Genomic DNA, 129,153 nt, shown 5'->3' on the forward strand with positions numbered 1-129,153 from the left:
AGAAATAAGAATAAATAAATCTTAACACAGACAGAAAAAGTTATTCTGCAGGAACACATGTTGTCATGATGATATGAGACCAAGGTGAAAATATGTGCCAAGCCGTTGCAGCAGGTAATCAGTGTAACAGAGGCCAGAACGTCCTGTCTTTTGATATTCTACTTTCATTGCACACGCCTTTTGTCTGTAAAATCCGTTCGTCTTTTAAACCTTTTTTCATGGTCAAATAATTTCTAACTCCTTCAGAACTGAATTCAGCACTTTTTACTGGTTGCGAAGCTCTTGTTTTAAATCAGTGGAGGTTCACCATAAACCTTAAAGATATGAAATTGCGTGTAATTCCACACGTAATACATGCACACACGCACACACACCTGTCTTCATTTGTTTATAACTCATTTCAACCATGATCAAAGCAAGTTTGGACGACTGCACGCATGCAGCTCACTGCCATAAGAGTCCTCCTCTTCCCTCTTCCTGTAAAAGAGCAATCATTTCTTCATTAGTCTTTTATTTGTTTCTAACTGTTCCACTTCAGGGGTAACACACACAGTTTATTTGGGTACTCTTAATTACAAAAGGGAGATCATGTGCCCTCCTCACCAAAATGAATGTCTCCCTCAACCTCCCAAAGGGCAACATGGCTAAGAGTTGGACTGTATCTGATTGCATTTTCCAGGATTGATGACGTTATTGAAATACTGACCAGACTGACTTAGACCTTATCTCACTTGTATAGGGCTGAGAAGTACTTAACCTATGTCTTTCACCCTGGAGGTAAGAGGGATTAAGAGGAGAAATACCTTTATTTCCTATTTGTTAGTTTTTTAGATTTTCTTTCGAGGGAGAAGCCCAAGGGCTGTGAGCTCAGTCACAATAAATTACATTGCAGTGCTGTTACCCTCTCCAGATAGCCATTCAGGAGGTATAGCTACCTTCAGGAGCTTTTCATTTTTCCTGCTGTTATTAAACACAGTGATAGAATCGGATTCCCCCAGTTGATTCAGAAATGCCAGGTCGACAATAGGAAAAGAAATGCGGTTCACTGTTTGCACTTTTCTGCCATCCTGAACATCAGATCAGTGACAACGAACACAGTACACACTAAAGACACAATAAACCCCAGTGCATACATACACACAGGAGCAGTGGTTAGCACTGTTGTTTCACAGCAGGAAGCTTCTCCAGATTCTCCAAATTCCACCCAAAATTCAAAATTGTGCATGTTTGGTTTACTGGTAAGCTTATATGTTTGTCCCGCTTTCTTGCTTTGTCTCATTTAACTAATTTGTCTCTCATCTCCTCTTTCATCAGTCATTCTACCAGTAACCTGGAAATCATTGATTGCAAAATATTTTGCAGGATGTCTAAAATTAACCAAAATAAGAGTGGATCAAGGAGAGAGGAAGCTTGACAGAGAAGTTATAACTACAAACATACTTTTTGTAGAAGTCTTTTCAGTTACTTTAAAGCCTGAGTGTGGCACATTATTTCCGCATTGTGGAAAAGTGAAAATATATACTTAGTCACAAACAGATTTAGTGCTCATCCAACAGAAATGACTGAATATTTAGGTGGGCGTCAACAAAGTGTGGTTGATGATGCATCTGTGTTGTGTGTCATATTTGGCTGATATCTGTTTAAAAAGACGTCACCAGTTAAAGGACGTCTCATAACATTAAATACCTGTTATCTTGCGTCCTTTCTCCTTGTATCTGTCCTCACCTCCTTTACTAGTATCTCTGGTGGAACGGGCTAAGACGCAAGGAGAGGAATCCAGGGAAGATGTGAGAGTGTGGGATCGGGGAAATGGCATAAGGAGTATGTGTTAGCCTTGTGATGAACTTACAAGTTGTTTGTTCCTTAGAGGCACAGATGAAAGACTCGTGATTTGGGTGTGAATTGTGGGCTGAGGACCCAAATACTGGCTCACAGGAGGATACAGGAGGGAAGTTAATATAGTTAAATAAAGTTAAATAAAACTTTATTCAGTGCTTGAATAATCTTAACAGAGGGCACAGTCAGGGGAAGTAGTTCAGAAATTCAAAGAATAAACTGTGAAAGGCATGAAACAGGTTGGATTAAAGAGCACCAAAGGCAAAGGAAGAAGGACAACAAACTGGCAAATAACAAAGAAACCCTCTAAGTATTCATACTGTGATTATTAAATGCAAACTATGCAAACAGATGAGGAAAATGGCAACTGAGACCTGATGTACATGAGGAACGGGAAATAAAAGCAACAGAATGCACAATGCTCTGTAAAATTAAACAGGAATGAATCTAATAAAGATGCAGAAAGAAAATAAAACAAAAAAAGGACAGGGTTATTACTAAAACAAAGAAACAGGCAACACACTACATGACAGGAAGAAATGATGCAAACTGGCAACATTTCATGTCAGTACAAGGAACAATTATAAAGTGGAAAGAAAACCAGAAAAGCAGCTTGATTTTTTAAAAGCTTATAAGGTTCCTCCTGTTCGTATGTACTTATTGTTTTAAAGGGTTAAAGCTTTTGACAACTCTTGGAATCTTTTTCATTTCTTTCTTTCTGACTTTGTAACTTATAAGAGATGAAATAAACAGGTAATTTAAGATTTAGTTAGATATCCTTGTTTGCTGTGCTACTCAGAGTTAAGCTGTTTTCACACATGAATTTAAAAAAGTGTTCAGCTGTTTACACACACCAGGAGATTTTGCACGTGAGAGGTGTTCTCACTGCTGGCAATGCTCGAGACAGGTGACAGCATTTCCTTCACACAATCGAGAGTGCTACACAAAGCAATGAACTTATCCGTTCCGAAAACAGCCTTTTGTCTGGACATGAACCCTGCATTAGATGTACTCATGGCACTGATGAAAGAGTGGAATTCATATCATTTGCAAATATTGCTTGCTATTTTCTCAACAGAAACATTTGAAGGGTGGTTTTCCCTAAAATGTGTTCAGCCAGTGTTGAATAATATCACATTAGTATCCTGCATCAGATAAACTGGTGACTGCACAATGCATGTAAACACCTAAAGCAATTTCCTGGACAAGTACGATTTTTGATTTTCATCCAAAATGTTGAGGTAGAAGCTAAAAGACCTTAAATCTCATGCACAATTGATTAGATGCATCAAACTCAGTGTACATTAATTCAGTTTACAGCCATTAAAAGAAAAAGAATGCTTGGGCTTGCAAATGTTAAACTATGACTGTCAACAGCATGATGTATGATATCTTATTATATTCCCTTCATTATGATTAATAACATAGGAAGGTATCCTCCATTCTTGTTGAGATGGAAAATGTAATTAGCTGCCTTGGCTGCTGTGGCAGCCAGGCCTCCTCTTGCCTGCTTGCTTTCCCAAGATAAAACACCCAGTTTACTGCAGGAGACTCCACATCTACTGCATGAAAATATGGAGCCACTTATATATCATATATTTTTTCATAATATCTATTCATGTTATAAAAAGTTCAAATCTAAATGTCTATATTAAAATTAAATTCCAAGATATAATCATCACTTCAGGCTAACAAGACAGTACTTGCGGCACAAAAAATCAGCAATTTTTGTAATGCACTATGAAATTGGCTTGTAATGAAGTAAAAAAAAAAAAAGAAAGACACATAAAATAAAGAAGGCAGACTGTTGGTGGGAATGGAGGAGCTGGTGTAAATGAGTAATGGCAGAGAGCAATGGGGGACAGGGTTATTATTTCTGTTAATGCACCTGCAATGAGCATGAGACTGCTTGTGTTGAACATCAATTAAGGCGATAATATTCTTTCAAAGACCAAAGTTGTTCTCTCCTGGACTCACACAGCAGAGACTCCTTACTTCAGTAATGAGATGATGTTTCATGCTGGATTTGAATCACATAGCATTAGCTTTTGGTCAGCTTGATTAACGTGATATCAGATTTCATTCATTTTTTACTTCATAAAATCTGGAAGAAGAGTGAAGGTGAAAAGAAACGTCTTACCTTGAATCTTAAAGAAGTAGGCATAACCGGCATCACCTCACCAATTCAGCAAGTCATCCGATCACAGTACTAATTGGTTGTTGGGACATTTTTGGAAGAATGGCATGTCCACCCATTTGCTTGTGGACAGAAGTCTCCCCACATAGCAAAAAATCTTTGGCCCAAATGTGGCCCACATCCTCATTTTTCTTCTGATCCACATTTGGCGTTGACTCACAATGATGACTTAGGGTGAGCATGACTACCTAAACTTAGCCAGATGTCCACCAGATGTGGCTCAAATCTACATTTTACATGTGGCCCACATTTGTCGTTGACTTATGGTGTTGACTGAGGGTGAGTGTGGCTGCCTAAACTCAGTCAGTCCCCTAGATGTGGTCCAAATCTAGCTAGCTAGCTCGGTTTGCACGGTGCATATTTAACCTATGTTATCTGTGATATCTAATGGGATGCAAAATTAGCTTCTAGCTTTTAGGAAGCATTTTATACATTCTCCATAATGCCATAAATGATAATCTTTGTGATGCAGCTAAGCCAAGTTCCAAGCTATGTTTACCCAGTATCTCACAGTTCGGTATAGTCAGTGTTCTACACTGGCAGCTTCAAGCAGAATTTTGAATAACTGGCAAATCAACCTCCTACATTTCCATATGTGTTGACATAAACTTGGCCACAAAAGCTTATAAGGAAACCCGATAATTCATTGACCTTTATCACACTCTGAACCCCTTTGTGCAAAAGATAGTTGGTTTGAGAGTCGTTCTGTACAATGTTTTCAACAGCTGTACTTCTTACTATTCTTTATTAATAGCTACATGGTTACGGTTTAAACATTTTGCATTCATGCATCATGAGCCTATCCCAAGGACCACCGGGCAAGAACAGCGTGCACCCAGAGAGGTTGCCAGTTCATCCCAGTAGCTGTGACTCATGAGAAAGCCTTATTCTTTTGATATGGGAGTTTGTTGAAGCCAGAGTTATTTCGGAGACAACAACTGGTAACCCTTGATGGTATTGCAATTTATGCTGACATTCAGCACAATTTGTGGTAATCATGAGTGATTGCTTTTTTTGAGAGAATTTATATATTTACAAGAAAATTTCATTTACTTTTGTTATTTTTTTCTCCCTAAATGGACACTGTTTGGGACTCAGAAGTGATACTTTATCATGACATTACAGACAGAAAGAAAGACAGATATTCAGTGAACTCAGAAATATAAAAGCCAAAATATGAGATTATTCTCTAGCATTTAAGGTCATTATGTGCCTTTGTATTTTTAAGATGGCCTCAATCATTTAGGACAGAGATGTTGCATGTTGCCTGAGTTGCATGTTTAAACATGATGAATACAAATAGTTAATGTCATAACTTAGAAAAAAGCAAATGAAACTTACCCTTAGAATTAAAGTTATTTTTATTTTTGGTAAAATAATCACAATTTTAAAAAGCAGTGATACTTTTCTTTAGCATGACAAACCTAAACTGAGTGGCCAAGTGCTTCGGCAGGTTCCACAACTTCCACAAACTTCTGATAAGATACAGTCTCTAAAAAATGTGCTCCACCAAACGGTAGAGCAGTTAAAAATGAAGAATTTTTATTCAAGGAACAATACCCATCTGTGTCCTTTGTTCGACCTGAAGAACAGAGACTGCCTTGTAACCTGAAGGTCACAGATTTTATCTAATGAAATATTCTTTCTGTATCACACACAAAAATTTTAAACACTTGAACCAACACTGACATTTTACTTACAGGTGATCACTTTGCACTCAAAAACAACACAAGAAAAATATCTGTAGTTCCAGAGTCAAAACATGTTTGGGAGTAATTTCAGATGTCTGACTTAGCATCCATTCAGTGCACACTTGTTTTTCAATGTAGTCTTCTTCTCATCTTGAATGGGAAAAAAAAATGCATGCAAGTTGTTTAGGGACCAATTACATCGATACAGAAAACTGTGAGTGTCAAGGTGAGAAGATTCTCCTGAAACTGATTAAATTCTGTGACAAACTTCTGCTTCCTGTTCTGTTTCCCAATATACATGTGCATAGCAACTGTAGTTAAATTTAAGGGTTGAATGCTTCTGTCCATAAAAGCCAAAGGTAATACTCCTCATACCTGGAAGAAATTCTTTCAAACAAAATACTTTATTTTAAGTCTGCTTTAAGCCATTTTTATACGCATTTTAGACGCATGTTTAAAAGGGGTTTTCTTAAACATGGTGACACCCAATAAAACAAGGTCATTAAACCCCTCAAGTATTAGTGGGTTTATTCCTCAGTGATTTGGACACTATAATATATTCAGCACCAGTCCAGAAACTACCAATAATTCTTGGGGACAAGCCTGAAACAATGACTAAATGAATGGATGGCATTAGACGCTATCCTTGCAGACCTGTTGGAATTGAGCTACTATAGGCTCATACATGATGTGATATGCTTAAACAGCCCTGTGGCACCGTACCTGCACCTTTATGCACTTTCTCTGCACTGATTTGTACACCGATATTCATCAATATGACCAAGCTATGGCGTCCAGGAGGGCGACAGTCGCATTTTAAATAGAATGTATTTCGGTCCCAGTCTCTTGCGGCCATAGTTAGCTGCTCCATCCACCTCCCCTTCTTCCTCCTTATGAGGACTTTCTGGCTTCTTAAAGCAAACACTTGAGAATGACATCTGCTATGGTGTGGAAATGCATACGTTTCCCTTCTGCCTCCTATTGGGGTGGTACTTTACAGGTTTCAGTTGGGAGGATTGTTGACACTAAAAAACCCTGTGAGACTCATGTGTGTGCATGAATGGATCATATTTTTGTGACTGTTTCATGTTTTGCAGTGAGAGTGCGTTTGGACTATCGGTAAGTTTAAGTTAAACGTGACTGACTCAAAAACAAATCCGAAACGCTGACCTTTCAGACGTCCCTGCTGACACAGATTCAGATTGCATCCAAAAATAAACGTGCTGCATCAACAAAGCACAGAATAAAAATAAAATGTGACACAACAGCAGTTAGAAACTGAAAACATTCTACAGTGTGAACATAACTGCAGTTAACACCTTCATGGCTCTACAATTACATTTGGCAATGTTGGCCCAGGTTCAACTCCCATCAGCCCCCTCTGCACCACCTCGCCTTCTCAGCCTTCCTACAGCTTCAATAAAGAAAATATAGTGTTCATGTGCGTGGACTGGCCAACTTTCCTATTAAAAGAGAAGGAAGAAAAACAGCAATCGACTAACAGCAACTTGAGATGGCGGGCTCTCATCCATCACTCCGCATGTGCACGGATGCCATATGAAAACACAAACAAGCAATCAATTGTTTTGTGCACAGCTTGGGGCCTCCTAATAGAGCACATTTATCTGATGCCGTGGTGGTAGCCCCAGCAATACTTTAATTTGTGAGACATTATGTTGAGTTAATGCCTACCAGGTTGCCATTCAACCGAGGGGACTTGGCACATTTGGCGGCAGTGTAAAATCCAGCATCATGCTGTAATGTACTGGGACACCGTGATTTAAATGATCTCACCCGCTGTATTTTTAATGGCTTGTGAAATTTATGTGGGAATATTTTCAGAGGAATATTGCTTTGTATCATGGCGTAATTAGAGAGCAAAAAAAAAGTGCTGCACTGTACGGTAGCATCCACAAGGTGACTGGCTGTGTTTGGCCTTCGACCACCCCTAGGAGTGGATGAAGTGAGTCTAATAGAGAGGTGGGGGTGGGGATGTAGATGTAAAGAGGTGGAGGGAAGCCAGGCACTCTAATAATGATGTGCCCTCGGGCCTGATGTGCCATCTTTCTTTCTCTCTGCTAGTGTAGTAAACAAACACGCACACACACACACACACACAACACGATACAGCTAATTCTTCCTCAAACCTGCCAATTTTAATGCCAATAAAGAGTTCATTGATGTAAGTCTGTTGCAAATGAATTTAACCTTTTAAACCTATTTAATTTCTGGACAATACAGAAGGATTAACACACAAGGTTTTTATTTATCTTTTTTTTAAAATAGAAGAATAAAACAACTTATACAACCAAAAGCATCTTTTTTTTTTTTAGAATTTGTGTTCCTAAAGTTGAGTCTTTTCTTCTTTTCTTCAAACTGTTGGATGTTTTATAGTTAACCAAAGCTGTAACCATGAATTCAAACCCCTCCTAACCCACTTCTGCTGTGCTGGAAAAACAAACACATGTAATTTCTGTAACTCCACCTCAGACTGGTTAATAAAATTCCTGTTTGTTGTTTTCATATGTGTCTTTCAAGACTTCAACCTGGAAATGTTGCTTTTTATTTTCATCATAATCTCATTAAATCACCAGGCTCTCCCTCAGACAATGTTTTTTGTTGTTGTTGTTCCCAGTCATCTTGTTCTTGTGATGATCTAATGATCCTTTCTATGAAATGTCTGTAAAGAAATCTAAAAGCTTATACTGAGAAAGATAGACAGCATTTAACTTACTTGGACTTTAAGCACAACGATAAGTATTATATGCAAATTGAAAAGTTGATTTTCCAGACATATATTTAGAATTTTATGCTTGTGGGAAAACACATAAAACATAATTAGAAAGGAACATGTTACATCCTTCCTGGGTATAGCAATATAATTTTATAAATACTTTTTTTATTTATCTGTTTATTTTTGTTTCTATCTCAGCTCATTTCATCATTTATATTGACTTTTATTTAGAGGCAGATGTCACTCTCTCCTCTCCCTCCGTTCCTCCTCTTTCCTCCTCCCTTTCCAGAATCGCCGGGGGCTACTCTCCTGCCCGCAGCCCGGGGAAAGGGAGGCTGAGCTCGGCTTGACAGGCGGCTGGTGGCCCTTCAATGCGGCGGAGGAAATTAAATTACCGCTCCTGTTGCCCGCTTTGTAAACAAGACAAAAGCCAATGATACGGCCAATTACACTTAAATACGACGCATGTGTACAGCAGGCTCTCAGTGCAGGAGCAGGGTTGTCGAGGAGGATGAGCAAACAGTTGAGACAGTTTTACTGTAGAAATTCGTCACAGTTTGGGGCCCAGATGTTAAGATTATTTAAATGTCGACCTTTAATGCTGGCAATTAACAAAAGAGGTGGGTACATTTTCTGTTAAAACGACGTTTTAAAAACTACAACAAGGTGACAAATAACATCGAATATTCAATCTGCATAAAATTCAATCAAATAAAACACAAACATGGGGAAAGAAGAAAAGGTAAACCATAATTAGTCATTAAAAAGACAACAGAATGTTCATTTGCGCCATCAAAGCAGGAAATAGTCGGATGCAAAACTGAACTTCTTCCTGGTTATGCTGCAACAGTTCTGGATGAAATCGGTGCTGTAGTGATTGACTCCTGTAGACAGAAATACATTCATGTAAATTTCATAAAAACGTTGCTTGCTAATTGTTTAAAGAGCGTTGATTTAGAAAAAAAAACATAACATTATTGCAGAAATCATGAACCATTCGGTAAATACAATTCAAAGCAAACAACAACAATAATAATAATGGTAAGAAGAAGAAGAAGAAGAAAAGATTCAAGTCCATTGTTTTCGGTTTAAATGAATAAAATCACCTAAAGAAAGTGATTAGTTTGAAAAGGAAACTCATAATCTTCCACAGCCTCCCAATCTCACAATAAAGCTGCGATGAAAATGGCGATCAGAGTAAATAAAATAGATGGTCTTTATCAAAGTAAATTAGATTCACGTAAATAGTTCACCGGAGGGGCAGAGCAGTTTCTGTAATTCACTTTAAGGCTCACCAACTTACTCAATAAAGCCCCGGCTCGGAATCTAACTGATGTCTAATCGATAGGTTTATCTGAGGCAAACAGCTGAGAAGAGAAAAATGAATCGGTTTGCATTTAAAGGAAACGGGGGAAAGATGGAGTCCAGAAATATGACTTTTAGTAATGAAATGACGGTCTTTATTTCACCTCCTGATGTCAATTTTCTTTTTTTAAATTGAAACTTAGTGAGAAAGTAAATGATGAAAAACGGTTCGAGTAGTAATAATAATTCTGATTATAATAATAGTAAATTACCTTCTACAGAGGCCTGTGAAGCTCAGTGCACATGACATCCCTCCTTCCTTCCAGTCCTAATTCTGCATTTCAGCGCTTTCTCGTCTTTTTTTCTCTGTTTTTCTCCCCCCACATCCTCCCCTCCTCCTCTCCTCTCCGTTCAGTTTCGAGTCGTCTGATACGGGCAAGAGGCGCCAGGTTTTCCCCTGAGGGAGGGGAAGAGTCAAGGACTGAACCCTCCAAATGCAGAATAATGTAATTCTACACTCTCAATAAAAAGGGTTCCGCTGCACACGATGGTTCTTTATGGGTTTTATAATTTGTTGCAGGACACTGGCGGCTCTACACTCTGCAGACTGGTGATTCTTCCTGAATCATTGCACCCTGTTTATTGTACACTGAAAACAAAAGAGACTCCGCAGGCTGCTTGAATTATGGTTCCAGTGCAGAAAACTCACCGTTAAGAAGTAATGCCCGAAAAATTTCTTAGCCTATAGTCACCCCTTTTTTGTCTTTACAGTTTTAGACATCAACAGAAATAATACTGAATACACTTTTTTACTTGAGCATAGCTTTTAAAAAAATGGGAATAAGGTCATCTCGAAGTATGAAAAAGGCAGGCCTGTGGGATCACATCCAGGAGCAATTAGCAGCACATTATCATGGTATTGTGAGAAAAGAAATGCAAAATGAGTAGTGGTGGCATTAATTATTACATCATTTAGGATGCTATTATTACACTGTGTGACCAGGCGGCTGAAGTTAACTGGGTCAATGTGAAACCAGAATACAATGGACAGTTTCATAAGTAAAGAAATTTCTCCTGAAAAGTGGTTAATGTGGTCAGGATCTGACACAGTGACACAAAATGTAAAGACTGAGCAGTTTGCTTGGCTCTGAAGTTGGGAGATTGGCACAATAAGATACATTAACTGCATCCTTACAACTACGCATCATACAACTTGTATTTTTATGCAATGAAGTCTAGGCATTTTTGAAAACTCTTCACCTTTCTGTATTTCTAATTTATTGGATTTGTGATGGAGTTGGCCGAACAGGTGATTAAGTTTTAGACAGCTATCACTGATGAATAAAGTGCCACTTCATGCCTTCTGAAGTTCGCTTTTTGACTCTTGAGTAATGACAACCTGTTCTGATCCTTTCTCCTGACTCTGGTCAGTGTGCATGTCATTTAACATCATAAAGTCATAGGTGCATGAGTTTTTGGGCCTCTCTGCTCCATCGAGGTTGGAAATGTTTTTCCAAACAAGCCTTTGGACATTTGAGGCATCTGTTTTGTTGTTTTTAATTTATAGAATAAAAAGTTATGTCCACATACAGTCGTCCATTTTAGCTGTTTCTTTTTGTTTTTCACTCCCTGACCATGTGATCTAAATGTCAATAAAGTGATTGTTGGTTCCTGCTGCAGAGTGATGACAACAGTGAAGGATTTGACTCAGGAACCCCATTGCTTCACTGGAACTATATATAATAACTACTGAACACCCGAGAATGATGAGGAAACTCTTTAAGATGCACTGAATCTGAATCACCCAGTGGCCATCAGAGACATTTTATCCTGAACAGACTAAGTGTGAAGACTCTTTAAGAAACAGAGCCTCTGTTGGAACAAACGAAAGTGTGGAATTGATCATAGTCCGAAAAGCTTAAACTCTCAATTAGTAAAAACATTAGTAAATAAAGAGCAATTTTTAAAAGAGAAATTTCTTTATTTTCAGGAATCCAAACTTAGTTATAAATGACAAAACATTTCCAGAACCAAGTAATTTATCAGCTGTTGGACTGTCACCCTAATAAAGTTTACAGAACATAACTTCATTTATTTATAAGTGAATATATTACGTGACAAAGTGATGGCGTTGTTTTTAAAGGTTTTATGTGCTGTTGTGAATGCATTAAAGAAATAGAGAATAAATTGCAATGAACAGCAAAACAAGCATTTCAGATAACCATTGTGTTCCAAATCTTGGTGTCAAAGAGGAAACTTTGACTTTACAAATGAACAAACTCCCTTTTTTAACCACTATACCCTGTTTTTTCTGGGTGTGTCTGCTCTGAAATTCAACCTAACAGCAGCAGAGAACCGTACAGGGCCGGGGAGAGGAGGCTGACAGGCTTCGTCACATTAATCTCTGACATCCTTGACTGCAGAGGCAGCCCCCCCCCTTCTTAGGCCTGGGATCATTTCAGCTGTCAATTTAAATGAGTCAGTTATCAGACAACTTAGGAAGTAGACATCCATTATCGGACACTCCTACTATCTGGTATAGCTTTTGTTAGGTTTTTTAACTGCTATGATATGATCTTTGGGATCCTCTGAATGCAACTTCAAATTGTGTGCTTGATTCATATTCTAAATGGTGTTAAATTCTATTTCCTTATCCTGGTGGGATTTTGGCTTTAAATTGAAGAGCTCAAACCAAATCCATCAATAAATGGTTCCTGAACTATCGGTGAATAATTCTAAGAAGATAATTCTCTGACATGAAAGCTACATCAAGACTAACATAAGTCATACTAATGGACTTAAAATAGCACCTTATTTCTATCTAAGCCATTTCTGCCCTCATTATTTTCCTTATAGAAGCATCTTGAAGAACGAATTGTGGAAAAGGCACCAATAAAAATGAGACTTCACACATATAATGACACAAAAGAAAAGCTAACAATGATAACAGCAGCAGCTACAACAGTATCAAGCTCAATCAGATTGAAAGGATTAGAACTTCATGTTCTACACTGCTGTGCAGTTTATAGAGGGATTAATGGGCTATGTTGTTTGAGTATCCTCACATGTTACAGAAAATGACAAAAATACAGAACTTCTCAGTTTTTTTCTTTGATTCTTTCCCGTTACATTCTGTTCTGTTATAACAGTCATATTTTCCATCTGTGTATCTGTTTTCTTTATGATATGATTGAAACACAAGAACGGTGCTATATAAATATAGAAACCAATCTAGATTGATATGCCTGTTCAAATGTCTTTTTACTTTAATGCTCTAAACTAATAAAGAGAGACTGATTGACTTTTGCTTTCAAAAGCATTGAGCCGCTGCCGTCTGTGTCCAATCTGATTCTGATGGCACTGTGCATACTGAGAGCACAACTGAAGGCCACATAGAAATGAATAATACTGATAGTAGCAGTGTAATATATTTGGGTAGGCCCAGGAGGAGGTCTATACAGTCATTTTCAGTAGAAAACGATGAACCCCTCCCGATACCAGAGCCAAGCTTCTATTGGTTCGTACACGCGTAACTTCGCCCTTGTGCTTCTTATATTCCCCGTTCATTTTAATTTGGTGTGCAGCCCCCCCACCCCAAATGAAAGCTAAATCGGCCGGTAGGTCACTAATATATCGGGGAGGCAACTGTGACAAATTCCTTTTGTCTCCGCTTTGCTGGTACTTTATTACCCAGGCGAGCAGCATCGCCTGGAGATAACGATTCATCACGCACAGCCGGCAACCATAGACAACGCCTTTGGGCAAAGTCAGCGAGGGGCTCTCTTATTGAGAGCGTGCGTGTGAGTGTGTCAGTGCATGGGTGTGCGCGTGAGGCGAGGGAGGCTATACCTTCAATGGTTATGGGACTTTATTGCATTAGTAAAATTGCTGATTGCAATCCTGCACAACATCACGTTGCGTTTGCATTTAAAACCTATAGACAAACTGGCCTGTTTCATATCTCTTTATAACTGCAAACAGTGATCAATCAGGGGCCCTTATTAAAAAATACTATAATGTACCCCCCCTATGGATTATTAAATGAACTTTTAATGATCATTTAGGGGTAACTGGGTCGGTCATTGCAGCAGCTGAACGGACGATATATAAGAGGAGAAAAAAATATACTTTTATAGGCATTTAGAGCAAGGGAGCTTAGGCAATTCATACAGTGTGTCATTATGGTGAGGCAGTGATTGCTGTTGCAGTTTATGCAGGCATGTGTACCTAAGTGGTGTATAACGTATATAACGTATATTTAGTCTGTATATGCTGCTAAATTATTTTTGGGGTTCCTGCTCGGTCAAAGGAAAGAAAATCATTCAAACACAAATAAGAGTTTGAAATTAATTCCACTCAAAACAGCAGATCAATGTAATTCAATCAAATATGTTCACATAACAACAAGTTACACAATCCATCATTAAGAGTCCCAAACTGCACATTAGAAATGAGATAACTTTTATAAACCCCTTTGATTCCCCGGTGCTTCATTCCAACAGCAGACTCGGGAGCTAATCACGACAAACAGCCTGAACTGTTGAGAATAATGAAAAGAGACACTTGGTGTCTTGTTGAGTAAGATCGGGTTGTCAGGCTCAATAAAGACATCTTAGATATTGCTCCTGATGATCAGAGGTGTACAGTTTTACAACTCTGTTCAACATGCAAGCATTTATAACCATATGATACTCATTTAAGATTTTCCCTGTAGAACTGGAATTTAAGGATTTTTCGATTCGTATTTTAAATTGTTTCCAAAAAGACCCTTCAAGAAAATTCAGTGTGCAGTGATTTTGATTAATTTCTCAAATTTGGAATACTTTGTTATTTTAGAACGGGCTATGTATAATAGTGATAATACGCCTTCACATAAGTGATATATAACACTCCAAAGAGAACCGAGAATGGGGTTCCTATGCCATAAGCTTGACCTTCACTTCGACTGTGCAAATTTATTGGTTCTCTGATATATATATATAAATATATATATAAAGGTTGAGAATCCTTTGTTTTAAAATCGTGACAGGTTTACACTCCAAATGAACACGTAAGTCTGAAAGGTTTCCCACCATAAGGCTGGCAACAGTGTGAAATTATATATTTATTTAGTGACACACTTTCAGTCAGTTTCATTGTATGCCTTTTCATAGCCAAGTGTAACAGCAGCGGTGCCGTGTACAAACCGTTGATTGTTTTGCATGGAGAGTTATGGACAAAAAAAACTACAGATGAATAAAAATAGATCAAACTCGTTGCAGTTGACTTGCGGACAGGGAGAGATGTGTTACCCCAAAGAGGCCTTCCAACATTATTTTCCGCCTTCCTGCCCATAGATCCTCCCGGTTTTGCATAAACGGCCAATTACCTTGTCAGTAAGCTGATCTGAGGCTCAGTGCATCCTCTCGTCCCTATTCATTTCACCGTAACGCGCAAATATAAACAGGCCTAATAGCAGCTCCACTCGCGCTGTTCTCGTCCCCGCGCCGTTATTGATATGGCCTTGAATTCTCACAATTGATTTTTATGCTTCCCTCTAGCCACCTTGTGCAGTTGAGAGATATCTTTATTCGCACGGAAAGTGAAATAAGTGCGTAATAAAACGGTGATATATTAAATTCGTTTTTCCCCGTGTCGCGCTTTTATTATAAGCCATTTTTCATTTTTATTGAATTGAGACCTGGCGATCCACGTCGTCGCTTCGGGCGAAGAAAGGTTAAATAATTTGTGCAAATCAGCAGCTCCGCTTTTCACATCTGGCTTCGTGAGTCCAGCTGTTATTTATTTGTTTAATTTTCTATCTATCTATCTATCTATCTATCTATCTATCTATCTATCTATCTATCTATCTATCTATCTATCTATCTATCTATCTATCTATCTATCTATCTATCTATCTATCTATCTATCTATCTATCTATCTATCTATCTATCTATCTATCTATCTATCTATCTATCTATCTATCTATCTATCTATCTATCTATCTAATACGTTGTCTTGCACGCGCAGACTAAATCTGGCTCACCACTGGGTTTACATTTCATTACTTTGTGATAATGTACGCTGAAATGGGCCTATCAGTGCCTTTTAACCAGGCCTGTACTCTGCACACTTCCCGTCAATATCGGCGGATTTATGGCTTCATTGTCCGTCAAAGCGCAACAGATCATTGTTTCAGCCCGCCTCACACGCATCAATCTGCTCACTGTTTGTTGTATCCTGCCTTTGAACATCACCAGGCTCATTCATGTTTTTGCCATTTTGTCTCATCCTCGACGAGAGTTCACTGACCTGAATGTGGATGGTCAACTCTTTGGGTCTATAGTGGAATAAACTGTTTAATTCAACATACACAAGCACAGAAACGTCTCATGCTTAATTGTTTTCACGATGGTTCTCACCTGCCGTTACGTTCTGTCTGTATCAAATCTGGCCCGACAGCAGATGCTCTCTCGGATGTTCAAACCCAGGAGTTAAAGAAGGTTCCCCGGAGCCTTCAGCTTTGGACAATAAGACAAAACTACAAAAATGAACAGGTAATTAACTATAAAGAGTTAAAAGCGAAACAATATGGATAGCTACACAAAATCAAACGCAGTTTGATCTGTTTTTGGTTATTCTTGAAGATACAACTTTATGAAAAGATCTTTTTTTATTACCGCTTTGATAAAATCTGTTAAAGAAAACACAACCTGTGTCATTTTGAAACTACATAACATATATGAAATCTGAATTTGAAAAATGACATGTTCTACATCAAACATTCTTTACGACTTGACATTTCTGCAGAATCTGTATGTCGTAGGGGAACTGAAAGGCTGTTGAACGCCACTTGACTGTGGCCCGGGCCTTAATAAAATGCCCCAAACCTCCACTTTAATACAAGAAAAGCTGCAGAAATATAGAACGCTGCGGCCTCTTTAAGACATCCGAGCAAAACAACTGTCCTAGCTTGGAGGAGGGAGGAGGGGGAGGGAGAGGGAGAGAGTGAGAGACGGGAGGGAGGTGTTTGGCTGGAGGACCGAATGGCAGCTTTTACGCAGAGGGCTGTCTCACCTGCTGAAACGCACTTCACCATTCAGCACAACAGAGCCCTCTTTCGCGCTCACCTCCAATTAATATCCACGCCTGCGAGGTCAGCGTTTCCTTCTCGCTTCCTCGGGTTTGTTCCGTTTTTCTCCTTCTTCGTTTTGATACGACGAGCTTGGTTATCTTGCCATGTCCCCAGCGTATGGATTGTCTCTGCCAGAGTAGGCGAACAAAGCGCATCAAGTCTCTCCAGAGAGCTGCCTTCTCTCGAAATCACGGATTTTTGTCTGTAAGTAGGCTTCTCAGGATAACCATTTGGCATCGCCGGCTGCTTTTCTTGTTGATAGACTGTCTTGTGACTAATTCACTGGGATAGGACGCTTTATTAAAGATGGATAGGCTACGCTTTTTGTTAGCCCGGCGGATAGGCATTTAATTTAGGAAACATCCGATCCCACGGCTGGACAAAAATAATGGCACGGTTTTGGATAGTGCTGGACACGTTATTAGTTTCCTGGGAGTAGACTGTCGATGCTTGAAAGCAACAAAACAGCCCCTTACTGCAGCATACAAACAAACATTTGATTTCCTTTCACGTAAATCACTATATGACGAAAATACACCTCTACACTTTTAAGATCTAGTGAAACATCTTCGAAAAAAATGGAGCACACTGGGATCGAGGAGGTGAACCAGACGCACCAGCAGCAGCATGAACCCATCAGCTTCGGAATCGACCAGATCCTTAACAGCTCGGACCAGTCCAGTGGTTGCATGCTGCCTAACCGGACCGGCGACCCGGATTACGCGTTGGCCTCCAATGTCTATAGCAACGGCTACAACAGCGTCTACAACCCGGCCTGCTCCATGGCGGCAGCGGCGGGGTTGGCCGGCTCCTATAATGTCAACATGAACATGAACGTTAGCATGAACATGAACGTTAATGTGAACTCTGGAGGCGCAGGCGGTGTGATTCGGGTGCCGGCGCACAGACCCCTGCCACCGCCACCACCGCCTGGGGCTGCTGCGCCTCACCCTCCCCCTTCCACACATCCGCCGGGTATTGGACCCGGCATCCCCTCGGTGCCCGGGATGGGGATGGGAAATGCAGCAAACTTCACCTTTCCGTGGATGGAGAGCAGTAGGAGGTTTGCCAAGGACAGACTAACAGGTAAAACAGACCTGAAGTTTAATGTTTCCCATTGCTTTATAGCAGAGTTAGAGTTGGTGCACGCATCTCTGAGCAATCCTCTGTGCTTTCACGTGCATTTCCCACCACACTGCATTCAGATGAAAATAGATCACATATGGCATTTTTTGTTGTGTGGATAAATTGTAAAATTCGTGTACATAACTGGTTCTGTACGGTGACGAGTGCATGCCGAGCGGGGCCCAACAGATCAACAAAATGGAGCTGATGTTTTAATCTAGATTGTAATTCATAACGAATCATAGATGCGCACACAGAGTTGCTTTTATTATGCTGGAAGGGCAGCCTGATGAACGAGTAGAGAAATTGACACAGACATGCTGATGAATCAGTATTGGACCATCACTCTCCATTTACAGCATATGACGGATAACAACGTTTCCCGGTTTTTCATGAGGATGAATGACTTTTTTTTCCTTCTATGAACCAATTGAGAAAGCAGGAAGACGAGTCATAGTAATACCATATGAGAGGTAAAATTCTATATAAGTAAGGCTATCATAATAATAATTACTATTATTATTATTTTATTATGCTGTTTTTAAATAGTCTGGCATTGCTAAATCAAATTGATCCAATTAATCTGTATAATTAAATCTGTGAATGAAAGACTTCAGCCTTATTCCCTCCAATTTGTAGACGAGAAAATCTTTTTTATTCTAAATATAGTTTATATTGATTTGCTTGAATTAGGGCTGGCATTTGAAATTTTATGGCGCATAAATACGACAGATAATAAATATTTATTTCCTTTCTTATAAAAAATAGAGAAATTAAACGTTTTTCCGTCTGAAAAGCAATAAAACAATGTTACGTTTCTTTTTCTTTTTTTTCCCTTTCCTTTTTCTTTTCTTATTCTCTATATTTCTCATTATCGCACCCAGTTTATTTCTCAGTTAGTGACCTGCACACAGCCCCATGCTCTCAGTCCTCAAAGCATTATTTGCTTTCTGGTTCGAGACTTTTGTTTTAATTTTTTAATTTCGTGTCATAAAAGATATAAACAATGAGAAAAATAACCGAGTTCTTTGAGTTGTTTGTTTATTATTATTATTATTGGATAAAACGCGTTGCAGCTTATTTTGATTTTTAGTTGGGGTGGTTTCATTAGTATTTTTCTCATGACGTCATCGCAAGCCAGATGAAAATGAAGAGCATCAAGGAATTGCACGCGCTTACCCCTCCTTTCAAGGCATTAAATATTCATATTTCAGTTCTTTCAATCAGATTAATTATTAAAAACTGGGGGACGATATGTCATCTGCAAAAAGATACGGTGTAAATAGGCTTATCAATTTTACTCATAGTCACCGAGGGCCCCTCGTTTAATTTCTCTCAGCTTTGTGTCGCTGTAATTATTTCGCAGCCTATTTCTTTGCTCTGTATTGATCAGCTAAAGATCTGCAACAACAGCAGCGACATGACGGCCAAACGCACATGCTCTGTCTCTCTTTCACACACACAATCCAGATTTAGCCTGCTATGTTTCCTATAGAGGGCCGTAAATCAAGCAGACTATCATCTATCCTCATGGCAGAGCAGCAATTTGAATGTTTCTCCCAGTTTCTTGTTTTTCTCCTCGCCTTCCAAGATGAAACCGGAGGAGGGAAACACGGTCCAGTGCAGCTTTAAGCAGTTAAACATGCTGCCAAAGGCTTCCAGATATTCCGTTCATGGGAGTTTTGCTTAGGGATGTAAAAAGAAACCAGTTAAACGGAACAATTGCTTCTCGTTTTTCACGTTATATGGCAGAAATTGACGACCATACATCATGGTAGCCAACGCAGACTCAGACAGCGGCTAAAGATAGGTTTAGTCTGTTACTGGCTTCAGTTATTCATCTGCAAAAATCTGACTCGTATAGCCTCCATCTGGTTGGTGCAAAGGGGTAAAATAAATAATTTAGCTCTTCTTAGTATTGTTTTATCCCACATTTCACCACAGTGTATATATGTTTCCATCATCATCATTAATATTACAACTTCTGGCCAGGTTATTAATTGTAGCACATTATTTTGGATTTCTTTCCTGCACTAAAAAATGTGGCTTCTTTTTACGTGACTTTACGATTTACTTTCAGTTTAATTCCGTTTTTATTATCTTTATCTTGAGAGGTTTTTTAATCGTGTTTACGGCTTGTTTTAATAGCATAAGAAATATGATCAGACGAAAGCATCTCAGCTGCAGCTGTTGTGCAAATGCAAGCTTTTAAGCTGTTTAATAACCAGCCGTAAACAATATAAAGCTTACAAAGGTTTTAAAAAAGTCCCCAGCATCACACGAGATGCAAAGTCAAATGTGAACTGAATTTATTAGTAGATACGAGTGATAACACACCTAATCCAATTAATAAACCAACCCTGTGATCAACTATACCACCACCAACACGACAAAATGCTGCTGATAATAACACTAATGCTGATTATAATTATACAGTAACACTAATGACAGAAGATAATGCAGGTCGTTCGTACATTTAGACAATAAACAGGCTCATAATACAGCATGAACAGCTCTATAATCCACCTAACACCAATAAAAAACATAATTAAACTCCTTTTCCCTCCAGTAAATCTGTCTTGGTCTCACTGACAGAAAGGCAGAAAAATGTGCTTGAACTCGTCGCTGCCCTTCTGTTTCTCGATGTGGCAGAAAACAGAGTATTTCCTTTTGTCCCGTATAGTGTAATAAATAGCAATGTATGTTCACGTTATATTTCAATATCCCCTTTAGAATCCTTCACGGGTATATTTATTAGATTGCTACAAAGGTAATATCCGCTGTGGGGAAGGGAGGCGCTGTCACCGAGAAGTGTTATTAAGTATAAGTGGTTTTATTATGGGAAATATATTCTCAACGGTGGCATTTTATCTTTCGATAATGCTTATGCTAAATTGCGTTACCCAGGCAGCAGATTTAGTATTTTCAGCCGTTTCCTTTTTCATTTTGACGAAGGAGAAGTAAAGGCCTGCTTATTTTTGTTGTGTTTTTTTCCCTCTTGCATTTCCGTGTCATGGGAAGATTTAGTTTTTTTTTGTCTATAAATAAATGAACTGAAGTGTGAACAGGGTGTACCCGAGATGTGTGACTGTTCACAGATTTCACACAGGCTCTTCACAGTCTGTTTAAACGTTGCTCATGAAAGCAGTAAATGATTACAAAATAACTACAGACAGTTGATGTCATGTCTGATGATTAAATGTAAGGGAAAGTTTATCAGTAACTGTTTTCATCTCGAACTGTTTTCTTTAATTTTCTTTTCTAGCCACACCTTACTGGCATTATTTTTTATGTATGAGTTTTTACAACAACATCATTACCCTTTCAGTGCAGTGTCTTTATCATCCAGCCCCTCCGCATCCTTCTGAACATTGTTTATGACAAGGCAATTATCAAAGAAACAAAATGAAAAATAAGAAGAATATCATGATTCATACAGGCAACAAATGAATTTTGTAGCAGCTGTAACATATTTCCATTTCTGGCTGAGAAGGTTTTAATTGTTTGAATTTCCTTTGACCTGTTTCATCTACAGTGTACAGTTCACACTCTCAGCAGTTATTACAGGCCTTGAAAAGATATCACTGGAAGAGTTAATTTATAAAGTACATTTTTACTTTTTTCAATAGATTTTTTTTGTTGTCTTTTTGATGGGATCAGTAATATATCCATTTATCTATCTTAGTCTCTCAGGTTTTACACCTCATGTCAAACTTATGCTGCATCCATAGAACCAATGTATTGTATATCTATCAGCATTTTGGGCTCTGTAAGGCAATACTCTGCTGCAGTTGGCATCTCCAAAAGATCCTGCTGCATGTTGGGTTGCCTCTGAACGTGCCTGTATGTGCCTGGCCCATTAGTTAGCCCACAGATGGCCCGAAATAGCCATCTAATGCAGTATTATTTAGCCAGACCTGCTGCTGGGAGCAACAACAGGCCTGCATGCTCTCCCCCTGTGACCCGTAGGGCTCCACGTTGATTTAGGCAATGATACGACCGCCCAAAAATGACCATTCAGTTGTTACAGAGGCATCGTGGAATGATCATCGTTAGAAGCTGCTGGAGTTATGAAGTACAATAAGTTCACTATGAGTCAGTATTAAAGGCCAAAGAGGTGTTACAGTCCACCTATAGTAATATTCTAGAGATAACACAGGGTTTTGTCATTATAAAGTCACAACTAAATACCACAGATGCCTGTCTAAGTCTCAAAAGGAAAATAAGAGGGCTACAATTACCATTTTATTATTATTGAGCATCTAAGCAACGCATTACATGAAGTTGTATTATAGTGTTAGATGAATATTACCTTAGGAGATTAGCATTAAGAGAAGATAAAACAGAGAGGTCATGGCTACAATAAATCCACAGTAAAAAGCCAATAAACTTAGCAGGTTTTCATGTCCGACATTAAATCTGTGTTGCTAATTTACACAAAGCTGATGTAAACTTTCTGTGACCTACTGTAACAGCACAATCTAGCTACTTATCTTTACTTTACAAATCATCTGCTCGTGTGCGCTTCAATTTGCCACTCGTGTTCAAGACCATCAGGGGACACTGGCAAGCTCCCTGGAAATGTCTGCCGAGCACATAATAGCTTCATGTTCCATTTTCCATCCAAATTGCCAACGCGTGAGTAGCAAATGAATTTTCAGGTCGCTGAAACTCTGAGAGCAGCAGCAGCGGCAGCACGTAACCCCGAGGGTACATCCATGCAGATGTTTTCATATTTATTTCGGCTCCTGGTGATTTTTCTGACAAAACAAAAACAGATAAACACCCTGTAAGACAGCAGGCAAAACAGCTTGCTGGAGAGGAATAACACAAAGATACAGAGGAACACATTTTTTAAGCTCTTGATCTCCATTCAGCTTCTAAATAAGAGCGTGGCTGGGGGAGTGGATCCATGGCCAACGATCTCATTACATTTATTGATCTTCTGTTTACCCATTGCTGACAAAATAGACAGAATTCATAGATATTTTATGATGCAGAGGATAAGTTGTTATTAATACCCAGCTCGTGAAAGTGAACCACCAGGACCTGAGGCACAGAAAGAAGGAACACCCTTAACATTCACTCATGCTGTGACAATGTGTAATTTATAATTTATAAAAGGCACAAAAACAAAGGAAATGAAAAGGCAAAGCCCCAATGGCATTATTTTCCTGTTTTTGTTTTATAATGAATGCATACTTATTGCACATTAGTCTTCCATTTGATCTAGATTGCCATTGAAAACGAGAAACATCTTCTTCAGATACTTTATACATAATATGGAGATTTACAGCTTAATCAGATGAGAAAAACCTCAATAATATATATATATATATGAGTATTTATCATAAAGTATTTACAATAACAACGATAACAGAATGTGTAGAATATGTTGTCAGTACTGCTGAAATTATGTTTACGTTCAAGAAGTCATGTAAGAACACTGCTGAAGCTTCAATGTCTAAATCTACAGTATTTTGTGCTAATACTTTATATATTTTGAAATTATTTCTGTAACGGGAGGATAATATCCTCCGAAGTCTCTGAACTGTATTGCAGTAGTATTTTAACGGATGGCTCTGAGTTAAACCCAACCAGTTTGTGCCTGATTTATCTATGAAACCCTGCTGGTTGTCACTTATTTTCTCTGAATGGCAGATATCTCATTTTCTAACAAAACATCCCCAAACACAAACTTAAGAGCTAGCAGTAAATGACATTAAAGTAGACTCTGTTCATCATTTAGGCCTCCTTCATATGATTAGCTGCTATGCGTTGGTGCCCGCCCGCCCGGCGGCAGCTGCTGCTGTGCTCCAGATGTGGGACCTCACTGTGTCTCCCTTTCCTTTAGGGGAGCAGGCAGAGGAGAGCCGAGCCGGGGAGGCCCCAGGGGGGCCGGAGGCCACTGGGTCCCTCTGTCCCCTCCCCAAGGGAGACATCAGCAGGGTCCCTGTCTGGAGCACTGTGGAGACATTAGCCAAATGCTATTACCCTGAGTTTGCTCACCTGCGAGACGGCAGTGGCCTTCTTGCAGACTATCCTTTTCCAAAGGGGGCTTGCCCAGGTGAGTCACCCCCCAAAACTGTATCCAAGCAATTTTTGTCACAATTGATTTTTAAGAGCCTCTTTCATGGCTTTAATATATAATGTAAAAAAGCAAAATGTTGAATCTCCAGTCTTTATATCATTTTTTAATACTATGTGCGGCTAATTTACATCAGCTCCAAGCAAATTATTACTTTGAATTATTTCTTAAGTTGATGTGCATATACTTTTTATTCCTCTCTCATGTAAAAAAAAGTATGTTGTTTTTAATGTAAAGACTGGAAATTGAAACTGTGTTTGCAACTGAGTCTCCAAACAAAGTCTTAAGAGATATGAGTTCACACCTCAGAAATAATGACGTCATTACAGTTAGAAATAGAAATAATATGTATGTTTATGAAGAGAAGAAAGTGAAATAAGTCCACTTTCTTTCCTTTGTCAGCTGCCCTCTCGCCCTTCTCCGTGACCCGTCGTATTGGCCACCCTTACCAGAACCGGACGCCACCCAAAAGAAAAAAGCCTCGCACCTCCTTCAGCCGGGTGCAGATCTGCGAACTGGAGAAACGATTTCACCGGCAGAAGTACCTGGCGTCGGCTGAGCGTGCCACTTTGGCAAAGGCCCTAAAGATGACGGATGCACAAGTTAAGACCTGGTTTCAGAACAGGCGGACAAAATGGCGGTAAGACTGCTGCAGGGTGCTCATTCACTTTGAGTGTGATTTGGTGCAGCACAGTGTTTCTCTCTTCCACATGACATACCCAACTTCTCCCATATGATCTCTTAATGCAAAAAAAAAAAGAAAAAAGACTGATGGTTTTTTCAGAGGCTATTTGGCTTTATGAGGACAGAATGCTCACTCAGTAGCAACGCTTTCTTGAGCAAAACTAACAACTCTGAATTTGTCTCTGTTTTACACTTGCTTCCAAAATGCTTATCCACGTCTTCCTTCAAATACGAGTAAAACTACCCACAGCATTCAAGAAGTTGTACAACACAACACCTATTTTGCTTAGCTTAGCTGCCGGTCGAGGCCAGTTCACTTGACCAAGCACAATTACTCCTGAGCCTCCTGAAAGGCTTTTTAGAAACCTGCTGTCCAAAGCAATACTGAAACACTCACAGGAGAAAATGACTGCCAAGTCCATATAGAGAATACACACACACACACACACACACACACACACACACACACTTCATTCTAACTGTTGTTTATAGCCATTTTGAAGTAAATGAGTAGGAAATCAAATTATGATGCCCTGCCCATTGTTAAAGGAGCAGGACACATATTTCAAAAGTATATTACAAACAACTAAATTACCGTAAGTCATTATCTTAAGGGGTTTTATGTTTAAATGACCTTAATGCTTTTTAGAATGAGTTTCATATTAGTTTCACATGGCAAACAGTTAAAAGCTATGCTTTTGTTTGCATTTTTGAATAACTTTATAGCCTTATTTATTTCAGATTAACATGTAAGAATTTGGTTTGGTCATCAAACACAAAAAAATGTGCTTTTCATTTAAAAAATCCCATCAATGACACCAAACAATACTAGTTTCCACCACAAAATTTCAATACAAATGAATTAAAATGTTAATCTGCTTCTAATAAAACTATTTGCTGACTGAACGGCACGTCACGAGTAACAGGGGAATTGGTTTAACTCGCTTTCTGATTTCCTACTTTTGCTGAGATTTATGCCGTCCCCGTGCAGTGTGCACCTGATAGCATGAGCATGAGGGATGTCTTTGCGTGACGACTACGCTAGTAACAAGAGGATGATCAAATCAACAGCCAGGGAATCAGATTATGATAATGCTGTTAACAATAATGTGTGGCTAATGGATGGAGGTTAGTGTGCATGAAAGAGTGTTTTAGAGGTGTGTTCCTGCTTGTGATTCCTGCCTGCCATTTTGATCCTGCTGCTGATTTTAATGAATTTGTTACAGGTTGTTTTATTTGTAACACCAAGATTGCTATTAAAAGTCAACTAAATTTCTCATGGTGCATTATTTTTTAACAGTGATAGAAGCTTTTCAGAACATTTCTTTACAAAAATTAGCACACATGGAGCAGAGACTACTTATTTACTACTTATGGAAACATATGTGACAAGAATTTGTCTATATGTTGTGTTTATCTCAGAAATATAGATGCTGCATAAAGTCAACGTTTCACACACATCTAAGTATGAATGTGAGTGCAATCTGGAAATGACGAGGACTTAAATACCCACGCCAGTATACACATACAGTGTTTTCCATTAGATACCTTCTTCCATTATGGGCGTACAGGACAGACAGGATGTGCGCTGTTATTGCTCTGAAAAGAAAAGAAAAACAGATGTAACGTTTCACCTTTAGGCAGGAGGTGCTCTGCATATCCTCCCTCTCCGTCTGCTGCGTTCCCTCACCGTCACCTGTCACTCATCGTGATTGGCCATCTCCTAGCCTGAAGCTAAAAGTCTGTGGCACAGGTGTTGAATAAACATTCAGGCATATCAACCATTTGGCAAAAGAGCAGGTTTTAATTGGAAACATTTGGAAACCTACAGAAAAGGCTCTTCTTGATATTACCCACTTTTTCATTTCTTCATGTTTTAACTGTCTTGCTCATGGGCTCCTTTGTCATTATTGACAACAATAATCAGAAACTAGGGAAAACGACAAAGACAATCTAATTTCTGACCAGTGTGATTGTTTTTTCTTGTTGAGTTTTTTATTTAAAGCAACATAAAGGCCCATTGCGGCTTTACTGTACTTCTGCAGGCAGTTCATTATTTTGAAATTCGACCTTTTTCTCAGTGGTTCAGTTTTCTCTGACATACAAATACGGCATGTATTTGTATTTTTTTTATCATTTTTTATCTTTAAGGCCTGAACATATTGATTAATCCTGTAAGTGGTGAGAAACTGTCTAATTTTCTTTCTACTTTTTTTTTCTTTTAGAAGTAAATCTAAATGATATTTTTTCAGTTCAGAACATCAGGTAAACATTGCTTAACGCCATTAAAAAATTCTAGTTGTCCTTAAATCCATCTCCTTTTGTTCTCGTTTTGTGTCATTTTTCATGCAGAAGACAGACTGCAGAGGAGAGAGAGGCCGAGAGGCAGCAGGCCAACCGGCTGATGCTGCAGCTTCAGCAGGAAGCTTTCCAGAAGACGTTGAGCCAGCCACTGCAGCCGGACCCCCTCTGCCTGCATAACTCCTCCCTCTACGCCCTGCAGAACCTGCAACCGTGGGCAGAAGACAATAAGGTGACCTCCGTCACCTCCGTGGCATCTGTAGTGTGAGCATGTGTGTGTGAACGTCTGTCTAGAAGAGTCAGGGAGGGAGGGAAAAGAACGTCAGTGTGAATGGACAAAAGAGAGAGGAATTTCCTCCATTTCTTCTAAAGTCTATTTCTCACATATCTGACATCGAAAAAACTGGGATATCATAGTAAAGAATGATGCTTGCTTCGAAGAAAAAAAAGATTGAATGGACACTGTGTTTCCTCACTCATTGATCGTTACCAGCAACATGGTGGGGGAGCGTGTGTAGACAGAGACAGCTATCTGTTACTGCCAAGACCAACAAAACACTATAGGTGGACTACACAGCACAGGGGCCGGACTAACAGAGCTGTTTGTCAAAATTAAGCAAGCCTACAAGTGTTATCTTAAATATCTAACGTCTGTTAAGTCATATCCTGCCTTACACCAAGTTTCCGCTTTCCCTTCAGCTGTCGGTCTAAAAGAGAAGAAGGCACATATCCCAAAGTGCCAGGAAACAAATGGACACCTCTGTACATGCCCAACTATCAAGACTGTCCCCCCCTTTGCCTCTGGATCCCTCACAAGGCGGCAGAGACTCTCTGCCAGTAAAGGCAAATAAAAGACCTCCTGTTTTTCGCTTTTGACTTTGTACAATGTAGTAAATGCATGTTTCAACCCTTTTCTGTGTGCACTTGGAAGTACCATTGAAATCAGCTGCTCTCGAGGTGGATCTCCTCCCCAACTGCAGTGTTCAAGTGGTAATGGATTGGTCCTGATCATGGATTCCTCTTTATGTTATATTCAAAAGTGTTTTATATTAAATGATATTGTGACTTTTTGAAAAGATAACCAAGCTCTCTCTTTTTCTTGCCTCGTTTTATTTTGCTGGGTTCATACATTCATTGCCTGTTTTTTAAATCTTTTTTTTCATTTGTCACTGTTATGAAAACAATGCAATAATACTTTATGATTCTGGGGAGTAGTTAACATCTTGGGATTTGGCTCTGATTACACATTAAAGTTTCAAACCACCCAAAGGTAAAATGCCACAGAACTATATCAGAAGGACAGTGCAATACCTTTCTTATCCATAAAAACTGATGACTACAGCTCCCATGTGTGAATGAGAAGCAGGTTGTTGCCAAAAAAAACAGTGAGTAACGCCCAACATGAGTAAATAAAGGTATGAAAACCGGAGCCAGCACAAACCGAAATGAGAGGATGTGCAAACAGCATAAGTTGCACATCTGTCAGGCTAATGCATGAGTTGCTGCAACCTTTTTTTCTTGATGGTTTTGTGCTATTTCATCAGGTTTCAGAGTAAAACTTTAATTGAAAATGTGTTTAGTGGCTGGAGCCAGAAACTAAAAAACACATCATACAATGTTAGCACTGCGTCTTTCCTCCAGATGACTGATCATTTGTTTCCTAACGCCAGAGTTTACGTACCATTGCAGCAGGGCTCAAACTGTCACATACTGATTTTTTCATTTATTGAATTTACTCTTGCGTGTTATTATCATGACATCCTTTGCTGCATTAGATTTTCACTCGTTCTAAACAAGCATCTGTAGTTTGATTTGCTGAAAGTTTCCCAGTATTTTAGGCCTTGCTCTCAGTCAGCTGTCACCTACAGGAAAACTCACATATGATAAATATGCTTGTTTTAGCTTAATGTCTCTTAAAAGTATGTTTTGAGCTCGGTCAACCTCGAGTTTTAAAAATATGAGCAATGCTGATGTAGATCTGAGCTAAGAATACACATGAGCTTTAACAAGAACAGCATTCTTCTTTAACAACAAACCTTCCTCTTAGCTCCCATACCCTTTTTGGCTCTCATTGTTGTCTATGAGAATTGTGGCCACCTAGACACCAGACAGTCGTAAACATTTGCTATCGCCTTTTCCAGTCTATCATGCAAGTGCTTATCATCCAAGTCATAACAAAAACGACCTATCAAGAGGCACAGTAAACATATCATTCAGGTTCCCTGCTTGTAAATGAGGCGTCGTCACCACAAACGTCACAGGAAACGGGCCTCGCTGCACCTTACCTCTTCTCTTTGACAAGGAATCGCTCATTTTCATTGAACTGTAAACATAACGTTGGCCTCCTGTTATTCTTGGCTCTGCCTGCTGCTGACAAATACCTATCACTGAAAGGAATTTCGCAAAGTTGAGGGTAAACATATTCATGTTTATGTTTGGATATGACTGGCATCTGCCTTCTTGAGCCTCCAAATCTTTGCACAGAGCAGTTTGATGCATTGGTTCAAAACAGCTGTCTGCAACTGCAGCCACCCCCAACCACCCTCTGCTTTCTGTACGACATAGTGCCAATGTTAGTCAGTTTTTAGGGCGTCTCGCCTGGTTGGGATCCTGTCAATAACAGGCAGCTCTCCAGGTGACGCCTCCTCAACCCTCATTTCCTCTGCTCCCTCCTGCTTTCATCTCTCTGTCTCACAGGGCTTGAAGACGTGACTTGGCCCATTTTTGAAAAATTCCTTCTTTTACTGTTTTCAGAGCCATGCATTGTGTTTTACTACAGGTGCTTAAAGATGTTTTTCACCTCTCTTGTCATGGTGCTTTTTTTCTCACCCTCTCTTCATTGCCACCAAAGAGCCCTGTCCTTATCCAATAAAATGTCACCACACAAGATGAACAAGCACACAAGACTCTATATCATGCACCTTGTTTTGAACGGAGACACCAAAAAACTATTCATAATACATTATGCTGCGCATATTCTCATTAGTTGTTTCCTTTCTTGAAAAAAGTAGTAAATATCTAAGTTATCATAACGCAGCTGTTGATGTTTTTGTGGGTTCAGCACTGAGAGCAAGCAAAGACTGAAATATGTCCTTTAGTTTCGAATGAAATGGTCACTTTGCAGCATTAAACAGCAGATAACAGAAATCGTTATGTTAATAATTTCCTACTAATTTTCTAACACAACTGATGATAAACGTTAGCATCAGAAATGAATATCTTCTCTTGAATTTTTCCGTGTGTTTAGATTATAGATAAGTATCTGGTTCTGTAGAAGAAATAATTTACAAACCTAAACATTACTCAAAACATTTTTCTTACTCACGTTATCAATCTACAGTTCTAAGAAACAGTTTTAGGCTTTGACAGCTGCTAGATTTTAGAAGAAAGCAAACACTATGACAGTGCCAAGATGTTAGCTAACTGCTAATGTGTTGACATGTGAGGCTTTGTTGACAAAAGCGTTCATCGTTCTTGACTCTGAAGTCCTGCTACGGTCCGTTAGTTTGAGTTATTTGCAAAATAAGAAGTGCATATTGAAGAAAGGTTTTACTGAAGACTGACATTAATGTTGTACTTAATAGCACTACATATCTCTCTATATATACAGTACCTCTATGTAAATTGACAAAAACAGTCCTGCAATCTGTACAGTTTTTTGTTGATACGTTTCCAAGCATTACAAATCTATCAAGGGTTTTTTGATGTTCTTGAACTGCGCACAAATGGATGGAATCAAACCTAAACACACTGAATCTACTTTAAACCCTAAAAGAAAGCTTAAACCAGTAGTTGTTTGTTGGCCTTTTTTTTGATCACCAGAATCAGTAATAAGTCAGAACAACAGCAATGAAAGATTTAATGGTTTAATACAACTTACATTTGTTATTTTCTCCTAAGTTCTTTTTATTGTTCTTGTTGTTCACCATTGTTGTAGTTTCAGAGGATAACTGGTTTGACTGAACAGTTTTTTTTCCAAAATGCTCCGAACATTCGGGAGCAGCCGTGTGAGTGTTGTTATTGATAGTCTAGCTAGGACATGTCAGTATAATGCGGTCATCTTAGGAGTGCCTTAATTTTTTTTCTCTTATAATGCAATAACTTTTCCCACATTAAACAACCTAAAAAAACAACATAACCCAATACACATGCACGCACGCACGCACACACACAATGTTTATTAATTCTTATCAATATTTTTTATACATTTACATTACATGTTTTCCCAAAAAGGTAAACTTACACTATACAAGTGTGGAGAACAAGGCTACTTTCCTGTGATTAGCACTGGGTATGAGATGGTTTGATAAGAACATTTTCATACAACTGTTTACTGCTCTTGCAAGAAAGTCTATGAACAACAAATAATTTCCAGCTGAGTCAAGTGAAGAGTGAAGAAGTCTCTCAGCAAGCTGACAGCTTGACATGGATATCAGAACTAATTCAACCGGTTTGCATGACATGCAGTCACAAATGTCTTTCTGACACTATAATGTACACACTCGCATTGTGAAAACAGTTATATGGTTGTTTGAACACTTAAGTGCATGCAGGGACAAAAGCAAGCATTCACCTATACACTTATATATGGGGTAAAAAACCCCGATGGAAGGAAATAATTATAGTATAGATTTTACCAGGGTGATAAATCCAAAGTTTCTTTAACTATATATCTATCTATTCTGAGTCAATATGTTCTATCACGATTTTTGTTTACAGATAGCTGCCCACAATCTACATAACGACAGTTCCATCTAGTGGTCATCAAGTAGAACAGTCTCATTTGTCCCGCCTTTCCCTAAATCCAATTGGTGTAAATCAAGTGTCAGGCTCATGACGTACTGCCTCCCTAATGGCTAGTATCTGTGTTAGTCAAACTAGTCTCCGGAAGTGTAACTCACCACCACAAAGATGGAGGACGATGATATCTCTGATTTTAGCAGACCTCAAATGTACTTGTTTGGTGAGCTGGATTGTTCAGACAAACATTAAATTAATGGGTCACACAATCAGTTTTTATTATCACGCAAATATAGCTATTAAACAATTTTAGAGTCAGAGAATTAGCTAAACAGCGGGCTAGCCTGTTTCCCCAACGCGCGCCAATTCAGCTCTTTTGTTAGCTAGCCTTGCAAGGCTTGCAGATACACCCCCGTATCTGAAACAGTTTTCTGCATTTGTTTGTGTTGTCTCAGAGCAAGTAGAAGCGCAAGGTTGGTTACACGTTTTGTTCTCACGCAGGTTGTACCTTGAAATCGGATAAACGGGAGTTCAGAGTTGACATAGACGACGACGATGCAGAGCAACAGCTGTCACTCAAAGCAGTAAGAGACTCGTTTTCTCTTAATTTAGGAATGTATGTTGAATAATTCCTGCAGAATAATGTTACTGTTAAGCCACCTTCAAACTTTATGATCAGAAGAGTTGCACATATGAGGGTGCCCTTTGTTTGCATGTTTAAAACGTTGGCTGTGTGGTTGGAATTCTGCTTTAGTTTAGCTTGAGTTCATAACCGGGACATACTTTAATGACGCTTAAGACAGCAGGTGGCTACAACATTACGTCACCTGCCTAATATTGGGTAGGTTCCCTTTCTTCCGCCAATAACAGCCCTGGCCCTTTAAGGCACGGAGTCCAGTGAACATTTGAAAGAATGTAATGGTATCTGGCACCAAGCCTTCAGTAGCAGAGCTTCCAAGATGTGATGTGATGTGAAGCCTCCATAGATCATACAGCTCATCCCACAGATGCTCAACTGGACTGAGACCAGAGGCCTCTCCTATGAAGCAAGCTCAACATATCCACATATCCTCTGTTTATCTGGCCTTGCTAATAGAGCTCTCTTAACAACGGAGCTCTCACTAAACTGTACGACAATACTGGTTGTCAACTCAGTAAGTTCAGTTAGGTTAGTCAACTTTTGGTTTGTGCTCTTTATGTAAAATGGGTGGAGTTGGCAGCACGTGGAAAGTCACAGTCACATAGCAGGCTGAAAAGCAACACAGTAGCTGTAGCCAAAGCAGGAAGGAAAGCTGGAAAAAGAGTAAAAGAATGCCGGCTATGTGAATGCATAAATTATTATGCCTATCAAAATCACTGCTATGTTCTTGAAGCATGAGTAGATCTGGTGGTTCGGGTTGTGTACTGCAGGTGTGTTTATAACAGGTGCGAGAAAGTGTTATTCTGTCAGATGCAGCCCGTGGCTGCTTTTAATGCTCTTTGCACCAAATAAAATGAATAAACAATTTTTTTTAAAAAGCGGTCAGAGAAATGATGCACACCAGTCAGCGGGATTGTTGTAAATTGTAAGTCCATTTTCCTTCATCCCGGCTCTAAAATGCTAAATGAAAAAGGTTGTAGTTGTCTAGTGATTTAATTTAGTTTTTAACCATTTAATAAGATGAATGTGGATAAGAAAATGTTCACATATGATGCAATTTGGTGAGTATTAAGACACTTTGCTAATAAGTTGCTGGAGAAAATAGCAAAGAAATCTCTTATAGTTCAGTGAATTTATTAAATAAAGATAAATAATGTTAATTCCAAATCTTTAGGAGCAGGCTTTAGAGTGATCACTCCCTGTTTTTGGCTGCAAGAACATTCCCTTCTGCGGAGATATATCACGAAGAGCCTATCAGTGAAAGTCAAATGGTGTAGTCTGGCCTTGACTTTGGGCTTAGTTGGAAAGAGACACCCTCACTGTTCACACATTGATGTCGTCTTTTACCTTTTCTTTTTCCAAGAGAAGTAATTGTTTGGTAGGTGGTGCTTTTATTTGTGTAGAAAGGTTTCCAACATAGGCTGTAATTGTGAGAAGGGAATCAGCTTAAAACTAAAAACCCAGAGTTGAAGCTGAAATGACCTCATAGGACACTGGTCCTGCTTTGTAGTATAGGCCCCTGGAGAATCTGGAAGCTAAGTCAACGCTTCAAACTTTCACTCGCACTAATTTTTGCAGTGTGACGGGGTGCTTAATCCTGCTGAAAAGGGCTACTGCCATCAGGGAATGCCGTTTCCATGACAGGATATAATTGGTTAATAAAAATGTTTAGGTAGGTGATACGTGTCAAAGTAACATCCAGAAGAACAGCAGCACTCAAGGTTCTCCAGCAGAGCATTGCCCAAAGCATCGCACTGTCCCTGCTGGTTTTCCTTCTGGTGCTTCTTGGTGCTTCTTGGTGCTATGTCTTCCCCAGGTAAGCACGCCCACAGGCCTCACCTTCCATATGATATAAAAGAAGATGTGATTCATCAGAATTGCAGAATTCTTGAATTGCTCTGTGTAAAGTTCTGAGCTCATGTGTCCATTAAGGCAGGGTTCTTCAGCCCTGGTCCTCGGGACCCACCGCCCTGCATGTTTTCGATGGTTCCCTCCTCCACCACACCTGATTGAAATGATCAGTTCGTCATCAATCTCTGCAGTGGCCTGATAAGGACAGTGGGTCCGAGGACCAGGGTTGAAGAACCCTGCATTAAGGGGCTGTTGGCGCTGTACATTGATTGTCATTGAAACTCTGTCCAGTCAGCAGCTGTACATCCCCATCACACATCAACTTCAGGGACAGTATCTCACTCACAGCCAGGCGCCATTGTAATGTTTTTCAGCGTCACTGGTCGTAATGTTGTGGCACGCTTGCTAAAATATTGTCGGCATGGAAGTTCTTCACTGCCAGTTAAAAAGAAAGAGAGAGTGAAATTTGTTGTGGTGTTTTGGTTCATTAATGAATAAGATAAGTTAATCTGTAGCGATCCATTACAACAGAGCATCTTTTCCCCCAGAGGTGCTCTACGCCTGCTTCACGGATACAAACATCCTACTTTTAGTTTACTTTTAGGAACAACACTTGCAAACTCTCATCAGTGCAAACTCTCCTCCAAACTCAAAAGTCAAAGTTGCCTGAATCTGTAACCATGTGTAATGTGAGTGTACAGGGGCTATATATACAGTGCAGCATTGAAAAGTGCACCAGCCTCTGCCAATGCTCATGTTGAAGTCAAAGTTATTTCAGTACATTTTGCTGGTTGATCTCAAACAAACTTACTAACAGCTGTGCTGCTGTTCCAGGTGTGTCTGGGAGCTGAGGCTGAGGACAAATTCCACATGGTGGAAGTCGAAGGGCTTACTTATGGTGCGAAGACCGCCAAAGTGCCGCTTGTTGCCCTGAAACCATCTGTCTTGCCCTCTGTGAGTCCACACCAACATTGATAGTATTTAAGTGGCTGAAATTCTATTATTTCACACTTTTTGTGACTTTGAACTCATGCAGTTTGATTGGTATATTAATAATTGTGAGATAGAAGCATTCACATTGTAATTGTTTTGTCATCTAGATGAATTTAGGTGGGTTTGAGATAACTCCTCCAGTTACCTTTCGTCTCCTTTCTGGCTCTGGACCAGTTCACATCAGCGGTCAACATTTTGTTAGTGAGTATTAAGACTCAGATGACAGTTTACTACATCTTTGAAAGAAGTTCTCACCCACTGAAAACCATGTTATTGAAAAGTAAAGAGTCAGTGGCACCGACTTTATTTTCGCAACCATCACATTTCTGTATGCTTCCCTCTGTAGTAATAGTGGAAGGGGAAAATCTTTTGGTTTGATTAAAATTTGAACTCTATATTACGGTAAATATCTGAATTAAGCATTACTCTGCATTGTAGGCGTGAAAGACTCGGACGATGAAGAAGAGGAACACAATACGTCGCCTGTGAAGCGGCCTGCAAACCTGTCGGCAGGGAACAAGCCTCCATTGGTAGTTTGTTTGCTAAAGAGCTACTTATAAGTCTGCAGGAACATTATCCCAAAGAAAGAAAAGCTCAGGCTGAGGTTCAGTTGTAAAGTTAGTGAAATACTGACGTGCATGAATTTTACATTTTCTTTATTTAGTTGTTGAAGGTAGCCAAAGGAAAGAATGTGTGCAAGTTTCTCAGCAGCACCAAAAGTACAAATAAAGTGATTTCAGTTAACACATTGATGCAAATTATTAGAATGAAAAGGATGTTTTACATAAGCAACTAAACAAAATGCCCAAAGTGATGGTGTTTCTAACCAAATATTCATTTTCCCTGCAGAAAAGACTAAAGATGGAGTCGGATGATGAGGAAGACGATGATGACGAAGACGAGGATGACGATGATGAGTACGGTGTTCTTTATTTACAATAAAAACAAAGACAGATTTCGGATTTTTGTAAAACTCTGACCTGTTGGTTCAGTTTCCTCTCTATGAACCGTAACTGACAGCACACAACATGCTTCTTTCAAATCCTAGTTTGAAGTGAAAGTCGAACAGTGAGATCACATTAAAACATTTCATATAAATAACTTGCACCAGATTCAAGGGTTGCAAGGGTGTAAATGAAATCCAGCTGAAAGGGAAGTGTAGCATATCCCCTTTGATAGATCAGGTCATGGGTCTGTGACATATCAATGCCACTATTCCATCAAATAAACCGATTGCATGTTTTACTTGATTATGTACAGTGTAATGTGTCTTAGAAGAGGCTCTGCTGTAAATGGAGATGTTTGATTAATCTGTTAATTTACTGAGATCTAACACATGTCCACAGAGTATGTGGGGAAATGCTTTTAAAGCTCACCTGCACAGTCAGATTGTCCGTTTTTTCCAATATAACTCGTCCAATGAGGACCTCCCGTTGGTGCTGTCAACACAGTTTAACTTTTTATTGCCTCATCATAGTTTATGCATCAATTCGACGCGTGCCAGTAAATCTTTTTATCCTGTAAAAAGATAAATAACACTTTTTTTCTGTGTATAGATGGAAATGAGGGTAAATTCTCAGGTTATCTAACTTTTATTTATTTATTTTTTACTGTACCTTGTAGTGACGATGACAGCGATGAAGATGATGTAAAGCCTCAGAAGAATGTGGGAAAAGTGCTCAAAAAAGTAAGCCTGATCTGTTTTTCCTCCTTTGTCCGTAGCTACTATGTACAACAGAATTTAAGCAAACATGGATGATGGATTTGATCATTTCAAACCATCGAGTGTGCACCGATTAGGGTAGACACGGTTACGTTAAGCTTGCTGAAATGTAGTTTATACGATACTTCAGGATGCTGTGAAAAGTGTGAACAATAAAATAACGCAATGTTTTGGATGAAAACATTTAAGAAATTAGAATTACCTTTTAGATCATGACCATCATGCCCTCCTATTTAAGGTTAGAGGGACCTTTCGGCTTGATACTGGCACACAGTTTGAAAGCCAGTATTCATGATGGCACAAGGAGTGTAAAAGATGAGCTGTTGTGAGTAACTGGTTCACACCGACGAGGGCGCCACAAATACTGAAGCATATATGCAAGTTTTGGTGCAATATATGCAGCCATCGAGTCAGTCTTTTTCAGAGTCTTTGTAGCCTGCAGTTCGGCCCTCTTACCCACTTAAAACAGTCGGTGCATTGTGAAAGTAGAACTATGACAAACTTTCAAAATAAAATTTCAGATTTTCACCACCAATTGTAATCACCTTGAGATTTGATTCTGAAAAAAACTACTGCATTAGCTTAATGTGCTGTTTTCTTTACTCGTTTTGGCTCGTGGAGGCAGGAGAAAGACTGCTATTTGAACTTGAATGGAGCCAGATAAGATAAAAGTTTTAATCCTTTTTCAGTTAAACTTTAACATTATCATAGTAGCACATTTATGGAAAACCCGTCAATGCAGTTATTTCTTTATTTATCTTGGAGTCCAGAACAACCAGTGATGAGCTTTAAGAGTTTTTATGTCAAAGTGTTCCAGAGGACAACCTGTTGTTTGTCGGTAAAACAGAATCTAAGTTGGTTTTCTTTTATCTCGAGGTTTTTTTTTAAGTGACATTTGCATGATTAGTCTATTTCACAAAGTCTTTTTGGCTTGTTTGTTCCATCACCACTTTTCTAGCCAAACAAAATGTCTTTGCAGTTCAATAAGTGAAGTCTATTTGTTTGGAGTGTTTCCAGTCCTGTCTTGTCCACTAGATGTCAGAGTAGTCAGTGGCTTTCCCTCAGTTATTTTATTGTAGAAGGAATTTCTCAGTGTTGCTGCCGTCTCCCCACTCCCATCTTGTTTCTACCACATCATTTAGAAATCTGCAGACTGTACGCAATGCAAGCATTTCATTTCAACAAGCCCTACCCATTCCTGCACCCACTGACCGTCCACTTCTTTGTATGAGACGTTTTCATCCTGTTTGCTCGTGTACCCACCTGTTTTCTGAGAGTAAAATACAGGGTTTGTGTGGTGTAATGATCGGATTTCTCCTCTGTAATCTGCTTGAATTCTCACCGTCTCACCAACAGGACCAAGTTATGCTCCACACACATGCACACTTTAAAGGTACACCCTGTACACTTGTACATCTAAAAGTGTAAGTCTGTATGCACATTTGCATACACACAGATGGTATGGAAACATTAAGAGTTGATTGCTCTCGTGCATTAGGGGAGAAACGCACATGACTCGCAGTTACACACTCTCTCCTTAGTTATGGGAAACATCTTCAACCATTTTTCTGAAGCACTGCATATCTTTGTCCCTCTGTCATCCCACTGTTAATATGATTGCTCCTTTTTATCGTTTCTCATGCCATTTCAGCTTTGCACCTGGCTTTTGCCTTTGAACACTTGTTTTGCGTGTTACCACAATCGCTTACAAGTGTGTGGGTACATGTGTGTAGCTGCCTCATTTTTACGTCTGTGTCTGTTTGTGATTTTTTTTATTTTTTTTTAAAGCACGCTATCCAAGTGCAAACTGTGCCAGGCAAGAGATCAAAGCAGGGCAGATGCGCATACCTGCGACGTGAGTGCCGATTCTTCCCTCAGGGTCAGATGACAGCTGAGCATTTCTGTCACCTGTTGATTTATTTTGTTGTCTTCTCAACCAAATCCTCATGCACCCCACACCCCCTTCCCTGCATGATCTTAATCCTTTAGCCCCATAACTACCCTGTCCCATTCTTTAATAATGAAAGCACAAAGCTCTAGAAAGTAGGGCTGGGAGCAATTATTCTTTTGACTCCTAATTCAGCTGTGTTTTAGGATAAATGGTGTTTTTCTTTTGTTGTCAAACCTCAGTACTGTACAGAGTTTGGATCACAATGCGTCCAAAGCATGGAGTATCAGATGTGGCATCAAACACTTGTTCAGATTAATTAGATCTTTTATCAGATTTTTGTTTAACATGAAATCAGGATGTGAACGTTACAGGTGGACCCAGGTGGACCCAGGTGGTCTCTTCTCTTGGGTAGTGACATGTGATCAAACATCTAATTCAAATTCACTGATGGGCTCAGCGATATTTTGCTGAAAATTTGCCTATTTTTTTTCAGCTTTATGTGTGTAACAGTCACATCTATGGAAATAATATTCATTTAAATAAAAAAAAAAGATTTGCTTGTCGAAGTTTCAGTTGCAGGTTGACTCGACTGCTTTGACAAGTAAACCTAATGTCATTACTTGAAAAGGTTATCATACATTTGGCAACAAAGGAGCCTCGCAACGGTGGGGGTCACACTGAGACCAAAACGCCAGTTTAAAGAAAAGTGAGTCAAATTGTGTTCAAGATGAGTTGTTTGGTAGAAATAAGACACTGACTCCATGATTAATCAGAAGTGTTAGGAGCCCTGGGGTGGTAGGTAATGGGTTGTGCAGGCGACCCATGTACAGAGGCTACAGTCCTCGGTGCAGTCAGCTGTAGTCGGTTCGAGTCCCGCATTGGACGGCCTTTACTGCGTGTCATTCCCCTCTCTCTGCACCCTGTTTCCTGTCTCTCCCAAAAAAAAAATTAAAAAAGAAAAGGAAATGTTAGGAGCCCAAACTTGAAGGTCGCAGAGACAATTCTGTCATTATGTTGGGTTTATTTTCGGATTCGCAGGGGTCATCAATTAGGACCATTCAAAGGTCCCTGGGGAGACTTCCTGTGGTATAAATGCAGCTGTAGTTGACTACAACTAAAGCCGATGAACTGCTTCGCCTCGTGTACAGCATGGAGACTGCAAGCAGTCATTCTGCTGACTTTCCCTGTAGTCTACTGTAAGAACAAGTTGATCCTTCCATGCAACTTTAAAATCTGAACCTTCAAAATGAACCACACGTTATAACCACATGTTGGTACTCCTCTTAATAAATACAAACTGATGGATCTGAATTACATTTTTATTCAGTGCAAATATAAAATGTGACTTTCTTCAGAATTAAACAAGCTCTACTCATAAAGTTCTTTACCAGGACTTAAGTTTTACTGTAGATTGCAGGCAAAGCTGGTTCTGTAAAGGTTGTTACAGAAACATTTGTTCTCTTTCGACCGAATAGCTTTAATCATTTATACTGAGCTATAAAAGTAGCCACAGATTTGGTGATTCTCTTTCCCCTGAGTTGGAATGTTGAATGAATTTTTGGCCTTGAAGTTGCGGATGTTGCTAAAGTTTCACATCAGTTTTTGTGAGGCAGATTTTACACATTCACTGCTTCTCAGTTAGGTCTTATTCTCTCTAAAACTCATAAAATCCAAGGTGAGCTCTTTCCAAACAAGCTTGCTGCTGTAGTAAGTAGAACTTTGAGTCTACGTCACATTTCTTCCTCTTTGGTGTTTTACAGCAGGTGAAAAATGAATGTTGTTGTTCCACTGAGGGGGAAAGTGATCAGGTAATAGTCATGTACTTTAATTTAGGTTACAAATTCTCCATTATGTTCCATCGCTGCACTGATGCGGAGTCGTACGCATAGCTGTGCATCATAGAATCAAGACATTTACGCACCTCAAATGGATGCGCTTATGTGCTTGGATGATCCGAATAAGCAGTGCCTGAGTGTGTGGCAGAGATTTTTATTCTTCTGAGCTTTTCCGTCAGAATGTCAGTTGCACTGTAGTACATTACAGAAAACCACAATGACTGTGCTGGTCACATGTCTTGTCTTTGTGGTGTTCTTCATCTTCTGCTAGACGCAAAATGATTCAGGAGATTGATTAAAGACTACTATGATAACCACAGTAAAAGGGACAAGCCTGTTTTTCAAAAGTCCAGGTTTGCTCTGAATTTAAAATACATCACGTTCCGTGCCCTCAGGTGCAACTATGACTTTGTGTCTCTGCTTGATTAAGTGTTGCCCCGTCATGAAACAATGACCTTCTGATTTAAAGAAGAAAAAAACAGAACACAAGCTTTGAATCCTAACTCTTAACTTCCTGTAATTTGTGTTAGTCATTGCTGAAAAGGATTGCTTGTGTTATTGTGTTGTAGTAATTGTGTCGACACAGGCAATTATGCTTCTAGTCCATTTTTAGTTGAATACCTTTGATTGCAAGAAAAGGGTTGGTGCTCAGGAAATGCTGGCACTTGCCTGGGCTATTACAAAGTAATTACACAGGCGACTGAAAGCAACGTAAACCTGACATGAAGGCCTCCAGAGTGGAGAACAATGACAGGTTATTGGGTTACTAAGCAGCTGATCGTTGAGAAATTACCCAGCCTGTCTTGTGTTTCCTTTACAATTTTAGAAGCCACTGCTGCTCAGGAAAAGTTCTGTTTTTAGTGCAGACTGCAGATGGTTGAACTTTTCTGCTCCCGCTACTCTTTTAGAGCAATGTTGTTTTTTATTTTGGAATCTATAGGCTTTTGTTTTCGTGTGATTTTAAGATACAGTGAGATGTAGTATGTGGCACACATGTTTTTGTGATCTTGAAGTCACGGGAGAAAATGAAGTCTTATGTGCTGTTGCACGTCAGTTGTACATTTTGTCAGTCAGTACTTTCATATTGGGGATTTCAAAACCCCAAAAAGAGTTTGAATTTCCCAATCAGGAAAAGAAAGAAAGCTATAACAAACACGTAGCGTGTGTTGATTATATGGATGGTTGAATACTGGTAACGAGCAAGCCATGAGCACTTTTCGCCCAAGTGTCGATAAATACAGCCACAACAAGCAACTTTATACTGTTTTTACACCAAAAATAATTAGCTTAAACTGGTTTATCAAACATGGGGACAATCCCCAAAAACAGGCCTTTTGCTAGTTGTAGTGTTTAACTTCAGAGTAACAATGAACAGAGAGTTGGAGTTACATCCAGTAACTAGCACAACCTCCCAGTGAACAAGCTTATAACTAGAACAACTTAAATGGATTAAGCATGCAGGCTGTTGGGGGCCACGGCCTCTGACAGACATGAATTTATGGATAATAAGGCCAGTTCGTTATATTTGGCTGGACCACTGACTTCAGCTGTCTCTGCCGGCCGGGGTAAGCTACTAGCTGTCTTGGAGATGGGTAACACTGATCAGTCTTTGTGTGTTTTTGTCAGTTTAGGAGCCTCCATATGAGACGTTTTAGTTGGCAAACAAAAAGTAAGTTGTTTCCACTTTTGCTGCTCTGAACACATTTTCCCATCAATGCCTACTGGAGCCGATGAATACCTGGAGCTCCTGGGACTGAATGCACATGAAAGCACATTGCACTTAAATAAAAATGTGCTTTAGTTTGTAACGCACGATTTAATATAATTTTTTGCAACATACAAACATTTGAGAAGAGCAGCCTGGTAATTTGAGCGTGTTAAAGCACTTGCGTACATGTTGTTGAGATGTCCTACTGCTCGTTTCCTCAGAGCCCAGAGCCTACCCCTAAGAAACCCAACAAGACGCCTGTGAAACAAAATGGCCCTGCAGAAAAAACATCAGGATCAAAGATCAAACCTCATATAAAGGTATGGAAAGGCCATGTTTTTTAAGTGATGCTTTCTTTAAAATGCGGATTAACAGAAATTAGCTGCATGAAGTCCCACTTTTTAATATATAAGAAAAGTTTGTCATAAAAATACTGACAGAAAATACTGACATTAAGTGAAATTATTGGTACTAGAGATATTTGTTGCACCCCTTACTATAAAATCCCCCCTTCTTGCATTCTTGATTTTATTTTTTTTATATTGGCAACTGTATTGTGAACAAAACTAAAGTATGTTACTCTTAGATGGATGCAAAAAACTGTGTGTTCATGAAGAGGGCATTTAAAGTTATACTATTGTGTTTATGAGGACACGGTAGTATTTACTGCGATAGACGGCTATTATTTTATTCAATGTGAGGTGCCGCAGCCTTCGCACAACATAAATTATTTCTCAACTGAATAAATTGGAGGAGAGCCTCCATTTTCTTTTAATGAGAAAATGAACTTCACACCATCTCCAGCAGGTTTGAAGAAAAGCCTTCGACCTTCAGGCAAAACTGGTTATGCTTTACTTTACACTTAAAAAACAAAACAAAACAACAGACCAATAAGTTGGTCTTTGGGGAAAAACAAATTTGTGCTCAAAATATTGGGTGTGGTTTTAGGCTCAGAGCCTCAGGTTGTTTGAATTTACCATTAACAATTTAAAAGAATGCAGGGAAAGAAGGAAAGAGAAGCTTTCACATTCCAGACCTGAGGAATGTAATGAATGCATGTTGCAATTAGTTCATTGTGATAGTTAATTTCTTGGATAGTATGTCTTGGACACCCGCCTCTGAAAACCCAAAGCTTGAACTCTGCCTGTCTTTAAGCAAACACACCTGACCTCTAAACAGGTTTCCTGGGGCAAGGTTTAAACCTGTGACCCCTTAGCTTGACCCTGCCATCTTGAGTTGCAGCCACCTTTGATGGCCCTCACCCCTCTGTAGCTCGCACACACATCAGGGAGAACAAATTGGTGAGCTCCTCTGCGAGCTTACACATTTCACAAAGCATGTTAAAGTGAGGGGAAAGACTTGGATCGAAGCTCTGCTTAGATAAGAGGTCATGTGTTGGCATGGCAATGCTGACTGCATACGCGATAAAACATGAATTACCATAAAAGACACATCACTCATATGCACACTTGTGGCTCACGAGAAAACTGTCATGTTTTGTTGGAGGTCATGACAGAACATTTGTGCTTTTTGTCATGTTGAACACTAAAGCACAGGACTGCTAAACCCCTGAGGCTAGAAAGGGATTCCCTGAGGCTGCATTCCTGCTGTGTTGGTGAGTGCAGCATGCTCTGCGGTGTCTTTTGTCCAGACATAGCACAGTGGCTCTTGTGGTGCTTTTGGGGATTAGCCAATGGGCAACCGAACCAGCGAAACCTTCCCGCCAGTTTAACTTTCTGGCCCTCTGTGCTTTTATTACTCCCATCCCCTCTCCACTGCTTCACAACTGCTCCCTCTCTACAACCTCTTCACACCCCTCACTTCCTGGACACACCTTCTCCCAATTGCTCTCATTACCATCGTTTGATGTCTGGTGCAGCTTGCGCTTCCAGATGCCCCTGAGGAGCGAGGAAGCGGGCGTGGATGTCTGTTTTTTTCTCTCCTAAATGCAGGTGACTGGTCATTAGATTAGCTTGTCAGATGTGTTGCCAGTACCACAGTTCTCACCTCTCACAGCCCAGCATGTAGCGGCACCTTCTCGTGTAACAGGCTCAACATGTGAACCAGTTAACTCGAGTCGTGCTGATCTGAGGTAACTTAATCTTGCAGCTGGTGTTGTGTGATTAGTGGATTCGGAGAAGTTGATGTCTCTAAGTACACGTCACAGTCATAAAGTAGTTAACCACTTCACTCAGCCTTATCCCAAAAGGGTGTGAGTCATTGTTTTAGCAGCTGATTGACATGTATTCCAACAGATCCCGATCTCATTTATTTCTGTGAGCATGTTTTCTCTTTAAGACCTGAAAAGTGTCCAAAAGACCAACCCATGTGCATACACATTCAGAGTCTGTTCCATTTTTACTGGACCGGTCGGAACACTTGCTAGCCCCAAACATCAAACTAAATTCAATAGGCTTATTATTAGAGGTGTGAATTTTTGATGACCTCACAATTCAATTTGATTGCAAACTGATGTACCTGTTAATGATTCAATAGATCCCAAGAAGCATCTCAATGTTTTGCATCCCTAAATGACTAAATAACTCTATTAATGAATTAATGATAAATGGATCAATGTCATGACAATCATTTTTTGTAACCTTGTGATTAAAACCTGACAATAAACAGAATTATGGCAACAACATCGATGAGGTGTAGCTCTTAAAACTTTTAACAGAATAATGAACTTGGCTTAAAAAGCCTGACACATACCTCTAAAACAAGTTGTTAAACGATTCTTGATTAGCTTATCTTGCCACCCTTATAGCTGGATCTTAATGACCCACCTCAGTACTGTACTTACTGTATCTTATACACAAATCAGTGTTCACAGAAGTATGCAATGGCTAGTTTTACTCAGAGATGACTTTTCAGGACTGTAGTTTCGCTGCATTGTCCACTTGTAGCCATTTCTGTAAAGTTTAGTCAAGTTTTTGGTGACAGATTCATCTGCATCTTCAAGGAGCTTCAGCCATAAAAGTTTATTTTTGGTGATTCTCTTTCCTCGTTAAGAGTGGAAAGAGGGCAAAGTTGGCAGAGCCTTTTCTTAACTTGTGGCTGATAAGTCAGGCCGGCTGTCTTCCTGGAGGTTGCAGACAACAGGTCAGGGTGAAAACCGCTCATGTGGTTCCTCATATCAGTAAAAATGCCAGATTAAACAAATGGAACACCCAGCACTAACACTAACAGTATCATAATACATTTCACTTCTTCTTCAGCTCCTTCTTGTGCAACAAAGCATGCAGCTGTATTGTTCTGCTGCGGCTGAAAAATCCCCAATTTACGATCGTATCCTCCGTGTCCGCATCGTGCCTCACAGCACGAGACCTTTCCACACCTTTATTATCAGTTGTGTTTGGGAACTTTTGTGCTGCTCTGTTCTGAAACTGAGCAAAAAACTAAAGTTATTTACCTAATTCATGAGCAGTTGTTTAATTCCAGTTCACAATGACAATTTCTTCCATTTTTTTCGTCATTTCTTGTTGTTTAACTTTTTGGTTGCATGTCGTCTGTGAGTGGGTTGGGATGGGAAGCCTCTGGATCGTACACCTATGAGCTCATCTGTGCCTTTATCAGTGCCAGCAGGTGTTGAGGCAATGTGTGCACTGACTGCAAATGAAGAAGATCATCAACAGAAATCCATGTGCCGTTGTGAAAATAGTCATGGAAGAGAGGAAACGGCAGTCGTAAAACATTACAATATCTCACGAAGGAAGGTGATAACAGTGATGGTACTAATGCCTGCAAAATGAGCATTTTGCTATCATCCGTGACACTTCTGTCTACATTTTATTTGATGCTCTACATGGTTAGAACATAAGTACTACTGATGCTGCTAATCGGTAGCACCGTCAGATTATCGACTAAGCAGATTATCTTTAACCAGTTAATATCCTGTGTTATGATAACATCAGCCCCTGCTTAGCACAGTGTTCTTTGACTGAGAATGGTCAGCTGGAGATGATACTCATTCATTTCCTCCACTTTAAATGTTGACCAGGAGACTCCTGCTACAGCTAACTTCAGTTCTGAGGCTGCTGACAGCTCAGCTACATCTCCTCACACTCGGCGCAGAAAGTGATGCGTGAGGAAGGAACATCTTGCGCATCCTCTGAACAGTAGAGGGTCCACATTTTTGGTGAGCTAATTTTCAAGAAAGTAGCTCTGAGATGGGACCTAAAAAGATGTATATTTCTGCTCTGATCTGTTCAAATCTGTGTTATTTACATTGTGGAGTTGACAAAGACAATAAATCTAAAGTTTATTCTGGTTGGTAAGCTGTTGTTTTGGTGCTTAAAACCTGTGTAGTCTAAGAAAATTGAGTCTTTAACTGAGGAATTGATAGAGAACAGGATTGATGATGACACTGGTATCATCCTTTCCTGAACTTTGCTCATCAAGAGAGACGTGTGAGGATAATTTAGAGTTGATGACAAGCCAAAGACCCAACAACTGTGCATAATTAAGAGGGATTAGATAATTAAGAGAAACAGAAATCTATCTTGAATGTCAGAAAATATCAAAATGTACAAGACTGTGAGCTCTGCTGCCGGGGAACACACTACAAGGCCACAGCTGTGATCCTCGGAGAAACACTTCTGTATGGGACTCTTAGGATTGTCACAGTTCCCAGTGACTTGATGGTTTCCCCAAACATGAGCCTCCGAGGTTCTCATTCCAACAAAATGACAATTACTATCCCTGGACAGACGTGATGAGCAAATGTGTCACAACCATGTGTTTGCACTGGATTGAAGACGAGAGATTGCATCAAATGATAGTGTGCTTGTGATTAAGTTCCATGTCTCGTGGCATCTGTAATCAGTGTCTGGCTCAGATGAAAAAGCTTGCCGGCTTTGTGTGTTTATCAGCTGTTTCAGGTCCACAGCTGTCCTTTGGAAGTAGAGAGCTGCCCGTAAATAATAAATATGTGGTGCATTTGTATGGCTAAGAGCCAGCAGCATATGTGTGTTTTTTTTCTTGTGCAGTGTGGAATGTTTGTGTCAAGGTTTTGTTCATTTTATACCTTTTGATCTTCGCTGTAAAATGCAGATTTCTCAGGGACAGGGACAAATTATTGCATTATTTTTTCTAACTAAGCAGAGAATTTATTTTCTTGAAATGATCCCACCTGTCTTTTACTGTTTGAAGCCACAGCTTGAGGTAGTTTAGGTAATTATAAAGGATCATGTTCTGACACACGAAAGACACAAGAGCTTCAGTTCCAAGTTTGAGTTTGGAGAACAAGGTCAATAGGTTTCCAATGTATCAGAAGGACTTTTTTTATTTATACTTTTTAAATTGACCTATTGTGTTAGTTCAAAGCAACTCCTTAAATAGTATTTTTTTCTTAAAAATCTACTATTTTATTAATTTGTAATTGAGTCTTTTGCTTTCAGTATATTCCGATTTAGAGATTCTAGCTGAAGTGGTCAATCACTGATGGATAAGTGGTACTGTAGGTACGGAGACCTCAACACTCGAGCTGTCCAAATCAATATGTGGCCAACAGTCCATTTGCACATGAGGATGTTTTTCGCTGTGCTGGGTAAACCGTTGCTCAGCACATTGCTCCTGCTGCCTTTCAAATGTGACTCTGCCTTTCAATGAAACCCTGCAATTTCACTGGATTCCACACTGGCTTTGCTTGTTGGGACAAGCTCTGTGGCTTGTGTAACATGAAGTCGTACCGTATGGTGTGTGTAATGTTGTGTCACATTGAAACGCTTCCTAATTGAGGACCTCTGAGCCTTTGGCTGTCCGGGTCTGGTCTGGTCCAACCCACGGGCCTTCAAATGAACTGCTAATGCTGTTCTCCTCCTCCCAAGAACGAGAGTCATCAAGTTTGAAAGAAGCACTTTTAATGTCACCAAAGGACAAAGGAGGTCTGTTTTGGGCCATATTTAGTGTTGACCGGTTGAACATGTCAGATCATGCATTTTATATCGTATAATGTTGCACTTGTCGCTTTTTCATCAATAGAAAATTTGTATTGTTCATTGGAGAGTCATACTTTGCTCTCTCCTCCTTGCAAACAACGAAGACATAATTTGTACCTGATGCATTTGTTAAAAAGATGATGTAATTAGGCTAGAACGAGTTGTCCTTTCTGATGCTTTCATCTTCATCCAGCTGCTTGCCCACGCCAAGCCTGTAAACACAGACCCAGACTAAATGGGTCATGATAGGGCTGTAGCCCAGACTGGCTTGTTGGTCAGTGAAAGAATTTATTGTCAACATGTCCGAATCTTTTATTTCAATTCAAGATCATTGCACCTTCGTAATAGAGGAAATATGGTGGCATCATTTGTAGCTATCATGTTATCTGCAACTCTATGAATCTCTCCTAATTGACACATCAGCCAGTGTTTTTACCCAGCTGATATTTGTTCCAGACACTTGCTCCAGGAAAAGACAAACCCCAGGCTGGCCCGTCTAAATCTCCATCTCTGACTGAGATTAAGAGCAAGTTGTCAACCGCAGCCAAGGAGGTAAGGCTATCATCCTCTTTTCTTTTTTTTTTTTTTTTGCAAATGATCCCTCTTAGTTGATTGTGTGACTGTTAAGATAATGATTCAACGGTCTTTTCCCTCAGGGGAAACCACTACCGAAGACACAGCAGAAGTTTGAGAATTTCGTGAAGAGTTCTTTCAAAATCTCAGACAAAAAAGTGAGTAATCTCTGCAGTGTGGTTTTGAGCAAATTGATTAGCAGGAATCTCACTGTGACCTTTACTTATTTTATTGATTTATTTCTGCTGTTTCTTGTTCTGACATTTCATGTGCAATTTCTATCAATTTTCTGGTAAAAAAAAAAACCACATTTACACAAACCTAATTTTAGATTTGAGTCCTCTATGTCCTGATAGATCTCCAGGACTGCGTTATTGTTCCTCACACTGTCCTTGTTCCTTACACTGTCCAGTGTACCTCAAACATTTCCTCAGCACAGAATGTTTTTTCATTTTTAAAAATATATCCATGTTTTGTCGGCGGGCTCTTGTTAGATGGAATGGGAGTACACCTGCCAAGGCAAACTCGCTCTCAGTGATTTACTGAAGTTTGTGTTGTGTAGCCTAATGAGGGACTGGTGGTATGTGAATGGTACCAGTCTTTTTCACATTCAAGGCCTTTGACAAAATGCAGGACTTTAATCTTTCCTAATGCTGCTTGTCATTTCAGAAGAAAAACACGTTATTTTACAAAGCATGAATTAATCACCCAAAACCCTCGAATGATTACAGACTAAAGTGTTGGATAGTAAAGCTGCATCAAAGCATCTTTTAGATTTTGATCACTTGAATCAGGCTATTTGAACGCTCTCATTTGTAATTGTTTGCAGTGTTAAAATGTTAACTGTACAGTTATGAGCAGGTGGAAGCTCTTTAGAGCGACACAAGGCCTGGGTGGACAAGGAAAAGAGTGGGGGTGGAGTTGGGTTGGGTTGGGGAGAGCTTGTTGATCCCAGTGTGTAGAAACATCTGTGGAAGTGCTTTGGTTTCATCAGCCAAGGCTGAGATCTGTCAGACCTGGAGCACCTAGTCATATACTCTGGTATGTACTGCTGCCCCCACCCAACCCCTCGTCGTCCCCCAACAGCCCCATCCAAAGTCAGCGTTCCCACAGGCAAGACGCACAAAAAAGCATGTTGTAGTAAAAGTGAGTCATGTGCCTCGTGCTGTGTAGCACTTCATTTGGATGATTTATATTTCACTCTGGTCTTATCCCTTTCTCTCCTCACCTTCCTCAGGTGGTCAAGGATCTTTGGAGTTTTGTGCAAACACTGAAGACAGACAAGAAGTAACACCTGTTTGTGTCGAAGCATTTGTATGATTTTTCTGCCAGACATTTAAAGGCACAGTCGGCGAGATTTCCTACCCAGCCTCATCCCGTCAGCACGGCTGAATACCTTGATTAGAAGGACTGATATCTGTGATATTTGGTAAAGCCATTAATGCATAGATTAGGTTGTCATTGCTTTTTTATGTTTTAGATACAAAGCACCAAAGGAGCTGGCTCACTCTCAAACCGTAAATTTTCTTCTAGGGGAAGCTATGTACTTATCTAGAGATGGTGCCAGTCTGAACCAACTCCAGGGATTGGAAGTTTAAGCACTGCCTGTTTGGCTCTGCAGATGTTTCTCACTATAGGAAAGAAACACTTCCTGACAGTTGTGCCAGTTTCAGGCAATAAATGGTTAAACCGACTGTTTTCTAAAGCAACAAACAAGTGATTATGTAAATAATTGGCTAAAATCAGAGATAATGTATAGAAAGCTAGAAACCAACTGGACTGTAAACCAATCAGCAGTATCTTATATTTCTAAAAGGACTCACCAGAGACATGCAAAATAAAAGCATCTGCAGTTTTACCCCTTATTACCTGCAGCTGGTGTAACTGTCAGATTACAGAGGATGTTTTACCTCGCTCTACCTTATGTGCTTCATGTAGAGGCGGTGCAGTTGCTTTGGAACTGCTTGTCCAGAGCAGCTGGTTTCAGGTGCTTTGCATCTGGGACTCTTTGTCCACCTTTAGCAATCAATGCAGGGAGATATTGCAGAATGTGCCTTTAAATATCTGCTATGTCATCAGAATTAAACCAGAGTCCCGATATCTGTGAATTTGAGCAGTGTATACGAAGGTGTTTGAAAGAGTTGATACAAAGCAGTTGGATATTTTTACATCATCAGCCAGTGACAATGAGTGTTTTCTGCTTCTGTCTACTTTTGCTTGTTAACATGCTTATGGTTTGTACTGAGTTTTGTCTGGGCTACTGTAAGTGCTCCAGCCACGCAAGCTTAATTCACTCATTTGGTTAAAAGCACATCCGGCAGCTCGGTGCACAGGAACAGTTTTTAAGCAAGCTTGCCAGTAACTCAGTGGTTTCTTTTCTTCTTTTTTTGTTTCCATTAACAAAGCAAAGAAGCAAACAATGGAAAAAATTATGCATTCTAGAAAGTGGTGTGTGCAGCTTGTATCTGATGAGTAGATAAGACCTGTTTAATTGTGTTTTCAACGGGAAAATGCACTTCTCATTCCTGGATGAGAGCCGTATCATTGTTTATATCATTTTCTTATTCTTTTCTATCAATACTCTGAACACATTAATCACAGTGAACAAAAGGTTTCCTAAACAAAGAAGTGTGAAAATAAATGAATTGTTAACGCCAGGATTGTATCTGAGAGGGCACTTCCAGTTTTGAGTGTATCTCAATATATTATACTGAGATTATAAAGAAATAATTGACTCAAGTTAAGTTTTTAATGGAACATAATCATAAGGTACACGACAGTGACATCAGGGGAACATGACTCAGTGCATGTTTGCACTCTGGCATGCACTCGCTCTGTGCTTACAACGTCTTTATGATCCTAATTCCTTTTGAGAGCCAATTGATAGCAGTTGTATACCATCATTAAGTGGTGGTATAGCTGATTTTCTACCATAACATTCTCTGTGAACAGTAATTTAAACTTCTTACCTGTAGATTTCACATGTTCCTGTGATTTAGGGTAACCTGATAATTTACTGAAAGCCGTTTCAGATGCTCCTTCTTTTTCGTCCCTGAGGTGTATGTTTTTGTTTCACACGTTCGTCGCAGAGCCCCGTGTTAGTGATTTTTAGTACTTTCACCTTATCTGACTTGGTGAACATTTATGTAATTAAATCTCTTGCTTTTATGTACAAATCTGGCAGCTGAACAGTCATGTTTTAAATTTATGCTTAATCTGCCCTTTTGCAGCTTTGAACTTTTTGTTATTGTCTTTATTTGAAAAGTCTAGTTTGATACAAACCTCCCTTTTTAAAATGTTCTGTTTTTGATAACCTTTCTTTCTTTTTGGTTGTCATCTTTTGATTGTCATTACACGTCCAACTATATGTCCAAATAAAAAATGGAGGCGATTCATGATCAATAGTATTTCTTTTTTTGGTTTAAACTTCCATTTGCAGTTAACATGATCTAGTTTTTCTGTTTGCTTTTTTTTGCATTTAGCTCCATAGTCTCTTGTTAAGCTTTGTTTTAGATCAATTTGCAGTGCTACTCTGTTCATGTTCAAACATTAAACATTGAACATCACAACGAAGTTGTCATTACGTTTCATTAACTTGGAGTAAATGAAGCGTTGGAGCGTTAAACAACCATTGTATCAGCCTAAAGAAGCTCTGGATTCATCTGTTTATCTGCTCTATCAATCCAATAATCCCCTGTGTAATTTTCTTGTTGGTATTGTCGCCTTGTGTCTGTTACCTGCGCTGTTGGTCACTCGACCTCCAGTTTGAAACGGCAGGAAACAAGGCCACAATGAATTGTAATACACGTTGTACTGTAGCCAAGCTTGAATTGATATTCATTGAAGTAGTTCATGGCTGTGCTAAACCAATAAGTGTTTAAAGATTTTTTTCCCCTGCTACACCTTTCTTTTTTCTTCTTTTTTTTAATGCCTACCTCCATCATTACCTAAATAAACTCTAAATTTAATTTCCTTTGTCTTTGACGTTGGCACGTTCCGGGCTGCTTTATGTGGACTGGAGCTGCACGGTCTTTCATATGGGTTTGGTCAGTTTATCTTTACAGTTTTTACTGATGGAAGAAAGATGTGGATCATCACCGACAAATCCTGATTTATTGAAAGTACGATGGAGAGACTACGAGATTAAAGTTGTTTGTTGGCATCGTGGTATCATAGATATGGATGTCACAGCAATACGATAAATACAATGATTTAAACAAATAGAAAAAGTTTACTTAATTGTGGATATCCTGAAATCAACAGAAGGTAAAATTCTTAAATACGGTCTCTAAAAATTAAAATATACCCACTCGTATTATCAATTATGTGGTGCTGAAACATGTTTTAACTGGCCAACAAGATCAATTTGACATCACTTGTTGGACAGACTAACACACATTACGACAGAGAAGTCCCAGGAGCTCAGAAGAATTTAGTTTTAAACGAGGCAGGAATGTCTTTTGGGTCCATCTCTAAACAGCTGCAGATTTGGAGATCATTAGTTGAAATCATATCAGCACACGATTTTGGTTAAAAAAACTGAGTTTGCTACAATCACCAGAAGCAAATTTGGGGCAGTAAAGGTCAAAGAAAGAGGATTATCTCAGAATTCTCTGAGATAACCTCAAATGATGAGCTAGACAGTTAAAACTTGGGCACTTGTACGTGGGATACTGTAGATAAAGCAGGCTAACATTAAAAGGAACATGTTGTAACAATGATGTCTGTGCTTGAGAGCATACATTTGTCTCAAGTGAATATCAGTTAGAAAAGTCAGATGAAACACAACCAAAGTCCCTGATTTTGGGATGCACAAAAGGCAAATTGAGATGGTGTGACTTCTCAGGCTAGGTACTGTTATAATTGGCTTTGTTCTTAGACATTATGTACTCATATTCTGTATTTCACTAAAACCTGTTCCTATCTTGTACTTGTCCACTCTGCTCATACTACACAGTGTTTGTCCTTGAATGGTCCAGAACTTTAAAATAGTGTAACTGGACTAAATAACTGGGACAGATGAAGCTTCTTCTCTATCTTGTCAGATAGGTATGTTTCATTACATACACGCCTTAAATAACACACACACACACGTTTATCACATCCCAAGAACATGACGTAGACGGTGGTTGGCTTGCTCAAGTCACTAATAACTGGCCAATTATACTCGGTTGCATGTAAATCCAACGTCTTCCATTCAACAAATGTGAAGAAGATAAGTATGAGCTATTTCCGGATATCGGGGCTCGTTCTGATGGAGGCCCAGCGAGGCCTCTGTCAGTTTGAGCCCAGCCCTGCCATACTTTACCTGTGACCAAAATGAATGCTTTGTCTGTGAACTCAAGATTCCTCCGGCTTGATCTTGGGCTTCCAAAGAAAGAATCAGGTTAACAGTACTCTATGCTTTCTGTATTGGGGGTTCCAGGGGTTATTGTGTGCTATTTGTGTCTGTTGTCTATCTGTTGACCCCACAGATTAGACATCACTGAAAAGGGAGCTGTACCACTGTATCATATTTGGACCACAGCATGTCACAGAAATTTCACTGGGACCTCAAGAAATTGTGCACTCTTGGGTAAAAATGGCATAATATGTCTCTATTAAGCTATTGCAATCACCCCTCAAAGTCTTGATTTCAACTATAAAATATGAGCACAACAAAGACTCATCAGTCAGGTAACTGCCTCAGGTGACAGCCAAATAATGAAGGCATCATTTTTTTCTAAGTCTAAAGGATGTAAAACATTGAACACACTGGGTGTCTTTGGCAGGGCACCACCAAGGAAGCCGCCTCTTACTAAAAAGAACATTGCTGCATGTCTGAAGCACACTGATACTCCACAGTGGTATTGGTAAAATGTTTCATGGACTGTTGAAAATACACTAAACTGTTAGGAAAGAACATCTGGTGTAAAAAGGGTACTGCATATCGTCATGAAAACATTGTCTCAAACGTAAAGTATGGTGGAGGAAACATCATAATTTGGGCTTGCTTTGCTGCATCAAGGCATGGCCAGCCTGCAATCATTGAGGGGAAGATGAATCCCCCAGTGGATCAAAACATTTTTTAGGATAATAAAAGAATGTCTGTACATCAGCTGAGACTCAGTAGAAGTATAGGGTGATCCAACGGGTCAACGGTCCAAAACGCTGGAGGAAAATTTCAATTTTAGGACCTTGGTACAAAAACTTATTTTGATTAGATTTACAGCATTGTCAGCCGACATTTAGTCGCTAGAAACATTAAAGACCAAGGTACTGAGGGTTTTCCTTGCATTATTACTACAATAACTTATTTTTTTATTCACTGCAATTACCATTTATCATAGCTGTTACCACTGGGTGGCACTGAAGTCCAGGTGCTAGACTTCATAATGACATAAATTGATTCCAACTTTACTAAAGACTGTGTGTGGAGCATTACTTCACAGCAAGCGGAACATATCTTTTTTTTTTTTGTTTAGTTTAGTTTTTTTCTTCCCTGTAGCCACAAGGATGTGAGCGGATGCATCCATGTCATGACGCACATTTTTTTTAATTATCTCCCGAGCAGGAGGATTGAGAGGCACGTGGAAATCCCCCCATTGTGGCTGACTTAAATTCCTGTCCAGGGTTTGACTGAACCAGCCTGGAGGTACTAACAGACATGCCAAAATCTCAAAACACATTCACATAATATAAAAACACTGTCTACCTACAAGTTTGTTGTTCCAATGAAGATAAAAATTAGCATTCACAATCATTGTGTTTAACTCAAATTGATCTACAAGTATCCAGTCCCAGAAAAGTTATACATATAGATACATATCTATAGATCTATATCTACAGATATCAATCAATTTATATCGATAAAGAGGGATATCTATCCAGAACTAGATGCAAGACAAAATATATTTCTGCACTAATTTAAATGAACTGACCTTCTGACCTTTTACTCGTAATTCAGTTGGTGCCTTAGTGAAATTAAACCACACAGACACAAGGCAGGTGTGCTTTACATGTGACACTGCAGGTATCGTTGCCCATTATGTGGTGGCCAAACACAACATTAGGGAAATGTCGCCCTTTTCTTTAATCCTGCTGTCACGCGATATGGGACAGGGCAGTCAAGACAGTCTGTTCTCAGTTATAGATGCATCCATCTGAGGACATGACTGCATCCTGTCTGTGTATCTGTGCTTTTAGAAGAACAGGTGTGTTTTGTTTGTGTGTGTAAGCGTAGCTCAGGACTCACATTTGCACAACCATCTGTCTTATAAACAGCCTAAAGTCACCGTCTGTGTGTGTGGGTTCGTCATTTGCGCTGCTCATTTTAGCTTGGACAAAACACAATTTGCGTTCAACTTAAAGAAATAAGACGAAATATGAAATTATGCAGCTGTAGACATTTGCCACACAAATAACTGTTTCACAACAGTTGGTATGTAAGGCAAGAAGAAACAGTTGATAACATCTAATAGGCTCAGGATGTTCGTGTGTATTAAAACAGTTGGTTGTAAAATGCTGAGCGCACACTCACGCACACATAATCTCAGAAGAAATTTGCTTGCTCGCACTTTTGAAGAAATTAAACTTGTGTAAAACAAACAAGATCATATTATATTGGTTTAAAATGGAGTCTAACCAAAAATGTATAAAACAGAAAATGCTCAACTTGAAAATCTGCATCCAGGGAAATATGAAATTCAACGCAATCTAAAAAGCAGTTCATTGATTCATGGTAGCGCATACAACTTAGCCCACTCTTCATTACATCATTGCTTCAGTTCATTTGTGGTTTATGCACAGCTTTTCTACAGGAATCACATTTCAGTTGGATTGAGGTCTGTTACTTGAGAAAACCATTGCTCATCTTGATTTTTTTTTTTTGCTGCGCATGGGATTGTTGTCTTGAATGACCCAGTTTCAGCCAAGCTTTAGCTGTCGGACAGATGGCCTCACATTTGACTCTAGAATACTTTGGTATCATGGGGAGTTCATGGTGGACTCAATGACTGCAAGGTGCCCAGGTCCTGTGGCTGCAGAACAAGCCCAGATCATCAGCCCTCCACCACCGTGCTTGACAGTTGGTATGAGGTGTTTGTGCTGATATGCTGTGTTTGGCTTCCTCCAAACGTGCCGCTGTGCACATGACCCAACATCCCAGACTTTGGTCTGGTCTGTCCAAAGGACATTTTGTTCCAGAAGTCTTGTGCTTTGTTCAGATGCAGCTTTGTAAACCTAAGCTGTGCTGCCATGTTCTTTTTAGAGAGAAGAGGCTTCCTCCTGCAATCCTTCCTTTTTTTCTAAATGTACTGTGAGGCCTGTAGAGTTTGAGATGTAGCTCTTGGGTTATTCTCAGTTTCTCTGAGCATTCCACGGTTTGACCTTGGGGAGGGATGTCCACTCCTAAGGAGATTGACAGCTGTCTTGGATGTTTTCCGCTTGTGAATTAATCTTTCTCACTGCAAGTATATGTAAAACCTGAGAGTTGAAACAAAGTGTACTTTGTTTTTTTACGTATCTTTTTTTTTATGCTGTCAGCATCTCATCACTTTCTTTGTTGATCCGACTTGTAGAAACTAGTATCAATTAAGCTACAAATTTCCATTTGATACAATCATCTGTGTTGCTGCCAAAAGTGTTACTCCACATGGATTTCTCCAGACATCTTGGAAGTGTCAGAATATCTCTCTCCAACCAGGCTGTCTTTTCCACAAATCTCAGGCACAGATTATGCAACCTCATTCTACACTGTTCTTTAAACTGCCCTCAGGGAATGTTAACACCACTGTCAGACTGACTATATCACTCTACTCACAAACCCTGCTCCTCTACAGCTCCAAAAGTAGAGATGGTACATTCAGCAGCTCTTACTGTAGCGTCATTTTAAGAGGTGTCCCTTTAAAGTATACTTGCATTTTTTTAGACTAAATGCCAACATTAAGTCTCTGAAGGGTTTAACTGAAGGACGTCTAATGGAGGACAAGATTTTCATACTCCATCTCTAGTGGAAAGAAATGTAAGGTCATGTCTCTGCAGGCATGTACATTTCCGCCCTCTTTTTTTCTTATGACCCAAAGGGATGTAGACAGCTCTATGTCTAGTGTGGAAATAAAAAAATAAAGACAATCTTACTCCATGAAAACAAACGTCAATATTTTCAAATACTATATAATAACTCTGTAGTTTAGACACACAAACTGTGATGTGGAAAGAAGTGCTCTTATTATAAGGAGACTCAAGATTAGAAAGCAACTCTAGATTTGTTTTTCAAAAATGGGACATGCAGATGTGTTGAAAAAAAAAATGTTTTCAAAATGTAGCTACACCTTTGCGTGTGCACTTTGGCGGCCCCTGGTGGCTGGGACCAGATTCCTTCCTTCATTTTTTATTTTTTTTTATGAAGGTCAGTTCTGCCACTTATAAAACAAAATCTCATTCAAAATAATTTGGTTACTTTCTGTCCACATCTTGTGATTTAGTTTATTAAAGATTTTGTGTTTCACATGTAAATTACAGATCTCTCAAAATATTTCTGCTAAGAGGTCAACATCTGTCACATCTGTTTCCTGCAGGTAGTTTGTACTTCACACGTCAAGCTAAAACTACCGTGGTGTGGTCTATCATCCCCCCTTACAGGCCCACTCCCATTCGTCCTGTGACGATTGTTTTGACCTTTGCTCTGAGGAAATAAGTCCATCTGAGCTTGATGTGACAGGTTGGCACATCACCTGGATACAAGCAAATAAACGAGCGGAGAGAAAAAATATCAAGGGAACATTTCAAGCATCCACAAAGAGCTTTCAAACTGGAACAATGGCTTTGCCCTCAGGGGAAAAAGTGATCATGCTGGTATGTTTATATTAGGCAGAAAGGAAGCCATCATTGTCATCACCAGTGATTTTCTCTTTCACAGCACGATTTTGACAGTTGAGTGTATCTTAATAACAATTCCTGCTATGTATAAGTCAATTGTCAAGGATGATGCGCTTGTATAAACATTTTTTTGCCTAAAAAGAAGAAGAAGAAAGACAAGCAGTCAGCTCTTTTCCTGTCAGGATTTGTGAACTCTTTGGCATTATCGCTGAATACTCTGAGACCTAGACAGTACTATTTTTATCTAATTCTGCTTTGCTCAAAACATCTATGTTGTCAGTCAAAAATGCTTTCTTTGTACACATTCTCTTTATGCCATATTCCAATTTTTTGTTGCAGTCTGCAGTTGGCACTGGTGGCCAGTGGGCAATGACATGGTGGGGGTTGTGTGAGGATGGTTGTTGAGAGATCAGAAATACTTCAGCAAAACAGACATTGGGGGAAGTAATTGTGTTAATTAGAGGAAGAGGTGGGGGAGTTCATCATCTATCTTCCCGTAAGCAAAGCCAGACCCGGTAAAACCCATCCCAGTTGATACAGCGACAGGACATGCGGTTATTAATACAGAAGAGGGAGGTGCGCTCACTTCGACAAGCGCCAACACGCGAGTGCATTACCTCTACGGCTGCTATGGCAAAGATGTGAGCTGCATTCCTCTGCCCACAAACTCAGAGCTTTTTTCTCCCTAATGCAGTGGAGAGGTGTCTGAGTGCTACTGAGCTCAGATCTGGAGGAATTTGAGGGCTTGGGCATTGTGAAAGGGAAGCCAGCTACATGTTGTGCTACAGCTTTATAGCCAAGATTATACTTGCATGATGATTTCATAAAATCTCACTGTAATTTACTTTCTTATTTTGACATGTAGCACAATTTAGGATCAGACAACAAACATGCATGTGTACTACAAATATATATAACATTTAAAACCATTCCAGTCTTTATGAAACAGTTCTGAATCATTGCTGTTCTGCAAAAGAAAAAAGAAAACTATCAAAGTACCAACATACAGGTAAGGTTTGGCAGAAACTAATCATAAATTCTTCCAGAGATGTGTAAATTTCTATATGAGTCAACGTTATGTTTTCCTTTTTAAAGTCTGGACATGTCACCTCAATGCAAAACTCATCACATGAGCATAAGATGTTTTGACTGGTGATATCTGAGCAGAAGTGAATTCCATTTTGGTTAAGTGCAGATTGGAAAAAAATGAGTGCTGTTGCAATGTATGCATCTTGACAAATCACCCAGTCTGACAAACTTCATCTGTGTGTCTCAAATTCATGTGAGCATGTATCAGTAACATATACACTTGACTCCAGGATCATAAATTCTTGTAGTTTTCACTCATGATACAAGAACCGCTTTAGTTTCTGAGCTATTATCTTAAGATAATAGCTTATCTTTATTATTATCTTAAGATCATCTTAAGATAGTAGCTCAGAAACTAAAGTTAATATTAATATTAACTAACTTGTAAAAACAGCCTGTATCCAGTAGAAAACCACAAGCTGTTTTTTATGAAAATATTTATCAAAACAAATTTCTGCTTTCAAGCAAGAGTCTGAAATCTAATCTGACTCAAGAGAGTTCAGTAATACAACGGCAAGTAAGATTCAACACGCGACAAGAACTCTTGGTTACCTACAGAATCTCTTTCCAGTCTCTGAAATTCCCTCTTATATCCTTAAGGAAATTGTTCTTGCTCTTGCCTCCAGCTTGTCCTTAATACTTAACACTTCCAGTACTTCTGGTCATGTTTGCAGCTATTTGAAGAATGCCATTACATAGTTTTTGTGTATTAGAAACTGCATTTAGTCCCCTGCTCTAAGTAGCTTTAGATTAAGGCAGGCATAAACAGCGTAGAGGCGAAGCAGATTCATCAGTCTGACGGGATGAAAAGCACTGAACGGCTATGTTTGGGATTGAGTTTGAGTAATCTCTCTGTCTCAGTCAGTCTCTTTTGAACGTTTTTAATCCAAGATGATTTTTGCTTGTGGAGTGCCACAGGTCTCTATTCTGAGATTAGTTTTATTTCAAAATGACTTCGGTGACTTTGAGAACAGATTTTGGCAAATTTACCAAAATGGACCAAACACGAGTCGGATCTAAAGTAAAACCAAACTCAGAGAATCAGAGGTCAGCTCTGACCTGGAGGCAGATGTAGGACGAGTACCTGCTCAGGCTGCAGGCTCTCCCGGGTGCAGAAGGTGCAGTTGGTGATTTTGGTTTGCGGCTGTTTAAAAGGGATCGTAGGTCATGGTAAGTTGCTTTTCTGATGATGAGCAAGGCTAATGTGAGAAATAGATGTCACGAGATCCTGGTTCAGCTCTTGTCCCTGGTGTGTGACTGGACTCGGCCAGCTGTTGTAAGTTCTTCATAAAGTCTTCAGCTGCATCCCCAGAGAGGTTAGGTTGGTCAGTTGTGACAGTAAGACTGTGTACACATGATGTCAGATCTGTCACCCCTGTAGTAATAAAACAGAAACAATGTTAAGAATCAGAGGAACTGGTGTGAGTAAGGCTTGAGTTGTATTTGAATTAAATAATTGATCATGACTTTTAATATAGTTAATGGATAATCTACCATATGTCTAACTGTGTGAGTTACATATTAAGACCAACTTTGTAAATCTAAACTGGAGTCAGGTAATGTGCTGTAAACATTTACATTTAATAACATGATATCTGAACTTACATTAACTAATCTCACTTATCTTTCCTGAGATCAGTCCAACATCAGCCTCAGGTAGCATTTTCATCAGATATTTTACTGACATGCCTCACTCAGAATATTGTGGTTCAACAAGGTAATTTGTCAGTCCCTAAACTTCAAAAAAACTATATCTGTAATGACTTCAGCCCCCGAGCTCTCTGAGGTTGTTGCACACCTCAACATGTTCTCTGAATGGCTCTAACAAGGTGAAGGCTTTCATTTTCTATTAAACTCCTAGCCTTTATCTGACAGTCAGTATGAACAGACCTGTGTGTGTTTGGATTGCACCTCAGGTCTTACTGTGTTACAGCAACGTCTGACGGATATACTGATTGGTTATCTTCGCTTTCTCTGAGTGCAGTCGCTCTTTAGCACTCCGATCACCTGTGGGATGCAGATTAAAAGACGGTGAGTGTATATTCAAACATCACAACAATTAAATTGAAGAATAAAAAGACAAAACATTGCTTTGACTTGAAATACTTTGTTTAAAAAATGTCTTTAGAATGAACATAAAATGTCTAATATGATCAGTAACAAGGGAAACATTAAAATGATCCATCACTTTAGGAGAAAACACTTTCCAAACCTAAAGCATTAATTTAACCATTGGTCCTTTATGCACTATAAACAATTACAATAAAACATGTAAAACACAAAGAGAGGAAGGATTAATTATTATTTTGCAAAGATAAATTTAAAAAAAATTTGGGACATTAAGCTCATAAATTTCTAGATAGATAATTAGATATAATTTATTGATCCCAAGCTGGGAAATTACAGAAGATCTTCAACGCTGCACCTAGAAATGAGCTAATCTACTAGTTTAACTGATTTTATTTGAGCTTGTTTCCTTTTTTTAAAACTCCATTTAGATATTTATCAGTTTTACAAAATTATTAAACATATTGCAAACATAATAATAATTTTTAAGAAACTGTCAACTGCACCTGAAACAACATACCTGACAGTCCGGCTAGCTCAGTGATAGATATCTTGTGTACATGTCTTACAACTACAACAAAAGATTAATCACTAGTTGCATGTTTATTGAACATTTTCTTTTTTCCTCTTAAATAGATCAACATCGAATTATAGCAAACTGATTTCTTTGTGGAAAATGGGAGGAGTGTTGTAGTAAAATATGGAAGGTAAAAATGTTGTTTTATACATTTCTCTATGGACTAAAGTAAACGGTCTCTGTATTTTTCAGAGCTACAATTGCAAAATACAAATGTATTCTCATTCAATAACTTTTAGAGGTAAGCATATTGTTTGTCATATGACTGCTGGGCCAATCAGGAAGCATGTTCTCTGGGCTTTCCTGTACTCTCCAAAGACAAATCATAAAACCATGTTAATATTTATAGCCTTCTTTTACCTATACAAATGACCCAGAAACATCAGTACTGAATGATTTAGTATGACTCTATCCTACTTTGACAGTCAATCACACTTTGATTTCAGTGTAAGGTGACGTAATGCATCACATATTTGTTTGAAGGAAACAGCGTGGGCAAGGGCAAAAACAACATCAGCCATATCAAAGATGGATGGGTGTGGAAGGGTCCAGCCCTTTTCTCTGTGGGTGGAGGTACCAGCCTGCCTTCCCTTTGTACATCTTACATCTGGAACGGGCACATTTTTTCCTCTTTTTCCAAATAACATCTGCAGCTAAAAAGCCAGACAGGTAGTTAGAGTTGATTGGTCATGGATGGATTTTCTCCATTCCTCTCTTTCTATGTGGCTCTCTCTTTCCCTCCCTTTTTTCTATTCTACAAAGCCCAGAGGCTAGTATTTCACTGATTACAGAGTCCCTCCATTTGAATGGTCGTTTGTGTATTGTCAGAACAAAGGGGCGAGCGGCCTCTGAAGAGGTGCTAGACAGGGGAATGGATTGGGCTCAGCGATTAGGATGAGTGGAACTGCAGGTTCAGGCTAGCTTACCAGGGCAGAGGCAGCTCAAGGAAAGACTGCACTCCAAATGCTGAGGGTTCTTTCGTGACTGGGAATAGAGGGCTAGTAGGCAGCAGCTGCACTTCAGTGCAACACATCGTAAAGCTTCAATTGTTACAGACTTGGGCATTTAGTTTTAAAGCCAACGTACCACTAACAGTTTTGTTAGCTTTTGTCATCACTGCACTCCAAAGCTGCAAGGCTGAAACTAGGTTCAGATTAAAGTCCCAATTTTCGCTCATATTTAATGTTCATTAGTGACTTTCGGTTGAGTTTTAAGCTCCGTATTTAAGACTGATTCTACTATAAGCACTAATCTAAAGGAATGTTCTACATAAGTGAGACACATGAGTCATTAAATGTGAAGTCCTATTAATCAAGCAGCATTTTCAGGTTTCTGCACTCTGGAAAAGAAGTGATGAAACATGAGATCTAGTTGGAAACTATCTTAACCCATTCACACCTCATGCAGCAGTTTCTTTCTCTGCCTCTGAAATGGATTGAAACCTGGAAAATGAAATGCATTTGACAGCTTAAAGTTATTGTCTTTAACCTGGTCTTTATAAACTTCTAGTCAACTTCTAACTATGTCATCATATTAAAAATCCAAACACTGCACTAAAGGAAATGTATGTAAACGTTGCATCTGTTATAAATATGTAAATGCTGCATTCTGTTTTCATCTAAAAAAGAGAAAATGGGACTGTGAGATTAAAATCACCAAGTAATTGCAATAGTTTTTCATACGTTTTAAAAGGAAGCTTTTTACCTTGTAACACACTGAGCTACCAGGATTACATTCCCTGATGTGGGAGGTGCTCCATCATCTGACAGACAAGTTGTAAGTAGGTGGTTGGGGTAGATTGTGAAATTTGCTCTTCTCCTCTTGTCATTCCTCAGGTAGTATCCCCAAAATTATGTCTCAATTTGAAAAAAAATCGATTGTTAGTATTGGATATTAATTATATCATAATTATTACTTAAAAGCTCCTGGATGTGACCCAACAAGGCCACAGCAGACCAGTTGCACCTGAGGAGGTGCTTCCCAGACAGCACAGTAATCAGATAAATGCTAGGCTGACAGGTTTCGGCTTTGAACACTCACTTAGTACTTCTCACCCTTAATGTGGAGGTAATGACTTAAAATCAAAGACCTAATCAAATTCTGTGGGTGAGTTCAGGTCACACTCCTGGTGGGCTTCAAAATACTTTTGGTTCTGAAGTATCACCTTTTCGAAGCTGTTTTAAAGCTACATTTTTTATTTACTATGTGTCTTTGTCTCATTAACAGCATGTATAAACTACCATCCATCAAATGGTCAGGATATGTTTAAACACAGCAGGGAAGCTAAGTGTTTTTAATAACTATCGAATAATTACACATTTTGTGTGAATGAGTCAAACATTTTGGCCAATTTCTGAGTCTCAAAGCAATTTCATGCCACATTACAAATAACCAGCGGCCTAATTTGGTAATCGTGGCCATCCAAGAAAACAATTATTGGGTCATTCCTATTCAAGGAGGAAAAAAAAAAGGAAGAGCTGACAAAAACACACTTACATCATTTTACTTCCCAGACTTTCGCCACTAATCCACCCAGTTCTGAGGGCTTATTATGTCATTAAAGCACTCAGTAAGTCTGTGAACAGAAACAAGACTTTTTCGATTACCTCTGCTTGTCCAAGGGAGTTGACATTCATCTGTCAAACCTAGGCCAAAAACTTTGAAAACATGAGGTCTGCTGGCCGATTGTTATTCAACTGTAGCATTGTGACACAATTTGGCACTTTTTCTCTACATCGCAACGGCCAAGGCATTCATCCAAGCATGAATAGTTTAGTGAGCTCTTCAGAATGCATTTAGTCACACAAAGTTATTGCATATGTTAGCAACTAGCCGCAAGGGAGCCTAAAGTTTTGTTTATGTTTTTGGAAAATTTTAGACTTCTTGTTGGACTGAGATAGAGCAGATCATCATTATTGTCAAACAGGCAACTACACCTAATGAAAACATTTATATGTTTGACATGTACTGTGGTGCTAAGAGAGGATTGGCTGGGGAGAAATGCTTTAATTTTCACCCTTGACTCCCATGGCCTGCACTGAGATTCTGTGGCCTCCTCCCTTCAAGGCAAAGCCTAAATGTCTCTTAATGACTCCGTGCAAACAACGTGTGACGGGAGACAAATTGCTAAAACACTTCCTGCTTCTCTCTTCTCCCTCTCCTTCAGGTGATACTTGAAAGGTCTCTGAGGTAGCTGGCTCACTGCTCCCTCCCTCTTCTGGCTCCTTTCTCCATCACCCTCCACAAAGTCAAGGTGTCGCGACCCCATTACGACCCAAACCCATGTTAGCTATTGTACTTTGGGTAGCTAGCAGAGGGGCATGATCAGCAGTGTGAAAACGGATGTGTGTGTATGTGTTTGAAGCGGCGGGGGTAGGGTCAGCACATATTAATGGGGTGACGCTGAGTTTTAGGGAGATGAGAGGAAGAGGGTCGTCCCATTTAGGTCTCACATGCTTGTCGGCCTGTGACTTCTAGTTTAAAAAAGGCTTCTGGGTGGCTTATATGAGTCAGTGGTCACCCCTCTGCATCAATCGCCTCACCTTGGCAATTGAATGGGACACATGCATCCCCCCAACACACACCACAGCTACCAACCCCTCCTTTGCGGCCCTGGCACCCCTCCTTCCCTTTAAGTCAATATGTCCGTGTCAGAGATGAAAGTGCAAAGTGGGAGGGACGCGGAGGGGGTCCTGACACTAATGTAGTACATTGGGCTTCACTTACTGATCTGCCAAGTTCTTTTGTCAAGCCTTAAATGCCTGCTAGGGTCCTTTGAACTGCTGAGCGCTCGCCCGCCCTCAGATGCCTCCTCCTTTAGCTTCAATGAGATATCCTCGGTGACATTCCCACAGTCCCGTCGCTGAAGACAGACACGCATAACTGCACGGAAGCGGTTCAAATTCAAAGGCTTGAAAGGATTCTGGGAGTAACATCATTCACCACATTGCAGCTCCTGATTTAAATTTTCATTTTGTGAAATTTGAAAAAGAATTGGCAAATGTGGCGTCAGGGGATCATTTGAGGCACCGTTTGAATCTGTGGTTTAGAGCCACTTTCATTGGCTGCCAAGCAAAGTAAGCCAGGTAAACTAAGACCTTTAACTTCCTTGCTTGTTTTTGTCACTCCCTCACTCTTGTCAGCTAATCTGTGTGGGTAACCTTATCCCAACTTGAGAGACTGCCCCCCCTCCCTCTCAACCCCTTCTCCAAGCCTCAGGAACTGGACTGAAACAGCTCCCCTCATTCACAAAGCCCTTTCTTGTTATGCTTCTACAGTGGCACCCAGCATTTGATTGATTCTCACTAATTTATCAGGTTTCTTCTTCGTCGTCCTCTTCTGTTTTTTCTTTTTTTTCAAACAGTGTCAGCATGCAATTTGTACGTGCAGCGACTCTCTTGGCTGGCAGAGTTAAAACAAATGTGGCTCATCCTTCATTTTAAAGGGTCAGTTCACCCAAATAAGACACACTGCTTAATTTCTGGTGATATCTTTTCATGCAGATTGCTTCAGTTTCACTTGATCGGGATTCAGGGTTTTTACACTGATACAGTGGAACTGGACATATTTTTTATGTGCTGCTTAGAGCAATGATAAATTACATTTTACAAATTTAGCAGCAGAAAGTCTCCCACTTATTCTCGATAACCAACAGAATGTAATGACAACCATTTTGAATAAAACTCAGTTTACTGGTATGTTAGTAAGACTGAAATCAAACTGTTTGAAAGGTTAGATGAAGACATTTTCAACGCTTCGAGTATCTGGCATTTCCTGCTGACTATCTATTTGAACTCTATACTTATATTTTGCCACAGTATAGCGTAAATAGTATAGCATCAATTGCTCAGACAAAAAGAGCTATGTGTGTCTTTAAAGAGGGCAGCACAAAACCTGTAAAGTCTTTGATTTGATCTGTGAACTTATTATATATTCTCTTGTTTTCAGACAAATTTTAGTTTTAGTCCCCTTTGAGTTTATTTGTAAGTTATGTTAGTTTACAGAGTAGATCTGCCTCTCTGAATCCTGATTGGTCAGCTGTCAAAGTAACTATTAGTCCAGACAAGTGCAGCCAGAACCCTCCAAAACTTGGCTTGTAGCCACAATTATTCCAAAACTCATAAAATGAAAGAAGCCACTTTAAAGAAGAGGACTCTTTCCCTTTTGTCACGAACAGAGATATGTTTCCTCCTTGCTGTGACTCACACATCACCACATCTAAACCTGTTCTGTTTTCTTCCTCAGCTGTGGATTTACCATCAATGTTCCAAGAAGTTTGTCACAAATAATGTGACAACTAGGACTGCAATGATGCCTACTTTACGGTAACTACTTTTTATCATCCTTTCTTTACATCAACTGTCAGTTGCCTTTACATTTGACTTTCACATGAATGTTTGTCAGTGGTGAGAAGCAGGACATGTAATGATCAAACAGATCCAAAGCCTCGTATTTGTACAGACATCATTACATTATCTTTCTAGAAAATTACTATTTGCTTCATTTTTTTTGTGATTTCCCTCCCCGGGGCACGCAAAGGCTATATTAGTCATGTTTTATATGACATTTTACATCAGTTGTGTTACAGGAATTATGAATCTGCCCTGTGGTTGAGAGAATCGAGGGTTCCTGTTACACCATGAATCACTGCATTAACCCAATTAAAGCCAGTGTATACATACATGCTTGCAGAAAAGATAAACTATATGATATAACTTAATGTTAACAGACATGTTGTTATAATAAATCTATACTTTAAAGCCATTTATCAACATTTCCCTGGAATATCCTGATTTATTTTGCTTTTTTGCCTCTTCCCTCATGTTGATTTGCAGCTGGAACTCTTAGTTCAACACTCCTCTTCATTTCCCACTAAACAACCAGCAGGAGACCCTTTGAAATCCCCAGCATGGGAAGTTATGTATGTAATCATTTAGAATAATTTTGAATATCAATGGAGAAGGAATCCCGAAGATCCAGTTTTAATGGGACAATAAAACCGAACCACAAAGGTTTTCTCTCTCCTTTTTTTAATGGCATCAGAGCCAACTCTGTGATGTACTCGTAAACACATTCGCACCTCCCTTTCATTTAAATGCAGGATAAGTTATGGCACATTATTGAAAAAAATCTAGGACAACAACCTGCATTTGAATGCTGTCTGGGAGAGGGAGGCCAATCCACAAACCAGCAGCTGTTTTAAGCGCACAAATTACAGTGAGAGCGGCAGTTTCTGTGACTGAAACGACACACCGACGTTGATTCTTTTTCACTTATGGTAACGATGTAACCTTCTAATTAAAGTATTTATTGGAAAAATAACAATAGGGATAATTATATTGCTAAATTTACGACGAAGAACTAAAGTGGTTGATGCACAAACTACATGTTTGCGTAATAGATACGTTTAAAAAGTGATATTGGCTCCAGGAAACACATCACATACAAATTGGATTGTCAGATTATGAGTCTTGGATACCAATAAATCCTTTCCTGAACTTTGAGTTAAAAAGAAAAGGAAAAGTCTCTTTTAAAAAAATAGACCAAACCAACAAGTACTTAATCTCCTTGTTCAAGTTCTTTGCGCAGCGATTTGCCCACCAGGAGGAAAAAAACTCTCTAAGCTGATGGTCTCTCCACGATTACCCTATCAGGTGCAAACCGCTGACATGTTTCCACCCACCAACAACAAAAAAGCCTCTCTGTGCCCAAATCTCAAGCCGCAGACTCACAAATACCACTGACAGGCAGTGCTGCGCCATCATCAGCCCCCGAACCTCTCCAGGGAACTGCTGCTGTTGCTACCTATGCGATTTCCATACTACTTTTTAAAAAAGAAAGAAAGAAAAAACAACACAGCTTATGCTTGGATACATTTGTTTGACCGACTTGTTTTTTTTGTGGACGGTAGTTTTATTAACCACTTTTTAAAAAATATTTCCACCTCTGCACTTGGTAGAATAAAATGACCTTTGCAAGGTGTAGAAATCCAGCACAGGTACGGACGGAGTAGAGGAGCCTCTGATCTCTGGAGGAGCAGAAGCGCGTCTCTGGGGGCTATTTAGCTATCAAGTGTGCAAAACTCAAAGGATATTTTTAAGAAAGGACGATGTTTTTTTATAAGTCCGCAAAGTGATTTCTTTTCACGCTTGGTGGCGATTTACGGAGAAGTTTTGCTATTTCGAGGAGCAGAGGAGACTGGACTGAGCTGAGCAAAGTCTCCTGGATAGTTCAGTCAACAAGGAAGCGACCAATGTTGCACTCCGTAACTCTGCTGCTGTTCTCCCGTCATCTATCGTTATACTGGGATTCAATCTCCTACTCACCGCCGGAGTTGAGTGCGTAAAAGACGCACAGGGGAACGAAAGGGAGCGAAAGACAGAAAGGGGGGCGCTTTCGCCAACCTTTCCTGGGGCTCTAAATCTGTGGAAGCAGGTGTATTTCTGCTGTATTTCTGAAAGTCAAGATGTCTCTGCTGCCTTCGAGGTTCATATACCTGTAAGTATTCTTAAATTCAGTTTGCTTTTGCACATAAAGTCGTGCATTCTTACCAATAGAAGTCGCCAAAAACTTCATATTTATGCATTGCTGTCATCCAGGTAGGCAGCGTTTATTTTCCATGTAATTGCCTGTGTGATTCACTCCTCCTCCCTTCTTTCCTCTTCTCTCTGCTTAGGTGTTTACATTTTCTGGTACTCTATTTCCAGCTACAGGTATGTCTACACTTTAATCATCTTCTTTTTTGTGTGTACGTGTTTGCATGTCCATGCGCAGCCTTTTCAAGGTGAATGATAATGGAATGATGGGTAGAAGTTGCATTCATGGCGACCCCTGTAAAACAGAAATACATTAAAAGTGCGCGTTTAAATCACGTGAGCAAATCAGAATCAATTGGTGGTTTTGATTTAAATCGGCATGTTATTTAAAATTCCCCCCATGTGCCACAGCAAAAAAAGTAAGTATTTTTTTTAGATATTTTAAAGTATCCTTATACCACAAAATACTAATAGCCTTATACCACAAAATATTAATACTCTAACAGGGCAATAATCAGTTTACACCAAAGAAAAAATATCATATTAGAATGACTGTGGTATAACACAGGAAAAGTATCTACTAATGATGTCGAATAATTAAACTTGCTAAATCTAAATCGAAATGTGTTGTTTTTGATTTAGAATTCAAGTAGCACATTCGGTATTTTACAACAGAATTATGTTGTAAATATTTAGATCCCGGGGGTTGAAACTTGCTCTTTGAACAGATGCTTCGTTTGGCGCTTGTAGCCTCAGTTTTTATTAGTTGCGTCTCACTTTGAACCGTAATGATTTGCAGGCATCCACTCAGCTAATTGACTCTGCTCGCTATGATTCAGCTGCAGCACACTCCTTCTCTCGTAAAGCTATCTCATCACTTTATTGGTGTGACGTGTTTTATCGTAACACTCCACTTACTGTTGTTTTGAATTAATATCTCGGTGTTTTTACGACCTTAGATGTTTAAACAGAATTAAAAAAGAAGCAGGCTGAGTTTAATCTCCTGTCCATTTCTCCTACATCCCACCGATGCATGAGTGACTTGTTTGTTTTATTTATTCATTTTTTGGTGATCGATTTTTCTTTATCTATTTATTTGTTTATTTATTTGTTCATTTTCTGGTGCTGCAAGGATTATTATAAAAGTAGCAGATCTAGCCCCTGATGCAGAAATGTCCAATAGACAAAAAAGTAGAGCCTCTAAGAGTAGAAATAGTGTGTATTCTGGTTATTCCAACACAGAAAGATATAGAATCAGCTGTCCTCTCCTGAAATGTAAAACAGGACAAGGTTCCTGCAGAATGTGACACATTTCTTGTTTTTGCTTAGTCTTAAAATGTGATATGCATGTTGATTTTTGCTTCATAAAAGTTTGATCAGGGAGAAAACAAAAAGATGTGCTTTGCAGTTCTGTAAGTGGTGTTAGAATAATCAGATTACAAAAACAGGAATAGTCCTTCATTAATCTTGTTGTTGACCATTTACCTCTTAGTGCTGCTACATGCAGCTAATGACTCCTAAATATCAAGCTGTGGTCGTTGCTTCTCAAGGAAAAACAATAGAAGAAACCACAGCTGGAAGCTGACTCTTGATGTGCTCCCAACATGCCAGTGTCTTTCAGCATTGGTGTGAATGAGTGTGTGTGTGACCTTGCCTGTTTGTGTCAAGCAGATAACAAGGTGTACCTTAGATGGAAACAACAACTAAGCTTCCTCTGTGAAGATGGGATCAGACTTTTGAAGTTGAAACCATATCCGTTTTTGAAGCTGAGTCTTTGGAGACACAGCAGTATGATAAAAACTATTGTCGCTAGCATTCACCTCAGCCATGTGCTTAGGCTTGCCTCTCCCTTGAGATGAAATGCAACTGTCTACCGAACACACCTTTATGTTTGTTTAGAGATGGGGAGATTTGGGATAAATCCCTCAGCAGCTCAACGAGGCTATGTTTTGTTGTGTGGTCATTTTTTCTTACCCATCAGCTTTGAAGTTCCTGTTTGACAGCAGATGACGCCGATGAACAGTTTTGAACACATTTGTAGATAGTGTGGCATGGGGTGTTTGCTGTTGGAAACATGTCTCATTTGAAATTAGTATGTATGTTGGGATAATCCTGCTTCTTCATGGTTTTCATAACATTGTTCCTGCAGCAGTGACACCTTTTACTTAGTTTGTTTAGCTGTTGCTGCTGATTTGTAGAACAGCAGGCACGAAAGCTTTCACAAGTATCTGCTGGAGGGAAAAAAAAATCTGAACTCAGTAGATATGTAACAGAGATGTAATTATAACACAATTCGATTGTCAGTCCTGATGTGTTTTACAGAACAACTTTAGAACTCTTAAAGCTTGAGTCCTGGCCCAGGCTGAGTTTAGGGCTGAGGAACTGCTTAGGGTTCAGGTTATCTTTAGAGCTCCAGAGAATACTGGCCCCGATTCATTTTGTTGTCATGTTGTGTAAACTGTAGTCTAGAAAAAAAAAGAAAGAATGCTTCGGCCAGGAGCAACAGAACAGGGCCAATAAGGCCAGCTGTGAAAAATAATTTTTGCAATAAAACCCCATTAGGCTTGTAAAAAGAAGTTACCATCCTTTTATAATTTTCCACAGGTTGTGATGCCTTGAAATCAGTTCTGTTGTCAAAAATTTGTTGATATATTTATTGTATTATCATTTACCTAAAATTTAAGTTATGGGTGTGTTTCTTAAGTGTCAGTAGACACAGAAGTTGTGTCCCAGATCAGTGGGTGGATTCTCCAAGCCCCACATGGCAGAGTATGCCATAACGCACTAAGAGGTCCTTCCGATTTTAAAGATTGACCAAGGAATGTTGCCTGAAGCTGCACACCCACAACCTGTTGGGCATTTGAGGGTAAACTCATCTTTGTGGACCAAATCCCTGGAGCACAACTTCTGTCATGTCTGGTTCAGAGGAGCATGTCAGGAGTCTAAACAGGATTGCACTTGGATTTGCAGAGGTTGCTTATCTTTTCTTTCTGATTTAAAGGATTTGTTCGTCTTAGGCCACAATTTCCCATCATGTTTGCTGCATGTCATTAATTTGCAGAAGTTGGAATAACAAGGAATCAGGGTATGTAATGTGTATATAATTAGCCACCTGAGAACAGCCACATAAAAAGCCATTACTGTGCAATTACCACACCATACAGCTGGGGAAATAGGATCTTGGCGTGAACTGAGATTCCAGGGCTTCTGAAAGTATATATTTCCTCTTGCTCTTCCACATGTTGGGTCAGAGTTGCTTTTCTGAGATGCCGTCAAAATTGTTATTTCCTCTGTCTTTATCTCAGGTCTAGGCTGACTCGTAAACATCAAGCTGGTGAGATTTGAAAGGCTTATTTGTGCAATTTGATTTGAAAAATGCCCCACAAGAGAGTCTTTGTGGTTTGAGGTGCCTCTCTCTATCTCAGTCTTGTCCTCCGCCTGCTGCATTTTCTAATTTATGGATCCTATTTGGCCTGCAGGCAGATATTTGTTTGATGATAGTGTAACAGGTCTGGATGCTTCAGGTGTATAATTGCTAGTGGCTTGCTTGCTTGTGGAAATGGAGTACAGGTTTCTCAATATTGCCTGGGGCACATAATATACTGTGTCTCAATTCTAACCAACATAAGGTTTCTCTGAAGGCTCTGCACTTGTTCTGTAGGAATTTTACTCATACTGACTTCATTAACGTGTCTTATAACAAAGTGCCTTGTAAATGCATTGCATATAAAATGTGCCACTTGAAAGCAAGGTGAGAAACACTAAAATGCTTCAGCCACAATTTCCAAGTTGTTATCTCAGTTTTTAGGCCCTGAAGCACTTTTTTTTTTACATAGAGCCCATAAAACCAAAAGCACACAGTACTGTCAACACCTGCGCTGTGACGATCTCACCATATGACTCTCCTTTCTGTGTGTTCATCTTCTTTCTGTCTCACTCTTCTGTGCAGGAATCACAGCAGACCTCTGCTGATTTCAAGTTTTACATTGAAAACCACACGAGGAACCCAGACGAAGTGAGCCGGAAGCAGGTCCGGATCTATCAGCTCTACAGTAGAACCACAGGAAAACACGTCCAGATCCTGGGAAAGAAAATAAACGCCAATGGAGATGATGGGGGCAAGTATGGTATGGGAGATCTTCTGTGCATCTCACCTGACACTTTAGCTAATGTATCGTATCAAACTAAGACAGCAAGCAAGGTTTTGTTGTGTTTAGAGACTCTTTCTTGACACTGCAGTTACTACACAATGTTTGGAGGCAGTTTTCTGATCTATGGCTGGTGTAAGAGTGGATGTTCAATTTTCTGAACTCGCAGCGGACCTTTAATGCAACATTTTGGTATTCAGAGCAAGTCTATTTTTACCTTGACAAATCCATCTGTCAATTTGAACCTTTATCTAATATGGTCCAAAACAAAATCTTTTTGGTTTGCAACTCTGCAAAACTGGTCTTTTCTGTTTTAACTGAGGAGATTTTTAGGACATGTTTAATTTATTTAAGCTTATTAGTGTCGTTGATAGCTGCTTTATACTAACTTGAAAATGCTAAGCATTGAAAATAAAGATGCCAAAAGACCTTTGGCAGATTTTGTTCTCAAATTTCAGAAACAATTTGCTATTACCCACTATGACTAAAACTACCGGTGTGTGTATGGACTTTTTTACAATCTAAGATCAAATATGGTGAAAGAGTAAATTGATGGTCAGTAAAGCACTCTTTGATGTGGCTTGTTCTGTGCTTCCCTGCAGATATTTTGCTCATAACAGCTGACTCATGGCTCTAAAATTGCCGGTCTCAAATACCTCTGAGTTAGTGTGTTCAGTCACAGATGCGCCGAGGCGAAGTTTCCTCACTGCTTGTTAGAGCTTGAGTGGAAGCAGATCCAATTTTTCCCATGAGCCTTTGCCAAATCTACCCTCCTCCTGCCCCTCACCACCTCCTCCCCATCCAGCTGCAGTACCTGGCACCTGTGAACTCCTTTGCACTCACTAGTAATGCTCACTCTCAGTTACTACAGCAAAAAGCTCACAATACACCACAGAAGAAATATAGTGCTTTGGTGAAGGGCTTTATGACTGCAAACTCCATATGTGTTCACCTAAAGTCAGGGGCTTTATAATTCTTCTTAGGTATTATTGTAGCATATTCATTACTTTTGAACTTTTAAGAGATCAGAACAATCCTCCTCCAGAACAGTGCATTGTAACTGATGCCTGTTGTCCACTGAGAGCAGATAAAAAGGCCTTTTAACTGATAAAAGCTGCATTATGGAATTAAAGCCAGAGTTTCCAGCTTTTTTGACAGGTGGCCTCTTGCTGAGGTCAATATATGGCTGTGGCCCACATTATTCAGATTGCACCAGTGCACAAAAAGGAAAACAAAACTCAGAAGGAGCACAGATGAAGGTGTTAATCACTCACAGTTTTGCTTTCAAATGTAGAAAGTAGGCTTTTCTGTCCAAGTATTGATCCAGTTATTTAAGACTTCACTCAGATTTTTCTCATTTTGTCCTTTTATCTACCAATGATGGTAACATAACTTAAGCCTTATGTTGGTTTAAGAAAACACCCATAACTCTATGCAAAATATTGCACTGACTCACTGACTCAAAGGGTGTAACTTCTAAATGCTGTTCTGATAAAATAATTTTTTAACCTTTTTATCATAAGCTCTGGGAGGCATTGAGGACCTCAGCCATAAAACGGATGTCAAGAGATTGTGGAGACTATTCAGACAGTTTCATAAAAGGATTTTTAAGATTGTGGTGTGGGAAGTTTATAGTTAAGAAGCACTTACGTTCTGAATACAACAAGCACTTTCCCTTCTTTATTCACTAAATGCTGCTTGCTATTGGTATTGATGACAGTGAGATTCACTCATTGTGGGCATTGCGCTAGAACCATGACTCAAAGATCAAATTAAGTTGGTCTATGTGTTCAGGTGACAAACTCTTTATTTTTTAAAGACCAAACTATCAGTGGTTGGGTTGGGTTTGAAGTGGGGTCACAGACAAAAAGCAGCTTACATTAAGGAGGGAACTACCGTTTATCTGATGTTCCCGGTTGAGGCTTCATACCTGAGCTCACAGTGAAAAGGCCAAAGAGTTGTCAAATGACTTCTAAATTTGACTTTAGGAGTAGAAATCTCTTTTAAAGCACCCTTTACTTTATGTGTAAACCAATCTTGTTGGATTTTGTTCCTCCTCAGTGACTCTAAAAAGGGTTCAGACTAATCTATCCAATGATAAAACCAAGTCAGTACAAACAGACGTCTCAGAACAGGAGAAGGAATTACTCTCCCCTCCCACACCTTTAAGACAGGTCATCTACTTCCCACTTTTCTCTCAAGGTTTGATTTTAGGGTGGGAGGTTACTACTGCCCTCAAGCCCATCCCGTCCCCTTCCACTATTCTTCCTCTGCTCCCTTGAGCGCTACTGAATAGGACCTGTGTGTTAAACAAATGGATCATCTTAACTTTTTGATTGAGTGAGCACAGACTAAAGGGAACTTGAAACCTAATCCTGAGGGGCACATAACCGCTCCACAAATGTTTGGCAGATCTCTTTGCTGGTCTAAGGGCGAGCAAAGACAAAGGTGACCTCGCAGGGGTTAACATCGGGGATGGGAGCAGGAGTGGGGGGTGTTTAGCACAGGGGCCCAGAATAATGAAAGAGCCACCAGGATACATCTTTAGAGAGGATTATTGCTGTGTCAGTTTGAAGTGACAGTGGCATGTTTTTCTATTTAACCCCTTAACATTCCGACGTCCTGCTGACGGGAAGTTGCATATTTCATGACAAATCAGGGGTTCTCCTCAGCCCCCCTTTCTATGTACCTACACGTTATACACCGTTAGAAAGCTAAAGTTCTTGAAATACAAATGATGTATGCATTTTCAGGATACACTCATAAATGTAGACACAGTGAACAGTTGTGTCAAACCAGTCGCAAAAACAAAAAATGAAGCAACTCTGTAGTCTCACAGTACTACAACTAAAAAAAAAAATACAACTTCAACAAAAATGGTCCCGTCGGCCAGAGTCCAGTTTATGTACTCCAGTGAAATAGTTCGCTGCTGCAAACTTTAGACCATGCCTCTACTCTAAATGGTTACATTTACTTTTTTAAGTGAAAACTGCAGTGATTTTCATGGGGTTAAAGGATGTTTAAGTGAGAAAACTAAAATAAATTCCTCCAGTGAGCTATAATTAATCTTGTGTTACAAGATAGGCTATAAAACGTATTTAAACACATAAACTCAACAACATCAAAAAGTGATTATGTTTTTATTTAACAATTCTACATGTGATGATGGGATCTGAGAGAGTAAAGTTTTGCAATTTTGAATCATTATGATTGATGTTCTGTAACCATTGATGCATCTAAAGTGAGTGACTCATTGTTTGGAAGTTAAACTCTAAGTGGGGAGACTTTAAATAGTTGGGATTTATTTTGTTAGACACGTAATATTTCAAGGTCTTGACCATGAGAGATAATTTGCGTGAATTCTTAAACCATGTTTGTGTACTACAAGACATATATACATGACATTAATGAGTCTACTCTTTCTTTCTGTTCCAGCTCTTCTTGTTGTTGAGACAGAAACCTTTGGGAGCCACATTCGAATAAAAGGGAAAGAGAGTGGACATTACATCTGCATGAACGATAAGGGCAAAATCGTTGGAAGGGTGAGTTTCATTAAGTTTATGTTTTGGGAAAATTATTTTAAAAATAAGGCCATAAAAGATTTATTTACTGCTATCTAATATCGAAACGCATATTTTAAATCCAGCTCTTAATCCTGGCTTAGTTTACCACAGTCTCAGATCTGTTTTCTCTTGTTGTTTTTGTACACCCTGACAAAACCCCTTTGATAACTCGCAGCCATTCTTCCATTACGTAATCTGCCTACTCCTTTGACACTCGATCAGTCAATTACGGACAGCAATCACCACAATGCATTGAGAGACTAATGGTCACTTAGGAGGAATGCCATTGCAATTATATCACTTAGTCACACCAGGTGGCCACAAGTGTGGGATGACTGCCTGTGACTCTGCAGACAACCGCTTCAATATGGAACAGAAGTTAATATTAAAAAAAAAATTCTGTTCTTTAGAGGCACATGTGTGATATAGCTACATTAACTCATGCTGTCGGTATGGTGGGGCAGCTGTAATTCACAGAAGTTTTCTCTCTCTCATTACAGTCATCTGTTAGAAACATGCATTCATACTTCATTTGTTCAACATTTTGGTATTTTTCATTTTTGTTTAAACCCCTTGAATTATCTTAAATAACAAAAAAATCATATATGTATATTTTTTAATTGTCTATTTTTTCAACCTCATTAATAGAAATAAAGTCATTGCACATTTGAGAAATGAAAGGCATCTTGATTTAAAATAACTGAAAAACATATTGGATCTGTGGAGGAATGGAAAAATGCAGATTCTTTTAATTCTCACCCCAGCTCCGGTTCTGTCTCAGGGATTTTTTTGTCGCACCCCAATAAAAGAAACAGTATCTGTGAAGATTTATCACTCAAACTAAGCTGAAGTTCTTTTTTTTTACAAAAGCTGCCTTAATTGTAAGCAATAACAGCCACTGTTGACAATATGTTTACAACTGAAAATTAGGGATCCTTTCACCATTTTTACTGTTTCATTACTTAACATTTACATATTTTAGTGGATATGATAATAATCAACATTTTTAATAATTTGAAATAAACTACAGAGAAGCAGAGACCCTCCTACAGGATATCTGACTGATTCACACAAAAACTGGCTAATGGTTCAACAATCTGGCAAACACAGTTGTTCATTTTTAATTGATAGCCTCCTGAATGTTCCCCTGTCCTTCAGTTTTGAAGCTATACAGCTAGGAAGGAGTTAGTAGGCTCGGCATAAAGATTGCAAGCAGTTGAAAACAATAAGTTTGAATATGCTAGAAGTTAAGACATTTTTCTGACTTCCTGAGGATAGTCAGGAAAGTCTTTGGGGCTCTGCAAATGTACATCTACAGTTTTAACATTTTGCTGTCACTTGGGAACAATATCAGAAATATGCAGAATAGTAAGCAATAAGTTGCTCTTGGTTGTATTGGTCCTGTTGTTGGTTCTTTAGCTTTGCAATGCTGTAAAAAAGACGTGTCAAAGAGGACACATATCTGCTTTGTGATGGAGTGAAAAAGTGTTGAAGAACAAAGTTTGGCCAATACAGCTGCTATTGATCATTGTTGGTGTTTCAGCCTCTTTCGTGTTAAATTGGCATTCAATCGATGTGTAGTGTCATCTCTGAAACCTATGCACTGTTACCGTCTTAGAGGACTGCACATCTGTCATCTGCTTTGAAAAAATACCCCTCTGTGGGGGCTGAGTAACGCAGACAGATACCTCTATGCAAGTGTTAACAGGCCCTCAAGACCCCAAAAAGTCACTATGTGCCTTTGGCAACCTTTTTTAAATCTAGCTTTTAAAAATTGGTTTACACTTTATGTATTAATCAAGATTAATCAAGTTTTAACTCTAGCGATGCCAATTGGAAAAATTTTGCTTGGTGAGCAACATCCACTTTTTGTAAAAGCTTTTTTAAAGAAATAAAATCAAAACTTTAGCTTCAGACATGGATACGAATACAACTTCTTCTGCTTGGCAGGGAAGCAAAAAAACATCAGAATGTTTCTCTAAGCACAACAAGCAAGCTTTGTCTTAAGAAAGTGAAATAAAGATCTTCTGCTGCTATTAAAATATTATGAAGAGCACAACAAACAACAATAACATGGAAATCCACCCATTCAATGCATATAACTGACGCAGTGAAACTGACACTTAAGGCTTCCGGTTATGTTGATTTATGACAACAAAATATTGAGAAAACCATTAGCCTCTTTGGTGTGATCAGATTGAGAACAAACTGCACAAACACACAGTTAGGGGAAATTAATGTTCTCAACAAATAACCCCCCTTAAAGAAAAGCAAACCATTTTGATGTAGAATACGCTGCTGCAAAGGAAATAAATGAAAGGTTTGTTAAAGAAGAGGTAACGCTGTTAATGAGTAAAATCATCCTTTTTTCCCTTTTCCAGCCTGATGGAAGTAAGCAGGAGTGCGTATTTGTCGAGGAATTCCTGGAAAACAACTACACAGCTCTTGTGTCGGCAAAGTACACAGGATGGTACCTCGGCTTCAACCGGAAAGGGCGGCCCAAGAAAGGCTCACGGACCACGCAGAGGCAACAGGAAGTCCACTTCATGAAGCGCCAGCCGAAGGGCAGGGTGGACCCATTGGAGGAGTTCCGTTTCACCACAGTTACTAAGAGGACACGAAGGGCTCGGCGATTAAAACCCACCAAGAGGAACTAATGGGACGAATGGACCAGCACTAGACATCCTCATGGGGGGAAAAATGTAACTGAAAATCTCAAGCTTCTTAAAAGAATCACCTGAAAGACTTCCCCTCTGTAAACGAAAGACAGACAAAAAGAACAAAAAAAAAAGTCAAAGATGTTTTATTTTTGTATTTCAGGAAGACTGAATATTTCCTGACTCTTGGATTCTTCTGGGTTGATGTCATTGTGCTAATGTGTCTGTCATGTTATTTATACTGGATACACTAAAGGATCTCTGAGAGAACTCCTGTCGCTGCTGTCCTCGGCTACGTTTGAACTGCAAGCTGAAGGCGTACTTTCTTTTTGACAATGGGAGCTGAAGCAGGAGCTGACGCAATGTTATAAAAATCAGCCAACTAGAGATTTATTGGAATACCTGTCGGTTTTTGTTTGTGTTGCCCCTGACAACGTGGATCCCATACTTTCCACTGGAATTAGACACCATGGAGATGAAACGGAGAGAGGTGGCAGGTGACACTGTGCTGCCGGGATAACTGTGTAGCTTTGAGTGCAATATTTTACAGGTCTCTCTTTCTCTTCCTATTTCTTTCCATGTTTCTCACCCCTCAGTTTCACTCGGGGCTCCTGGAATGTCCCGAAACCTCTGAGTCCTGAGCGGGATTTCCATGACATTTCCACGCAGCCTGTGATTCAGCTAAAATACAACATGCTTTGACTAGTCTGGCACCAGCCATGGCTTTAGTCTTGTTTAAACACTTAAAAAAAAACAATGCAAACAAAAAATGAGTGCTGTGATGTGATTCATAATTCCACATAAGTCTTCCAACTTCATCACACATGGGAAAGGAAGATAATTCATTTCGTCTCCGCATGGAGTCCCTTTCTATCAGCTCTTCCTCAGATACAGACACCTTGAATCTTCAAGTGAGAGCTTGCAAACCTTTTGGGGCTGGTGATGACTTCCTCTACCTCCTTGTACTATTGTTTTTTTTTTTTTATCTACTCTGACTGTCTGTGTTCAATTAATCTCCAGAGCATTACAGTCGACTCTTTTTTTGTATTTTAAATTTTTTGACCGGAGCTCTTTGCTCCTTTCATTCTCACTGGAAGATGCTTTTTGGTGGAAGGCGTGCTTTTTTTTGTCATCCATGGACAAGAATACTGTACATCGTCCACCGTTATTACTTCATCAATCCATATTTGACTATTAAAACTACTCAAAAACCCAGATGACAGGATTCAGGGAACATTTGAGGTAACGCAGAGTTCGTATCTGAATCCTAAAAGGAAAAGTCTTTGCTTCTCACTGACAAAATCTCCAGCCTCTTTTCACCAGTAGTATGTATTTACCTGTCTGCTGGCAGGTTTTTGTATGAGTTGCTACTAACAACATGACACATTTATGTTTTTTTTAAACAAATGTAAGCAAAAAATAATTTTATGACTATTATTAAGATATTTATTGCCTCCCTTTGTAAATAAAATGTGATGAGTTTTATTTGGCCTCTGTTAATAAAATGAGGACTATATTTAAAAATATATATATATTTTATCTGTTTGTTGCACTCTTGATTTTAAGATGTGCCCACTGTCTGAAAGCGGAATGCTGCAGGTAGAGATTGGTTGGACATAGCGTACATTCCCTTCTCTGCATACTGCCAAGGTATGCATTTTTATATACAAACCAAAAGCGTGAGTCCTGCTTTTAAGGTCAGTGGTGAGAAAGGCCTATTGCAACATCTCTAAAGGCTTTTTATATCACCACGAAAGGCAACCAGACTTCACACATTTGGTACTTAAAAAACATTGATACCATCATACATTTGAATTTTTGCAAGACAAAGACTTCGCTAAAAGTGTGAAGATGATCAGAGACGAGCCCCAGATGACCTATGTGCTCTGAAAATATAACTTTGATGTAAATGCTCCGTCTAATAAACACAATATATGAAACATTTTCCATGTTTTAAAGGTGCTAGAGGAATGCAGAGTTGCATGTCTTATAATGCTGTGTGCAGGAATGATGTTTACAGTAACCGTCAGACTGAAAGATGGCAGCTTTAAGGGAGAAAAATACTTTTGTTTAAATTCCTTGCTATGCTATCAGGGGCCCTTCCACCCCACTCTGGTAGTCACCTCCAACAGACCCAGAAGTTCCCCATTCTGTCATGGGATTTTGAATGTCTGGTTTGCTTTTAAAGGTGGAAACAAAGTGCTTGATGTGTGACCCGGTGATATGCCGTTAATGTAATGGATCAGGACTGAAGTCTTTGTCTTGGAGGGTGGGGGGTTGTTGTGTGAGAAAAAGCTGAGATAATGGCAAGATTTTAAAGAACATTTTCTGCCTCTTTAGCTTGTCTGCACCTCTTTTAGGCCGTTTTTTTTTATCTCTTCTGTATGAGAATGACAACATTAGAAGAAGAAAAGCTTGCTGTTCATCAACCTGATATATAAAACTTCAAATTTTTTCCAAATAAATCTCCAAAGTTTAGTTCTTTTCTGCATATCTGGCTACAAATATTTAGGCTTCTAAGACTTCTAGGAGTTAAAACTAGCCTTCCTTGTTCATGGTTGAGGAATTTAATCAATGCAACTTTCGAAACCCTCCAAATTTATCTGAGCAAGAAGCTTTTCTTTTTTTCCATCCACATACTTCAAACTTGACCAAGCACAGCCAAACTGCATTGGGGTATATTGACATTTAAACGAGAACTGATGGCTTCCAACATGTCAGCCCATTTGCAATAAGAGGACGACATTTTTGCATAAGCCTCCTGCTAGGCTTTTCTCTGACCCAACCTTTGATCATTGGAGGCTAGATGGTCTTGGAAGTGGACCAATAACTTCAAAATGAAACATAGAATTCCCTCTTGCAAAGCCTATCCCCTTTTCAAAGAAGGGGGAATCTTTAAATGTAGTCCTGCTTGCCAAGTAGTTTATTTTCTATTATTAGAAAATCTCAGCACACTGAAACTCTGCACAATGGGTACAGTATGACCAGAGAGCCGTGTCAATGTGGAGAGAAACTTTGTGGTTCAGAATGAGTTATACAAATTTTGGTGAAACAACCAAAAATTGGCTGTTTTGCCTGCAGATCAGCAACCACACACTTAACAATTAGCCCTGTCAACATAAATGTACTCAGCAACATAAAATAAGTTTGGTCTCTTTGAATATTACTAAAATTGGTCCTCAAGGTCAGTGAAAAACAAAATTCCAAAGCCAAACAAAACAGAGTTCAAGCTATTCTATACCTTGTTCTGTTAAATGTAGCTTCACATCACGTCACTTACTGTCAAAACATCATTGCTGTGACCACCCATCTAACCCTAAACGCAAACCACAGTCGACTGGTCGCCTTTTATGACTGTGAAATCCACAGGGGAAACACTCTGTGATTCTCTTTGAGTATTTTTGAACAAATAGCTGAGTTGTGTTTTTCCAGGATTACAAATGTGCTCACTTTACTTACAGTTTCTAAAAAGCCAGACTCTTCTGTGTTCTCCTCATAACACGTGGTCAGTATGTTGTGAAAAGAGGTAAAAAATGAAGGTCAGTTAATGTACCGTGCCAGCCTTAGTCCACTTTATTTCAACTGAATGAATATTGATCTCTGAAGTTCCCAACAAAGCTTGAAGCATCTATCCACACTATTGTTTAATAAGAAGAAGAATTGTTGTTATGCAGAGAGATTGTTTTATGTCAGATGAGCATTGTGAGATGCTCAGGCTATTTCTGTCCTGTTTTAAAAACTGTTGATGTAAATTAATGACATCATATGACTATATGCATAATGACCTACCAATCAGTTTAAAAGTGCAACATAACTTGTGATACAAACTTTGGAGGTTTAGGTTAAATTAGGGATATTCACAACAGTGTAGCGTCAGTTAAGCCTGGTGACTTCAAAGTTTTAACTACCCTTCATCACAAATTGAAAACGATTTGGTGAAAAAGAAATGGGTGTTCAACTTCAACAAATACAGCAAGACTGTTAGCTCAACAGCTAACAGTCTCACAATAGTTTTTCACACCATTATGAAATATCAGCAATTGATTTGTTTCGCAAGTACATCTGCTGTTTCACCCTGTAGTTTTTACTTAGTTTCAAACTTTTGCTTTGACTTGCTGTTTGGTTAGGTTTAGGAATCAATTAGCAATAAAGATTAGCTAGAGTTAGGAAAACATAATGACTCATTTTTAAAAAGACTGTCTCTTAGTGAAACATAGAATGGTCATACATGCTAAACAGCTTCTGTTTTCAGCCTTCCCAGTGACAGTTAGGTTAGAAAGGGCCAGGTTACTTGGTCCCACTTGTAAAAGAAAGTAAAGAAATGTAAGGAACTGAGAGACTGAAAGTTGTGCTACGTGTCATGAAAAAAGAAAAAAATCTAATAAAAAAATTGTGTCCTATTTCCACAAATTTTCTTCTTTTGGATTTGACTCCACCAGGAGTTGCACCTGTCTTTTTAAATGTTTAAGTGGTAAATTTATCTTGATAATGATGTTCATCACTATGACAACCAATATAGTAAGAGCAGCAAAGTTAGTGCAGCAGAGATAACAGAGGTCAGCACTCAAAGATATGAAGCAAAGATTGACCTAACTCTGTTTCCACAGAAGATGGGGCTCTGTGTAGAGGACATACATTTATATTTACTTTATTCATAAATAGTCCAAGACAATATGTATCAAATGTTGGTCATTTAAAAAAAATATATGTTAATTAAAAAAAAATGTTTATGCTGGCCAAAAAAAGCACTTGACTGATGATCCTAACAAATTACGTTACTCATCAATAATATGATTAAGTACAAAAAGAGTACTTTATAAATAAATGTAGGGAGTTAAGCAATAGTTAAGCAATCTAATTGTTCAATGTAAGAATCACTTCTCAATGTAAAATTGAAAAAAAATTGGGATCTTACCTTTTTTGGTGCATAATATAACAGTCCAGAAATTTATATTCTCAACAAGACCCACTGCTGGTAATATTGTGCAACAAAATCATGGATTATTTTTTTATTTGATTATCTGAAAAGATAGTGAACGTGTGGCTAAACAGACAAGGATAAGAAATAAATAGATAAAAGGTTTCAACAGGTTCATCAGTTGGCAACAAAGCTGGGAAAAAATATATTTGCATGCTGTTGGATAATGTTGCAGAAATGACACAAAAACACACAAACTTTTTCTCTTTCTCACATGTACACACACATACACACCCGTCAGTCCTTGTCCCAGCATCAACAGATGCCAGGTGACACAGCTCATTAACTTCTCCTTTCTCCTATTCTTTTGGCTCCTCATTGTCTTGAGATATGAGATGAGCCTTTGTTGAGAGTTTTGTCCCCTTTTCTCTCAGCCAGGCAGGGCCCATAATTAGTGCTTTGCGCTGGGCGTACTTTCTCACAGGGCTACGACACAATTAATCAGCACTTTCCCACCAATGGGCAGAAGCCGTTTGATTCTATCAAGGCCACATTTTTAAGTTGTGACGCCTTTTTCCAGTAACGGCAAAGTGAGTACACAACAGCGAGTTTAAAAATAGATATACAATCATAGGATTACAAATAATAATCCAGCCATCAAATTGCTTTAACTCTTTAGGAATAATCATAATTTTCAATAATAACTTCTGTGGTTTGTTTAAGTCTGTATATGAGCCAGATTTAGGTTATTGTTACATAAATAAACATTTCCAAATATCACTGGCAAGTTTTTCAAAATCACATCAGCATGTATCATCAGCAACTTACTTATATTTACCAATGTTATCAATATATGGAACAATGGTTTGATTGGTTGTCTAATTTTGGAGGCTTTGTTGACATCACACTTGTACTCAAAGTTGTGCTTTTTTTAAACAGCCAAATCTCTTTGTGTGCTCTGTTTGCTCATGTTCTCTCTTGTATCATCCACTCTGCTTATTAGAACCACTGAGCTGTCATCAAGGTTTAAAATCAAACGTGAAGTAGTTTTGTTTGAAGTGTAGTGATAAATAATAACAACATATTGTTAACCACTCAATGTCCGCCTTTGAGTAGTGAAATAATTTTTTTGTTTTGTTCACCGGAAAAAAACAAAAGTTTGGGCAACACACTGAAGCTGTGGTTAACATTGCTGCTGCACAGCAAGAAGATTTAACAAAAATGTCTCCTAACCTTTCACTTGCATACATGTGCATATAACAGAAAGAAAATTCCTATGTTTTTCAACCTGTGCCCTGTTTTGTCCACTACTTCAGTCCAGATGAGCAGTCTGGACAAAGATATTGCACAATAATGCCATAAATGGCAACTGGGATCATCAGCATCATAGTAAAAGAGTTTATGCCACTGACAGGCTGCCTGACAAAAGGTAAGCACAGAAATTCGCTACCATTTTGGTATCTGTAGTATCACCAACCAGACAACATGCTGGTTTTCCCGAGTGGCTTCCCAAATATTAAAATCTTCATAATAATGTCCCTTACAGTTACAGTAATTCCTGTTAGTACCGGTTTGTTGGTTGGCATAATCAATATATACAATATGTACCAGTGGAAAAAAAAAAGTATGATACCTTTGCAGTATAGACATATATCATATTTTTGGCTTCCACAAATATAAAAATAACAAACTTTTTTCCTACCAATTGGGTTGAGATGGTCTTTTTCTATTTTTCAATACTTTTTAAACATTTTAAAATGTTTTTTGCTGAACAGTTTTTTATTTTTTTATTTACAGTTTGCTTAGAGTTAGGTACCTAAACAACTTGGTCAAATTTAGATGGAGGAAGCTGGAGCACCTGGAGAGAAACCATGTACACACGGAGATAGCGTGGAAAACCCAACATGTATGTCTGTATATTTGAGAATTTTAACTGGTTAGCTGCTGCTGTTATTGCTGTGGTATTAAAAACGGGGTTCATTTGAGAAGGTTTGTGACTTCAGACTGTGCATAGTTAGATTCAAAATGGGCAGATACCCTGAAAATACGAGCAGAAGTTTCACTTGGTTTGTAATCAGGACAATGAGCGCTGATCAATCCAATCTTCCTTCAACCTCCCTGCATGGGTTTCGGGGTTCTGTGACTGCATTCCCTGAATTCCTCCTTTGTTCCCATCATAATTACTTGGAAGCTAGAAGTATGTCTCACACTAATGCAAACATATGCTGTTTTGAAACAACTGCTGACTTTTACAACTGATGGAGTTCACTTAACTAAATGGATCCTAATTGCTGACTTGCACGAACTACAGTACACTTATGGTATTATTTATTTTTTAATATACTGAAATAAATCAAACATGAAAGAGAAAATGCAACAAACTTAGTTCAAAGTGTACAAAATTTTGTAAAAAGAAAGTCAGAAGAAACCTGATTTAAATGTAGTTTCATATAAGAAAGACATCAGATGCCACATCTCTGGCATCAGTGGCATCTCAAGCTATGTAATAATAAATGAAGGTAACTGTAATCCAAGCTTATGAATTATGTTTAACATGACTATATACCTTTACCTAATACTTTTATGATCATAGTAGTGTAATTTTAAACTAGATTGAAACCCATCCAACTGCTTTAAACTGCTTCCTGTTTCACACATATCTTATTCTGTATCTTGCACAGACTATGTATTTCAAATGAGACATGTTTCACTCTTTATTTCCTTTTGTAGATCAGGCTTGGAATTCTGATAGCCAAACTCGGTTGAAGTCATAAATACTTTTTTCCTTTATTTATCACCTAACACTACAATTACAAATCTAATATTTCACAAACAGCATGTCTGTTTTTATGCCTGTTTTTAAGCCATGACACACATGAGACTGTACTCCTTCCAAAAACAACCCCAAAGGTCATTTGCTCATTCAGCCAGGAATGACCTACAATTACCTTAAAAGAATATGCAAACCTCTAGTGGTCATGAGAGCAACTGCACGTGAAGAATGTATTGGAGTCCTAATTGTTTTGTAAGCCTAATTAGTAGTAATTAGTAAAGCACTGTTGTGTTATTGACTGAACATAACCCAGAAGTGAAAGAACAGATGCCATCTCTTGGGGTCCACCTCATGTCCCATGGTTGATCATGCCACCCATACCCCCTCGTTCCTGCTAAAGAAGACTTTGTAGATGAATAATAAAGGAAACATTTGAGAATGTTTGCTTCAATATGGAAATATACATATTTCTATACATGTTTCCCTCTTACTGTCTGCAGGGGTGGCAAAATACGCCCCATAATGGTGTGATATAATGGTGACATACGACCTATTTGGTAGCTTTGAATGGAAAATGTGGTGGCCATGAACATCTGTGTCCACCTTTCCCATTCTCATGAACTGTCAGGAACACCTTTAGGGAATTTCATAAAATCTGAGACAAAATTTAATTTAGAGTAGAGGATGAACTGGTCAGAATTTGTTATAGAAAAGTTCAGAGCGCAGTGACCTCACAACACGTTTTTGGTGATAGATCAAGAATGAATATACTAATTCCTACAAATTTCACCAGATAAAATAACTTAAAGAAAAAAAAACAGTGACAGTTTATCTCCAAAAAGTAAAAGTTTCAGCTTTAGTGTTAATGTTGTGCAGTAACACGTTTCTAGCAAAGAAATCAACATCATAACCCAGGGATATAATGGGAGATGGATATTGGAATGGTTACCAGAGGCTCAGAACCACAAGGCAGTATTTTAGTTTATCATTTGAACAGCAGCAATGTAGCAAACGTGATTATTTTTAAGTCAGTGAAATTATTTTTTCAATAAAACTATTTCAAAGGGACCCAGGCCTAGAAGCAAAAGATTGTTCTAATTGCTGTTTGGGGTCACTTTTGTCCAGTGTTACATGAGATGATTGACTCTGAGTACTAAACAAGCAATGTTCATTGTAGGAAGGCTGGTGGGGCCAGTGCATCTTACAGTATCAATGATAATAAACAGTGAACACTTTCTTTCTTCATAGGCAGCTTACAGGAAGTTGACAAAAGAGAAAACTTAATCCTTCGTCCATAGTAAAACTAAAGGCAAGAATAATATAGTTACGTATGTTTAATTGGGGTGTATTGTTAAAAACGAAAGGAGGACGAGAAGTAGAAAAGAAAGAAAAAATGACACTGCAGACCTTTCACCTGAGGTCGAAACACAGGTCCTCTGCTGCTAATCTGACATATGTTTTCATGAGCCAAGACAAACAACCCTGCCATGGTGGCCGCTCTCCAAAACTAATGATGTCAAGTGATTCCCTCTAACAAAATCCCTTTTAAAACAGAATGAAAGAGGCAGAGAGGGTGGGAAGTGTGAGGGCTCAGGGGGTCCAGTGAGGGAAAGAAGAAGACTAAGATGACCCCTCCTCATTGTCGAAAACTAAACTTGGTCCAGCTGAAGGGCCCTACCAGCTACGGTCTGTGCCAAATCTTGCCCCTCGCCACTATCATATCATTGTACACAGAGAAAAGGGCTCACTTTGTATTTACGCTGTCTTTATTGCCAGAATATTGCTTTTAATTGCTGTCCTGGATTCCCTGCCGCGGTATAGGACGAGTCTGAGACGATTACTCAAAGTAATGGAGCATAATGATGTCTCTGAACAGCCCCCGAAGCCCAGGTCAGGGGTTAGACAATGTGAACATTCAGCTACTTAGCTTCCTTTGCAACTTTGTGACAAAATCTGTTTGCCCAACACCAATTAAGATGCCTCTCTGTGCGCTCTGGTCAATGGGTTTGACGGAGGGGGTCGTCCAATGAGTTGACATGTCCCTGAGCACGAACAAGCTGGCCTGTGTCCTCGCCTCAGTAATTGGTGTCCCTTGCAACGTGCCGCTTCCCAGGGCTGTCCTTTGTGTCCTGATGGCAGTCCTAAATGAGGGGAGTCAGGGCTTTAATGGGACTCCTGTTAGTTTTAAACAAACACAGGGCGACCCCCTACTGTTCAGCATGTTGCATAGAACAGCTGGGAGTCCACAGGGCTCTCACTTGGGATCCTGTAACCCCCATTGGGGCCCAAGGGCCCATTGCCGACTCACCATTGTGCCTCTGATGGTGTCCTCTCAGGAGCTTATCAAAAAGTCTGAATGCGTTGCCGTTCTACCTTTCGGTGGCCTTATTGCAGGGTGTGGTACCAGCATCATTAAGGAGAGGCAGAATGTCATGTAGCTGTCCATGAATGGCTTCTAGGTAAACATCCAATAGGCTCTGTCATGAGAGAAGGTGGAGTGATGATAGTAATAATGAGATTAATCTCACACTATTAAGAGTAGGGTGAAATTACAGGACTCAATCTGTGGCAGGTTCCTCTGACCTCCCTCTGCCACCATACAGAAGTCACGTTTACTTCACAATTTCTTAATGTAGATTTTGAAAGTTGTGCATTCAAAACTATGTAAAAAATGGCCCAATTTACTCTGTTGGAGGACCTTCTGTCTGTTTTTGAAAATGAGTTGATCCACTTGAGGGGGAATGAAACAGCTAACGCAAATACATTCTATTTTTTATCTCACATGACTGATGAAATGAATAATCAACTTTCATTTACACAAATATAACCACTACCAACACTCAGTAACATTTTGCATAGAACTCCTGAAGATCTTGTACCAATTTTCTGTTGAATATAGCCTAGGAGAACAGTTGTTTCTCTCCTTGCTCAAATTTTTGCTTCAAGTTAACAACCACTACTTTGTTCATTACATCAATGTGTAACATAGTCTCTACAGCTACTTTCTGACTGCACTATGCACAAAAGGTTTTAATGAAATCAAGCCAAGTAATAAAAGCAATACCTGATATGCATTTTGTATTTAGTGAAATTTAAAAGAATTGTTTCAGATTCACTTTGATGGAAACACATCTAAAAATAATAATCCTAAAACATGGATCTGAATTCATGGAATATTACTAAATGGGACAAAAGATGATTATTTTTTGTTATATCAGCATTATCATCCATCATCAGCGTTACAGTGTGTCTACATCAAAGTAGAACACTTTTAGATAAATTTTATAATGATATAGATAGCTTATTTTCCTCTCCGTCTGCATGAGCAAATTTTTTTTTAATGAACAGAACTTAACCTTAAAAATACTAAAGAAAAAATGCACTAATAGGTTTGAGGATGGTCCCATAACTGCCTGTGTACATTAGCACGTGTTACAATATGTTTGTGACAGAATTCCATTTAATTTTAAGCAGCGCCACTATTGTTACAATACATGCCTTCGGTAGATTAATCTAAAAGTGTACTGTTAACTTCATACTCCAACATCTTGAACTTTAAAGTCAACTTTCAAAGTCCTTGTTTTGCTGGGAAAGGAACATTGTGGCTCCTCATCTGAATTTCATTGAGAAAGCAAGGAGGATTTGTCAATGAGGCTCTTGAGTGCAGTGTTGATGTTGTGTGGCTAATGTGTTTGCGCTGGCTGTGATAGAGGGGATTAAGTCCTTTGTGGTGGTTTGCTGGGACCGCAGACTACTGGACTTTGAAAGCATACTTGCCAACTTACTCACAGGCATATCAAAGCCTGTGAAAAATCGTTCCCTCAGCACCTAGTTGACTGATTGACCTCTGTTGGAAAAGGTACAAGCACAAACACACACATAATCTCTGGTTTCTGTCTCTTTAGAGGACTCGAGATTGACTTGTGTTAATTTCGTTAAGACTTTCCCTATCCATCCTGCTTGCCTAACCCTAACCCTAAGCCTAACCTTAACATAGTCTTCTTAACATTTAACGAGTTAAGTTATCAGGGCCCAGAGTGTCACAGTAAAGAGATTTATGTCACCACAACTTGAGTAATACGCGTATGCACACATATCAGATCAGAGCCTGTACCTTTTAACCAAACAAATGTTTGTAGAACGACTTAGGGTCAGGGTGACAAATGGCAAACACCAAGTAAATCTTCTCAAAGGTAATTGATTCATGTTGACTGGTCAGCCAACATTAACATAGTTTCTTTGAATATGCCTTAGGTCACTGCTAAAGCAATGTTTTCAAGAGTTTTTATTCTGATACTGCTATACCATCAAACCAAAATCTACAGAGAAAATAAGTTCATAAAGTTATGCTAGCTCAAGACATTATCTCCAAAAGTCACAATGAAAAGGTACATTAAAGAGAATAATCATATTTTTGGTTTTAACCAGATCAAGATACATAATATGCATGATTTGCATGATGAGATATTATAGGAGGAAAGCCTAATAAAACCATCACTACTTATATGTCAAAACTGAAACTCAGCCTCCTGTTCTGACTACCTCACAAGAATACATTTGGGCATTACTTCATAACAACACGATTTGGCAGAATCATTTGTTCATACTATGGAAAACAGAATAAACTGCCACAGACAGTGACACTGACATAACACCTTCAGTAAATAAATTTGATATTTTACATAGTCTTTGTTCACACAACAGCAAAAACTGAGTATTATTGTGGTTTGTTTAGTAAGGTCGGGCTGACCAAGCCATGGTCTTTTATTTATTAGACTGTGTAGTTAAAATGAATAAACCTAACCAAGCACAGATTAAGAAATGTGTTGAAACAGCCAAATTAGCCCTGAACAATCCCGGAACAAAAGTCCCAATCCAGAACGCAGAGGGTTCCCATAAAGCATGACTTTAGGACATGAAGGGTTTTCCTGTTTCCGATCCTGTTTGTGATTTTCATGGACAGGATCTCAAGGCATAGTCTTGGAGAGGAGGGCATCTGGTTTGGGAACCTCAGGGTTGCATCTCTGCTTTTTGAAGGTGATGTGGTTCTGTCGGCTTCTTCAATCCAAAAGTTTCAGTGAGCACTGGAGCAGTTTGCAGCTGAGTGTGAAGTGGCTGGAATGAAAGTTGGTTCTTCCAAATCCAAGGCTATGGTTCTGAACTGGAAAAAGGTGGAATATCCTCTCTAGGTTGGGGATGAATCCCTGCCTCAGGCGGAGGAGTTTAAATATCTGGGTATCTTGTTCATGCGGGATGGCAGGTTGGAGCAAGAGATGGACAGATAAATTGGAACTTTGTCAGCTGTAATGAAGGCGCTGCTCTGGTCCGTTGTGGTAAAGAGGGAAGGCGAAGCTTTCAATTTACTGGTCTATTTTTGGTCCAACCCTTACCTATGGTCACGAGATCTGGGAAGTGACCGAAAAAACAAGATCGCAGATGCAAGCGACTGAAATGGGTTTCCTTTGGAGAGTGGCTGAAGTCAGCCTTAGAGATAGGGTGAGGAGCTTGGCCACCCGGAGGGAACTCAGAGAAGAGCCGCTGCTCCTGTATGTTCAAAGATTTTGGCTGAGATGGTTCGGACATTTGGTTAGGATGACTCCTGGTATCCTAACTTTGGAGGTTTTCCGGGCATGTCCTACAGACCCCGAATTCGCTGAAGGCATTATATATCCCATCTGGCCTGGGAACGCTTCAGGATCCCCCAGGAGGAGTTGGAGAGTGTCACTAGATATATCATGGTTTTTCTACCTGTTGCCTCTGCGACCCAACCTCGGTCAAGGAGATGACAGTAGATGGAAGGATGGGTTTCTTTAGCTGGTAACATAAGAGTATCGGGACAATTGCCATGTGAAAGTGGAAAATGTCTGGAAAGCCTTTCACATCAAAAATGTATTTTATTGTTTATCTTAATACCAAACCAAGATGTTTTTCTAATATGAACCAAGAATTTTTAATGCCTAAACTTAACAAAGTAGTTGGAATGTGTAACTAAGTAGAACAGTAGCAGAGTGACAGATGTCAAAATAAAGACATATGTCTATCTTCTTTCTCCCCTTTGAACCTTTTACACACTCTGTGGTCCTTTTTGATAACCCAACTCTAAAGAGTAATGTGTTTCTATTGCCTTTACCAAATGATGCAGCTGCTGGTTCTCTTACTGCAGCAGAAGAAAACCAGGCAATAACCACCAGTTTCTTGTGTATTGGAAAAGTGACAATAACGAGGTTGAAAACTAACAAGAAAAGATCTTGATCAAGTGTGAGAAAGTGAAGAGTTTGGAATGAAAATGTTTTGTTTTACCTTGAAATTTGAGGTGAACTCTTTTTCCAAGATGATAAAGTTCAGGCCCACAACTCCACTCCAGGATTTACACCTGTGCCCACCACCATGTAACACATTGTTAAAGAGACTGTCATTTCCTTTATTTTCCTTTATTTTTATTTTCCTTTACATGCAGATGTGCAGCTTTTAAGTTTACCATGAAAGCAGGTGTGAAACAGTGAGAAAAAAAATCAGACGAGTTACCATAAAAAGAAAAAATGTGTTGTAATGATTAGTGAGTAAAGTAACAGGAAAGCTGAACCATAACTTCAATCTAACTTTAAGTTTGTTACTAAGTCTCCATAGGAAACGCAAGCCAGTAATAATAAAAATAAACATTTACAGTCTGCAAAAGTCAGATCAGAATGTTGAAAAAAAATGAGATAGAACAGCTATGAGGTATGACAGCTTAGCAACATAGTTCCTGCAAATATGAGGGTTAGCAAAGAGCAATAAAAATGCTTGTATAGAATAATACTATGACTGCTTTTTCACAAATCTGACGAAACCGTAAATGCAGGTGTTATGTAACCACCAACATAATGTTTTCCAAATTTATGGTAGCAATATATTTTGATCTATATATGTCATGAACAAGCAAGAGCCACACGATTCACTGGGTGCTTACATCATACATAGTTGGCGTGCTTATATATGAATTATTATGACAAAATAATGCCTTTTTACTATGTTTCAAATTCATGAACATTATCGTTTAATCTCTGTGCTCAAAATAAAAATAATCTGAAAAAGTCACTCAAAGTATTTAAAATTCCTAAAACATTGATGTCTTTATTATAATCAAAAACTTTGATCAGTTGTGATCTTAAATACCAAAATTTAAAACATACTACTCAAACTGCCATACAACATCAAAAACAGCCCATGATCCAAATTCTTCTGTATTTCCTTTTCAGTTTTATTTTCATTCTAACTGCTAACTGCAGCTTAACTCTGTGAAAACACTTCCTCCACACCCACATACAAACACTTATATGTGACCTCTGTGACACCCCTGCCAGTGTGTTTACAGTAAACTGAACCTGTCCTAAGTGTACCCCACAAAGGGCCCTGCCGCCTTTGTTTTCTAGCACACTCTCAGGAGGTTCTGTGAGGATGAAACAGAGATATGAGCAGCTAGAGTTACCTCTTAATGAAACGTATCAACACCACCAATCACAGCAAGACACACAGCCAATAGCACTTTGCCACGGCTGGACGAACTCTGGGAGGATTCGAATGAAGAGAGTGCTTTCATCTACCATAATCAGTCCTGAGTGTTTCAGAGGAAAAGTGTGTTGTCATGCTGCATTGTGTAAATATAGCGAATATCAGTGACACCAAAAAGTACAACAAGTTTTTAAGAGGCAAAGAGAATCAGGAGGGGCTGAACACTCCCTGGATGAAGGCTCCCTCTTCGACATAGTCTTTTAGTATTTAACTGAAAGCACTGCAAATTCTTATATTGACATGGACTAAATTATTAAAGTAATCAGTTTTTTTCAAAGAGAAGAAATTTGCAGACAATGTTCACAACTATGTTCTTTGAAGCCTTCAGTTAAAGACCCAGATTTTTCCCACAGGAGTTAGAGATGACCAAACAAAGAAATAAGTATTGGTTTCACAGCCACCAAAAAAACTGAAGCAATTCCCCACAAAAAAACTATATACAATTATAATTCTGTACATTAACAACAAATGTTACATTGCTTTTGAAGGTTGTGATAATTTAGAGCCTCATGGTTTCCAGTTTGTTCATGTAAATGTTGAATCATGCATCTGCACCAGAGTTAGTCATGGAGTTAAACAGGGTTTTGAGCAACATGCCTCCATTAGGGAATGTTATTAGGCAGGGTGGCATGAATTTTGTGTTTATCATTAATGATCTGGGGGCCTACATTGTATTCAGAACCAGTCCAGATACTACCACAACTCCAAGGACACAAGCCTGTAACCACAGCAATGTGCAGGGAAGGCGTTACATACAGGCAGATCTGTGACAAGTGGTCAGTGAGGTCCATGCTTGTACGTGTGTATGGATCATTTCACATGGACAAGACTAAAATATTGCTCATGTTATCTCAGTGCAACACATTTTTAGTAGGTAAAATAACATCTCAGACACTATTTTAGCCATTCAGATAATCAGCTTAAAATCTATTTGCTTTGCATCAAGTCATATCAGTTTATTTGTCATTTCACTTTATTTTGACATACTGAACGCCAGCGTGGTCATCAGGTTAAAGCCTTTGGACATCAGGTAACACATTGCTTACAGGTATCCATAAAGTGACACAATAATAGTGGTTCCAAACCAATTATCAAAGGTGGACTGCAAGGTTTTCACTTCATAGAATTTATAAAAATGAGATTTGAGCATGAACAAATCATAACAAGTTTACCAGTTCATCAGAAATCTTTGTGAGGATAAAGCTGCATCTACAAGCCATGCAAACAGCAAACTGATGTCTTTATTTAAAACGGCATAACTTACAGACTCATTCACTCTCAACAGTAACTCCAAAAAGCTGATGCAGGATCCTGATTCTAACAACATGCTGTGACAGATGCTCTTCATCCACAAACTGAGGTACAGAACTGGAAAAATGTCAAACATGGAGCCGCAACAACTTCCACTGCAGATGAAACTGTCCAGTCTGGTATGTTTATAAGATTCAGATATAGAGGTGACCAATCCCAAGGCCCCATGAAGTACATCACCCTGTAAGATAACACAGTTCATAGACTGCGAGTGATGTTTATTTCATAACAAACATGGCTTAATTAGAGAATTGGAATTATTGGTTGTTTTCAAGTGGACAATAGACAAAAGCTTAATGGACATAATGGACTTTTGTAATTCATGTAAACAGCTCTGACATAAGTTCTAAGTACAGCTAGCAAGAGAGATATTTCTCCAGTTTTAGCTTCTAACATGCTATCGGTAAAATCCAAAATAGAATTAGAAAACCATCTCTTCACATACAAAGCTCTTAATGACCAAGGTTCATTGTATCTTAAATACCTCATAGTACCGTACAAACCCAATAGAGCACTTCTTACACACTCCCAGGCAGCAGGCTTACTTGTGGTTCCTAGAGTTTCATAATGGGAGGCAGAGCCTTCATCTCGTAAGGCTCCTTTCCTTTGGAACTAGCTCACAGTTTGGGTTCAGGATGTTTAATCTTACTGTAGATTGAGACTAGGCTGAACTCATTTCTTTTTGTTCAAGCCAAAATCTGTGCGGGTTCAGGTGAGCTGGAAGCATCTCTTAGTTATGATGCTAATAGCCACTGTGGAGTAGGTTGGATGGATGCTACCAGCTGAAACAGTTCCCCTTTCCCAAATAGTGAATAGTTATTGGGAGCATTGTCTCCGGTTTGTTAAAACTGTTTGAATATATCACTTGACATTGCTGTGAAAAATGTTTGAAAATAAAAAAAAACAGGGAGTAAAAGATGTGAAGAGGGCCTGAAAAGCTGAAGTGTAAAAAAATCTAAGCTTGGTGATAATGCAGGAAAAAGTGTGAAATTAAGATTATTCTCAAATTATAAACACACACAGGACTGACTACTCAAGATAAGGAAAGTGATGGAGTTCATCAATTAAAGTCACACATAAATTATTAATTTCTATTTTCTGTATTGTCGCCTCACTACTGTTTTTTTGGCTATAGTATAATACATACTAGGTTGAACTTGTTTAATTATTTTTTCAATAACTCACACAAGTTTCATGTGATAAAAGCTTTTCTACGCTTGAGTTTGTGAAGAACAGGCTAAGAAGCTCAGTGGCTCATGAAGCACTTGCATGTCTTCATTTTCATGCTTATTGAAAAGCCAATCCTCACGCCTACTGACAATGCAATGTTATTTAGACACATTTGTAGACTGTCTCAACAGAAAATAGTTATTTGGATTTTCTTGAGTTCTATTATGATAAAAAACAATAAAAAGTGTTTTTTTTAGTCCAGTTTGTGTTTATGTAGTTACCTCCACAATGGAAAGAAGCAGTCTGGTCTTAGACTTACAACTCCCTGGCTCTCCTCTTTCACATTCCCAATGTAATAGTATGTCAGTATTGTATGTCATTAACCTTGTTTCTCTCTCTGCCATAGTTTATGTTTTTCTGTCCTTATACCTTTCTGCTGGTTGTCTCTGGCTTGGGAGCTGCACGCTTCTGATGTGCAGATACCAGCCCAACCAAGCTGCCCAGTGTCTATTGTTTGTTGTTGTGTCTCCTTTTCTCTCTTTCTCTTGCTGTCCCATCACCCCCAACTGGCCGAGGCAGCTGGCCTCCCTCCCTGAGTCTGGTTCTGTCAGAGGGCTTTTCCTCTTGAAAGGAATTTTTTTTTTCTGAGCCACGGTTGTCAAATACTTGCTTAAAGGGAATTATTTGATTTCGACCAATAAAGGGTGCCCTGAGATGGCTTTGTGGAATTGTTTCAAAATAGATCTAATTGAATGAAATCAACAACTTAAGAGAATAGGTTAAATGCAGTTGCAAATTACACACCATAAGTACATTTGAATTATTAAAAACATTGCCATGTGTATGCTTGACACGTCACTAGCTATGCAATGCAATAAGATAAACAACATTAGCTCATGCTGCTCATAAAGTTGTTTTTACTCTAAACATGATAATGAATAGCTACAGAAATACAATGGTTTCCTATTTAAAAAAAAAACTTTTTATCAAAAGTTCTTAAAAATCTTACAAAATACAGTATTTCAATCATTTGCGAACAAACTATTATTATCAAAATAACAGAAACAAAGCTGGGATATGTAAAACAAAAAATAAATTTAAATAAAACCTCTAGATGAGCATATAATACGAAACAGAAATTATGAGGTAATGACATTGAATGTAGCATTTATTGCCACGACAACACTTGACACAGGTCACCTAGGATCTATCTCCCGTTATCACTTCTGTTATCAATTCCCACCTAATCTGGAAGAAACAAAGAAAAAGAGAGAAAGAATCCCTTTTAACAGGAAGAAACCTGTGACAGAGCCAGATTAATCTGACCAGCTGGCACAAAGAGACAGAGACAATTTGGCTCATTTAGCCGAGAGACCATGAGATGACCCTGGTTTCTAGATGTTTGCTGAGTGGTTAGAGTGGGTTGTCCAATAACCAGAAAGTTGGTGGTTCAATTCCCACTCTTGCTGTTCAAAAAGATTGGTGGACTGACAGCTGAAGGGGTGCCACGGCCGAGCAAAGCACAGAGCAAAGCACCGTACCCCCACGCTCCCCAGGCACATTGTCATGTAGTCACAGGAAATTACCCATCCAGGTCGGCACCTGTTGAACACACACATGCACATGTACAGGGTCACACACTCATGGAGACAGATGCCATACACTGGAGTGGTGGGCAGCCAATCACAGCGCCCGGGGAGCATGGAGGTACGGTGCCTTGCTCAAGGGCACCTCGGCTGTGTCAAGGATGGAGCGAGTTAACCTATTGTATAACTTTGAATAAAACACGAAATATGCCCGAAATTCAAATAGTTGTGTGTAAGAAGAGGCTATCGATAGCTCTACATCTTTAATTTGGTTTGACATGGCATCTAAACTATAAGGTTCTGGGCTAATATAAATCAGAATAACGTTGGTACCTTTTGTTAAACGAGTTGCAGTGAGAGTATGTGCACTCACCACAGCTTCAGGCTGCATCAAAGATAATAAGTCGGTTAAGCTGATAGTTTTAGTTACCTTAACATAATCATACCTTTACTGTGCTGACACAAGAAAAAAATACTGACGGGAGAGATGGTTTAAAGATATACTCAATATGACTATTTTACTAAGATTTATGAGCACATATCAAAATCCAAACAGTTATTTATGCTTTAAACACTCTGGAGAGCCTGGGCCAAGGGCATGTTGTCATGATAACAAATATTCTTCTGTATAATCATATTTATCACGCAAATAAAAAACGTGCTCATTTTGGCTGCATAAATGTAACTCTAGATAATGAGATAAAGGAGGGAATGTCAGTGTTTATTATTGTAGCAGCTGAACCACCTGAAAAAGTCTTTGTGCGGTCTCAATAATATTCTGCAATATTAAGCTTCTGCGGGGAAATTCCCAAACAATGGTGAATCACATAGTCTCTTGTAATGGGACAACAGTTATTACAGCTCCTCTGCAGCTGTGAGACAAAAACCACAAGTAGAAGAATGAAAAGAATGTCTGTTTTCTTATAGACAGCCAGGAGTTTTGCAGTGAAAGCAGCACCAGTTAGGTAACCTTTAAGCACCAAAGATGACACAACTAACCTGGTACTGTTTTGTTATTCAAAAGAAATAACTAAAAAAAAATAAGCTGATGTAGTAGTAGCTATAGTATCACATTGCAAAATGGCATCCCTGAATAATGTTGGCTATTAGGCTACATAACAAACACATGTTTGTGCTCAAAATGATTGGTCTGGTTTCAGATAGATTGATGAAGATAAGGACATTGCTGGGTCGGATTTCTTCAATGAAACATTTTAATTCTAATATTAATTCTGCCTTTAATTCTAGATGTATTTTTTCATATTTGCAAACTGCAGCATGGTGAAAGCTGTAGCATTTATCTATATCTCTACAATTACTTTTAGATAAATGCTGAATATTGTCTGATTTACGATTTATTCATTTGATGTAAATAATTATCTATCGGACCATTTGACCTTAACACTTAATTTTTAAAGAACATTTATTTCAGGTTTTGAATGCTGGCATTTTGGGAACATCTTAGTTTTGGTGGCTTTTTTGTCATGAGACAGCCTTGTCTTGAGAGAAAACAGCCATTCATCCATTTTCTATACCCACTTGATCTGTCGGTCAGGTCACAGGGGGCGGGGGGGAGGGGCTGGAGCCTATCCCAGCAGTCATCGGGCAATACGCAGGGTACACCCCAGACAGTTTGGCAGTCCATCACAGGGCCACACACACCACACTCATATCCTATCCTAAGGACAATTTTAGAGACATCAATTAACCTAACTTGCGTGCTTGCTTTTGGACAGTGGGAGGAAGCCGGAGTACCCAGAGAGAAGCCATGCATACATGGGGAGAACATGCAAACTCCATACAGAAAGGCCCCAGCTGGAAGTTGAACCTGGAATCTGCCTGCTGTGAGGTGACGGTGCTAACCACCACCCCACTGTGCAGCCCGTGAGAAAACATGTTTTCACAGTTCAGGACTAAACGCAGGACTATTCAAATGTGTAGGTCCTAATCCTAACCATCTTCATATAACCCCTAATATTAACATGGATGACCTCTAACGCTTCACAGGTTAGAGTGAATTAAAATAATAATAAACTATGATTAGGAGGGGAAAAGTGAAAGGACAATGGAAGCTGTTGTGCTGGACAAGAGTCCTGCAATCTTTTCTGTTAGAGTCTACAGATTTTTACCATTTGTCAAACTGCTCCTACTCCCTTATAAGTGTTTTTTCATAAGGTCAGGAGGTGTGAGTCGATGTCATCACTATATTACATGAACATCATCACAAGTCGACACATGATATAGTACTTGCGCAGCAAAAGCTGCCTCCCAATATAGACACAAGTCAGGAAAACTTAGCAATTGTGGAATTCTTTAGCCTTTTTTTTTGAGAGACTGTAATGTTTTCTTGGCCGGACCAGTTACAAATGTTGTCATAATATTGCATTGGTAAGGATGCTTGTTAGCTGAGTTTGATCAGGGGAATTTCAATAGTTAGTCTTCCACTGAATTTAAAGTGATTTTAGTGAAAAAGAAAATACTTTAAATCATTCAAATGTAGAATAGTCGATCCCTGTAAATGCTAAATTTGGAGTTTAAATGTTCATTTTTAAAGAAGCTCAATTCAGTCTCCTATAGAGGATTTATTAATGAGAGTATGTGGACGCACAACCTGCTACGATACCTCAAAGTGGGAGCACATTATAAAACTCCCATGATCCTACATATTTAGTTCATTGGTTCATTTTGATATCTGACTTGTTGTAGTATAAGCTGATGTTTAAAAAGAGTAAATATTCCATAAAATGTTGACAGAGAATATCTATAAATCTTTTCATAGATGGGTTAGGGTCCCATCAATTAGGATTTTATTGGGATTTTAGCTGAACAAACTGCTGTGTTGTTGGATTTTTCAGGGCTATAAAGGAAAACATCTTCTACAAGAATTAATTAAAACTTTTTTAGGTGACTGTGCCTGCTTTTGAATATACACAATTGATCCTTGCAAATTTAAAATATTCCTCTGTACAAAACAACAATTAGGAGCAGTTAAGTAAGTTTTCCCAGGACACTGGTACATTTTTTTAACCTTACTACCATTAGTTACCACAGCAACCTGCTACATATTTGATAAAATAGCTATCTGGTGCTGGAATGCACTGACCAGTCATTTTAGCTGGATGCTTGACAATAATCTGTGTGGTCTGACTGAGCATATTAGGCTTCATAAGGGAGGAAAATGGCTCTGAAAGAATGACAGGTATGATAAACTTTTCTCTAAATGTAGTCCAATTGGAATGCATGGCTAAATAAAACACAGATGAAGATGTTCTTACAGGTGACAAATAAAATAAACTGGTGAGAGTTTAGTGAATAAGAGGTTGTTTCCAGACGGTTTTGTATGAAACCATGGTTACTGTCACAGGCGCCGACACCAGAAATGCAGATGACTTTTTAAGATGATGAGTTCACATTTGCTTGAAGTGCTTTAACTCTGCGACTATAAAATATCAAGCAATCCTTAGAACTATGTCTCTCTGTGTGGTGATGCTCTGAAAAAACACAGACTTTCACAGTCCCCTTTCCTCAGAAGACTTCGTCACCATATCTTCCAGTATGCACACTCCTTGCCACTGTTCTGTTACACTTTACCATTACTGCTACCATTGGTGGTACAATTTTTAATGTTAATTCTACAAATAAAATAAACCCCTTTTACTACATAATTACTAATGGAAGCACTACTTGCTACTACTGCTAAAGTAAAGGCATCAATAAAAATTCAGTTCTGTTGATGCCTTTAGAGAAAATAATAAGATGCTTATGCATCTTTAAGAGGGTCTAAAAGATTAGTATATGTTTATGTATTTATTTCAGACCACCGCCATTTTTAGAAAAAAATCATTTCTAAGGCGTTACAAATGTTCAAAATAGACACTAACTGAAATTGTTATTGAAATTTAAAATAGAAACTATGTGCAAATCTATTGTTCTTAAATGTACAAGAAACATTTTTGACAACAGAATTAAGGGCTTTCTACCCATGTTTTTGTGTTGTGTGACCCAAGAACGGATCCAAGCAGGGCACAGTGCAAATCCGTGTGTGCTGTCTGTGTATCTGCCAGATCTGAACAACTGTGCCATTGCAACCTAGATCCTAAACCTGATGTGCATTTTTGATGGTTTTGGTGCCTAAATCTGACCAAGAAATTGGGTTGCCTAACCCTAAACACATAGTTGTAATGGCTAAAACAAAGGGAACAGTGACTGAAATTGAAAGAATGTTCATCTGTACACTTATGTATTTAAATTTTACAAATTGATCTCCGTGTGGTTGTTTGTCTTGCTTGTCTCTGTGTGGTCCTGTGATGGAGTGGCGACCTGTCCAGGGTGTACCCTGCCTCTCATCCGATGACCACTTGGATAGGCTCCGGCCCCCCCATGACCCAACAGTTGGATTAAGCAGGTATAGAAAATGGATGGATGGATGGAAATTGATCTCCAACTTGAGGTTTCTTTTTCTTATTCTACGATTCTCTCCTGCCTCTCCTCCAACTTCTTACCTCCACCATGCAAACAGTTCGTGAAGATATTAGCTTCTTTTGCTGTCATCTTGTAATGTACCACATTGGAATATCTCATGTGAGTCGTATTACAGAGTATGAGTACCACTTATATGATTATTTGGGTCTGAGATGTGTCAATAAAGTTGTGTTGGTTGAAGGACTTGTTGCATTGACAGGCTCCAAGTCTTTCACTCAGATATACTTCAGACAACATATATTATACTCTCGACTCCATTTTATATGCGACAGCTGCAGGTGCTTGTTACTTTGAAAATAATTCAATATTATGTATTATTATAATACAATATTATTATAATAAGAAATTATTTTTAAAATGCATATCATAGATGGACAACCCTCAACCTAGATAGATAGATAGATAGATAGATAGATAGATAGATAGATAGATAGATAGATAGATAGATAGATAGATAGATAGATAGATAGATAGATAGATAGATAGATAGATAGATAGATAGATAGATAGATAGATAGATAGATAGATAGATAGATAGATAGATAGATAGATTTTGGTAGCTTTGTTGCGGTGAGCATTCCAGTTAACCAGGTATGTCACATGAACGCTTTGAAAATGTAACAGTTGAATAAAGGACACACATTACAATGCAGCCCCTAATTTCATGAATGATGTTTGCCTGATCTCACATATCAAAGTGATTAAAAAGGTCTTGTTGATAATGTAGCTCCAGTTTCCATATGCGTTCCATCCAACCTCAGCAGGTTACATTTTATTATTAGCTTAAGTACGTTGACCATATGACAACACATTCTTTCTCTATGGTGACGTATGATATTTTCCAGATTTAAAGCAAATGTTCCTTAGCCTACACTCCTAATAATGGTACATTAACATACCCACTGCTGTGAGAATACTCCTACTGCTCTTTTACAATCTATATGTTTACTGAGAGTGTCAGTGTATAGATGACAAATTGATTATTCTGTTTTTACCAGCCAAAAAGACAGCACCATGCGTTAAAGTAAATTTAAGGTTCAGATAAGGGGAGCAGTCTGATTGCAAGTCACCCAGCCAACCTGTGTTCAGCGCCAGGACACACATGAAGAGGTTTTTCTTTACTGCTCCACTGCTAAACAGAAATCTTCAAACCTGTCTGTGTGGGACTTTCCACCGTGACTATAGCTACACTCATTAATCAGCCCCAAAAAGCAACGTCAAACCATATTTGTCACATTTTTATGATTCATTGCCCTTAGAGAGGAGGAGAAAAACTCTCCCCTGAAGCAGGGATTTCACCCACAACAAGCAATTCAAAGGCAATTTGTTGCTTTGTCATGTTAAGGTTGAACAGATAGTGACTGATTGCCTGTCAGAGTTTTTCTTTGCACAGAGTTCACTGGTGTGCAAGGCTTCAGAGGAGTTCAAACTGTTGTCATATGGTTGTGATGTATGATCCCAGAGATTATCCTCAGATTATCTATGATCAGATAACAGCAGCTCCTGCTGATCTTTCAGTTGTTGTAGATAGGCGATCAGGCAGCCTCAAAACACACAATGATCTGACCAAACTGTGAGGAATGACTACAGTAGACGAAAGATAGCAATGACAGTGATCTCTAAACAAGGAAAGCAATTACTTGCATCAGTTCCTCAATGCATCCAGATAAAATTCCACACTTAGAGTTATTAAAATTCTTACTTTATTATGTTGGAGAAATTACACAATTGCAGAGATAAAAAGTGAATCCAGTGTGTTAATCTCAAAGTTGAATTCTTGGTTGTCTTGCACACTGTTACTGTTACTGCCTCTTGGGGGCGCCAATTATATTTTTTATATTAAGACACTGAAAATGAATCCATCCATCCCTTTTCTATACCGTCAATCCATCAGTTGGATAGCGGGTGGGCTGGAGCCTATCCCAGCAGTCACTGAAAATTAATTTTATTCATAATTCTTGGTTTCCTGTCTTGTTTTATGCGCTTCCATTTTCATCCCCTTTAAACTGTTTTATCACTTTTACCTACGTATAGTTAGTCTCTGCGTTAGCCAGTGCTCAGGTGCTTGTAATTGGATTCATATTTTTCTGAGTGACCCTTAAGCAGCCAGTGGTCATGTGTACAAGTTTTTATCGATAACCAAAGATGTTATGCAAGGTTTGGTATTGTACCAATTCTAAGCGACTGTCATGTGCTGTTGTTTGCAGATGATACAATTTTGTAATGCAGTGCTGAACAAGCTAGTGAAACAGTGGAAAAAGGATAGCAATTATTTACGACCCCAACTCAATGGAAGCAGGGAAGCTGTGTAAAACATAAATAAAACAGAATATGATATTGTACAAATTTCATAAACCAATATCTAATTCACAATAGAACATAGAAAACATAGAAAATGTAAAAAGTGAAACATTTTACTATTTAATGAAAAGTATAAGATCATCTTTAAATTGATGGCTGCAACACTTTTCACAGTAAGTGGTACAAAAAATGACACATCTGGAAGAACATGTTGCATCTAATTAGGTTAATTGGGCAACAGGTCAGTTACATGATTGGGTATAGAAAGAGCTCCCCGGAGAAGCAGAGTCTCTCAGAAGTAAAGTGAGGCTGAGGTTCAGCAGCTGCTGAGCAATTCCAGTACAGTTCTACAACATGAAATTAACTTTGAATATTAGCTACATCATCTACAGTACATAATATTATTAAAAAAAATCAGGGCATCTGGAGACATCTCTGTGCACAAATGACATTTTCCGAAATGTTTCCTAGAGGTGCTGGTGAAAATCAATATTGGATGCCTGTGATCTTTGGGCTCTCTGGCAGCACAGTATCAAAGACAGCAATGATTCTGAAAAGAAAAGAAAATCACTGCATGGGCTCAGGAACACTTACAGAAATCACTCATACCGAATCTCAAAACTGACGGCTATTGGCTATTACTTTTTTTCAAGATATATAACATCCATTACCCAGATAATCACTATCCACACTAGAAGCCATTGTCTCCTGAATCAGAAATCAGCAGACGAGTGTGATAGTTTTGTAGATTAGTAAAACTTCAAATAAAGGATTTTTAAGCCCTGTATGGTGCCATTTGTCATTTTCAACATCATACTATGGCTGGAACATATTATTCAATGTAAGGTGAAAGGGTTTCTTGTAGGTAGTTGAATGGGCTACAGCTTATGCACAGATTTAGAGCGAGAAGGTTGTCTACTTATGAAAAGAGTCCATTTCAAATAGAGACATCCTTTATCGTGCTCCTATCAACAGAATGTATGTTGAAATACTTTCTCACAGATTCTTAGCCATAAATATAAGCATAACCATAACACTGTTTTTAAAAGTATCACTTGACAGTGTCAGAAAGGCATTGCAGATATGTGTGTGTGTGTGTGTGTGTCCACTCCTTCTGTCTGGAGGAGGAAAAATATTATATGGTGCCTTCATATATTTGTGACCCTTTATTTTGAATGTGGTCCTCTGCTGTGTTGTGTCTTTTCCCACAGATATTCTTGAACTAATAAATGTCTGGTTTATATTGAAGAAAGACTTTGAAGAGGATATACACTGTGTGACTTGCACCATGACAAGAAATATGTTCAGTTACTTACAAAATGTTTAAGTCTGGTTATTTTATCAGATTTTATGGATGAGAAAAGGGGTGAAATTATAAGTGGAATGCTTGAGAGGTGCCAAGAGGTTGTAAGAGAAAATGTGTTGGTCTTACACAGAGCTTATCCTGTTGGTGATAGTCTACTAATATCTGTCTGTTATCAGTCCAAGTAGAGTTTAGATGTTAAGTATTTGGAGGTAATGAAGCTTCATTCAGTTAATAAACTATAGAGATTAGAGTTTTTTTTAAAAATTTTTAGGTAAACTAATGTATCTAAACAGGTGAAAAAAATAGTAGCATTAAACCATGAAGTTTTCACTGGCTGGTGGTAAGATACTGAGAGACCAGGATGTTCTATCTACTAACTTGTGGACAATTGCCAGTTACTTCTTATAGCGTGGATGATGTGAATTATTATTTCACTCCTCTCAACTCACCTGCGTTTAGTCAGTCATGAAAGAATCCTCAGCTGCTGCAGAGGCGGAAAGACAATGATCGGTCTGTCACCCAGCGAGGAGGTGGGTGGAGATGTCTGCTGGGCTGAGACCTTGATCTATGCTGAGACTGATCATCAGCTTTTGATGGTTTAGCTACTAGAGCATGATAAAGTTAATAACTAAACCTGACCTGAACTCAACCAGACCAAGCTCAGAAAAAAGTCAAATTAAAGGTCAACCTGTAGTGGTGCAGTACTAAATCCTAAACTCAATATTTAAGCTTAATGTGCAAGCATCATTTATTTTGAACAGAGACACATAGCTGTAAAAAGAAGGTACAATTTTCTTGTACTGCAAGGTAATTAATTACAAATTAGATAAAAGTGAAAGCCGTTTAAGTTAGTGTATATTGTGAATAATTTCATTAATTCACAAGTGATTTGGACAGTTAATGTGCAGTGGCACCTGAGGACTCAAAGGTCGCATACATCCAACAGTGCATTCTGTCCTTGGCTTTTACACACTGATATTTTAATTTTATGTATCTAAGATACTAAAAGACCAAAGTTTGGCACAACATGGTGAGAAACCACCCATCCTTTCTTTAAATGTTTGGGCTGTATGTAGTCAGAAAACAGCTAATATATGGTAGCCTACATAATATGTAGGTTATTCTGTTGCTTTCAAGACATAGTATTACTGATCAAAACATACCTTTTTCAGACTATTAATTAAAAACTGACTAACTTCACAGCCTACAATCTGTGTAGTCTGATTAGTGCCCCATCGCACTGTTTCCTATTGGTGCTGGCACTTGACATGAGTCGCACAATGCACCGCAGCAGCGCACCGCCAGTGTGTTCATGGCCTTAAGCCTTGAGTGGATGTTCATTTATATCCAATACTGACGCCCTTTACCTGTCACCAATTAACCCTATAGGCGCCAGAGTTTTTTTTAATAAAATCCTTGATTTTGACAAATGAATTTCAAAAGGCTGTATCTTAAAACTGATAAGAGATAGAGACTTTCTGTAAATTAGAGAAATGTGAAGGATGATCTAACTGTAATATTTTTTCGAGAATAGTGTTACTTGTATATTCTACAAACGTTTAAAAATGCTACTGCATTTGAAAATATTCCAAGTTTTCTGGAAATAGAGTTTGTAGAAAAGCAAGGGTGTGTACACGTGTGTCTGCATTTTGCTCTAAACATACGATAACTTTCTTTAAAATGTTCATTTCTCTCTTCCTTTCAGGTGACGTCTTCGCACTGTCCCCTGTATTTTTCTACATGTATTTAAAGTGTCAGTAACAAGTGTTTGACTGACTACAGACATTATCTGATGTCACAATAGTTATTTGACTTGGCTACGCTCTGACAAAAATATGCAAAGTGGGGAAATGATATAGTCATCAGTGTTAATAAAAACAGAGCCAGTGATAGCAATGATATTTTGATATGATTTGATTTGCTCTGATCAAGCAGAGCAGCCTTTGATGTGTGATTAGGTAAATGACAAGAGTGGTGTGAGAGGATTTTAGCAGAAGATTAAGACATAAAACAAATAGAAAGCAGATTAAAAGCCACAGCGTAATTGACTGTGTTATGGTACAAAGTGTACCAGCTGGACGGACAGCACTACAAGTCTTAGCAGGTACGAGGCAGAGGAAGTCAGATGCAGAGACAACAATTGTGATAATTTTTTTTTTTTTTTACTAGAATTGCTACAGGTATAGTAGTACATATGATACTTGTTCTGTTGCTACCACGATTTTCACTGATACTGTTGAAAAAATGTCTTCGTAAAAGTATTACAGCTGTATCCCAAACATCATTACATCTAAAACTATTTCAAAACAGAATAAATTCGAGGGGAGAAAAAAACATTGGAAGGAAAGGAGGGGAGAAACAGAAATGAAAAGAGAATGAGACATAAACAGTATGATGTGCAGTTTAGCATAGCTCAGTCATGTTCTCATGCAGCACGGTTACATCAGACTATGCCAAGTTGAGGCTCATGCCTTATGTAACAGCTGGGTGGTGGAGTGCCGAGTCCTGCTCTGAGTCAAACCCGCCTTTGTTTAATAAAGCACACTCCAATCTGGGATGTGTGAATACTCATATTCTGATGGAATCGCACGTCATCAGGTAAACCTCTGGCCCCCAAAATGTTTTGACTGATTCCAAGGTTACTGATGTATTTCAGTGAAAGAATGCTGCGATTCAAAGTTAATATTAATGAGGTTGTCATGAGATTTTGTTAGTTAGATCTTTCTTTTCAAAAATCGTAATTCAACTGTCCAGCACCAGACCCGGAAAGTATCACAGGTATGATAAAAGCATTATATTGTTGCCCATTTTGTGTTTGATCGACATTTAGGCTCTGCAGTAAGGTTTTCCCTCACCTAATGCCACTTGTGAATATGTTTACAATGGTTTACTGCTGTAAACATTAGGGGAACACACATAACAAACTAAAGAGGCATTTCTTTTTTCTGAAACTGTTACAAAGTTCTGTAATGGACTGGCAACCTGTCCAGTGTGCACCCCACCTCTTTCCCTATGGCAGCTGGGATTGGTTACACCCATTTTCGCCATCTAAAACAACTTAAACCTTAAAACTTTCATAGCGGTTGAACTTAATGTTATAGCAGATGTCACTTTTTCAGCAGGCAGAAAATTGGACTGTGGACTGCATTGCAACACAGGTATTCTTTAGTTGAGAAAAATGTGACAGGGCAAATGTTTGATGTAAAAATTGACGGCATGCGAACACCTACAATTTAGCTTTCACTCAAACCGCAAAGAAAAATAGTTGTTTGTGTTATTTTAGGTGATCAAGATGAACTAATTTGGGGGCTCTGTTCTGAGCAGCAGTTAGCTTGGTTCACCATTCAAGCATCCAGCCTGGCTGTCTGAACTGAGAGCTCTCTGTCTACTACAGGTAAGACACTAACAACATGTAAACTCTCAACTCAATAAAGCACACAACCCCACTTAAGAAAAAAAGATAAGGCAGCAGAAATCAGTTGACGTTCTGAGATTGTTACATCAATGAAAGATATGTTTTTAACCAGTCACCCGAACATACATGAATAAAAACAAAGAGAAAATTAAATTAGGTCAAAACTACCAGATGAAATAAGAGCCATGTGTTGGTTGTAATCCTCAACTCGGAGCACCCACTGACCACTTACTCCTGATACTTTGGTTCTTTGAGCAAGTACACAGCTCTCGAACCCCCACACTGCTCTGTTAGGTCTTCACAAAATGAATCCATAGTGTGTAGTAACTCCAGTAATTATACGCACATACAGTTCATAACAACCATAGTATGAGATTGTTAACTTGGCCCTTTAACCCACCAAATATAAATGAGTTAGTGTGTTGCTGGGTCTGTGGTTGTGCCTCATTTAATCTTTTCTCTTTAAAAAAATCAATCCAGTTTTTTAAGTTTTCATTATTCTTCTGCAATTTCAGTGAACAGCCCAAGTTCTGTACACTCAGATTTCCAGAGGGGTGCATATCGTTGATGAATTCAGAACAGTTGGATAATCTGAGACTATTGTATTGTAGTAGGTCTATTTTAATTATTCCAGAGGTAGGGAACCTAACATATTTGTTGTGGTGGACGAGAAAGGTGGAAAAACTAATTTAATGTGACAATCTAGTGTCACATTAAGAGCACTGCATACTGTTACAGCAGAAGCTAATCTGTCCAGTGGTAAAATCTAAAAAAATAAAAAAAAGACTAATATGGTAAGAGAGCAACAGCTTGTCTTTGAACTCCCTTTTTCAGCATGTGTTATTGCTAAAAGCATTTACATTTTTTATGACATCAAGTTTTGCATTGTGGGATTACCGGCAAGACTGGAACGCATCACTGAAGCCATCAGGTGGCTTGGCTGCAGCTATCTGTTTAAGAAACTGTGTGGTCTCATCCTGAGAATGTGACTGAACATATTAGGCTTCATAAGGGAGGGAAATGGTTCTGAAAGTATGACAGGTATGATAAAGCTTTCTCAAAATGTGGCCTAGTTGGAATGTGAAGCTAAATAAAACACAGGACAAACTCAGTTGCTACAGGTTTAAAATAGAATAAACAATCTCTGAAATGTCATAGATCTATTTTAAGAAAGTTAAAAATCCAATATAGAATCTGGGAAATAGAAAATTGTCAACTCCATAAAATGCTAATAATTTATTTATGTCACTTTTTTCCATGATTAAATTCATGCATTTAGCATGGCAAGCCAAAGCTTATGCTCGAACCCTGTAATCACACCGATTACAACCTGACAAGGTGTATGTGACAACATGAAACTATGTTGATAAAGAGAGGACTGCCTTTGAGCTTGTAAACCATACCTTCAGGTCTTATGTGGCTAAGAACTTCACTTTAATTTGCAATATCTCCTTTTTTCACTTTTAGAAGGTTAAAATCTTCCTCTGCTGAAGATGAATGTCATCCAGAAGTCCTGTTTGAGATTTGTGCATTTGTGTTCTTAGAATAAACATTGGGTGGTAGAAAAAAAACTGCAGTTGTAAGAATGCTCACCTAAAAGCATTGAGGCTTTATCGTGGCTTTTGACAGGCATAGAAACTTAAAAAAAGAATTCTGGGCTTAACTGACTGCGATCAATCGTGCAGTGAAATGTCATTTAACATGCTCTTTTTTGTTTCTTTTGTTTCTTTAGAGCAGAAACTTGTTCTTATTCTAACGACTCTCATTCTAAAGAATTGAATGGAAAAAGTACTTTATTTATCCTCAAGGAAAGTACATAACAAAATAAAATTTTCCAGACTTTTTATTTTGGATTGTTCCAAAAAGAAAAGAAAATTCTCATATGCTCATTTAAATATGTTTTATGTTAGAGAGTCCTTTTCAAAAGATTTTGCACAGTTGCACTGGACAGTTTTTTACGCAGCTTTGTACTTTTACAATTTTGTTCTTTGTTCAGTTTTCTTTTTTCTTTTGTCATATATATCAATGTACATATGGTTTGCTGAGTCTTTTTCTTTTCATTTGGTTTAGTTATAGTCTAACGTTGGTGCTTTCTAATTAAAACACTTTTCAGGCTTTTTGCTCATTGATGCAGTGGTCAGATTCCTTAACACACTAGCAAACAGTAGCTTTTGTACTCACTGTGCTGGATCACTGAGCACAGAGAGGGAGGTAGAACGTGTTATTCTCTTCTCTCCCCAGTTTGTCTTTTAGCCTGTGTGGCATTCTCCTCGCTACCTCATGTATGGAACCTTTTCAGAGGCAAGCTTCCCTTTGCCTTTGGAAAAGGACACAGAGTTGTTTTGCATATTGCTCATTTTCCTCCACATTCCTTTCACTGTGCTTTGTGCTGTATGAGAGACACAGAATAGTAATGATTTTAAAATAAATCTATATGAAAAGTTCAGTTTCAGTTCACTGTAAAGCTTACAAACCTTGTTTATTTTTTATTTAGTGAACAAAATTGCAATAAAAACATTTGGCCTTATTTTGCTTATACAAACGTTGTTCTAAAATTGCAGTCTCATTTGTGAGGAAACATAAAAGCAATTAAACAAGAACTAATCCTCAATATGTGTCATAAAACAAAAAAAACCCCTCAAGGTTCACTATATGGATAGCATATCTATATAACTAACTGGATGTTTCAGCTGCATTAGGATTAGGATTTAAAAGATTCTGTAAATTAATATTGCACCTAATTAAAACAATTTGTTATATATTGTAGAAGAGTACTTTTCTCAACATTTACAAAAATATATCAAATATATCAATAAACAGGAACATTTTTTCTTATAAAACTTGCGTGCAGTTCTGTTAGTTCATTATAAAATAATTTAAGTTCTGTTTGTAAGATTAACAGATAATAATGTAAATGAAGAGTAAAAGGAAGATTATGAAGAGATGCTGTCTGTACTCTGCACAAAGTCTTTCAGTCTACCAGGTCTTTGTCTACCGATGCTATTCCCAGATGAGATATGATATGCATGACATCGTACACATAAAGCACTTTGGATGTAACAGCAGGCAGTGCTTTTAATTACTCATGTATTCAGGACACAATTTCAATACTAACATATGACAATGTATTACAAAAATGTTTTTTGTCACTTCCTCATTGTTAAAAAAAGATCTTGGTTAGTTCTAAAATAGATAGATTTTTGCAATGTGACTGTCACCCTCATTGGTGTCATTTTGCTGGTTGGCTTGTCTACATGTAACACAACACATTACAGCCACACTTTGTCACTTTCTGGTTTGGTTTTGCCAATAACCTCTCTTGGTAACGACTGAGATAAACACGACTGCAGCTTGGACCTTCATGGACACCATTTTTACAGTTCACATGCTGTTTCTCTGACAACCACTAGAGTTCGCAAACGTAATTACAGGCCATTTTGACTGGCATGAACAAACTCCCCATGGAGATGTATATGGGCAGAGAACAGTCTCATTTCCTTGAGAGGGGAGTGGGGGCAGTGGAGTAAGTCAGAGGGCTATCCAGATTTGCAGTGTGAGACTGATTTTCACTCCATTTCAACTGCTGGTTCTACTTCTTATGTGTGAGACATTCATACAGCATTTTTTAAAAGTATACTTTATATTAGTGCTTTTTGTTATGTTTTTTGTGCATTTTAAATACTATTTTTCTCCTATTTCCTTTTCAGTAATGCAACATCTGATTCAACCCAGAAGTGGGACATTGGAACTCAAAATCGTCACTTTCCACTTTTCCTCATCATAGAACAGATAATTCAGAGTTGCCACTGAATGCAGCAAACTATAGGAAGGACAACACAGACTTTGGTCATTTATGGTTATGGTTTATAGTAAATTTATGATTCACTTAGAATCTATGTGAAGATGTACTTCCTGCCAATGAAGCATGTTTGTGTGTGACAGCAATTTGAACTGATCATTGTGTAGCCACATACTGTCAGTGGCTGGTGTGTACTTACCCTCTGCTGAGAGCTTGTGGATAAAGAAGGAAGAAACAAGGGAATTACCAGCAGAGGGCTGTGTCTTTGTGCACTTGTGCACTTGCATACACCAATACTCAACTCTAGTGGCTCATAAGAAAGTGCTGACAAGGTTTACTTTGCTATTAGTCGGCTTGTTGTCTTTTTATGAATGATCTGCATTGCTACATATCTTTTAAATAATAGACACTGTGAGCATATTTACCAAACTGGCATGCAAGGTTCAGACTTACACATGGCTTTGGAGTAGAATATCTACCTCAAAGACAAAAGGACATCTGTTTGCCAAATGGCAAAGTACATATCCTGATTAGTTGACTTAGATGATAGATCTCACTGGACACCTTTTGTTGGAGTGGCTGTTCCTAAGTGTCTTTAGAAAAGACACTGGACCTGAGTTTGCTCCCGATTGAAAGCCAGTACCTTGCATTACAGCCCTGCTGCCCTTGGTCTGCAAGTGTGTGCATGTGTAAATAGGTGATTGAGAAAAACAATCGTAAAATGCTTTTTAGACAAACTAAAGTTAAATGCTGCAATATAGTTGTGGACCACATACCATTCACAGCTTGGGATTGCAGTGTGTCCTCACATCTTAAGATTAGTGTTTTCTTTTACAATAAAACTTGCTGCATCAATGTCCACCACAGGTCAGACCCCAGAGTGATTCTTCCATCAACTTGTATGTTGAGTGGAAACCCTCTAATCTTGTTAGTCACGGATTAGAAAAGGCTTCAGAGTCTTGATTCCAGCTTTAGTTAATTTGGTGACCTTATCACTGCATGCATTTATTCAGTGGACACTGTGTCTCCAGGGCAGTTTCTGATTAGCTGAGAATATGTGGAACATGGTGGTGAACGCCCTCTTGTTTTGTCTCACAACATCATCCACCTCCCTCTTTAATTTGGGTCAGACGGGATCTGAAGGAAAGTTGAGCATATGTGCCGGTCGTCAGCGATGTCAAACGATGCGTATGTTTAATGTCACTGTCAAATAGTCAGGAACTACCCAGTGCCTTGTTTCAACTGCACACAGACATATATTAAGAGAATATGTTTTTTTTTTAGAAAGTGGAAGGTTCACAGAAGTTTGTTTCACCAAATTGTCTGTTAAACAAAACGAGTTGGTCTCTTGGAGTGATAGTATATCCTGACAAACTGATACTTACCCTCAGGGCTTTGTGGGCTACAGAGGATTCAGAATCGGTCCAGTAACTACAAATAACTCCCAGGGAACAAGCATGTAACTACAACAACATGATGATGGTATTATAATGTATCCTGCAGGCAGTGTTAGAACACAGTTTCTAATGAGCACAACTTTCTGAAATAATTAGACAAGTTTATTATTTTTGACAGGACCATTAGCCCAATCAGAGTTATCTGCCAGCTGTCTTGTAGTCTGGTAAAACTGATCAATCGCATCTCTTTTTCTTTGTGTTGTTGGTTTTAGTTTCAGAGCCTCCATGTGAGATGTTGCAGTTAGTAAGCATTTGTTTCTGTTAAAAAAAATGTATCTGTGCCCACTGTTGTTGACCCTCATTGGAAATGAGTGTGTGCACCAGGGTGTTGTGTACTAATAAATGCTGATTGGAGTCAGAACTGGAAATAACTGTGACTATTGCAAAGTAATTTGATGCAGACTAAACACTTTTCTGTACCACTTGAAATGTTCGCGGGTGTTAAGGGTTTTTTGACCAGTGAAAAAAGGGCTCTAGTTTGATAACTGGCATTATGAGCGTGACAGTAGCAATCGTTTGTCAGGATTCATGTAATTACTTTTTGGTGGGAGCTTTAAACAGCAACACACATAACTGCAATTATTTTATGTAGAAGTGTCACCAAAAAGAGTTAAACACATAACCTTGGTAGTGTTGTGCTCCCTCCTCTTTGAGTCTTTCATGACATACAGTTTACGATAGCTTCTCAGGCCATAAGAATCTAATATAGATCCCATTTGACTGGTTATCTGGTGTGAAAATGTGTTCGGCCTCCATGGCTACACCTTTCCAACTTGAACAGACATCGGTTGACAGATGTTTCTTATGTTTTGAAAACCTGTTAATATTATAATGACTGGCAACTTATGACATAAAATAAACTTTCAGATCTACATCACTCCTACATGTGCTACTTTCCTGGCTGTTTGATACAAATGAAAAACACTCACATGTTCACAAATGTATACCATCACACATGCATACCTTTGCAGCCTCTTTTTACTCCTTTTCCTCCCGAAGCACACAGACTATGATTGATTGCTGGGAAACAGTGGTAATGTTGCTGCACAGGAATGCCCATTACAAGAGTCTCACACCCCTACGAAATTACAACACACCGGTGAGTCGAAGCGTCACAGAAAGACTTGAAAAACGTCCGGAATCTACATTAATTCATGTTTAAAAGCACTGGGAGGACTTGTTGTTCACTGTTTAGAGAGAGATCTTCCACAATCAGCTGCATCTGTTTTTCACCACTGCACTTCAGTCAATTCTTCTGCTCTCTACTGCTCTTTGCCGAGTCCATTTACAGGCAGCAAAGCAAACATTGTCTCTTTTACGAACAAGCTTTTAAGCCTCCGCTGTGGGCCTGTCTGTCTCATAAAGGTTGATGGCTCTTCAAGGACTGCATGGTCACATGAGAAAAACCTGGACTGCTGTGCTGCAGTGTAATCAGCAGCGGTGTAGCAGACAACCAAGCTCCTGCGCTAAATTTACCCACCATTTTATTTGTTAATTATATGTCCCTTGGGTTTTCTTTCCTCTAATTTGCACAATCTGTTATTATTCTCTCTTCTACATCTGCAAATAAACAAACTAAGCTGATCTGTGATGAATGGTAATGCCCTGAGCTTTGTCAATAATCCCTCTGTCTGGTGTTAATTAGCAAAAAGGGGCTGAGGTTGACCATGACGTGATACTTGGTCTGATGTCATGGAGTCCAGCGACCTCGCAGGTCAGACGCCACATTGCACTCCACGGCTTTGTTGCTCAGAAATACTGAGTCATTTGTTATGATCCTTGGGTGGCATTGGATATCAGCTTTCCAAGTGCCCAGCAAATGTTTGATCTTTGGAAGAGCTATGTAGATGTTTTAGCATTACCCTTCCCTTGGCTCTGCCAATGTGCAGCAGGATGATCCCCAAAACAGACAGCTGATTTCTTTTCCCATCTGAGGGAGGAACAACAGGGCAGCCGTAGTCACAACAGAACTGGGAAAAAGCTCCTCATTGTCTTTTAGTGTTTAATTAAAAGACTGTTTTAATCTAAATTTACAAAGTCATTAAAAGAGTGTTTTATTTGTTTATTTCCAACACAGTTGCTCAGAGCCCAGGAGCCTAATTTGCCAACTACGCAAGCCCAGCTTATTTCTTGTTGTTCAGCACAAAACATACTGGTGTATACAGACAAATCTACTTACTTAAGCGAGGAAGAGTCACTAAAGCCTAACATGAAGGCAAAGTACAATAATAAGTAAAACTATTTAGACGAACCTAAGAACAATCTATCAAAAAAAATTGAATAAAAATAAGTGGTTATAAATTGATAATAATACAAAAACAAAGGCTAAAATAAGATAAAAAGATACTAACTGCTTGTGTTGCTCATTAATGAAATAAAGAAAATATCATTTAATTTCATCATTTAAGATTGACGGATTATCTGAACCTTTCAAATAACTAACCAATAGAAACTGATAATATATGTTTTTAAAACAACAAAAACAAACTGCCATTGGACGAGAGACAGGGTACACCCTGGACAGGTCGCCAGGCCATCAATAAGTACAATCACACTCACTCTTAGAATCAATTTAGAATCCCACATTAACCTAACATGCATGTTTTTGGATCGTTAGAGGAAGCCTGAGTACCCAGAAACAACCGACACATGCATATGGAGAACATGCAAACTCCACACAGAAAGGCTTCAGCCAGGATACCAGGGACTTTCTTGCTCTGAGGTGACAGAGTTCACCACTACACCACTGGTGCAGCCATGGTCCTAAACCTAACCATGTAATTTCCGTGCCTAAAACTAAATAGGAAATGATCATGTCTTGTGGAGAGTGAAACAAAAAGCAAACAACAAACAAGGAAGTGAAAAGATATCTTTTAGCACCTGATAGTGTCACAGCCAGTTCACCACAGTGTTGACACCAAAGGACAATTGAAGTGGATGTAGCTGAGGAAGAGGCCAAATGTCAAAGCATACTTGGGAAGAACGTTAATCCCCATGTCGCCTACTGTGTCCATCAATGTATGAATGTGTGTGAATGGGTAGAAGAAAGCACTGTGTAGCCTGTATGGACTAAGACATGCTGCATGAGCGTGTGAGTGAATGTGGCATGTAGTGTTAAAGTGTTTGAGTGGTCAGTCTAGACTAGAAAAGTGCTATACAAGTACAGTCCATTTACCATTTTACAATTCATGCTTATTGAATTATGTAAACGTGGACTTTCTTTGGACTTTATACTACCTTAACTGATCGAGGGGACTTGTGTGTCCACCACAACAAAGTTTGTAAGTGACTGCTTCTGTGGTGCCACATTTTCAAACAACTTTGTTTTAAACATCATTTCAACACTTTATATTTTAGAATCACAATGTTAAAGAAGACATGACGATGCATTTATGAGAGCAGGTTGAAGTGACCATTAACTGTTTACATCAACTAAGTACCAGGAAAAGAGGACACTACATAAATGAGGAGCTTGTATGAAGTGTCATTTCACAATCTTGTTAATTGTTACATTAAAAGATCAACTATGTCATATCTTTCTATCAAAGAAAGATTCTGTTGTTAAGAATTCTTTGTATGTCTAAAACACACACTTTCAGGTACACATTCCTTTATGAGTGTGTATCTTTAGCCCCCCCATCTGCACACCCTTTGGATTCAGTTGCCTCTTGTTGAACCACAAAAGCCCCGCGACTCTGCCAACGAGCCAGCACATACCTGCTTGCAAGCTATTTGCCACATTTTTTTTATTCAGGTGTCTGCAATGACAGCACCACTGTCTCTACTGGCAGCTCAACTTTAACGCATGTCAAGAAGCAAGCATGAGCTTGTGCAAGGCACCTGATCAGCGTACCAGTCAACTGGTGTGTCAGTTGCACAGAAAAGGATAAGAATAATATGAATGAGCAGAAAGGTTGTGTCAGCTTGCCATGTAGGAGTAAGTTTACACGTTAGACAAGATGACTTACTGAAACATTGCTTAGGCATTTGACACTTATTCACTTGGACATTTGAACTGTCTGTGTCAAAGACCATTTGTACTGTCATATAGCAATACATAAACAGAGAACCAGTTGTCAAGCATTTGCCAGCTCATATTCGGTTTCAGTTGATATGTTTTACCAAGATAAAGTGCTTAAAAAGCAGACATAATAAACTACTTGGAAGCACTTTATCTAAATCGTAAGTGCCATGAAGCAGCTGTGAGGTCATTTTTTTATATTCAAAATTGCTTTTCTGTATAAAATCTTGACAGGACTGGTGTGGCTTGAGTTTTAGAAAGAGTTAGTTTGAATGCTCTACATTAGATTAAATAAAAACTGCTCAACAGCATAAACCATGATCTGCCTTCTCCATCACCTTTTCCTACAAATTATCTCTGATTAGACAGTAGAACTTCCAATTAATCACATATGTATTTCTTTGGACTGTGCATGTTTTCTGGTTCCTTCAAACCAGGAACGCTCTGACTGACAGTGGTGACAGTAGTAACAGTGCTTGAGGCCGTTTGGACTTACTTAATACAAGTGCAATGCCTGTTCAGTTGAAAAGAAGACAGCTATAAACAAAGGTAAAAGCAGGTTTTGCGAGGTGGGAGATATTATCTCGCGAGGTTGAGTTACAGGCTGAATTCATTGAGCGACAGTAGAAGTAAGGACTATTTCTTCACAGTTTCAGTGAAAACTGCACTTTATTTTTCTGTTTGATGGTTTAAGGAACGAGTTTGCATGTTCTCCCCGTGTATGCGTGGGTTCTCTCTGGGTACTCCGGCTTCCTCCCACCGTCCAAAAACATTCATGTTAGGTTAATTGGTGACTTTAAAATTGTCCTTAGCAGTGAGTGTGAGAGTGCATGGTTGTTTGCCTCATTTGTCTCTGTGTGGCCCTGCGATGGACTGGTGACCTGTCCAGTGTGTACCCCGCCTCTCACCCGATGACCGCTGGGATAGGCTCCAGCCCCCCCCAACCCGACCGATGTATTAAGCTTGTATAGGAAATGTCACTGGATGGATGGTTTAAGGAACACCAACAATACTGCAATACTTAGAAAAACAGACAAATCTTTTCACTAATACTAAAGGGTCTGTATAACTTATACTGATCAGCCACAACATTAACACCACTGAAGTGGGGAACATGTTGTTATAATGCATTGTTCTAGGGAAAATTAAATCTTAGCGTTTATATGGATGTTATTTTGACATTTGCAAACAGTTTCACAGATCAGTCATGTGACCACTGGCAACAGTTGCTGTTCCACCTTGCGTTCACATAGGCAACCGTCTCCGTTCTCAGCGTAACTGGATTCCACAAGTGGACACATCTGATCAATCTTACCAGATGCTGCTGCTAGATTTACAGGATGTAAGCAGAAGCACTCTGGAACACTGATAAACATGGGTGAACACAAGAGGTTGTTAGCATTTTGTTGATTTTAAGATCACAACAGAAAAACTGACAGTATTTTAGACGGTATGTGATGCCCCTAAACCAAGCACGGTGCTAGAAATTGATGATACAAAACAAAGAAACATCAAATGTAAGCTTACACACTCTCTACCGGTCACCAACAGATTGTAGCTTGTGAAGGCGTATCGTTGATTTCTGAGGACGAGCACAACCGACGCACCAAACAAATGCAGGATGCGTAAGGAAGCCATGATAAACACGCTTACGCGTAGATCACAGCACCTGAAATTTGAGCTTACAGTTGCAGTGTCCTCCAGCAGGACAGCAGTGGGACCTAATAAAAATTACTTTGAAATGACTCAAAGAACACAAGAATAAGTCTGAGGTGTTCACCCAAGCTCCAAACTCTCCAGATACCAATCGGATTGGATTTGATGGCATCTGTGGGAAGCAAGCTAATTCACAAAGAGACCACCCCACAACCCACAGCGCCCAGAAGATTTATAACTAATGCCCTTATACCAGACACTCCAGGACACCCTCAGATGTTCTTTGTCTATCCTGGGCACTCAAAGCCCTTTTGGCCCCATGAGGAGGACCTACTCAATGTTAGGTGGGTGGCCATAATGTTATGACTGATTGGTGTATAGGCACAGTATAAAAAACTCTTTCATTATTAGGCTTACTGTTGATCCTTTTAAAGTAGTGATTGAAAAAGTTTATACTAGTGGTACTGCCCCCACTGCAAATATTTTTGCATTTAAAGTTCCAGTGTTTAACAGTTAGAGATGTCTTTTGGCAAATGTACATTGTGGTTTTCAGAACACTGTTTTCGTAGATATAGATTTATAGGAAAATAGGAGTCATTGTATTTTTATTTCCTTTGACCCATGAGTTTATATCCAAAAATGCAACACTTTTTGCCTCAACTTCAGCCATGTTGCACCACCTGGTCACGGCAGCAGCCAAGAAGGGACAAACCAAATACTGACTCTTGAATGTATTTTGTATAGTTTTCAGTCATTGTAGTTCCTCCTACATGCTTGGAAGGTAAAAGGTGAGGATTGGGGAATTCATTTGGTGGCATTGTGCAGTTTGTAAAAGTAGATGTCATTAAACCTGAAACTTTTTTTAAACAGCAAAACTCTTTGTTATGAGCAGTTGATTAAGCGACAGTAAAAGGATTAAATAAATAAAGCCGGAATTAATTCTGAGGAAGCAAAGGTAACATGGACATGGCTGTTTAGAAAAGGAGACAAAGACAGGACAGCTGACGGTGAAGCATCTGAGTAAACATCACAGCAATAGGTGGCATCACCCAAACTATTCAAATTGAACACTTCCTGCTATAAAAGCTTTTTGCCAAAGTTTATAAACAAGCTCATCTCCACAACTTCATCCTGGCACTAAGCTCACTTGGGTCTGAAAAAGTCTGGATGGAAAGTACAAAACATACAATGAAATAAAATGAAAAGCATTTTCAAACCATACACACATCCATCTGAGGGTCAATCTGAGGCATTAAGATAGCTTTGAATTAGTCATGTGTGACAATGTTAAAACTTTTTTTTTGTGATAAAGCAGTACCTAACTTGCATTATGCTTAATTAGCATATTCAGTTTTGTTTGAGAATGAGTTCCTTCCTTCCTGTTAATGTGTGTTGACCTGCAGACTAAGGCAAAGTTGAAATCATAGGTACAATCTTGTGTTTGTCTTCTCATCATTTCAGTCTGGACGGAATCTCCAACATGTTTTGTCACGTTTGTTCAGCTCAGACATGGACTGCATTAGCTGTTTCTGCAAGCTAACACAAACTTTGGACATCAAAGAGTACCGCTAGGACATTAGATTTACCATCATCCAAACAAATGGTAAGAGTTTCTATTTCTCATTGATGAGCGTGGAAGCTAGTGCAGGATCACTATAGAAATATGTTAATATTTTCCTTTCCAGATGTCAAATATTTTATCTATCCCCACCTATTTTTGATTTGGCAGTATGGTGTCGGTTTTGCACATCAAAGATAAATGAAAGCACATTATAGTTGACGGGCTTGTGCATTTTTGGGTCAACCTCTTTCAGAAAACAACCTTTACACAATGATGCAGTGAGAGATGAGTGTTAAGGTAGCAATGATGGATCAATATTAGGCAAGTTAGAACTGTTATCAGTCTGGATGGGGGCCTATATTAATTACCAATCCTCAGAGATGTGAGGAGAATTGATAATATACTTTTATAGTTTTATAAACAAACAAAATGACTGAAAAAGCCTGTAAAATTAAAATGGGCAGGAGCATTTTGACTGTTAGGTCGAACAAATATTATTTCATAATGTTGTTCTGGTAACAGATTGTTTACTTCAGTGTTTAAAAAATGAGACAAATCACATCTCAGTCTGGACATCCTGGGAAATAATTTATTACCAACATTCTCCTATCATCACCTCTTTATACGCTGTTTGGCCACAACAACACTTAACACTGGTTGATGACCTCTGGAATTTTAGTATGATTTGTATATTTAAGTTGTGCATCATATTTACCGCTCTGTTTGTGAAATATAAATCAAGCTAAAAGACTTAAAAGCTTGGGTCTAAATTTAGCCAGACATATACATGGCTAAAGGGGGGCTATTACAAGATGCAATGAAATCAGATCTAGTGCAAACTGAGCCATTTTCATCCAAGTTATAACAGCAGATATCTAAAGAAGTATGAATTATTATTATTATTAAGTATTTTAGACTAAGACATTTTAAAAATCATAGAATGATCTCATACTTTTCATCTCCCATCTTGTTTGGGAAAAAGAAGGTGATATACATGATGATTTATACCCCCCCACTGCAGCTCCACCAATTAGTGTAGTGTACTTTTACAAGTGTGTGGGGCTCACAGACACTCGTAGATCATACTGACTCAAGTGGGAGCTGTTTGGCCTGGAGGGCCATGAATGAATTATAACAGTTTCCAGCTCTTACATGGAGGGCCCCCATGTTCTGGGGCTGAATCAAGTTCCTATACTGCCAAACCCTCCATCTTAACAAATCACCTCACCCTCACCCCATAACCCATATATTTATGCAATCAAGCTGTGAATGAGATGACACCTTTGATAGTTTGCATGTATTATTTAAACTAAACGTTCAACCAAATAATGACGCTGGATTAAAAGTCAGGAGATCAAGTTTTCATAGTTTTCTCAGTTCAAACGTGTTGATCCATCAAGTAAATGTGAAAGAATTTCACTGAAAAAGTAAAAACACTTTATGTCCTGTATCTGACCTCAAAGATGCCAGGTGTATACCATCTTCTGAAAGAGGCTGCCTTTGTGTGTCTCTGTGCAGTGTGTGTGAACCTTGTTAAAGAGAAATATGAACCCTTCGTAGCGTATTGCATTGAATATCTCGTACAGGAGGAAGTAAAAGAAAACTGTGCGCTTTAGGTAGTTTATGTCTTTCAACTTCAATGCACAACCTTGAAAAGTATTCTCACATTTACAAATTGATTTATAGTTGTTGGACGATATATCCTTTTTCAAGCAGTGTCTCCATTTCTAAAAACTCAAACTGACATCTTGTGAGTGACTTTACAGCATGACCTCCACATTAAGGAGGGATTCTTATCTTCAGATGTCCTGCAAATAAAGCTACGTTTCACTAATCAAAAGGTGATGTTAAGAAGAAGCATTAAAACATGACAGAATATAGAGAGGAGGGATAGAAAAACAACGCAACCATCTCTGGACAAAATATCCTACTCCTCTCAAACCAAGTGGTCTTTGTCCTTTTTTTTCCTCCTCCGCACTATTTGCTAATGAGGACTTGGGGTCAGTGTAATTGTTGCAGGAAACCCTGCACTGATCAGAGGTGCAATTTGAGGGAAAATTAAGTTCTGTCGGATGACCTCATCTCTTTGGTCGGGTAGGCCGAGCCCTGAGGCTTTTCTGATTTGTCTTCTTAGGTCAGCAGCACCACATATGTGGGATGTGTAGGTGTGCAAGTGTATATATGTGTGTGTCACTGAGTAAAATGAAGGTTTCACAGGGTAAGAAAAAAATCAGTGAGGATGATTCTCAGTGAGGAACTGAGATGATTAGACCACCTATACAGAAGATACAACACTGAGTTTAGGAGATTTACTCGATTTTCAGCAGACTGGTTTCTCTGTCTTATCAAAGTTCTCACAGGGGAAGCACTGATTAGGAGTCTTTGATTAAACAAGAATGCAGCTTGATTTAGGTTTAGCTGATTAAGGATGAGTTAATGTGGATTTTGTTCTCACTGTCTGTAAAGATTAGGGGCCACAATCACAAGGGGTCTATACCCCTAGGAATCCTCCTAAATGGCAAGTTTCATTTTAAGACTTTTTCATAAGCTTCAGATATATCTTGAAATAGAAAAATATTTAAAAAACAAAAACATGACAGCAAAAAGGTCTAACTTAACAGCTGTTGTAATATCGATAGGCTTTTCCTCTGAAAATGAAGGGATTAAAATCAGCTTTGATATAATAATACAGTTAATGTTTCAGTATGCAGTGAGCAGTATATGTAAAACACTTTCAGGTAAACCTGCTTTATACAGACTCTGCAAAGTCCACTGTTTGTGTTGAGAAACAATTAAAAAAATACAAAGAATATTCGCACAGTGCTCTTCAACGAGGGAAATCCACACCAGTGACAAACTATGTTTATCCATGCTGTGCCTTACTTCAGAAAACGTATCAAACTGTAACAGGAGGTTTTTTGTTTTTCTTTTGGCAGGCACACTTAAAAGGTTTTTCTGTCACAGGCTTTGCCATCCTTCAAACTTCTGCAGCAAACTCTGTCTCCAAGGTAACAGTTGCTTTCCACTAAACCTCCGACTTCTTTCCGAAATTATGTAAATTGCATCACAACACCAACGCGGGTGGGTGCACCCAGACATGACATGTAGAAATAAAAATGAAACAGATATTAATTTAGATGTGAAAGAGGTTGCTTTTTTTTCTCCCCCTTGTCCTGCCCTGCATTATGGCAGCAGAATTGTAATCTGAATACCTTTTATGCCAAACAGATTTGCTTTGCCAAGGGAAGCTTTATAAATGTAAAGCTCCCCTTGATGCCCATTTATTGATTTTTGTTACAATATTTCACATGTAATAGTGCCGAACCAGACCGGGGGACAGGGAAAGAGGAAGAGCAAAGAAGAAGAAACAGAACAAAAATATAAAGAAAAAACAGGCAACCAGCTGCTACACCTGTAAAAACAAAACAGACGACAATCCACGGCCTCTGTGGGGAATCCAGCCTTAGCGCCAACAGGAGCACCTGAAAGCCGACAAGCAGAGAAAAATCAAACACACAAACAAACAAAAACAAGCACAAGAAGCGGTAATCGCATACAACACAGCTGTGGATATATGACCTGAAACCACAGTATAATACATCAACTGCTTAGCACTACTGGGCTAATGAATGCATGTGTGTGTGTGTGTGTGTTTGTGTGTGTGTGTGTGGGGGCATGAACATGCAATACCCATGGCACAGGACCTACATGATAACCGTGCTTAATAATGAGTGCATAAGTGTATGAGCCACCATCCACTGGGGCTGTGGATGGTGGCTCTCTGCTTTTTTACTTTTAACTGTCACCAACTAGTATAAGACTGAGAGGATATAGAATTGTAACAAGTTAATTTCCACTAAGCACTCTCCATTCTCACCATATTGCATAGAAAAGCCCATATTAGCTATGAAATCACTTATTTCCAGAGCAAGTGCTAAATGAGGCACACTATACAAAAAACAAGTAATGTAAGCCCCTGAAAGAATCCCTTGTTCACTTATTTCACATGGAACAGTGTACTTTGTTTCTCCTTTAATCATATCATATCTTTGATCCACCCACCTTAAAGGCTCTCACACAAATTCTCCATTAGTTGGGAAATGTGTGCACTGGACTGTTTGTACTTGCCAAACTTTCACATTTACCAGCTGTGACCAAGCCTCACAGTGAAGGAATAGGAGGAGACAGTAGGTGCACCCAGTCTGACTCCAGGACTGAGACTGATTTAAAAATCTGGCATCTTTGATCTTTGTCTGCAACAGACTGTTTTATATCACTTAAAGATCATCAAAAGTTCATGTGATAATCTAAAGAGACACAGATGACATGCGACAAGGATCTGAGAACAAATCGAAAACCAGGATGTTGTGATCGTATGATTGCTTTTCAGTCAACAGAGCCAAATGTAATCTTTGTAAGGTCATTTTTATATTTCTGCTTTTACAAAACGATAAGAGATGATAATAGTATGTAAAAAAAGTTCCAGATTTCCCACAGCTCAGAGAAATCACAAGAAAATGAACTGGATAAATGACTAAATCAGAAAATGCATGTAAACTGTGAACTATTCTACTAAAGCGAATAGCTTGCTTCAGACCTTTATTCAGTGCGTACATTTCTATCATAAATTATTGGAATTTCTTCTTTGTTTTGACTTTGAACCTCTGCCAGAACCATTTTAACTTATGATGCTACTTATCCTAGTTGCAGTTGATATATAAAGTATATGTTCCCAGTGATGAAATATTCCAGTAAAATAAGTTTAAGCAATCACAATCCTGAAAGGTTGAGATTCAGCCATCCATTTAGGGTTGCGGGGGGGGGGGGGGGGGGGGGGGGGGGGGGGGGGGGGGGTTGTCATTGGAGGACCGGCGGGGTGCACCCTGCACAGGTTGCTGGTACATCACAGAGGTTTGGAGACACAGATTCCAAATTCTGTTAATGCATGGTTCAAAATAAGATATGCTATCTATATGCTATCTATTTCAGAGTTATACTGTGAATTTCATATGCATCTACTTGTTTTTTTTTTTCATTGGTGCTCTGTACTCAGTCAGCAATTGCCAGATCTGAGAAAAACTGGTATTCTTTCCACTCTCAGTCTGGGATTGCCTAATACTTGCATGGAAGTTTCCATCTCCGTCACACAGACATTTTTTCAACTCAGACAGATGTGCAGTTCTCTGAAAAGCTAACAGTACATAGGCTTTGGAGATGACACTATGTGTTGATCAAATGCTGACTGGCTGAAAGTTAACTTGAGCTGGGAGGTGCTTGCACCAACCATTTTTATAATAAAGAAGACAAGACGGCAAATTAGATAAGTGGCAACTCAAGTGAACTCCACTCAACTTTAATTATATAGCACCTTTCAAACACAGGT

At 38.9% G+C, this 129,153-nt stretch overlaps 3 protein-coding genes across 9 annotated transcripts; all 3 read left to right on the plus strand.

Annotated features, from left to right (window-relative positions):
- The first annotated feature begins 16,789 nt into the window (after window positions 1-16,789).
- tlx2 (T cell leukemia homeobox 2) lies at window positions 16,790-28,157 on the plus strand. Of its 3 annotated transcripts, XM_072395198.1 has the most exons (5): window positions 16,790-17,964; window positions 23,858-24,070; window positions 24,494-24,731; window positions 27,128-27,308; window positions 27,776-28,157. In XM_072395198.1, exons 1-5 carry the CDS (start codon window positions 17,457-17,459, stop codon window positions 27,785-27,787), a joined length of 1,152 nt encoding a protein of 383 aa, XP_072251299.1. In that variant the 5' UTR covers window positions 16,790-17,456; the 3' UTR covers window positions 27,788-28,157. The 3 variants fall into 3 exon arrangements, with proteins under 3 accessions (XP_072251299.1, XP_072251298.1, XP_072251300.1); XM_072395197.1 differs by lacking the exon at window positions 27,776-28,157 and having other exon boundaries at window positions 27,128-27,769; XM_072395199.1 differs by lacking the exons at window positions 23,858-24,070; window positions 27,776-28,157 and having other exon boundaries at window positions 27,128-27,769.
- A 3,803-nt stretch (window positions 28,158-31,960) lies between these two features.
- On the plus strand, window positions 31,961-50,791 carry npm1b (nucleophosmin 1b). Of its 4 annotated transcripts, none has more exons than XM_072395200.1 (11): window positions 31,961-32,039; window positions 32,318-32,400; window positions 35,142-35,261; window positions 35,408-35,501; window positions 35,739-35,830; window positions 36,150-36,227; window positions 36,928-36,987; window positions 42,679-42,777; window positions 48,853-48,948; window positions 49,053-49,127; window positions 50,207-50,791. In XM_072395200.1, exons 1-11 carry the CDS (start codon window positions 31,988-31,990, stop codon window positions 50,258-50,260), a joined length of 903 nt encoding a protein of 300 aa, XP_072251301.1. In that variant the 5' UTR covers window positions 31,961-31,987; the 3' UTR covers window positions 50,261-50,791. The 4 variants fall into 4 exon arrangements, with proteins under 4 accessions (XP_072251301.1, XP_072251302.1, XP_072251303.1 ...); XM_072395201.1 differs by having other exon boundaries at window positions 36,150-36,217; window positions 36,924-36,987; XM_072395202.1 differs by lacking the exon at window positions 42,679-42,777.
- Window positions 50,792-58,650: 7,859 nt separating this feature from the next.
- Window positions 58,651-81,987, plus strand: fgf24 (fibroblast growth factor 24). Of its 2 annotated transcripts, XM_072395205.1 has the most exons (7): window positions 58,651-58,803; window positions 67,805-67,884; window positions 68,395-70,057; window positions 70,236-70,272; window positions 74,045-74,222; window positions 77,679-77,785; window positions 80,188-81,987. In XM_072395205.1, the coding sequence occupies exons 3-7, from the start codon at window positions 70,026-70,028 to the stop codon at window positions 80,461-80,463; spliced, it is 630 nt and encodes a 209-aa protein (XP_072251306.1). In that variant the 5' UTR covers window positions 58,651-58,803; window positions 67,805-67,884; window positions 68,395-70,025; the 3' UTR covers window positions 80,464-81,987. The 2 variants fall into 2 exon arrangements, with proteins under 2 accessions (XP_072251306.1, XP_072251305.1); XM_072395204.1 differs by lacking the exon at window positions 58,651-58,803 and having other exon boundaries at window positions 67,353-67,884.
- The last annotated feature ends 47,166 nt before the right edge of the window (window positions 81,988-129,153 follow it).

This window comes from Leuresthes tenuis, unplaced genomic scaffold (genome assembly GCF_036924035.1).
Source record: "Leuresthes tenuis unplaced genomic scaffold, fLeuTen1.0.hap1 SCAF_11, whole genome shotgun sequence".
NCBI lineage: Eukaryota > Metazoa > Chordata > Actinopteri > Atheriniformes > Atherinopsidae > Leuresthes > Leuresthes tenuis.

Bases quoted from the DNA above. Each gene is read 5' to 3' on its own strand.
- tlx2 (XM_072395197.1), top strand. From the start codon at position 17,457: ATGGAGCACACTGGGATCGAGGAGGTGAACCAGACGCACCAGCAGCAG. The intron at 17,965-23,857 runs GTAAAACAGACC...CCTTTCCTTTAG, and splicing joins TGCCAAGGACAGACTAACAG to GGGAGCAGGCAGAGGAGAGC. The intron at 24,071-24,493 runs GTGAGTCACCCC...TTCCTTTGTCAG, and splicing joins TCCAAAGGGGGCTTGCCCAG to CTGCCCTCTCGCCCTTCTCC.
- npm1b (XM_072395200.1), top strand. From the start codon at position 31,988: ATGGAGGACGATGATATCTCTGATTTTAGCAGACCTCAAATGTACTTG. The intron at 35,502-35,738 runs GTGAGTATTAAG...TCTGCATTGTAG, and splicing joins CAGCGGTCAACATTTTGTTA to GCGTGAAAGACTCGGACGAT. The intron at 49,128-50,206 runs GTGAGTAATCTC...CACCTTCCTCAG, and splicing joins TCAAAATCTCAGACAAAAAA to GTGGTCAAGGATCTTTGGAG.
- fgf24 (XM_072395205.1), top strand. From the start codon at position 70,026: ATGTCTCTGCTGCCTTCGAGGTTCATATACCT. The intron at 70,273-74,044 runs GTATGTCTACAC...TCTTCTGTGCAG, and splicing joins TACTCTATTTCCAGCTACAG to GAATCACAGCAGACCTCTGC. The intron at 77,786-80,187 runs GTGAGTTTCATT...TCCCTTTTCCAG, and splicing joins AGGGCAAAATCGTTGGAAGG to CCTGATGGAAGTAAGCAGGA.